The following is a 144,179-nucleotide window of genomic DNA, read 5'->3' as shown; positions in this document are numbered from 1 at the left end:
TCGATTGCATTTTTCATGTTCCTTTAGCACAATTTCTAAATGATCAGGTGACAATCATTTAAGGTAGTTTTTTAACATACATGCGAGAACTTACATTTCATTAGTTTTTAGTAAAGCTTTACATATAGTATTGCATCCAGAAATCTTTATCTAATTAATTATGTAGTAATCAGAAGTAATCTAATTATTTCTTAAGTACTATTCTAATAATGCGTTAATTAATTGTATGTTTATTATGTATTCTAGATTACTGTTGTGGTCCTTTATTCAAAATCTTCATCTTTTTCTTTCATTTTTAAGATCATCTTTATGAATTCATGTTAGAGTTAGATAGAAGGAAGCCAAATAAGTTAGCTCACCGAGTAGAATTTCAATAACGAATTTACTAAGACTCATTCGCTCTTTCATAACGAATTTCAATCCCATCTTTAACAGAATGTTTATGGGATTGAACATTCACTCTTTCTTGAACTTTTTTTCGCTTTATGTTAAAGAAGAAAAATATTTTAACCTTTATTTAATCATATGATTTTTTTTTTGGGTTTTATAATCATTTTTATAATTCACCTTAGACAAAAGTTTGAAATATAGATTAATTTTGAGAGAATTCCAGCAAATAATATACCAAGTATTCATAATATTTTATGGTTGACAGTTCTCTTCCTCAGAATTGAACTAATTAATGTTTTTTTTTTAGATCAAATTAGTTAAATAGGTGCACCATTGATGAAATTGAGCTTATATTCTTCCTTTTTAAAATTCGATATTATTAATTTGAGCTTATTCTATTTTTTTAAGATCAAATCGTTCGAATAGGTTAACCATCAATCAATTTGAGCTTTTATTATTCCTTTTAAAATTTCGTGTCACATACGTATTTTAATATTATTTATATTATTTCAAAAAATTATACTAATTGATATGCATATACGTGCAACCAAAGGCGGATCCAGGATTTAAATCATATGGGTTCAACTCTTAAGATTTTTAGCATTGAACTCATTTTACTTTTAAAGTTATGGGTTCATATCCACTATTTTTGCAATTTAGTGAATTTTTACACCGTGTTGAATGTTATGGGTTCAGTTGAACCCGTTCGTTGCTAACTACATCCGCCTCTGCGTGCAACGCACGTGTCCAGAAACTAGTATATATATATATATTCGACCTTGGCGGCTGCTATAAGGTTATATGAAGCAAACTTCAATGAATGTCAAGAGGATGGTGAAAAAATAAAACAGGCTTGAGGCATGATATAATTATTATTTCAAAAGAATAATTGTCTGCATTTTCGGATAACAAACAATACTTTCTTGGAATTTATAAACTTTCATAAAATAAAATATAAACTGACAAGAGTTAGTTTAATAAACACACATTCAATATTAATATAACGCTTGGTTTCACTTTTTCTTTACATATAAAACGTAGATATTATTTTGTTCAACTGGAAATATTTTCCACAACTAATACTCTACATAAGTTATGTCAAAACCTATATTTTATTTTGTGGGAGATAGAATGTGAAACAAGAGAGCACATATTGGCTACATGGATTAAAACTAATACCTTCCGTGTAGTAACAAAACTTTGTTGAAATTATACACCATATAATTAATTTTTAATACAACATAACCAAACATCCAACAATAACTAACACCTATAATACAATCTACGTATTATTGTGATTAGACATTACAATCTATTATGCAATACTAATCTCTACATACTAGCTTTTAAACAAATCATCCTTAAATAATTCTCATTATTTTGGCTTCTATATTACAAGCTACTAACAGATTAACCAATGAAACAATGATCTAATAATTATCCCAGATGCTTTCAGGAAGAGGATGGTAATTTAAATAGTCATACATAAACGGATCTGGCACTTCAATGGTAAGAGATGGTGAGCTATTAATTTGGTTTTTGGAGTCATAATTATTTATAATACTTGTGCTGGGAACATCATAAGCATTAGGCACTGGTTGCTGCTGTGTGTCAGTGGGACAATAAGCCTCAAAAGAGAATCCATTAGCGCCATCAACAACAGCAATTGGTGAAGTGGAAGAGCAAAGCATTTTAAAAGTATCATCATCCAAAAGCTTGATGTTTTGGCCATTTTGAAACGCTGTTTTTACCAGCTCCATAGCATAAGCCTATCAACAGATCATAAAGTAGGGAGAGAAATTTAAAAAAAAAAAAAAAGGTTAGATATTACTCCTCTTGACAAGCAACACATGCTCATGGAAGCAATTAACAGCGAAAAGGAAAATGAAAAAAAAGAAGTTAAAAATAGAACCTTTTGAGTTCCAGAGAGATTCTCGACTGACACCAAGTGGCCATCTTGGTAAACTCCAATCACTTCTCCCACATCAGTAAATACCACTGATTTCACATTTTGCTGGGAATTATGGACAGAAGGATACACGTATCTTTTCAAGTCAAGTTTACTCTTTGCCTTATTAACTGCTGCATCCAATTTCTTGGCGTGCATTCGCCTGCCAAGGATCTTTATGCATGCAAATGTTTTGAGTATCAATTAACATGTTGACACATTAACAAATAAGGGGAATATATAATTTAAACAGACAACCATCGCAATGGCCTTAAAACACTGGCAATAGAAAGACAAAAATAAAAAATTAACCTACGAGCAGGTAAAAAGAAGCAAATGTAACTTCATATCCGATCTGAATTATTTCATTGGGCTCAATCCATAGAAGCTACAGCTTGAACCGCCTCGCCAAGAGACGGGAATTGCGGAAAAATTAGGGAGCTGAGACATAATTTGGCTCCCTTCCCTCACAATATATGTTTAATAATATTCAGCAACTACGTACTCATCCACTTACCTGGACGGGGTTAATGGGCAATCAGTAAGGCCTAGGCCTCCATTGCATTTTGGAGGGGCGTGCCTGCCTAAGGTCGGCTCAAATAGTTGAAAATAAGTCATAATTTGTGGCATGGGCGGATCCACATACAAACTTGTGGTGCTCAAGCACCCATTTGCCCATGAAATCGGACATATAATTTTATAGACAATTTGTCATGAAATAGATATTTATTTAGGTGAGCACTCATTACTCAAACAGACTGGTGGGTGCTACTGGTTAATGGAATCTAAGTATGTTGTCTGCGTGATCCGGAGTTTGATTCTTACGTAGTGCACTCTTTGACTTTTTTTTCGTCTCCCTTTTACATGGCTTTCCCTTTTGTTCTTAACTTTGCCGTTTTTTCTTTCTTCAATTCATTTAGTTCATCGTGGTACAAAAAAAATATAATCAATTTACCACCACCAAATTTGACAACCTATATTATAGTTTGGAATCCTCACAATAATGATAATATTCAAGAAAATATGAATATTCATATTTTTTGTCATTCAATCTATGTTTTATTCGTATTAAATATGAGTGATTCGGAAATTTTATTCGTGTTGTCTAAAAAGTATTCAATTCGTGCATATCAATCCGACTCCTCCTATCATTTGCTAGCACTAATTAATAGTAAGCACCCATTAGCTTCAAATACTGGATTCGCCACTGATTTGTGGCAATGGGGACTTAAGTTCATGCGGGCCCTTATTTTTTTTATAAAAAAAAAAAAAAAAATTACATACCGATCCAATTATTTTCACCGTTGGCAACAGTACTATCAGGAAATTCTGCTTTTGATGAACGTTCATCAAAAAGAGACGGGAAAGATGCAGGTTTATGTGAATTTTAATTTATACTAAGCCGTCAAATTAAGTTTGTGGAAAGAGTACTTTAATTTCGTGGTGCATAAGAAAGTGGCACACAGTCAACTATATTGTTGAAGTGATTATCACTGATCGCAAGGGAATAAATTCTTACACTGAGTAGCTTTTCACGGCTCAAAAAGTATTGAGTTAAGAAGTCCTTAACAGTCTTAATGCTTTCCTTCATCAAACGGATATGGAAGGGACCGCCTTTGCCAATTGTTTGCATTTTTCATACTTCATCTTCAAGAGTTAAAGGCCTCTGGCTTTTGCTCACTGTAAAATTGAAGCCATATTATGCATGTAACAATACTTTCCCCAATTATTATTCAGAAAGCAGAAAAGTCACTGAACCACATGCAGCAATCCAAACCCATGACATGTATTGTCTATTTTAGTTAATCCATCAGATATCACGAATTTGTTATTTGGACTACACCATCGTCAAACCCAAAAGCTGAGTAGGTGTACTTGTGACCTGTCTAATTAATATAGAATCTCAGTTTTCTCTCTTTACTATATGAGATTTGTTGGAATTTAAGCCGGCTTTAAAGTAGAAAAAATGTGAATTGGAAATGGAGAAAAATAAAATGGAGGGAAAATGAAAATTTGAAGAAGTGAACTTTTGTCTTGCACTTTGTCCCTCATTGGTGAGGGACAATCACATTTGTGTGCTTATATATAGATTCACTTCTTAAAACTCTTAAAAGGAGTTGAAGAGAATGAACCCTCGTTTCAGCTTCGGCTTCGGCTTTGAATTCGGCTTCGAATTCGGATTTGTCAAATGATTGATCGATAAGATTATTTTTTGGACAAAATTTATTTAATTATTTAATAATTAATTAAATGCCAAATCACTGCTTAAAATACGCCAGAACCCTGCTGAACGTTCAGAGGGCCTAGCTGGCCGCCGCGGCAGTCGGGTTCAGAGAGCCTCTCTGGCTGCGGTTCTGCCGCGATCGCGGTAGAACCGCTTCGGCTTTGGATTTGGATTTGTCAAATGATCGATCGATAAGATTATTTTTTAGACAAAATTTATTTAATTATTTAATAATTAATTAAATGCTACCGCGACCGCGGTAGAATCGCGGCAGTCGGGTTTAGAGAGCCTCTCTGGCCGCGGTTCTGCCGCGATCCGCGTATTTTCTGAAAAGGCACCTTTCCACACACCTCTTCTGATATTTGCCTATAAATTCTGAGGCAAGGCTGCATCTTTAAGATAGGAAAAACACTCTAGAACTTCTCTCTTTCTGAACATACTGCATCCTAATTCACAGTCTCTCTCTCTCAAATTCGTAAATGTGATTTTGCTCCGTTCTTTGAGTTCGTTGGTATCCTGCATCTCTAAGGGAATGGGACTATGGCCGAGGACAAGTCAACATGGCGGTAACTCTACCTAGAATTTTGGTTGTTCCAAGATCTAGGTTCAAGGAGCTCAAAGAAAGTTATGATTGACCAGTTCAACATTGTCAAAATAAAAACTTTGGTCCATTCTTGTGATGAAGACAATGTTCAGTAACAAGGATAAAACTTTACACATTCTTTAATGATTACCTAAGTTTGATGAGGTATTTATCAAATAGTGTCAATCTAAAGGATTACACGTTTAGGAATCACCTATGTAAGTGTGAAGTGGAAGTCGCTTCAATGAGAATTCTGTAAGGCCAATTCTCTACGCACTTATGAAACCAGGCGGTGTTCATGGCTAAAACGAACACAACAATGAGAACCAAAAGACGGTTAAGGGTTGGTTGTGTGACATATGGCTGTCTAGGTATACACTAAAGTTCGACGGTTCAAAGATATCAAATCTACCGATTGACCGAGTATATCCGACATATGTTCACTACGGAAAGTTCAAAGGGAAACCTACTTATCCAGATGCAATTAATCCTTACTTGCAAAATCACATAGCTTTCATCTATGATCTTTCTTGATACAGCCATTCCCATTCATGTGGGGGATTGTTAGACTTTAAGACATTGGGCTTTAAAGTATAAGAAGTGTGAATTGGAAATGGAGGGAAAATGAAAATTTGAATAAGTGAACTTTTGTCTTGCACTTTGTCCCTCATTGGTGAGGGATAATCACACTTATGTGCTTATATATATATTCACTTCTTAAAGCTCTTAAAAGGAGTTGAAGAGAATGAACCCTCGCGCCGTCGTCACTCGCTCGCTCGGCTAGGCTTCGGCTTTGACTTTGGCTTTGGATTAGGATTTGTCAAATGATCGATAAGATTATTTTTTGGACAAAATTTATTTAATTATTTAATAATTAATTAAGTGCCAAATCACTGCTGAAAATACGCCGGAACCCTACTGAAAGTTCAGAGGGCCTAGCTGGCCGCAGTTCTGCCGCGACTGCGGTAGAATCGCGGCAATCGGGTTCAGAGAGCCTCTCTTGCCGCGGTTCTGCCGCGATCGCGGTAGAGCCGCGGCAGGCCGCGTATTTTCTGAAAAGGCACCTTTCCAGACACCTCTTCTGATATTTGCCTATAAATTCTGAGGCAAGGCTGCATCTTTAAGATAGGAAAAACACTCTAGAACTTCTCTCTTTCTGAACATACTGCATCCTAATTCGCAGTCTCTCTCTCTCAAATTCGTAAGTGTGATTTTGCTCCGTTCTTTGAGTTTATTGGTATCCTGCAGTTTGTATTGCCACTATTGCAGGAAGGTTTATTCCATTTTATCCTGGGAGGATTTAATCCATTACCTTGGCAACATGTGAGGGGGTTAAAATTCCTTAAGGACGCACAAGAAAATTGTGGACTCGGAATATTTCTGATTCTTTACTATTTTATACATTTCTTTATTCTTCTAACAGTTTTCTGATTTTTGTTTTAACACAGTATCAATCACAAGCTTAAGGAATTTTATTTACTAACGTTTCTGTATTGATTATTAAACTGTTTTCTTTATACTTTGTTGGAGACTAAAGCCTTGTTGCTTTCTACTCCTATAATTGTTTCTGCCCGGTTTAAAGTACATAAAAACTTTGCCAGAATAATAAACGTACAGGTTTGAAGTATATAAAAACTTTACCATTGTTACGTGTTGTATGGTTGGTTTGGTATTCAGTTTGAAGATATCAAAAACTTCACTGATTAACAAGTTCTGTATTGTTTTTCAACTTTACAGAAATATGACGAATGAAAACCAAACTAATGGAAGTGTTACGGGAACGGTTGCTACTGTTACAAGCCGTTCTACTCCTGCTCATGCTATGGCAATGGCAGGAAAACCCGGAAAGTTTTCCGGTATTGACTTCAAACGTTGGCAAATGAAGATGCTCTTCTATCTTACTACGTTGAGTTTGCAACGTTTCATCAAGGAGGATCCTCCGGTCATGGCTGAAAATACTCCGGATGATAAACGACTTGTTGTAACTAAAGTATGGAAACATTCTGATTTCTTGTGCAAAAACTACATATTGAGTTGTTTGGAAGATGGCTTGTACAATGTCTATAGTGTCATGGAAACTTCAAAAGCATTATGGAATGCACTTGAGAAGAAGTACAAGACTGAGGATGCCGGAGTTAAGAAGTTCGTGGCAGCAAGGTTTTTGGATTTCAAGATGATTGACACTAGGTCCGTCATAACTCAAGTCCAAGAATTACAAATCATTCTGCATGACCTCCTTGCTGAAGCTATGACCCGAATCAATAATTTGATTAATAAGATTTATCTTATTATTAATTATGAATTTGTTATTGAAGGTATGGTCATAAATGAGGCCTTTCAAGTCGTTGCTTTAATTGAAAAGTTACCTCCGTTGTGGAAGGATTTTAAGAACTATCTTAAACTCAAGCAGAAGGAGATGACACTAGAAGACTTGATTGTTCGTCTGAGGATAGAAGAAGACAACAAAAATGCTGAAAAGAAGTCGCGTGGAAACTCGACAATAATGGGGGCAAACGTTGTTGAGGAGGCGCCACAAAATAAGAAGAGGAAGAAGGCTTCCGGACCAAAGAATTACCCAAGCAGGAAAAAGTTCAAGGGTAATTGCCACAACTGTGGAAGATCTGAGCATAAGGCCGTGGATTGTCGTGCGCCCAAGAATGATAAGAAGAAAAAGAATCAAGCTAACATGGTTGAAGATGAAATGGAGGACTTATGTGTCATGTTGGCGGAATGCAATTTGGTAGGAAATCCAAAAGAATGGTGGATAGATTCTGGAGCCACCCGCCATGTTTGTGCTAACAAGGAGTTATTTTCTTCTTGTGCCCCCGCAGGACCCAACGAGACAATCTTCATGGGAAATTCATCTACGGCCAAAATTGAAGGAGTTGGCAAGATTGCGTTGAAGATGACGTCGGGAAAAATAGTGACTCTAAATCAAGTCCTCCATGTTCCAGAAATTCGCAAGAATCTTGTGTCTACCTCACTTCTTGTCAAGAATGGATTCAAATGTATTTTTGTTTCTAATAGTGTTGTACTTAGTAAGAACGATGTATATGTAGGAAAAGGTTACCTAAATGAGGGCCTTTTTAAGCTAAATGTAATAGCAGTTCCTATCAATAAAGTGAATGTTTCTTCTTACTTACTTGAGTCAAACACTTTATGGCATTCGCGTTTAGGTCACGTAAACTTCAAAACATTGCGGAAGATGATAAATCTAGAAGTATTGCCAAAATTTGATTGCATTAATTCCAAATGTCAAATATGTGTGGAATCAAAGTATGCTAAGCATCCTTATAAGTCCGTTGAAAGGAATTCAAGTCCTTTAGACTTAATTCACACAGATATTTGCGACATGAAGTCAACACCATCTCGCGGTGGGAAAAAGTATTTTATTACTTTTATTGACGATAGCACGAGATACTGCTATGTTTATTTACTTAATAGTAAAGATGAGGCAATTGATGCTTTCAAGCAATACAAGAGTGAAGTTGAAACGCAACTAAACAAAAAGATTAAAATGATAAGAAGTGATAGGGGTGGCGAATATGAATCTCCTTTTGAAGAAATTTGTTTGGAAAATGGAATTATTCACCAAACAACTGCCCCTTACTCTCCACAATCTAATGGAATTGCGGGGAGGAAGAATCGAACATTGAAGGAGATGATGAATGCATTGCTAATAAGTTCTGGCTTACCACCAAACTTCTGGGGGGAAGCTATACTTACAGCTAACCGGATAATCAACTGTGTACCTCATAGTGAAACACAGTCCATTCCTTATGAAAAGTGGAAATGAAGGAAGCCTAGCTTGAAATACTTCAAAGTGTGGGGGTGTTTAACTAAGGTACAAGTTCCTAAACCTAAAAGGGTTAAGATAGGTCCAAAAACGGTTGATTGTGTGTTTATTGGATATGTAACCAATAGCAAGGCATATCGTTTTCTGGTTCATAAATCAGAAAATCCTGAGATTCACATTAATACGATAATAGAATCAGATAATGCTGAATTCTTTGAAACTATTTATCCGTATAAAAAGGAAAGTGAAGTGACCTGCCAAAAGTCAAAACGACCTCGGGAGGAAATAACAGATGGTATGCCTAATGAAGAAAATCCAAGAAGAAGTAAACGTCAAAGGATATCTACTTCATTCGGTCCAGATTTTCTGACTTTTCTGTTAGAAAATGAGCCTCGTACCTTCAAGGAAGCAATGTCTTCCTCAGAAGCACAATATTGGAAAGAAGCTGTCAATAGTGAAATAGAATCCATATTGAGCAACCATACCTGGGAATTGGTTGATCTTCCTCCAGGTAACAAAACGTTGGGTTCTAAATGGATTTTCAAGAAGAAAATGAAGGACGATGGTACTATTGACAAATACAAGGCAAGACTTGTTGTCAAAGGATTCAGACAACGAGAAGGTCTTGACTATTTTGACACATACTCGCCGGTAACAAGAATTACATCCATTCGGATGCTAATAGCGTTAGCCGCCTTGTATGGTCTTCAAATCCATCAAATGGATGTAAAAACAGCATTCTTAAATGGTGATCTTGAGGAAGAAATTTACATGAACCAACCTGAAGGGTTTGTGGTTCCGGGAAAAGAAAAGAAGGTGTGTAGACTTGTCAAGTCCCTTTATGGACTAAAACAAGCACCCAAGCAATGGCATGCGAAATTTGACCAAACAATGTTGTCAAATGGTTTTAAGATTAATGAATGTGATAAATGTGTTTACATTAAGAACGTTCCAAATCATATAGTCATTGTTTGCTTATATGTTGATGATATGCTAATAATGAGCAAAGACATTGCCGACATTCAAGCTACTAAGCGTATGCTTGCTAGTAAGTTTGATATGAAAGACTTAGGAGTTGCCGATGTAATTCTAGGAATTAAAATCCAGAGGACTCCTCAAGGTCTAGCTTTGTCTCAATCACATTACGTGAAAATGGTACTTGAAAAATTCAAACACTTGGAATTTAGAAGTGCAAGGACTCCAATTGACTTAAACCATCATCTTATGAAGAATAAAGGCGAAAGTACGTCTCAATTGGAGTATGCTCGTGTGTTGGGAAGTCTAATGTACATCATGAACTGTACACGACCCGATATAGCTTGTGCAATAAGTAAACTTAGTCGATTCACAAGTAATCCCAACAAGCATCACTGGGTGGCTATGAAACGAGTTCTGGGATATTTGGAGTATACCCAAGACTACGCTTTACACTACAATAAATATCCTGCCGTTATTGAATGATATAGTGATGCTAATTGGATAACCGGCTCATCAGAAACAAAGTCCACAAGTGGATATGTGTTTATTATTGGTGGAGGAGCAGTCTCTTGGAAGTCTTCCAAACAGACATGTATTGCTCGTTCTACAATGGAATCAGAGTTTATAGCATTGGATAAAGTCGGTGAAGAAGCTAAATGGCTTCGGAATTTTTTAGAAGACATTCCGTTCTGGCCGAAACCTGTGGCTCCTATTTGCATACATTGTGATAGTGAGGCTGCAATAGGACGGGCATGGAGCGTTATGTATAACGGAAAGTCTCGTCATATAAGACGAAGACATAATACCGTTAGACAACTACTTTCTAGTGGAATTATCACTATTGACTATGTAAGATCAAAGGATAATGTTGCGGATCCACTTACAAAAGGCTTAACTAGAGAGGGAGTTGAGAAATCATCTAAGGGAATGGGACTATGGCCGAGGACAAGTCAACATGGCGGTAACTCTACCTAGAATTTTGGTTGTTCCAAGATCTAGGTTCAAGGAGCTCAAACAAAGTTATGATTCACTGGTTCAACATTGTCAAAATAAAAACTTTGGTCCATTCTTGTGATGAAGACAATGTTCAGTAACAAGGATAGAACTTTACACATTCTTTAATGATTACCTAAGTTTGATGAGGTATTTATCAAATAGTGTCAATCTAAAGGATTACACGTTTAGGAATCACCTATGTAAGTGTGAAGTGGAAGCCGCTTCAATGAGAATTCTGTAAGGCCAATTCTCTACGCACTTATGAAATCAGGCGGTGTTCATGGCTAAAACGAACACAACAATGAGAACCAAAAGACGGTTAAGGGTTGGTTGTGTGACATATGGTTGTCTAGGTATACACTAAAGTTCGACGGTTCAAAGATATCAAATCTACCGATTGACCGAGTATATCCGACATATGTTCACTACGGAAAGTTCAAAGGGAAACCTACTTATCCAGATGCAATTAATCCTTACTTGCAAAATCACATAGCTTTCATCTATGATCTTTCTTGATACAGCCATTCCCATTCATGTGGGGGATTGTTGGACTTTAAGCCATTGGGCTTTAAAGTAGAAGAAGTGTGAATTGGAAATGGAGGGAAATAAAATGGAGGGAAAATGAAAATTTGAAGAAGTGAACTTTTGTCTTGCACTTTGTCTCTCATTGGTGAGGGACAATCACATTTGTGCGCTTATATATAGATTCACTTCTTAAAGCTCTTAAAAAGAGTTGAAGAGAATGAACCCTCGCGCCGTCGTCGTCGCTCGGCTCGGCTTCGGCTTCGGATTTTGATTTTGATTTGGATTTGTCAAATGATCGATAAGATTATTTTTTGGACAAAATTTATTTAATTATTTAATAATTAATTAAATGTCAAATCACTACTGAAAATACGCCAGAACCCTGCTGAAAGTTCAGAGGGCCTAGCTGGCCGCGGTTCTGCCACGACCGCGGTAGAATCGCGGCAGTCGACTTTAGAGAGCCTCTCTGGCCGCGGTTCTGCCGCGATCCGCGTATTTTCTGAAAAGGCACCTCTCCAGACACCTCTTCTGATATTTGCCTATAAATTCTGAGGCAAGGCTGCATCTTTAAGATAGGAAAAACACTCTAGAACTTCTCTCTTTCTGAACATACTGCATCCTAATTCGCAGTCTCTCTCTCTCAAATTCGTAAGTGTGATTTTGCTCCGTTCTTTGAGTTCGTTGGTATCCTGCAGTTTGTATTGCCACTGTTGCAGGAAGGTTTATTCCGTTTTATCCTGGGAGGATTTAATCCATTACCTTGGCAACGTGTGAGGGGGTTAAAATTCCTTAAAGACGCACAAGAAAATTGTGGACTCAAAATATTTTTGATTCTTTACTATTTTATACATTTCTTTATTCTTTTAACAGTTTTCTGATTTTTGTTTTAACACAGTAACGATCACAAAATTTTCTCAAGGTATTAAGCTTACCAATCTAGAAGCCTATCAGTACTTTTCCTTGACTTGCTCTCTTCGGCTCGCTATCCATGAGGACGTCATAAAAAAATCTGAATCCCACCAGACTCATACTTTGACCCACTTAGACAAACAATTTGAAACACAAATTCATTTCAGGACTTATTAAACATATGTATTACCTTGCAGGCTAACATATTGGCATTCAAATTAAATTCAATGAAATAGAATTAGGGGAATCTTAAAGGAGAAACAAACCAATAATATGATTAATTAAAAAGGAATTAAATACGTACTAGAACGACGATCCTTCACAAAGAATGGTTGTGTGACTGCTTGCATAATTCTTGTTCCATTGTAAGGATACACAGCTCTTGCACATAGTCTCAACTCACGTTTTGTCATAGGCACTCTGGTATGTTTGAATGAAATATGACTTGCAGAAACACTTCCATCTTTCAAGGTGACATGAGGATCTCCCCGTATCAGCGACTTGTCACCACCGCAACTTGTAAAATCTTTCTCAAGGACAAATATTTCCACCTTTGCTGATGATTCAGGCCCAGAATTGATGATATTCTGAGTAAGGGGGTCAATTAAATGTAGATTTAAGGTGCTGCCCTTTTCACCTATGGGGATTCCAGTAAAAATTGGACCATTTATGTTGTTTGAAAACTTCAATTTTAAATGTCGTGAATCATACGACGGATCAGAAGGATTTAAATTTTCTTGCGCTTTCCTGAATAAGAGGTACAAATCTCAATATCATACGGACAACAATAAAAATAACAGCAGCAAAGGTACAATAAATAACTGTGAAATATAAAAAGTGACGCTTATCATTGCCTTGGGCCGATTGAAATCTCTACAGGACCCGGTTCAACTCCTGCCGCCTGTATTTGCACAAAGAACTTAATTAGATGACCATCGTAAAAGTCTTTATGTCAAGAGTTTAATTTCAATATATAGACAGTGTAAAAGACGATTTGCACCTACTAGATTTACTTAAAGCTAATTACAAGTAAGTTGATAAAGAAAATGAAATTGGAAACATAATAATTGCGCATTATACAGCAGGTTAAAATACAATATTACTGTAAAACATTTTATAATAATAATTCCTAATATCAAATAATCCAAGGCACAAACCAGCGTAATAATTAACTTTCTCAAAATGTCGAAATGAAGAGAAGCCATAAACACCAAAGTTTAGAAATTAGAAAGAGATTAACATTACACTGCAGTGTGCGTGTGTTCCGTTGAACAAAGCAGCTGAGAACGTTAGAAAGCAGTAAAAGGACTGAATTTGTTCACATTAGGCAAATTATGTCATGGAAGCTCCCGTAATTAATTATTTGACTGCCCCTATCTGAGCCATTAGGGTACTGGTAGCTGAAATAAATGTGATCATTTGGGATGAAGCATTAATAGTATCCCTTGTAACTTTGGTTGAAGTGGAAATAAAAGACCTAAGTATAAGTCGCACTAAAAGAAGGTCATTACCAATTAAACGACCTTTGACCGGAAAATAGAAAAAGAAAGATTCTTGGTCAAAGATTTTTCAGCATAACAAACGGATAAAACATTACTTTGACTTTGTGTGAAATTTGCTCTAAATTCAACTTTCTAAATCTCGACTTAATTGTGTGCTTTTATCTTCCATTGTTTATTTGTTAGAGCGAGGCGAGAGAGAGAGATCATATATTAATTCTCTCTTAAAAATGAAATTTAAAGATTCCGAAACTGAATGAATCTTATGAATCTAAATTGAATTCCCAACATGTCAATACTATCATCTATAAGAGAAAATCTGAATCAAAGTTCAATATTTGTTCACAAGAAACAAAACAATGAGAAATTTATTTTTGACTGCAGGAAAAGAAAAAGAAAAAGAGAAAAGTCCTCCAGACAAAAAACTCTGTCCTTTTTCAGATCGGCATCGGACAAAGAAGAAAATCCATTTTGATAGAACGTGATGTTGGTCACGTTTCTGACCACCACCGTAAAAAGTGATGTGAAGACTTTTGCATAACACCAAAAAATGTTACTCCATTAGTATATACTCTAAGCTATTTTAAAGTTTAATTTTGTTTTCACATTAATCACAAGGGGTTGTTAGGTTCCTGAGATCCTTTGATCCAATCGTGAGATCTGATCAATGAATAACCACCCGACTACAATCTAATAATCCTAACCCTAAATTAATAATTAGTAGTATACTAAAACAAAGAAAAAAAAATACCGTGTGAAAAAGGTACCTTAAACTGTTGAGGAAAACCTATTTTAACATCAACCTAAGCACCAAGGTACAAATAAAATACACAAAGTTCATGCGTATATATAAGACAAGGATTTAAGTTATATATAAATTGCAATATAATTCTTTTTACACAATGGCGAAACTAGGAATTTTCTCAAGGGTGTTCAAACTTGAAAGAAGTGATAAATGGTGTTCATAAGTATGCCTCTAAAACCTAATATTTTATATATATACGCAATATAAGTTTTCGGCAAAGGGCGGTCAATTGACGCCTTTAAGACATAACTTCGCCCCTACTTTTACACTGTCATTTCAAAAATTACTTGTAATTATCTAACAAGTAACATATGATAATGCATGTAAATATTTTTATACCATCTAAAATTAAAACTCAATAAAGAACCATATAATATACTACTCATATAGTTAGTGAAGATGGTACTCACAGCTGGATCAACGCAAAGCCGCCTCATTGACTTCAGTAAACGCACGACTCGCATAGCCATAACAGACCTGTTCAATGTCCAAAAATGAAGTATAATTAGCAGAGCAATTAAACAGAAATGGATGAATGAAATAATCAGTTTCTAATCTATACAGTTAATCCCTAGAAGACGTTCTCTTCAGATTAAATATATAGCAATTGACAACGCTATCAGATTTCTGAAAAAAAGATAAAACCAAGAAAAATGAAAAGCAAAGTTAATAAGCAAAAGACCCAGAAAGAAAGAGAGTATGAAAATCACAGACTTTCTTAGTTTGCGGAGTTTTCTCTTCCTATGAAATGAAGCCGAGACAGGAACAGAAAAACTACGAGAATTTTCTCCAAGATCCATAGCGCATGTGTTTTTCTACAACTTTATGTGTTTTCTGTTAGAACCCTAAAATAGAGTAGTTTTTGGAGTGTATTTAACTAAAAGTAGTACTAATTAAAGAAAGGGTTAGCTATTTATTGTTTAACCAAAAAATCTGAGTCTTTGGTCAAAGCTAAAAAGAAATTCGGGTTACTGATAATCAGGAGACGAAAATAAAATGTTTTTGAGAATGATGATAATGCAGTAAATAGTTTTGTATTTCAGTAAGATCTCAATAGTATTTCGTGTCTCTACAGATGTTGAGTCCTTCTCCTTTTATAGTTGATTCTAGGAGAAGATGTAATGCATTTGTCTTAATGAAGCAATTATGAGCAATAAATGACATTAAAAGAAACGTTACACAATCATTTCTATTTAATTCAAATATTCTAACGTATTTGATATTTAATGTTGTATTTAGACTCTTTTACGTCATCATATTCGTATCTTCAACTTCTTCCGATCTTCGGTCTTTAAATGACTCAAATAGGTACGAGACTCGTACATATTTTAGTAACGGTCCACACCTATGTTGCTTTCTTTTTCCCTTATCTGTTGTCGCCTGTGCCTCTTGGCTATTTATTGTGTTTTGACCATTTGACCAGTCCACGTGTCATGTCACGTCACCTCCAATGTAAATTCAGTTTTTTTCCAATACAGATAGTCCCCCCACTTTCCATTTATTTATCAATTAAATAATTGGAAAGTGGATCTTCATAAAAAGGGAATTTCTGCCGTAATTAATATTATGACAATACTGACGCTTCAATTGTCCCTTCTATTTAATGTTTTACGTACGTGTCACTTTCTGATTGGTTCTGCAATTCTACACCCTTTTTTCGAGACTTCTTCATTCACACTATTCACGAAATGATAGTTGCCTTTATTATAGGCTTTCCATCATTGCACTTCTAAGTTTGACGGTTGTCATTATAAGCATTTTTAACCCTCTTTCGTTTACCTTCTTCTTCATAGATCTTTAACAAGCAATTTCTTACTTACTTGTATTTTCTCTCCCCTTTAGTACATCCTTTTTCAACAATGTCATCTCCAAACCCTAACCCTAGAAAAGTTCCAATTCTCGATCACTTCCCCAATGCCCCCGTAAGACATAGGAGAGGCAGAGGAGGTAGGCTTCGAAGCTTGGGCCTAAGGTCCGCTCGTGGTGGTTTATCTAGTCCTGCTTCTTCTTCTTCTAGTATCGGGAGTTCTATTCTGAAGACCCCTTCTTCTAAAGGTAAAGAAATCTTTGATTCTTCTCAAGAACCTTTAGTCGATGAAATTGTTCCCAGTGATTTGTCTTTTGGGAGTGATAGAACGTCTCTTCAAAAGCAAATTGTAAATTTAGAAAAAGCTAACATTTATCCTTCATTAGTGACCGAGCTTACAATTCCTACCATCAGAAGGGATTGTAACTGGAGCAATAGTCTTCGAATGTCAATTCCTTCCCCAAATCAAAGAATTTCTTCCTTTAGAAGTGGTTACTCTTTTGTTTATACTTACCCCTTTACTTTAGGTTTTAATCCTCCGGTTGACCCAGTCATTATTGACTTTTGCCGTTTCTTTAAAATCTGTTTGGCCCAAGTCGGTCCCCTAGTGTGGAGAGCAGTGGCTTGTCTGAGATACTTGTCTGCCAAAGCCAATGTCAACTTCACCTTTTCTCACCTTATTCATTTATACCATCCCAATTTAATGCGCCATGGGTTTTTTACCTTAACTGCAAGAAGCAAAAAGGTTTTGGTAAGCCCTGAAGATGACAAAGATCGTGGATGGTATACCCGTTACGTTGTTGTACGTACGGTGGACTTGCTTGGTGAAACAAATATTCCCTTCCCTGAGAAGTGGAATTTTGCACGTAAGTTTCCTTTTATTTACCGCACCTATTTTTGAGAATTCTGATTCTTTTTCTAACTTCGTCTCTTTTTGGTTTTTTTGTAGCAACCATGGGAGATGTGGAACTTATTCCTGACTTCCGTGGTTGGGTAGATTCAATTTTGAAGATTGCTCCTAAGGATCAAAGAACTTGGAAATCAATTTGTTTTTTACATGGCTGGAAGGTGAAAACACATGGTATGTCCCTTTTTACACGTTTTTTTCTTTTTACATGTTAAGCACCTTTTTCTCAATGTTGATTATGTATCATTCTTTTAATCAGGATTTGGTGTTAGAGGAATGACAGCTGATGTAACTATGGCCATTCGCATGTCTGCTAATGTTGCACTTGATTTGAACAAGGCTCGAGCTTCGCTTCCCAAAAGGAAAGCTATAGGAGAAAGTTCTGAGAATGAGGAAGAGGAAGATACCTCTTTAATTGCCAGGCCAAGAGTTAGGAGACGAGTCATTAATAGTGATGAAATTGAAGATACCCCTGCTCAAACCTCATCCACCGAGCCTGTTTTGATTCATTCTGATGAGGACACCGTGCCAAGAGATACTAATGAATCAACTCAGCGTCTTTTTGATAGTGGTTTTGAGAGTGGCGAGCTCGGCCCTGTTTTTGATGAAGCTCCTCTCTCCTCATTCGTTCCTATTTCCTCCATTCTTTTGCCAACCGACAGTATTTCTTTACCAGCTTTGAGGGCTTCCATTCCTTTGCCAGTTTCAACTGCACCTGCTTCCGTTCCTGTGTTGGTTTCTATATCTTCTCATTCCATCCCTACTTTGACTCCTATGACTCGTTGTGTTTACCTTTTCTACTACTCCTCCTTCCATTGCTCCTCCTCCCTTTGTTCAGCATACAGAGGCGGGTTCTAGCAGTGGAACCATGGCTATGAGAAGTGTTACTCTTGAAGTTCCTGCCAACCATAGCCTTTTGAGAAAGACTGGTAGAGCTGATGTTTGGCTCGAGCCTCTAATCGGAGATATTGAGAAGAAGAAGATGGAGAGCCACAGCTGCCTGACTCTGATGAATGACATAGTTCATTCTACTTTGAAGGTATTTTTCCTTTACCAACAAGTTTTTTGTTTTTAACCTACAAATCCTCATTTTTATGAGTTGTCTCTGTAGGCTAACCTCATTGGTACATAATTGATGGGAAGAATTTCCCTTCTGGAAAGAAAAACACGTGAGTCTGAAAAATCTATCCATGAGGCCGAGGAAATAGCCAGGGGAGCCCAGCTTGAAGCAGCTAATTGGAAATAACAGTTTGAGAATGCTCAGGGGACCATAGAGGAGTTGCAAGAAAGTAGAAATCTCCTGGAGCAGCAAAAACGTGGTTTGACTTCTGAACTAGCAACTGCCAAGGCTTCTTCAAGCCAATTTAAAAGAGATAAAGAGCTTTTGGAGTGCTCATTGTCAGAACAATTATCAAAGGCTAGTGAAGAAGTCAGGGAGCTAAAGGCACTTTTAGCCAAGAAAGAAAAGTATGCAGGAGAATTAGTGCAAAGCTTGACTCAAGCTCAAGCTGACTTACAGACCTCTTCTGACGAGATTCGAGCTTTGAAGAGTTCTCATGCCTCCCTTGAAGCTTCCCTTGATTCCTATTTAGCTGAACACCAAATATTGAAGAACGATCTTGCTATGTGGGAAAGGGAGTATGGACTTCTGGAGGAGAACTTCAACATAGAGGTAAGTTGGGCTTTCCTGAAATCTCGTCGTGATGCTTTGATGGAAGCTGCTCAGGAAAGCTTTCATTTGCAATCTGAATTAGCCAAAGTCTTAGACACTATCGAGAAAAGTCAACAACCTGTTGATACTCCTTCTCCTGCACTTGACGCTCCTGGAACGGAAGAGCTTTTAGCTGAAGAAATGGCTACTACGGCAATTGGAGTTGCAATTCCGGCTCCCGAGGGTGAAACTTCTATGACACAGTCCATGGAAGCTGAAGCTCCCGTGACTCTTGCTTCCCTCGGTGATTTTAACATTCCAAGCCCAATTGAAATTGCTCCTATTACTGCTCCCTCAGAAGTTGTTACCGTGCCTGTGATTGCCCCTGAAAATGAAATTGCAACTTCTGATGTTCCAACCCCTTCAGTGACTAGTTAAATGTATTTCAAATTTTACTGTTGTTTTTGTTTTTGTTTTTATTAATTGGTGGTGTTATACCTTGGCAACTTTAAAGGATCTTTTGACGAAGTCCCCAGTTATCATAATGGGGCATTTGTAAAAAATAAATATTTTGCTGACTAAGTTTGTACTTAGTCTTTTATATTAAGAAGTTTTATCGGTACTTCTGTATATTTTATTCTTGCCTATTTATCTAGGACTTATAGAATAGCTTAGCATTTTTATCATTTTAAAATGCTTTATGATTCTTCTCATGGATTATCAACATGAGGCTTATAAAAGAGGGCCCTTTCATTTTATCGACACTTAATGAAGAAGACGTCTCAACTTCATAATGGTGTTATAATACGATGAAAGAAATAGGAATACACATGTTTTGTATGAAACAACTTTGGCAAGTTTTTATTCATGAACTTTAACAAGTGTTTGACTATTACATGTATTACAATACATCTACAACTTTCTCGTAACTGTTTTTCTTGTAACAGATTTGTACATAACATAGAATAAACAAGGTTTTTCTTCATAACCTGTTTCAGTACATAGTCATGACCCTATCTTTATATATTAAGAAGGGTTTGAGAGGTGACTTTGTTTATGAGTTTGAGAGATGACTCTATTATTCTCATGAATGCTGAAGACTTCGTAACTTTTTCTCAACATTTGTCTCTTTGTGGCCGACTTTTGTTCGATATTTGTATCTATTTTTCTACACATATCTGTGTATAATATGTAGTCCCCCAAGTGTTTGAGCGGTGAAGTATGAAGCCTCGAGCACTTGTTTATTTCTTTTACTTTGGCCCTTTTCCTGAAACAGAAAAATATACGGAACTCGGAGATGCGATTATAGATGAAGACAGCCTAACTCGTGTGTATTCTATCAGATTAATTGTTACCCTGGGCTGAAAAATTAAGAATACTCCATTTTGCCTTGCAGGTTGTGACTCATCATTTGACACGAGTTAGGGTTTTTGCCTAGCATCTAAAATCGTTAGTAAAACATTAATAATTTAAGAGAGAAATTTTAACATGGTGATACCTGACTGTGGGTACTTTCTCAGAAGTAATATCTCTTTAAATGGACGGCATTCCAATGTGAGGGTAAAACTTTGTCGTCCATTGTCTCCAACTCGTATGCTCCTTTTCCCGCAATGTCACGAACTTTGTATGGTCCTTCCCACGTTGGACTTAGCTTTCCTGAATTAGCAGCCTTTGCAGATTGGAACACCTTTTTAAGCACGAAGTCCCCAATTTTGAAAAATCTGAGGCGTGCTTTCCTATTGTAATATCGTTCAATTACTTGCTTTTGTGCTGCCATTCTTATCAATGCAGCTTCTCTTCTTCCTTCAAGCAAATCAAGGTTGACCCGCATCTCTTCATCATTAGATTCCTCCGTTGCCCGATCGTACCGTGTGCTTGGTTCACCTATTTCAACTGGAATTAAGGCTTCCGCACCATAAACCATTGAAAATGGTGTTTCTCCAGTGCTTGTTTTTGTCGTTGTACGATAAGCCCATAATACTCCAGGTAACACCTCAGGCCAATTACCTTTTGAATCCTGTAACCTCTTCTTCAAGTTGTTGATAATGACTTTGTTAGTGGATTCCTCTTGTCCATTACCCACTGGATGGTATGGCGTAGACGTTATCCTTTTAATCTGCCAACTTCGTAGAAATTCTATGATTTGAGCTCCTATGAATTGTGGTCCATTGTCACACACGATCTCCTTTGGTGCTCCAAAACGACATATTATATTTCGCCATATGAAGTCTTTAACTTTCTTCTCTCGTACCTTTTGCTTGTGGAAGTGGACCTACGATATCCATTCCCCATTTCATAAAGGGCCACAGGGCTATAACAGGGTGTAGTAACTCAGCTGGTCTGTGCATATTATTGCCATATCTTTGACATTTATCATATTTGGACACGAAACTGTTTGCCTCTTCTTCCATCTTAGGCCAATAATATCATGCGCGAATTAATGTTCTTACCAGTGACCTCCCCCTGCGTGATTTCCACAATGTCCTTCGTGCACTTCTCTCATCACATATTCTGTTTGAGAGGGTCCGAGACACCTTGCTAGTGGTCCACCGAACATCTTTCGATAAAGATTTCCTTGATATAAACAATATCGAGCAGCTTTTTTGCGAAGCGCGTGAGCCTTTCCTTTGTCATTAGGCACGGTACCGTGCTGTAAAAAGGCAACAATTTCGTTTCTCCAATCCCATGTTAAATGATTAAAATTTACCTCGTTTTTATCAGGTTTGAGAACGGAATGAAATAAATGTATGACTGAAGCATTTGTATCGTTTGCTACGTCTGCTGCAGATGCGAGATTAGCTAAAGCATCTGCCTCTACATTCTCATCTCTTGGGATCTGCACTACTTTCCATGTTTGGAATTGCTTTATCAACTCCCGTACCTTTGTGAGGTATTCTTGCATTCGCGTCTCCCTAGCTGTATAATTCCCCAGCATTTGATTGACCACGAGTTGAGAATCACTCTTGATTATAATCTGTGTTATGCCGAGTTCTCGTGCCAATTCTAGACGTGCAATTACAGCCTCATACTCTGCTTCATTGTTAGTTATAGAGTGACATTTTATAGCCTGTCTAATAGTCTCACCCGTAGGTGGTATGAGGACTATCCCTAGGCCTGCCCCTTTTATATTAGATGAACCATCAGTGAATAAAACCCAAGTTCCCGGGTTTGCACCATTAAAAACTTGTAATTCTTTTTCTGCTTCTAAATGCATCCCCTGACTAAAATCAGCCATGAAATTAGCTAGTACTTGAGATTTTATAGCGGTCCTGGGTTGATAAATGATTTCGTATTCACTTAGTTCTATAGCCCATTTTGCTAATCTTCCTGAAAGTTCGTGTTTATGCAAAATATTTCGAAGCGGAAAAGCAGTAACTACAATAATGGGATGACATTGAAAATATGGTCTTAATTTTCTAGTTGTCATGATCAAAGCTAATGCTAACTTTTCTAGCTGTGGGTATCGTGTCTCAGCATCTAATAAGAACTTACTTACATAATAAATAGGAGATTGTTTACCTTGGTCCTCTCGGACTAAAACAGCACTTACCGCAACTTCAGATACAGCCAGATAGATGAGAAGCTTTTCCCCCACCTTTGGTTTTGCCAATAACGGTGGTTTTGACAAATAAGCTTTCAAATTTCTAAGGGCTTGTTGACAATCTTCATTCCATTCAAAATGATCTTGCTTTTTGAGTGCAGAGAAAAACTTAAAACACTTTTCTGAGGATTTGGAAATAAATCTCCCCAAAGCTGCAATTCTTCCCGTTAATCTTTGGACTTCCTTTTTATTAGTAAGGATATCAGGGATTTCTTCTATTGCTTTGATCTGAGAAGGATTTACCTCAATACCACGGTTAGAAACAAGAAAACCCAAAAACTTACCTGATGCAACTCCAAATGCACATTTTTCTGGGTTGAGTTTCATATTAAATTTTCGCAAAATATCAAATGTAACAGATAGATGAGAAATATGATCATGAGACTGCTGGGTTTTGACGAGCATATCGTCTATATATACCTCCATTGTCTTCCCTAAATGTTCTTGGAACATTTTGGTGACCAACCTTTGATAGGTTGCCCCAGCATTTTTGAGACCAAAGGGCATTACTTTATAACAGTAAGTCCCCCTGTCTGTGATGAAAGAAGTTTTTTCTTCATCACTAGGATCCATTTTAATTTGATTATATCCCGAATATGCATCTAAAAAGCTTAAAAGTTCATGACCTGCGGTTGCATCAATTAGTTGGTCAATATGCGGTAAAGGAAAAGAATCTTTTGGATAGGCTTTGTTTAGATCGGTATAATCCACACAAACGCGCCACTTACCATTTTTCTTGGGTACGACCACCGTGTTAGCTAACCAATTAGGATACTTTACCTCGCGGATCGACCCGATTTTTAATAATTTTTGGACCTCATCCTGAATCACCTGGTTCTTGAAAGCACCTTGCTTTCTTTTCTTTTGCTTTATTGGTGTGAAAGAGGGGTCCTCATTGCGTTTGTGAGTCATCACATCCGGTGGTATCCCTGTCATATCAGCATGGGACCAAGCAAAGCAGTCTACGTTAGCTTTTAAAAATTCAATTATCATACCTCGCATGTCTGAGCTTAAATTGGCTCCGACATAAACCTTCCGTTCAGGCCATTGCTCAAATAATATCACTGCCTCGAGCTCTTCAATTGTTGTTTTGATGCTTTCATTTTCTTCAGGTTCCTGAATTGTATCAGGCCTCGAGTCCAAATCTGTCTTTTCTTGTTTAGCTGAAGTTTGATCTTTTACACCTTCAATTGCTTCCTGTAATTGCTATTTTTCTTTATTTACGGTGTTGTCTGCTGTTACAGCATTGATACTTCTAGCTGTCTGCTGATCCCCACGAATTTGGCAAATTCCCCATAGTGATGGGAATTTAATAACTTGATGTAGAGTTGATGGGACAGCATCCATATCATGTATTCATGGTCTCCCCATGATCATATTGTAGGCCATTTCCATATCAACTACCTGAAATTTAGTTTCTTTAACAACATCTGTAGCAAAAGTTGTTAGAATTACCTCTCCTTTTGTTACACACTTGAATTGTCGAAGCCTGACAAGGTGTGCGCCTTGGGTATCATTTTGTCTTTCAGCTTGCATTTCACGCAATACCCTTAGTAGTATAATATTTACGGAACTCCCTGGATCAATCAAAACTCGTTTTACATTAGTATCATGTACAAGTAAAGATATTACCAGAGCGTCATTATGTGGAGTTATCACTCCTTCGGTATCTGCATCATCGAACGAAATACTTTCATTTTCTAAAACCTGCCGCACCCGTTTCCCGTGTGTAATTGTTACCTTAGAAACCTTGTTGGAGGCATTGTAGGTTATGCCGTGAATATCTTCTCCCCTACTTATCACATTTACTGTTCTCTTGGGTGAACGAGGCTTTGGTGGCTCTTGCCTATTTTTCATATAGGCTTGTTTTCCTTTTTGACTAAATAACTCAGTGAGGTACCCTTGCTTCAATAGATGATCCACTTCACTCTGCAAGAATCTACATTCTAAAGTTTTGTGCCCGTGATTATTGTGGAATTCGCACCAATTATCTGGATTGCGTCTATTTGGATTTGACCGCATCTCTTTTGGCCACCGTACCTTATCTCCCATGCTTCTCAAAACAGCCACGAGCTCGGAGGTAGAGACATTAAAATTATATCCGCCGAATTGTGCCTTTAAACTTCTGTCATCATCTCGTGACTTTTGTCTGTTCCGATCATTCCTGAATTTCGAAGAAGAACTAGAGTCTCTGTTCCTCGATTTTTGATCATATTGCTGGCTATCTTGTTTTGACCGTGGGTCTTTTCCTGCAGGTCCCATATATGGATCGTACCTGTTTTTACCTGATCTTTTTCGGTTTCTGATCTTCTGGAACCACCCCTTTCTTCATGATGAAACTTAGGTACGGTATCTTCTTCAATTCGCAGCTTCGTACTATACCGGTTGTAAACATCATTCCACGTGGTTGCAGGAAATTCTCGAAGGCTTTCTTTGAGTCGTCTCGTGGCTTCAGAACTTTTGTCATTTAAATTATTCGCAAAGGCTATTGCAACCCAGTTGTCAGGCACACGGGGTAGAGTCATTCTTTCACGCTGGAATCTATCAACAAAATCTCTAAGCAACTCCGAATCCCCTTGTTTGATTTTGAAAATATCTTCCATTCTTTTCTCAACCTTTTGTGCTCCCGAATGTGCTTTAATAAAAGAATCTGCAAGCTCAGCAAAAGAATTTATAGAATTTTCAGATAAAAGAGAATACCAGGTTAATGCACCCTTGGTGAGTGTTTCTCCAAATTTCTTGACCAGTACTGATTCAATTTCTTGTTTGGTCAAGTCGTTGCCTTTCACGCCTGTTGTAAATGCAGTCACGTGGTCACGTGGGTCTGTAGTACCATCATATTTCGGGATGTCAGGCATTTTGAACTTTTTCGGAATTGGAAGGGGAGCAGCACTTGGCTTCCAAGGTTGTTGTGAGTATTTGTCCATGTCTACTCCTTTTATTACAGGCGGAACTCCAGGGATTTGCTCAATACGCTCATTTTGTTCCTTAATCTGTTTCTGCAAGGTTAGTACTAAATTTTGCAAATAGGAATTATTTGAATTACCTGGTCCCCCTTCCTGTGGTTCACTGGTGGTTCCTCCATTTCCAGAATTAACAAGACCAGAACGGGGATTCTCCAATGTATTATTATTAAAAGTTGGTGTGGGTGGTGCAGCAGGCAATCGACTAACTAGAGCCTGAAGAGCTTTGCCGACCTGTGCATCAATTAGCTTTTGTAAAGCTTCATTTGTACCTCCTTCAAAGTGTTCAGATTGTTCTTGTTGATCAGCACGGGATTCAGTAACAGGAGTGCCTTCACGAGATTGACGTGGTGAATCTGGAGGGGAGGGAACCACGTCACCTTGATTTTGATAGATTTGATTTTCATGGTTTCCCAATGTGTTATTACTGTTACTGTCGGTGTTGTTGTTTGACATGGTGATAACAATGGACAAGATATAGCTTAAAAGAAAAGATTATCAGATTCCCGGTAACGGAACCAATTTGTTTAACCAAAAATCTGAGTCTTTGGTCAAAGCTAAAAAGAAATTCGGGTTACTGATAATCAGGAGACGAAAATAAAATGTTTTTGAGAATGATGGTAATGCAGTAAATAGTTTTGTATTTCAGTAAGATCTCAATAGTATTTCGTGTCTCTACAGATGTTGAGTCCTTCTCCTTTTATAGTTGATTCTAGGAGAAGATGTAATGCCTTTGTCTTAATGAAGCAATTATGAGCAATAAATGACATTAAAAGAAACGTTACACAATCATTTCTATTTAATTCAAATATTCTAACGTATTTGATATTTAATGCTGTATTTAGACTCTTTTACGTCATCAGATTCGTATCTTCAACTTCTTCCGATCTTCGGTCTTTAAATGACTCAAATAGGTACGAGACTCGTACCTATTTTAGTAACGGTCCACACCTATGTTGCTTTCTTTTTCCCTTATCTGTTGTCGCTCGTGCCTCTTGGCTATTTATTGTGTTTTAACTATTTGACCAGTCCATGTGTCATGCCACGTCACCTACAATGTAAATTCAGTTTTTTTCCAATACATTTATAGCGAGTTACACTGAGTGTGAGTTACAACTACTCATACTTTATTGTGTTCAGGAATTTTCCTCCTTTCTCCTCGGAATTTTCCTTCTTTCTCTCGTTCTCCTCTCATATTACTTCCTGGATATCTCTATAGAAGCCAATTACTACTTGACTTTTTTCTTCGAGAATTTTATGTTGATAGCTCTTCATTTTTACCACTAATATTTTTCATTATGCATTATACAAAAATATCCCGATATATTCATGAAACCGGCTCGTAGATTCGTAAGATACCTAAACTTTACGAAGAAATATCAGTGAACCCGAAATGCAATTTACATCTCTCCTGTTGAAGTATTTGAACACCCTCCCTTGTATCATCTTTTTTATCGGATGGTCGGCGGACGGACCGTCACTTATAGCCTATCAAAAATGTTGAACGACTAAAATATTCATGAAACGTTGATCGATTTTTATGCCCTTAAATATTTGTATAATTTAAGAATTTAATAGTGAAGTACTTAATAATGAAATTCTTTTTCGCTTTAAACTACACATATTGTCGACCCTACAACATCGATCCTACTTGAATAAGAAAAGCACGTCCATAATTTTCTATCAAAAAGAATTGTTGTTCCTAATTACAATTCTCTATAACAAACAAGACACGTACTACAAGAAGATTTTAGTACTATGCTCTATAAATTTATAAAATTTTAAACGAATTGAATTTTTTTTACTATCCTTTAAAGTTAATTTTTATTAGTTCATATAAAGATAAAATTAAATTGTATGATATAGTATGTGTTCAAATATGAGGAGTTATTACATAATAAATTGAGTTAATTTTTAAAATATTAAATAATTAAATGATAATATTTTAGAATATAACATCTACTTTTAAATGATAAAAAAATATAGGGGCAAGTTGATATGAATATTTGTCTTTTACCTGATAACATGGTGGTTCTAATAATATAAATGATATTGTTCTCTTTAATATATTTATTTATACTTCAGTATGAGTAATTGATTCCTTTACAAATTTCTGAAAGAAATTAAAATCTATAGATATATGTTAGAGTATGTTTCCTATAACAAGTTGGTTCAAGTCTTCTATATATCGAAGCTTAACAAAATTTTCCTTTGATTGGTTTATTTTCATTAGATGCTCATGTGCCATGAATTGTTTCCAATTCAATGTTACATCAAATATTTATATTGAAATAAAAAGAAAAATATTTAGAATATTATTATTAATGTATTATGCGTGATGATTGGTTAAAAATAGTTAAAAGTAAGTGAAACACAATATCGGCTCTGTTACTAAAGCAAAAATATATTACGATGTTCATATAGAATGTGAAAATCAACTAGAACTTTCCAAACAAACAAGAAGCTTGTATAATATAAGGTATTGATTTTATCTTTGTGTATTGTTTTGAAGATATTGAGTTTGTGAATTTAAGTTTTGTTTTACAAATTATCTATCTTTTTCATATTTGCCTTATTCTAGATAACAAATATTTACTTTTTTTATAAAATAAATGTTTGTACTATTTAAGGTACTGATTTATTGACGGATACATATGTTATTTTAGAGTGTTAGAGTAATATAATTCTTTTAAATGTATATATTCTTCATCTTCATGTAATTCTTTGATTATTCTTGGTAATACATATTTAAATAGTGGAGATTTATCCAAAAGTTTTAAAATTATTTTAACTCAAACTATTGAAATGAATTTCAAAATTATCCCATACTTCTTCATAATTTTCGATAATATTTTCAAGTAAAAAGGTACGAACTCGACACAATTATGTGATTCATGTGATTAATCATGTATTTTATTACTCTTAAATATGTGAAAAAAATAGTGAAAAAACTTCTCAACAATATTACACTATATGTTAAAAAAATCACCTTAATAGGTGTCCCATGTAATCATTTTTCATGCATGATTGTGACTATTATTTTTATTATATTTTAAGGAGCGGGGTTTTGAGGAAAAAATATACAAAAATCGAAATCCCTTACAATTTATTAAATAACCATGGAGTATACCATGCTTAAATCCAAGGCAAAATACAAATTGATCGCTTTGTCAAAAATAATTGTATTAGCTAGCCAAAATGTATATAAAATATGTATATTATATATATAATTCACATATAGCAAAAAATATTTATCTGCTATTATTTTTAGAAGCAAATTAAAAATATATATTTCTTTAAAATCTTTAATCACGGACTTGATTTATCAAAACATTTGTATAATTAATATTTTATTGCTTTGAACATGATAAAGCAACAATGATTATTTCATCTTATAAGTAATTTGTTACTAAATTTGGTTAGTTGTTCTTTAATATCAAAGTTCTGACTAAAGATTTACGTGCAACGCACGTTGATCACGCCCAATTATGCCTTATAAAAAGGACAATACGGTCGTTGCAAATATAACCTGAGTATTCTGCCCAGAGTCAGATCCACAGAGAGTTAACCTATCAATCACTATCTTTAGCCCCACTAAACTCTTGAGAGCCAATTTCCCCAAACGTTTGAATCGCAGTTGATGGTGTCTTTAATAACTAAAATTGCAAGTAAATAAACAACTGTAAACTAAGGATGCTAAGGTTGTAAACAATAATGAGAAAACGCTAAGGTAATGACTTCCCCTATTGATGGAATCTCTTCTGTTTATGTTTCATACAAATTGACCAACACCTCTCTATCAATCATGAACTCTCATCTTACCGTAAATCTCTCTCGAGTAATCACAGTAATATACTCAATGCACTCTCCTGAGATACACTAGCTAGCTCTAATTAACACGGTTCACTTTAGATTGCACTCAAGGCTTCGTTATCTCTAATCCCCTTTAAACCCGCAGTTATAGATCCCTTTTATACTTTGGGAGTGGTGTTGTTCAACAATAACCTAAATATGCACTCTCTCCCGAGTTATGCACACTAAATAGGCACAGCTAATTGAGGATCCTGTCAATTAACTACAACATACACAAAGTTGAACAAATAAAGATTGAGACTAGCAATTTGTATTCACATAAACAAGAAGTTCATCCCCCAATAGGTTCCATCAAAACCTTAGACAAAGGATTTAGCTACTCATAACTATGGGTAAACAAACTAAAATAATATTCATCATAAAACTTGCAAGAAAAATAAAGAAAAGAAGAAAGATGTTTTGGGTGATCTCTCACAATTGTTCTTCTTGCCAAAATACTCTCTAAAACAATACATGCCTCTCTTGGGCGGAGTCTAGTGTTTAAAATAGGGTTTTTGGGCTAAAAATCTCGTGTTTTGCACTTTAGTCCCTGAAGTTCTCCGCCTCCGCCGCGGTTCACCAAACATGCTCTCTGATTCTCACTTTGTCTGCAGCCCTCTTCTACCGCGGTTCTGCCGCGGTCGCGGTGGAACCGCGACAATCCTCTTTCGGTTCTGACTTGAGCTGTTACGCGTGGTTTACTTGACGGAATTTTACGATCGGCCTCTTTTTCTCCATATTTGATCCCAAAAGTACTCCATAGCCTTCTCTGGTCATATATAACCTGTAAAGCATGAAAAACACTAATAAGAGCATTTTGTTATCACTTTTATCATCCAAACTATACAAGACAGTGGTTATTTAGGGCCTAATTATAGTTAGATTCACCTATTATCAACACCCCACACTTAAACCTTTGTTCGTCCTCGACCAAGTTAAACCACACTTTTAGGCCTAATCGTTCGATGCATTACCCAATTTTTTTATGCCACACCCGCCATTATGAAGGAACAACCTAAGCAGTGCAACAGTCACGCCTCAGATGAAGACTCTAACACCATGACACACTCATGCTCACTCTAGTTACTCTAACAGAGGTGAAAACTCGTTTTTTCTTCCTGAGTCACATGCCCTCACATCATAATTCTGAGAGAAGTTCCACACACATAAGATTCAAGCAACAAGGAACCAAAGATAGGCAGAATTCACTCACTCTCAGCAAAGAACATTCACATGCCACACAGACACACCATAAGCTTTCCCCTAGTGTAGTACTCTACTAATCGAACTATTCAGTCAAAGATCAAGAGGTCTTTATTTGGTTGTAATGTAGGCTAAGGGACGGGTAGGATATATTTGGATATAGTGACTAGCCTCCCTAAGCACTTTTAATACACACTTCCTTTTATTTCAATTTTCATGCTCAGTCCACTCGTTCTTCCACATTTTAGTTCATAGGTGACCCCCACTTTTCTTTAGGTGCAACTGTTTTTTTTTTCTCTTTACAAATCAATTGCACCATTCAAGTATTTCTTTCCTGATTCCCCTTTTTCCTACTTCCTTACCACCCAACACTTTGACTTTTGTATGTTCTTTAGTAATTTAAGTGCTTCTAGGAGGTACAGGTTCAAACAGTCAAACTATTCAAACACAAGGATATAGGTCATTATAGGGTTATCAAAGAACAGGCTTCAGGCTCAAAGGGGTTAACTATGGCAATATATATAGGTGGATTCACAAATATACAGGCTACACAAAGAAATGCCTCAATCATCTCTAAAACCAAACAGCTTCTATTTCGCTTTGCAAACACACAGGGCAAGTTCTAGGTATCGCATGCAAGCACAGAATACAAGTAATAGCTCACACACACTTGGCATGTAACTCATTCCGAATCAATTTATCAACACACTCATACGAGCGTTCGAGCAAGACATGATGTGCAAAATTAAGGCATAGATTTACGAGTCTATAAACGAGCTTAGACGTCGCACCCTCATATTCGTTTTTGTTATTCTCAGGTGTGTACATCAAGGATTGCATTCTAGCCTTCACCCATTTTAGTCCTAAAACTACAAACAAAAAAATCTACCTAACCCGGTTCAAGAAAAGCCCTTGGAAAAGAACCGTGGTCAAAAGAAAAACCAAAGGAAAATTACTACACTACCTAAAAAAGGAAAAAGAAAATAAAATAAAGAAACTATATAGACTACTTCCCTCAAGAGTACTGTCCAAGTGGTCCGTCCTCAGGAAGAGTCCTCTACATTTTATTTTATTTTTTTAAATCCGACTTTGACCCTCAAGAGACCTGTCGACAAGTGTCCGTTGTTGGGCCAAGTCAGTTACTTCTAATGTGAGTGCAGTCAATTATACACAATAACACCAATCAAATGCTACAACATACACCATGTCTATATACACTATAATACATTACCCGAGCAAGTCTCCCACTCCACACTTAAAAATTATGGCATGTCCACATGTCATATCAAAAATAACGAGCAGAAGGGTAAGAAGACTTCCCTGAGCCTCAATCAGAGTCGGAGACGGTACTGGGGTCCACATGGCAAGCTCTCCCCAAAGCACGGAACTAGGACATAAACCGACTCTCAGACATGGCCTGCCATTGAGACATGGCATCCATACGCGTGTTTAGGCCCTCCACCGAGGTGCGAAGATCTCCGAACTCTTCCTCCATAGTACGCAACATAGGCTAGGTGGACTATGATCTGGATAAGCCTGCCCCAGCATGGGGGCGCCGAGAGGTCCGGCACTGTCATAGGATCTCCTGGATGGTACCATGGGAACCGAGTCATCATCCTCATCATCGATCTGAATGGTGGTGCATGCACTCCTGCCCACTCTAATGCCCAAAGCTCTGAAATCTACTTTAGGGGGCAACTCTCCATCAGTAGGATGGGTGGGGACATTCTTCAGCAGGCACAATATAGTCACCAGGGAGGGGAAGTAGAATCCCTTTGACCTCAGCGGGGATCGTATGATCATTTCATCACCAATAAGTCTTGCCGCATCAAAAAATTTCTTTGTGACGAAGCACCACGTCAAGAGGGCTCTTTGGAGGTTCACGTCAGTCGTGTTGCTAGAGGGCAAGAACCGACTGCAAATGGCAGTGAGCCAACACTTAGCCAAATGGGTGAATGAATTGGAGTTCAGGGTGATATGGTCACGTATCCAGATTGGTTGCCCCCTTGTGCAGAGTGCATCAGTCATAATATCCCAAGTGACTCCTGGTGCGTCCTGGTAATAGTCTACGTCACCAGTAAACCGGGGCAGCCGCAACACCTGTTGAATAGTTTCAACTGAGGCATCTACCCATTTGCCCCGCACAGTCACCTCCCGCAACGTATGTGATGGGCAGTTCGTGTAGAACTCTCTTACAAGCATCTTGTTCACCATTTCAGGTTCATCAAATAAGAACTCCATTTCCTTCCGCCGGATTTCCTCATACATCTCCTCCTTTTCTGCACGGAGGGTTGCCCTATCAATCGGAATCTCAGGGATGAAGCTATTTGAGGCCTTGGCATAAAAGTCGTCCTCTGCCAATTCTGATTCGAACCTTGAGGCATCATATGTAGGCTGTTGGGACGTGCCTGCCGATCTCTTTTGCTTTTTACAAGCCATATGACCTGCAAAGAATACAAGAGAACCATTAAAGATATCATATATGGGCCAGCCGGATGGTTACTCAGACTTCACCACCCGATGGCACCAAATAATAACCCCCATTTATTCCATTCATACACTATGCCAAACCCCCAACTAGTGAGGTGTTCCAGGTTACAACCTTCACAATGGCCCCACAACTTTCTTACAAATCCTGGCATGCAACACCCCACACTTACTCCCTCAAGTGATTCACGTTAAATATAACACCACCATTCACCAAATACAACACCACCACAACCTAGGATAGGCACAAAATGCCTCAAAATAGCACCACAAGCCCCAAATTTTCGGCCAAAAAGGGCCCTCCACCAAACTACACCGCAAAAATTATTTCTAGGCCTCCAAATCATCTAAACAACCCCCACAATCAAAGTATAAGAAAGACCCAACCATTTTAGCACCAAACAAATCCACAAGAAGCAAATACAACAATAAAAACAGAGAAGAAGCAAAAATTGAAAGAAAATCTACACTATTCCTACCTAGGATTTAACTAAACTAGTTGAGACTAGATTACACTAATTAGAAGAGGAAATAGAATCAAAAAGAAGAGAACACTTACTTGATGAAGGTTGGAAGGGGTGGGTGGTGATGAGAGGAGGTGTGGAGAAGATAACAATGGTTGTTTTTTGGAAGTGAGGGAGGGATTTGAGAGAGAAAGAGAAGAGAGGATTTGGGTTTTATTTTTTTTTTAGGAGGGGGGGTTCGTTTTGTTTCTGAATAGGGAAGGGGAATAATTATTTTGGGGTGGGTGAAGGATTTGGTGAAACAGAAAAAAAGGGGGGGTGAATTAAAAAATAAATCTGCATACCTGAGCCCGACGGGGTCTGCCGCGATTCTGCCGCGGTCGCGGTTGAACCGCGGTAGACAAAGTTCAGAGAGGGTTTCCCACCGCGGTTTGACCGCGTTCGCGGTGGAAACACGGTGAACAAAGTTCAGAGGGGGTCTCTGACTGCGGTTTGACCGCGGTAGCAGTGGAACCGCGGTCTGGGCAGTTGTCTAATTTTTTTATTTATTTATTTTTTTATATATAATGTGTTACACTTACAACAATTTCGTGGGTTGCCTCCCACGCAACGCCTGATTTAACGTTGCAGCACGATGCAAGATGAGCGCATTTAAGGCTCGCTCGACCTCTGTGGGTCAGTCAGGTGCAGCTCAAACACTTCCTTTTTCTCGCTCATGCCCACATATGGCTTCAATCTCTGACCATTGACTCTGAATGTACGAGAGTCATTCTCTGTGGCAATCTCAACAGCTCCTGAAGGGAAAACTTCAACTACTCGAAATGGTCCAGACCATCGTGACTTAAGTTTACCTGGGAATAGACGTAGTCTTGAGTTGTATAGCAATACCATGTCCCCGGGTTTGAAATTTCTCTCAACAATGTTCTGGTCGTGCAGCCTCTTCATTCTCTCCTTGTACAATTTTGTGCTCTCAAAAGCAAGATATCTGAACTCCTCGAGCTCATGCAATTCAGTGACTCTTGACGTGCCCGCAGCTTCCATGTCTAAGTTCAGCTGTTTCAATGCCCACCACGCTTTATGTTCAAGTTCCACTGGCAGGCGGCAGGCCTTCCCAAACACCAACTTGTATGGTGATATACCAATTGGAGTTTTGAAGGAAGTTCTGTAAGCCCAGAGTGCATCATCTAGCTTCCTCACCCAATCAGTTCTTGTGGCGTTCACAGTTTTGGTTAACACACTCTTGATTTCTTTGTTGGACACTTCAACCTGTCCACTTGTTTGCGGGTGGTAAGGAGTAGCCACCTTGTGGCGCACATCGTACTTAGCAAGCAACTTTTCAAAGGCCCTATTGCAGAAATGAGTGCCTCCATCACTGATAATTGCCCGTGGTGTCCCAAAGCGGGTGAATATGTTCTTCTTTAGAAATCCCACCACCACTTTTGCATCATTGGTAGGTAACGCCGCAACTTCCACCCATTTAGAAACATAGTCTATAGCAACAATAATGTACTTATTGCATGGAAGCTAACTAAGGGACCCATGAAGTCAATCCCCCAGACGTCAAACACTTCCACCTCTTGAATTAGGTTCATGGGCATCTCGTGGCGTCGGGAAATGTTCTCGGTCAGCTGACATTCATTGAGCCCTTTACCCATAGGTGCGCATCTTTAAACATTGTCGGCCAGAAGAATCCAGCCTCTAGCACCTTTGTCGTTGTCCTAACCCCTCCAAAGTGTCCATCATACGCCGATGCATGACAAACCTGCAAAACAGAAAATTGCTCTATCTCGGGGACGCATCTCCGGATCATATTATCAAGGGATATTCTAAACAGATAAGGTTCATCCCAGTAATACTGGCGGCTTTCACGAAAAAATCTTTTCCTTTGGACGGATGAAAGGTCGTGAGGAACTATACCACTGGCCAGGTAATTAGCAAAGTCTGCATACCATGGCGCTTCTTGATGAGTGGTGGCGAGCAGCTGCTCGTCTGGAAAGATTTACAGTATTTCCTCAACCTCAACTACATTTTCAGCTCCCTCAAATCGTGATAGATGATCAGCGACTTGATTCTCAGTGCCCTTACGGTCACGAATCTCAAGATCGAACTCTTGCAATAGCAACACCCAATGAATCAGGCGTGGCTTAGATTCTTTCTTTTCTATTAAGTACTTGAGAGTTGAATGGTCAGTGTGAGCACGTGATTTTTGCCCTACGAGAACTACTCCCAAAAACTCAAAATAAAATAATTTTTGTTTGTTTGCAATTGTTGTGAATTTTTGTGGCATTTTTGGATAATTATTTGTATTTGTCCGTGCATGTTTATTTGTTAAATTAATATAAAAAAACAAAATACAAAAATGTTCGCATTTGCATTTAGGATTTAATTCTACAATTAGGAGTAACTAAGTTTGTTTTACAAAATGAAAAAATTATAAAAACTAATGTACGTTGCATTTTTAGCATTTAATGTTCAAATTGTGTAATTTTCGTAATTGTTATTTAATTATGTGTTAATTGTTATTAAGAGTTAATTAACACTTTTATAAATCAATTTAGTTCTATAGGTTGATTTAGGATTTTTAGAATTTTAGTTTTATTTTAAGAAAAATAAAAGAAGAAGAAGAAGCAATGGAAATAAAAAGAAAGTCGGATTGGGTCTTTTCTTCAATTTTAAACCATAAGCCCAAAACCAGATAACCCCTTAACCAAACCCCTACAGGGTCAACCCGACTCGGTCAACCCCATAACCAAACGAGTTACCCCCCTTCCTATTTTTCATTCTCCGCCACGACAACGTAGCTCCATCTCCAACAACCACGGCTGTTGTGTCTTCTTCTTCGTCAGTTTGGAGACCAACACCTGAAGCCATCGATTCTCCAATCGCCGGAAAAACCATCGCCAAACTAGCAGCCCTCACATCCCGTCGACCAGCTCAACCAGTCCGTCGACCTCCAGCCATGAACGACCACGTCGCCTCAAACAATCCCACTGCCATCTCCAAGCTTCGTCGTCATCGAATCCAACAGCCCAGCGACGTGAGGCAGTCCGACGACCCCCCTCGTCGACCACTCTTCAGCGAGCAACTGCCATCGTCGTTGACCAGCAGCTCGTCGACCAGCGTGCCATCTTCAACACCAAGCGAACACCCCCCCCTCTCCAGTCGACCACTCATACCCACGACGAACAGCAGCCGTGAAACAACTCCAAACGCCAGCTCCACTGTCACGTCTTCAACACCCGAACTCGCCGGAAACAACCAGCTGTGTTAATCAAGCGTCGAAACGGTGTCGTGAACGAAGCTGTGTTTCATCGGAAGTTCATCATTGTTTGACGACGGATCGTTAGCATAAAGGTCAGCCGTAGCTCGTTCACGAATTTTTGTTGTTTTTTCTTTGGATTCATTTTAATATGTGGTTTCATTTTTGATAGAGTTTTCGCATGATAGTCCTACTGCATATTCGTTGAAATTATGTGTGTGTGCATTTTGACGATTTTCCTACTAGTTTGAGTTCAACTAATGTTGAGTTTAGTGATTTAAATCTACTTGTTTGTCTTGTTAAGTTTGTTGATATGAATCTGACTCTGTTGTTAATTCATAAATGTTGTCGATTAGGAGTTTGTTTGGCGAGTTTGTTTATTTAGAGTTTGTTTGTTAATTGGATCGTTGATTAGGTGAATTGGTTATAGCTAATATGGTTTTGGTACACATTGAAAGGGATGGGGGTAGATGGTAATTTCAGTAGTTTTAGGGGTATTTTGTTTAGTAATTGATTACTTTGAGTGTTTTGTCCACTAAGCCTAATATATTAAAACAATACATTATTTAATATATAGTGGGGGACAAGACATAGGGTAGTGGGAACTAATACATTTGTTTAATAAAAGTGGGGAACAAGACATAATGGGGAGGTTTAAAAGGATTGATTAAATAAAGAAAAGACAAGGGTTAGTGGGGAACAAGACATAGTGATGTAAATAAAGGAAAAGGGGCTTGGAAAGTAAAAAGGAGTAGGGGGTAATAATAAAAGGTTCTCTTTTACAACTATAAAAGAAAAGGGTGGGAGATTTTTTCTAAAACAGAGAGGAAGACATTCTGGAAATCTGGAGAGGGGTTGAACATTTTTATGAAAATCTTAAGAGAGTGCTGGAGAGTTTAAAAAGAGAAAACAAAAACAAAGTAGTCTACGAGTTTAGTTTTGGGTTTAATACACGCGTGGTTGAGTCTGTTTGTGGTGATGTTGGTTGTTGTTGTTTAGTCTTTTACAAACTTTTGGGGTTGTTCTATTGAGCTTGTTTGGTTTTCTTCAAATTTTTCCGGGCCTCGAATCTGGTTTGAATTGCTGCTGTTGGGTTGTTGTTGTTGTCTTGCCGTGTTATTACTGTTGCTGACCGCTCCTTCATCTTCTTGTATTTCCGTTATCCAGGTACATGTTCTACAAATCTCAAATTTAAAGGAAAGGAAGTAAAGAGTTGTGGAATGGATTTCTGAAAATAACCGTTTCTTTGTGTTTAATTTGATGTATAAGCAGTAGTTCATTTGATATTTCATAGTATGTATTGGAATGATTTTGAAATGCATAAACCAGACTGATTGAATCTATTTCTACAAACATGGAATATCAATTGTAATTAATCTTAGTTGGTGATTACTAGTTGTGGAATATACTGTATTTAATTCTTTTGTTCAGTAGTCGTGAAACAGCTTCAAATAGTTTATGTCACAAAACAGGTTCAAATAGTTTATGAAAATCAGCACGTTGGTTTAATAGGTCTAATTCTGAAATCGCGAGTTCACTTGAGTAAATAACATCATTTTAAATAGCAATGTAAATAATGTTAGTAACTAATGTTAGTTCTCGAATGTTAGTGATTAATGTTAGCTTGATGTCAGTTTTAAGCGTTGATGCATTTTTCAACAAACCGTAAAAAGAACTAAAAAATGGCTTTGTATTCCATATAGATTAACTCCAATAATTCAATTCATATAATAAAGCTAAAGTTGAACTGAATCGAAATGGTAGCGGGTTTGTTAATATTTACAACGGCAGGCGGCGGACCTTAAGTTAGGTAGTGGGTTCAAACTAGAAGGTGTTTCCTTTTGTTTAGACCCGGACTTGAATTTGAATCCCGAACTTTTAATGCTGATTGATTAGGATTTTTCTTTATTTTTAAAGACCAATAAATAGAAAATCATAGTCACTTTAGGATATCCTTGAATAAAAAATGAGATGAGCTTCGCCGAATAAAAAATACAAAATTGCGGGGCCCTCAATAAATATTTGTTTTAAATTACTTAGACTTAGGGATGGGCCGTTTAGCAAAATTTCACGGCCCTCCCCAAAAGATAACAACGCGCAAGTCACTTCCGGCGGGCTTTAAATAATTTACTGTCTTAAACTGGGGTGCACATTTATGTGACCCAAATCCAAATCTCAACGAAGTCGAAATGTGTCGTTAACCACGGGTACATTGATTGTGACGTGGTTCGAGATGCATTTCCATGACGTTGCAAATTCCTTTAAAAAATAATGAATGAGACGAGCCTCGACAAACAAGAATACACAAACTGCGGGGCCCTCAACGGATAGTTATTTCAAATGCTTAGATTTCGAGACAGGCCGCATAGCAAACTTTACGGCTTTTCTCAAATAACAACGCGTTAGTATCTTTAGGCGCGTATTTAATAATGTTATCTTCCTAAACTCGGGTGCACATTTATGTGACCCAAATCCAAATCTCAATGAAGTTGGAACGTATCGAAAATTGTGGGTACATTTATGTGGCGCAATTCGAGATGCATTCTCACGACGTTGCAATTCTTTGAATAAATAATAACAAAAGCAGTAAATAGTTAAAATTTGCACATAGGTTCATAATTGCATAAAATCAGATAATCAAGCCGAATATGACAGTTGAGCGACCGTGCTAGAACCACGGAACTCGGGAATGCCTAACACCTTCTCCCTGGTTAACAGAATTCCTTATCCAGATTTCTGGTGCGCAGATTGTTAAACAGAGTCATTCTTTTCCTTGATTCGGGATTCAACCGGTGACTTGGGATACCACAAATCTCCCAAGTGGCAATTCTGAATCATTAAATAAAATCCCGTTTCGATTGTCCTTTAATTGGAAAAACTCCCCTCTGCGCCCCTTTGCGGTGGCGCGGATAAAAAAGGAGGTGTGACAGCTCTGGCGACTCTGCTGGGGAATGAACCCAGAATCTCTGGTTCAGGGTTCAAAAAATTCGAGCTTAGAATAATTGTTATTATTTGGCTTTATTTATTATCTGATTTTATTACATGTTTTAGCCTAAATGTGCAAAATGTTGCTCTTACCGCTTTGATATTATCTGAACTGTACATATAAATTGCTACAAAATCCCTCTCTTCTCTCTCTTGAGGAGTGCAAATTGGTTGTGACTTCTTTCTGTTAGTGTCCTATCCCAAAATAGAACAAGGATTCGGAGGAGTTGCAAAACCGGATGATCTTTTGGTTATCGGTACGCAGTTCCCATCCTCGGCTCGGGTTGTCCGCTCGGGTAAGCCAGGTCTAGAACAAACACCCAGGATAAACCTAGTATAACAAAACCTCATGCCGGATCCCTAGTAGGAACGCTTATTTAAATCATGTACACTTGACTTAGGGGACTCAACACAGGGGTTGGGTCCGTCTAGGACAAGCAACCCGAAATGAAAAGATCATCCTGCTGCATCTTGTTTGTTTTACGCATTTATTTGCTGCAGACTTGCATGCTGACCGGCTTCTGAAAATACTGGAATATTGAAATAAAGAAAAATATAGCAGTGTAGAGAGATAATTTCGAGTTACCGGCGAACTTTGCCAAAATTTTGTGAAAAAAAAAATGTTTTTTCAGTGTAATTTATTTAAACAAGTCTTGTTGTCGGAATTAGTTTATTGTCATTGCCTGAACTACGCCGGTTTGATTCTCACAGGATGTGAGATACGTAGGCAACCCTCATCGGGTCCAACTTCCTCTTTTGCAAAAATAGCCAAAAAAATGTCAAAAATTTTAATCTTTCGTCATAAATAAGTCGGGTGATTCCATTCTTGTAAAAAATAGCCGAATGTCCCTAAAAAGACGCCGAAGGCTGTTTTTGCGAAAATAGCCACTTTTGGTCATTTTCAATGTTTTGTCCGGTTGGTAAAACACAACCTTTAAACCTTCTTCGAAGTGCTGAAAGGCCGTATTGACAAGACCGGAATTTTATTTTAATGTGTGTCAATTTTAGTTTATTCTTTCTTTGAGTCCAATGAGTGTTAATCACCCCAAACAAACATACAGAATGAGCCCGGGTCCAAGTTTGCCGATAACAGTTAGGAGCAAGATCCCTTTGGAGTTGCGCTTGTGGTGGGAGGATTTGGAAAAGTCAGAGCGAGATAAGATCAAACTACATCTGGGAGGTCTCACCAGTTTGTTGAACGTCAGACCTAGATGTGACATCATAAAGGCTTTGGTTACATTTTGGGACCCAGCCCACAGTGTATTCCACTTCTTATATTTTGAACTCACTCCAACCTTAGAAGAGGTAGCAGGTTATATGGACATTACTGAGGGGCTAAGGCACAAATATCTGATTGCTCCAAGAGCCGTCAATTCGCACAAGTTCATGGATCTGCTAAAGATAAGCAAGGGAGTCCCATACTCTGAATTGGATAGGGGTTTTTCTACTCTACAATTCATATACCAAAGGTATGGGCATGTAGGAGGGTTCGACGATCTGGAAATCGGGGTTTGCATCAGAGGGAATCGGACAAAATGGGATGAACATAGGCGGTTCGCCTTTATGGTACCATTCTTGGGCATTGTGGTTTTCCTCGGAAAGACAGAAATATTGATTTGAAGGTGGCTGGAGTCGTCAAGGTCCTAATTACCAACAACAAAAGCACGCTTTCCCCTATGATAGTGTCCGAGATATACCGTGCTCTCACAGCCTGCAAAGCCGGGGCAGATTTTTTCGAAGGATGCAATTTGTTATTGCAGATGTGGATGATCGAACACTTGTGCCATCATCCTCAGTATATGAGCTATAGATCTACAAACGAAGGTTACATTGAAGGATATAACACAAAGGTTTCAGGGTTCAAATTTCCATAAGGGTTTGGAGACTGGGTATCTTGCCTTCGCGCCATCACTGTAGCACAAATAGGGTGGACATTGGGTTGGCTTCCTGTTGAAGAAATTGTGTACATGCCCGCCACGGGTCCTTACTTCCTCTTAATGGGACTCTGAGGCATTCAGCCTTATGCGCCTTACCGGGTGATGAGGCAGTTAGGGAGGTGGTAGGTGGTACACCCAGATGAAGATCTCAGTGTTTATGCAATCGAGATTGGTACCAACAACCAATTTCATGAAGAAGCCGTTCGTTCTATATGGAATGAATGCCAGTATTTAACAGTAAACACTCGAGTGTGTGACCTATCCAGAGGTGAAGTCTCACCGGCTTATATCGCCTGGTACAGGAAAAGAGATGTTGTAAGAGATGAGCCAGAACGACCAGCCAAAAAACCTCACATTCAAGAGTTCGTTGAAGCGTCGCGAGAACCGTGGGACTGGTTGGACAAAGAGCGCGAATACCGGACCGAAATAGGCAAGCTTAAACAACAGATTAAGGATCTGAAATTTGAGAACAAGGTGCAAGTTGCTGCCGATGAAGGAGAGAAGAACAAATTAGCTTGGGAAAGCGAGATCCTCAAAGCTCAAATCCGGAAATGAAAATAATTGCCAGAAACCCGAAGAGAAGCCGGGCTGATGAAAAGCTCATAAACGGTCTGAAGAAGAAAGTCCTCGAGTATCAAGAAGACCTGGAAAAATCTAAAGTTGGTCTAGCGAGAATCCAGGTGAAATGGATAAAGAAGGCAGAACAACGAGCACGGTCTATGCAACAAATAAAAAGGGACTACGAAAGGAGCATCGCTCTATTGAGAGAAACAATATCCACTCTCGAAGAGCGGATCTTCATACAAGCCCGAGATGCTAGAGCAGATAGGAAACGCTACTATGATCTAATGGCCCGAATGGAGAAATAGATGAATGAGTTTCAGGATAAACTCCTTTACAACTCTCAAATGCTGGGGATGCGGAATCAACAAATAGAGCGATTGCTTATGGAAAGGGACAGAATCAAGGGAAGAATCGACGATATCGGGCACTACATCACCATAAAGTGCCTAGCTTGTGAGGATATGTCCCGCACCACCTTCCTTGCTTCAATAATGATTTATGTCCACCAGATCATGGAAGATTTGAAAGATCTGCAAAGGGGCCTTGCACCAAAATCCGCGGCGAAGCCGAACGACGCCCCGCGAGCGCCAAAATTCAAAACTCTGAAACATTCATAGTTTGAGTCTGTATTTTCCTTGTCTTCAGAGTTTGTTGTCCGTCGGAGTTTGTATTTCCCTTTTCGGCATAAAATTCTGTAGTCTATATCAAGTCTCTTAATTTCTTTTCAAAAATTTTTTGTCTTATAATAAAACATTTTGATAGTAAAGGTTGAAAAATCCAAAAAGTGGTGTCTTTAGTTTCCGCACTTGTGGCAGAACTACGCCCGGTCTGATTTATGCGGGGACATGATACGTAGAAAATCCACATAAGATTCGACCATCACTAAAAAGAAAAAAAAAAGAAAAGGCATTGTGAATAAAAGAAAGGAAAAAGGACATAAAAAGAAAGAGTAAGCCGGGATGACGCATGCAATCGAAGCAAAAACATGTTAGAAATGGTTAAACTGCCTAGGAACATTGCATTCCCCAATGAGAAATTGCAATATGTGTTAAACTCTAACGCTAACAAGTTTGTTGTTTATATCAGAGAAAGATTTCAAAACAGTTAGCTCATTAGAACGTTCTGGCAGATTACCATTACCACACAAGATCTAAAGGGCCCATTCCGGAAAGTATGTCTGGTTCGGACAAAAGCGTTGAGGAGGAAAAGACGGAGATGCAAATGATGAAGGAGGAAGTAGACAGGTTGAGACAAGAGATAGCTGGGATAGCTAGGGGACAAACATCACCAACCCTTCCCCCTACTCCTACCCTCTCACCATCTCGAACTCCGGAACACCCTTCCATTGGTGCATCAACGAGCTTCCCCATCGCCCAATACTATCAGGGAGAAACTTCCTATAATCCCCAAGCTCCACCACCCAAACAAAACCCTCATCCACCAACTGTTCCTGTTTTCGTGGAGCCTCCACCCGCCACATTGCAAAAATCATCCGATGAACCAGTGTTTCAGGTTCACGACAACCAATACTATCCTCCCGAACTCACCTTCAAAGCACCCGAGCCATACACTTACACCCCTCACCTTTAGCTCCCAATAGAAATTGAGAGGCCAGCTAAGAATCCGGAGCAGGACGAAGTGCTCCGTAAAGTGAAAAGCCTGGAGCAATCCTACAAGAATATGCATGGATTGGGCATCCAAGTTAGTGTGGCTTACAAAGATCTGTGTCCCTTCCCCGATGTTCAATTGCCGGCAGGTTTTAAGATGCCAAAGTTTGATCTATATGAGGGACATGATGATCCCATGGCACATTTACGAGGCTTTTGTAGTAAGATGAGAGGGTTAGGTGGAAAGGATGAGCTGCTGATAGCTTATTTTGGTCAAAGTTTAAGCGGATCCGCACTAGAATGGTACACGAGGCAGGATCCTAGCAGGTGGTATACCTGGGGCGATCTAGCAAAAGCATTTGCAGGTCACTTCCAGTATAACCTTGAGATCGTCCCTGACCGTCTCACACTGTTGAAACTTGAGAAAAATCCCGGAGAGAGCTTTAGGGAATTCAGATTCCGTTGGAGAGAACAAGCAGCAAAAGTCGATCCACTAATGAGGGAAGGTGAAATGGTGGACTACTTCTTACAAACTTTGGAGCCAACTTACTTTGGTCACCTGGTGACGTCAGTTGGTAAATCTTTCAATGAAGTAATAAAAATGGGCGGTATGGTTGAAGAGGGACTCAGGTCCAACAAGATAATGAGTTATTCGGCAATCAAGTCCACAACTCAGGCTATCCAAAGCGGCACGGGAGGTGCGCTCGGGAAAAAGAAGAGAGAGGAGGTCGCTACAGTCAAAACAGGTACTTGGTCCAGATCCAGAGGTCCTTCCCCTCGCTACTAACCCAGACCCCATTACCCAAATTATCATCACACTCCATACAACCCTCCACAACCCTATTATCCACCACAAGAGCCACATTTCTCCGTCCATCACGTCCAAACTTACACCCAGCCTCCGGCTCGCCCGCAATGGCGTGCTCCGGCTCCCCAACATACATATCCACCTCCACAAAACACATATCCACCTCCACAAAACACATATCCACCACCAAGGGCCTACAGGAATCCTTCAGGGCCAAGCTTTCGTGGGAATCAGACTTTCAGGAACGAAAGGGTGCAGAGGTCGAGAACATTCACTCTGTTGGGAGAAACCTATACTACTCTGTTCCACAAGTTGAGGCAGTTAGGCCTATTAAGTCCTGTTGAGCCCAAATTGCCAAATCCCCTTCCCAAAAATCTGGACCACTCAGTAAGATGTGAATATTGTTCGGGGGCTCCCAGACATGATACTGAGAAGTGTTGGAAGTTTAAGACTGTCGTACAAGATCTTATTGACACAAATAGGATCGAGGTTCAAGCACCAGAGGCACCCAACATCAATGAGAACCCATTGTCGTTGCACCACGAGGCTTACATGATCGAACTAATGCATGAAGGAGGAGAGCCCAAGAAACCCTCACAAACGGTAATGATGATTCGTGCCAGTCCAAACGAAAAGTCGACCAGTGGAAAGGCAGCGGTACAGTTGGGAAAGGTAGATGACAAGCCATTTGTGGTAGTGGGGAAAGGTTCGTCTGTTGCTGTGAAGAAGCCAGAGTCAGTCAGGGTAGTGCTGCAGGGAGTATCAAGCACACCAGTGTTGGTAGTGAAGGGGGCCCGCGTAGAACCAGTTGTTATCAGGCCAGTAATGCAGTTGCCGATAACAAGTAAGAAAGTTGTGCCCTGGAGCTATGGTCAAGTGACGGTGATGTATAAGGGGAAGGAAGTTGTGGAAAAAATATGCGAGGCCCAGGGATTAACCCGTTCAGGAAGGTGTTTTGCTCCCGCAGAATTGAGAAGGGACAATCCTATAACAGTAAAGAAGCCAGTGACGGAGGAAGAAGTAGAGGAGTTTTTGAAGAAGATGAAGGCACAGGACTACTCCATTGTAGAGCAGTTAAGGAAGACCCCAGCCCAGATTTCATTGCTATCCTTGTTGATCCATTCAAGCAATCATTGTCGGGCATTAATGAAGATTCTGAACGAAGCCCATGTCCCGGACAAGCTCTCAGTGAACCATTTGGAGAAAATAGCGCACAAAATCTTCGAGGTAAACCGGGTGACATTCTCTGACGATGAGTTGCCGGTAAAGGGTACAGAACACAACAGAGCACTCTACCTGACGGTGAAATGCGAAGACTCGGTGGTCACACGAGTACTGATTGATAATGGGTCCAGTGCCAATATCTATCCTTTGGTCACGCTGAACAAACTGAAGGTGGATGATGATAGGATACACAAGAACAACGTCTGCGTCCGAGGTTTTGATGGGGGCGGTACTGACACAGTGGGTGATATCATACTAGAATTAACCATTGGTACAGTCGAGTTCACCATGGAATTTCAAGTGATAGATGTGGCAGTGTCGTATAATCTTTTGTTGGGATGACCCTGGATCCACGCATCCAAAACAGTGCCCTCTACACTGCATCATATGGTCAAATTTGAATGGGATAGAAAAGAGATTGTGGTACACGGGGATGACGATACACATGCCGTCAGTGATGCCATTGTGCCCTTCATAGAAACCGACGATGACAAGGGCCCATGGGTTTATCAGGTTTTGGACACTGTCTCAGTAGACAAAATTCCTGAGGGTGGGGGCCTTCCACTTCCCAGAATCGCCGCTGCGACCTTCATGATAGGTTCAGAGATGTTAAACAGCGGGTTTGTACCAGGAAAAGGTTTGGGGGTTGATCTGCAGGGTATTGTCCAGCCAGTTTCTTTGCCCAAGAACCTGGATACTTTTGGGCTGGGATTCAAGCCCATGACAGCAGATGTAAAGTGGGCCCGCAAGTTGAAAAAAAGAGTCTGGGTCCTCCCTAAGCCAATCTCACACCTATCCAGATCATTTGTCGGAGCAGGTATTAGAGAGTTGTCGATCTTGAAGGTTCTCGGACCACTGATCGGGCCAGATGGAGATTTGAATGAAGGCTTTGAAAAGTTGTTCGCCAATGTCAACATGATAGAAGCTGGAGAAGGTTCCAGTAAGGCAGACATATAGTTTGTGGGACCTAGGGCCAATGTCAACAATTGAACACCTACTCTTCTTCCTACTCGGAGGGAGTCCTGGTAGTTGGCTCTAATTTTCCTTCTTGTTTTCTGGATTATTCCAGGGTTGTAATCTAGATTCCTTTTTATTTTTATTTCATCAAAGTGTGAAACCTTGTTATCCCATAATTCAATAAAATAAAAAGTTTCTTCTTCATTCCTTATTTTATTTTTTATTTTTAATTTTGTTTTCTTCTTTTCTTTTTCTGAACAGTTCTCTTTATACTGGTCTTAATGACATGGCATGCACAACGGATCTTCAACCTAGTCTAAAAGATCAATGTGATTCCGAACTAATTGTACAAGAGGTCGATTATGATAATGAATCGGAATACGATGAGGATGAAGCCTTCGAAGAGATAAACAGAGAGTTAAGCCAGTTTGAGGAGAAATCCAAGCCCAACCTAAATGACACAGAAGCCATCAATTTAGGGGATGCAGATGATATCCGAGAAACCAAAGTAAGCATCCACATTGCACCAAATATCAGGGAATAACTAGTCAAAGCACTTATTGAATTCAAAGACATTTTTGCATGGTCGTACGATGACATGCCGGGATTAAGCACTAATTTAGTGGTTCATAAATTGCCCACTGACCCGGCATACCCTCCCGTCAAGCATAAATTGAGGAAGTTCAAAACAGACATGAGTGTAAAGATTAAAGAGGAAGTAACCAAGCAGCTACAAGAAAAGGTTATTCGGGTCACTCGATATCCTGATTGGTTAGCTAATGTGGTGCCTGTGCCGAAGAAAGATGGGAAGATCAGGGTGTGCATCGATTACCACAATCTGAACAGGGCAAGCCCAAAAGATAACTTTCCATTACCTAACATCCATATCTTGATCGATAATTGTGTCGGACGGGAGATCGGATCTTTTGTGGATTGCTATGCTAGGTATCATCAGATTCTGATGGATGAAGAAGATACGGAAAAGACGGCATTCATTACGCCATGGGGGACTTATTGCTGCCGGGTAATGCCATTTGGTTTGAAGAATGCTAGGGCAACGTACATGAGAGCAATGACTATTGTGTTTCATGACATGATACACAAAGAGATTGAGGTATACGTGGGCGATGTGATCATAAAGTCTAAGCATCAGGAAGACCACGTAGCAGACCTAAGGAAGTTTTTCCAAAGACTTCGAATGTACGATATTAAGCTCAACCCGGCCAAATATGCATTTGGTGTTCCATCTGGAAAGCTTTTGGGATTCATCGTCAGTCGGTGAGGTATTGAGTTGGACCCGTCAAAGATCAAATCCATCCAAGAGTTGCCACCGCTGAAGAATAAGACAGAAGTAATGAGTCTGTTTGGAAGGTTGAATTATATCAGCAGGTTTATTGCACAACTCACAGCAACCTGTGAACCCATTTTTCGGCTACTGAAGAAAGATGTTGCGTTAGAATGGACGGCAGAATGTCAGGAGGCATTTGACCAGATCAAGGGATATTTGTCAAATCCACCTGTGTTGGTTCCCCCTGAGCCGAGGAGACAGTTAATTCTTTATCTAACGGTCTTGGAGAATTCGTTTGGCTGTGTGCTGGGGCAACACGACATTACAGGAAGGAAGGAGCAAGCCATCTATTATCTCAACAAAAAGTTTACAGGCTATGAGGTTAAGTACACTCAACTCGAGAAGACATGTTGTGCCCTAACTTGGGTGGCCCACAAATTGAAGCATTATCTGTCATCATATACTACTTATCTCATTTCACGCTTGGATCCACTGAAGTATATTTTCCAGAAGCCTATGCCCACAAGGAGGTTAGCAAAATGACAAATATTACTCACGGAGTTCGACATCGTCTATGTGACGAGGACGGCCATGAAAGCCCAAGCACTGGCCGATCACTTAGCTGAGAATCCTGTTGATGAAGAATACGATCCATTGAGGACGTATTTTCCTGATGAAGAAGTAATGCATATAGATGAGTTGGAAATGACCAATGAACCAGGTTGGAAGCTCTTCTTTGATAGATCCGCAAATGCGAAGGGAGTTGGAATAGGAGCAGTACTTATTTCTGAAATACGACGTCATTATCCTGTTATTGGCTCAGCTGCGTTTCTATTGTACCAACAACATGGCTGAATATGAGGCATGCATTTTGGGTTTAAGGTTAGCTGCGGACATGGATGTCCAGGACGTCTTGGTCTTGGGAGACTCAGACCTCCTGGTGCATCAGATTCAGGGTGAATGGGAAACCAGAGATTTGAAGCTCATACCATACCGACAATGCTTGCTTGATCTGAGCAAGCGATTTCGATCAGTGGAGTTCAGAAACATCCCAAGAGTTCACAATGAGGTTGCCGATGCTTTGGCCACTTTGGTATAGATGTTGCATCACCCAGACAAAATTCATGTTGACCCGTTGCATATCCAGGTTCGTGATCAGCATGCTTGTTGCAATATGATAGAGGAAGAAATGGACGGTGAGCCATGGTTTTATGATGTCAAGGAGTACCTCAGGATGGGGATATACTCGGAGTAGGCCACCGGAGATCAAAAGAGAACCATTCGGCAATTGGCCAATGGATTTTTCCTCAGTGGGGGAGTGTTATACAAAAGAACACCAGACTTGGGATTGCTGAGATGTATAGATGCCAGTCAAGCCACGATAGTTATGACAGAGGTACATGCTGGAGTTTGTGGGCCACATATGAGCGGATATGTGTTGGCAAAGAAGATTCTTCGAGCAGGGTACTATTGGCTCACTATAGAGCATGATTGTATTAATTTCGTGCGAAAATGCCATCAGTGTCAGATACACGGAGATTTGATTCATTCTCCGCCGACAAAATTGCATACAATGTCAGTACCATGGCCATTTGTTGCCTGGGGCATGGATGTCATTAGGCCTATTGAGCCGGCAGCTACCAACGGTCATAGGTTCATTCTATTGACCATCGATTATTTCACTAAGTGGGTTGAAGCTAAAACTTTCAAGTCGGTAACTAAGAAGGCAGTGGTAGATTTTGTTCACTCCCATATCATCTGTAGATTCGGAATCCCAAAGGTGATCATCACAGATAATGGTGCTAATCTTAACAGCGGTTTGATGAAAGAAGTATATAAGTAGTTCAAGATTACGCACCGCAATTCCACCCTATATCATCCCAAGGCGAATGGAGCAGTAGAAGCGGCCAACAAAAACATAAAGAAGATACTGAGGAAGATGATAGAAGGATCCAGACAATGACATGAGAAATTACCATTTGCATTATTGGGTTATCGCACTATTGTCCGTACTTCGGTAGGGGCAACTCCTTATTTGTTGGTATACGGAACTGAAGCAGTAATACCTGCGGAAGTTGAAATTCCATCCCTTCGGATTGTCGCTGAACCTGAGATTGATGATGACGAGTGGGTCAAAACCCGTTTGGAGCAGTTGAATTTGATTGATGAAAAGAGATTGGCCGCTATGTGTCATGGCCAGTTATATCATAAGAGAATGGCGAGAGCCTACAACAAGAAGGTGCGCCCTAGAAAATTTGAAGTGGGGCAGCAGGTGTTGAAACGAATCCTGCCACATTAGGCCGAAGCAAAAGGCAAGTTCGCCCCGAATTGGCAAGGACCATTCATCATAACCAGAGTGTTGTCCAATGGCGCTTTATGTTTAACAGATGTCGAAGGGAAATGCGTCGACTTGACTATCAATTCCGACGCGGTCAAGAGATATTATGTATGATTTCTTTGTTATAATTGTTGTTTGTTTGTACTTGGCATTTATCGGAGAATGAAATGACGGAGGCAATTCTTTCTTATATCTAAACACTTTAACCTTTGATTCCCCTTTTGAGCCTTATTTATTCTTTCATATCCCTCTTTTGGAATCAGTAATTAAAATGAAAGAAAAAGAAAAGAGAAAATAATGATAATAAAGACAAAAGAAAGTCACAAGAAAATAAAGGAATTGGGAACTACGTTTGACCTGATTCCTCAAAGAAGGATACGTAGGCGCCTCACGGCTCGGTCATAGTGTAACAAAAAATAAAAATCCCCAAGCAAGATGAACTGGGGCAGAAGTTTGTGTTTGTAATTTCGGAAAGAAAGTTTGATTTCAAGAGTTGTACTGTTTTACTCATCACGAAAACCCATATTGATGTCCAAAAAAGACCTCCCGATCAGTATTCGAGAAATGCCAAGTCATGCAAACGGAAGTCGGGGATAGCACCCCGATTCCCGATAGAAAAGAGGCTTATGGACTAGAAATGAAGTGATAGCCAGAAAGAATCCCCAGCAGAGAGAGTCGTATCGGCAACACTCCAATCCCCAGCTGAAAAAATAAAATAAAATGAGAGAGTCTTATCGGTGAAAACCTTTACAGGCACCATAAGTCAATGGGAGTTGAGAGAAATGAGAGAGTCTTATTAGTGAAAACCCCTCGAAGGGCACTATGAGGCGACAAGGCAAGGTTGGCGGAAAGGGTCCACATTTGGCAAAGAGTTGAGTGCTTGTTTATCCCCAGCAAGATGAGGTCGTCCGAAAGATTGATTGATACGAATAGACTGGGTTGATTAGTCCGGAATGCACGACATGATCGTTGGGATTGGTTATATCATTCAGATAAGTCATTTTCTTTCTTTCTCCCCAGCATTTGTTCAGAAAGACTTCTTCTTTTTCTATTTTTGAAATCGTCACTTTTTTATTTCTTGGTTTAAAGACTTTACCTCCCTAGCAGTTTGTTTTTGAAAAGGATTTTCAGAGCTTACCACCAGTGGCCAAAAGGGTGCAAAGCAAAATGCGAATAGGACAGGCCAAATATAAGGCGACAAAGCGAAAAGAAGATTGTCGCAAGACCAAATGACAAATGGGTCTAGATCCCAAGAGGACCAAATTTCCAGGGGAAGTTGCAAAAAAAATAGAAAGAACAACAATTGAAAGTTATTGATCAAATTCCCAGAGGATCCCCAGCAGATTTGCGAAATACAGGAACAACTCCGACAGATTCTCGACCAAGTTCCGCAATGGTCGGACAACACAGAGCGGGGAAGGAAGAGAAAAGAAAAACCATCCCCAACAGGAATATCATCCCCGGCAAATAATATCATCCCCAGCAAGTTTTGTAGCAAAGCAGGGAAAAGAAAAAGGGAAAAACCATCCTCAGCAGAAGTGGCACGACCACTCCCACGTTTTAAACTAACAAATCTTTCTTTGATTTGAAACAGGGAAAGGAAATATTATTGACAGCAGGAAAACATGGCCACAAAGAAGATTATCATACTGGGGCAAAAAAATTTCTCTCATTACGAAATTTGTTTTTGAAATCAGATAGCAATTTAGGAAAGAGAGAAGATAACACAAGTTTTGAAGGAAGTAAAATCCCCAGCAGTATACGAGAAGGGAGATACAAGTTTTAAAGAAAAGCAATCTTGGAAGAAGCAAGATAACCCAAAGTTTTGAAAAATAGTGGCCTTTGAATCAGTATCATCCCCACCATTGTTAAAAGGAGGAAAGCAACTGGTCTTAAAGGAGGAAGATAATTCCCCAGCAGTGTTATTCCCGGCAGGTTTCAGGAAAGTGAAAGCACCAGCTTTAAAGGAGGTAGTCTTTGAAGGAGGAAAATAACATATTTTTGAATAAAACACCGGTGTTTATCCCCAACAGTTTTTTTCAGATGAATGAAACACCAGTTTTGAGGGAAGCAGTTCTGAAAGAAGATGATTCAAGATAGAAAGAAAATGGTTCAGGAGGCAGGAAGGAACAACATCAATAAAAACACATTTTTAAAAAAAAGTTGTTGAAGTCGGGAGCCCGCCTGGAGAATGGAGGTGTTACATTTTTAAGTTGTTGATGAAGTCAGGAGCCCGCCTGGAGAATGGAGGCTGAGTTATTTTTTAAGTTGCTGATGAAGTCAGGAGCCCGCCTGGAGAATGGAGGCTGATTTATTTTTTAAGTTGTTGATGAAGTCAGGAGCCCGCCTGGAGAATGGAGGTTGTTAAATTTTAAGTTGGAGTCAGGAGCCCGCCTGTAGAATGGAGGTTGTTAAATTTTAAGTTGGAGTCAGGAGCCCACCTGTAGAACGGAGGTTGTTTATTTTAAAAGTTGAAGGAGTCAGGAGCCCGCCTGGAGAATGGAGGTGTTAAAATTTTAAAAGTTGTCGAAGTCAGGAGCCCGCCTGGAGAATGGAGGTGTTACATTAAAGAAGTTGTTGAAGTCAGGAGCCCGCCTGGAGAATGGAGGCTGAATTATTTTTAAGGAGTTGTTGAAGTCAGGAGCCCGCCTGAAGAATGGAGGTTGTGTCATCTTTCAAAAGTCAAGTAGGAGTCAGGAGCCCGCCTGCAGAACAGAGGAATACATTTCAAGATCAAATCAGAAGTCAGTAATGCGGAGGGTTACAACAAAAATCCCCAGCATAACAAGCTTTAGTGTAGGAAGTAGTGTCCCCAGCAGACAGAACGAAATGATAAAACTTGTGTTCAGAAAAGCAAAAGGCCAGTGTCATCCCCAGCAGTTTTAGGAAGAAAAGTACCAGAGGAAACACAAGCAGACAAAAAAGCAAGGCAACCAGAGCGAGTGGAAGATAGATAAGATTTTGTAATTTCTAGTTTAGTCTAGCCTCTTTTTTTCTTTTGAGCACAGTGTAACAAGGAGATCGGTAAGCAGTAGTAACAACATGTAGCAGCAGTAACAACGAAAAATTGCAGTCCCATGGTAGTCCCAGCTACCAAAACTTCCGAACCACATTGACCTGATTCCCTTTTAGCCAGGGATATGTAGGAAACCTTTGAAGTAGAGGTTCGGTCAAAACTTTCAAAATGCTTCACATGGAGTACTCGGGCGGGCAAAAATCGCTCGTATCCGCTCACTTTATCTTTGCACGAAAACACTTCGTGTTTCCGGACAAAGAGGGGCAGTTGTGAGCACGTGATTTTTGCCCTATGAACTCCCAAAAACTCAAAATAAAATAATTTTTGTTTGTTTGCAATTGTTGTGAATTTTTGTGGCATTTTTGGATAATTATTTGTATTTGTCCGTGCATGTTTATTTGTTAAATTAATATAAAAAAACAAAATACAAAAATGTTCGCATTTGCATTTAGGATTTTAGTTCTACAATTAGGAGTAATTAAGTTTGTTTTACAAAATGAAAAAATTATAAAAAATAATGTACGTTGCATTTTTAGCATTTAATGTCCAAATTGTGTGATTTTTTCGTAATTGTTATTTAATTATGTGTTAATTGTTATTAAGAGTTAATTAGCACTTTTATAAATCAATTTAGTTCTATAGGTTGATTTAGGATTTTTAGAATTTTAGTTTTATTTTAAGAAAAATAAAAGAAGAAAAAGAAGCAATGGAAATAAAAAGAAAGTCGGATTGGGCCTTTTCTTCAATTTTAAACCACAAGCCCAAAACCAGATAACCCCTTAACCAAACACCTACCAGGTCAACCCGACCCGGTCAACCCCATAACCAAACGAGTTACCCCCCCCCCTTCCCATTTTTCATTCTTCATTTCCCCAAACCCTAAAACACCCACCCACCCCCCGCTGCGTCGTCTTCTCCACCACGACAACGTAGCTCCATCTCCAGCAACCACGGTTGTTGTGTCTTCTTCTTCGTCAGTCCGGCGACCAAAAACTGAAGCCATCGATCCTCTAATCGCTGGAAAAACCATCGCCAAACCAGCAGCCCTCACGTCCCGTCGACCAGCTCAACCAGCCCGTCGACCTCTAGCCATGAATGACCACAGTCCGTCGACCTCCAGCCATGAACGACCACGTCGCCTCAAACAACCCCACTGCCATCTCCAAGCTTCGTCGTCATCGAAACCAACAGCCCAGCGACGTGAGGCAGTCCGACGACCCCCCTCGTTGACCACTCTTCAGCGAGCAACTGCCATCGTCGTCGACCAGCGGCCCGTCTTCAACACCCAATGACCCCCCCTCTCCAGTCGACCACCCATACCCACGACGAACAGCAACCGTGAAACAACTCCAAACACCAGCTCCACTGTCACATCTTCAACACCCCAACTCGCCGGAAACAACCAGCTGTGTTAATCAAGCGTCGAAATGGTGTCGTGAACGAAGTTGTGTTTCATCGGAAGTTCATCGTTGTTCGACGACGGATCGTTAGCAAAAAGGTCAGCCGTAGCTCGTTCACGAATTTTTGTTGTTTTTTCTTTGGATTTATTTTAATATGTGGTTTCATTTTTGATAGAGTTTTCGCATGATATTCCTACTGCATATTCGTTGAAATTATGTGTGTGTGCGTTTTGACGATTTTCCTACTAGTTTGAGTTCAACTGATGTTGAGTTTAGTGATTTAAATCTACTTGTTTGTCCTGTTAAGTTTGTTGATATGAATCTGACTCTGTTGTTAATTCATGAATGTTGTCGATTAGGAGTTTGTTTGGCGAGTTTGTTTATTCAGAGTTTGTTTGTTAATTAGACCGTTGATTAGGTGAATTGGTTATAGCTGATATGGTTTTGGTACAGATTGAAAGGGATGGGGGTAGAATGGTAATTTCAGTAGTTTCAGAGGTATTTTGTTTAGTAATTAATTAATTTGAGTGTTCTGTCCACTAAGCCTAATATATTAAAATAATACATTATTTAATACATAATGGGGGACAAGACATAGGGTAGTGGGAACTAATACATTTGTTTAATAAAAGTGGGGAACAAGACATAATGGGGAGGTTTAAAAGGATTGATTAAATAAAGAAAAGACAAGGGTTAGTGGGGAACAAGACATAGTGATGTAAATAAAGGAAAAGGGGCTTGGAAAGTAAAAAGGAGTAGGGGTAATAATAAAAGGTTCTCTTTTACAACTATAAAAGAAAAGGGTGAGGGATTTTTTCTAAGACAGAGAGGAAGACATTCTGGAAATCTGGAGAGGGGTTGAACATTTTTCTGAAAATCTTAAGAGAGTGCTGGAGAGTTTATAAAGAGAAAACAAAAACAAAGTAGTCTACGAGTTTAGTTTTGGGTTTAATACACGCGTGGTTGAGTCTGTTTGTGGTGATGTTGGTTGTTGCTGTTTAGTCTTTTACAAACTTTTGAGGTTGTTTTATTGAGCTTGTTGGTTTTCTTCAAATTTTTCCGGGCCTCAAATCTGGTTTGAATTGCTGTTGTTGGGTTGTTGTTGTCTTGCCGTGTTATTACTGTTTCTGACCGCTCCTTCATCATCTTGTATTTCCGTTATCCAGGTACATGTTCTATAGCTCTCAAGTTTAAAGGAAAGGAAGTAAAGAGTTGTTGGAATGGATTTCTGAAAATAATTGTTTCTTTGTGTTTAATTTGATGTATAAGCAGTAGTTCATTTGATATTTCATAGTATGTATTGGAATGATTTTGAAATGCATAAAACCGGACTGATTGAATCTATTTCTACAAACATGGAATATCAATTGTAATTAATCTTAGTTGGTGATTACTAGTTATGGAATATACTGTATTTAATTCTTTTGTTCAGTAGTCGTGAAACAACTTCAAATAGTTTATGTCACAAAACAGGTTCAAATAGTTTATGAAAATCAGCACGTTGGTTTAATATGTCTAATTCTGAAATCGCGAGTTCACTTGAGTAAATAACATCATTTTAAATAGCAATGTAAATAATGTTAGTAACTAATGTTAGTTCTCGAATGTTAGTGATTAATGTTAGCTTGATGTCAGTTTTAAGCATTGATGCATTTTTCAACAAACCGTAAAAAGAGCTAAAAAATGGCTTTGTATTCCATATAGATTAACTCAAATAATCCAATTCATATAATAAAGCTAAAGTTGAACTGAATCGAAATGGTAGCGGGTTTGTTAATATTTACAACGGCAGGCGGCAGACCTTAAGTTAGGTAGTGGGTTCAAACTAGAAGGTGTTTCCTTTTGTTTGGACCCGGACTTGAATTTGAAGCCCGAACTTTTAATGCTAATTGATTAGGATTTTTCTTTATTTTTAGAGACCAATAAATAGAAAATCATAGTCGCTTTAGGATATCCTTGAATAAAAAATGAGATGAGCTTCGCCGAATAAAAAATACAAAATTGCGGGGCCCTCAATAAATATTTGTTTTAAAATACTTAGACTTAGGGACGGGCCGTTTAGAAAAATTTCACGGCCCTCCCCAAAAGATAACAACGCGCAAGTCACTTCCGGCGCGCTTTAAATAATTTACTGTCTTAAACTCTTGTGCACATTTATGTGACCCAAATCCAAATCTCAACGAAGTCGAAATGTGTCGTTAACCACGGGTACATTGATTGTGACGTGGTTCGAGATGCATTTCCATGACGTTGCAAATTCCTTTAAAAAATAATGAATGAGACGAGCCTCGACAAACAAGAATACACAAACTGCGGGGCCCTCAACGGACAGTTATTTCAATTGCTTAGATTTCGAGACAGGCCGCATAGCGAACTTTACGGCTTTTCTCAAAATAACAACGCGTTAGTATCTTTAGGCGTGTATTTAATAATGTTATCTTCCTAAACTCGGGTGCACATTTATGTGACCCAAATCCAAATCTCAACGAAATTGGAACGTATCGAAAATTTTGGGTACATTTATGTGGTGCAATTTGAGATGCATTCTCACAATGTTGCAATTCTTTGAATAAATAATAACAAAAGCGGTAAATAGTTAAAATTTTCACATAGGTTCATAATTGTATAAAATCAGATAATCAAGCCGAATATGACAGTTGAGCGACCGTGCTAGAACCATGGAACTCGGGAATGCCTAACACCTTCTCCCGGGTTAAAAGAATTCATTATCCGGATTTCTGGTGCGCAAACTGTTAAACAGAGTCATTCTTTTCCTCGATTCGAGATTCAACCGGTGACTTGGGACACCACAAATCTCCCAAGTGGCGACTCTGAATCTTTAAATAAAATCCCGTTTCGATTGTCCTTTAATTGAAAAAACTCCCCTCTGTGCCCCTTTACGGTGGCGCGGGTGAAAAAAGAGGTGTGACAGTCAGTATATACAATTACCTTGGACCCTATCAGGTAGGATTGGAACTTATCAAACGCGAACATTACAGCCAACATCTCCTTTTCAGTCACAGTGTAGTTCAACTAGGCTCCACTCAGCGTTCTACTAGCATAGTAGATTGGGTGCATCAGTTTGTCTTTCTGCTGGCCCAGCACTGCTCCTACTGCATAGTCACTGGCATCACATATTAGTTCGAACGGTTTCTCCTAGTTGGGGGAAACAATGATGGGTGTTGTGACCAGTCTCTTTTTCAATTCCTCAAATGCTACCCTACAATTATTAAAAAACAAAAACGGGTGATCTTTTTCTAACAACTTACAGAGGGGGTTGGCGATTTTGGAGAAGTCTTTTATGAACCTCCGGTAAAAACCGGCATGTCCAAGGAAGCTTCTGATGGTTTTGACTGAAGTTGGTGGAGGCATCTTTGCTATTACATCAACTTTCGCGTGATCCACCTCTATTCCCTTGCTTGACACCCGGTTCCCCAAGACTATGCCTTCTTGTACCATGAAATGGCACTTCTCCCAGTTCAGAACCAAGTTAGTCTCGATGCACCGTTTCAGCACACGCGTCAGATTTATCAGGCACTCATCAAATGAATTCCCCACCACTGAGAAGTCATCCATGAACACCTCCATTATGTCCTCTACCATGTCAGTGAATATGGCCATCATGCACCGTTGGAATGTGGCAGGTGCATTGCATAGGCCAAAGGCCATCCGTCTAAAGGCATAAATGCCAGACGGGCATGTGAAGGAGGTGTTCTCTCTGTCCTCCGGTGCAATGGAGATCTGATTGTACCCTAAGTACCCATCCAGAAAACAAAAGTGTGACCTCCCTACCAATCTGTCCAACATCTGATCAATGAAGGGAAGTGGGAAGTGGTCTTTCTGGGTGGCTAGATTCAACTTTCGATAGTCCATACAAATTCTCCAGCCTGTGACGGTTCTTGTTGAGATCAATTCATTGTTTTCATTTGTCACAACCGTCATGCCACCCTTTTTAGGAACACATTGCACTGGGATCACCCAGCTGCTACCAGAGATTGGGAAAATAATTCCCGCATCCAACCACTTTATCACCTCCTTCTTCACCACTTCCTTCATGTTGGGGTTCAGCCTCCTCTGATGTTCCCTAGAAGGTTTGTGCCCCTCTTCCAGCAGAATCCTGTGCATGCAGTAGGCGGGGCTGATCCCCCTGATATTTGCCATGGTCCACCCTATCGCAGTTTTGCACTCCTTTAGTACCTGTAGAAGTTTTTGAACCTGCACATCTAACAAACTAGATGAGATAATAATAGGTAATGTGGAGTCAGGTCCCAGAAATTCATACCTGAGGTGGGCTGGCAATGGCTTTAACTCCAGCTTTGGTGGTTCTTCAATGGATGGCTTAGCTGGAGGCGTTTCTCTCTTTTCTAAGTGCAAGGGCTCAAACTCTAGATTTCTCTCCCAGAACCCTCTACCTTCCAATGACAACACCCATTCCGCCAAATCCTCACCATTCACTTCATCTAAGTTCATCAAACATGTAGCAAGGGGGTCCTCAATTGTCAACACCTCATCATCAGACTCTACAATTACATCCACGGCATCAATAAAAGAGCAATTGGCGAACTCGCTTGGTCACCTCATAGACTTCTGCATATTGAACGTTATTTCCTCATCATTGAGTCTCATTTTGAGCTCCCCAGTCTCACAGTCAATCAGAGCTCTCCCCGTGGCCAAGAATGGTCTTCCTAAGATTATAGGAATCTCTTCATCCACTTTGCAATCCAAGATCACAAAATCTGCAGGGAACACAAATTTCCCCGCCTGAATAAGCACATCATCAAGGATACCGAATGGACGCTTCACAATCCTGTCGGCCAGCTGCAACAACATGGAGGTGGGTCTAGCTCTCCCAATGTCCAACCTCTTATAGATAGCTAGGGGCATAAGATTAATGCTGGCCCTTAAATCACAGAGCGCCTTAGCAAAGGCGAAATTCCCAATAATGCATGGAATTGTAAAGATACCTGGATCAGACAGCTTTTCAGCAATAGGTCTCATCACCACTGCACTACAGGTCTGAGTAAGTGTAACCGTAGCCAAGTCTTGAAAATCAAATTTCCGGGACATCAAATCTTTCATCATTTTTGCGTACACAGGCATCTCCTTTAAAGCTTTAATCAGTGGAATATTTACCTGGATTTGTTTGAACATTTCAAAGAACTTTTTATACTGCTCCTCCTTTTGATGCTTGGCCAGCCTCTGTGGAAAGGGTGCAGGAGGTCTCTTCTTCCCAACCACTTGGTACTTCTCTTTATAAGATTCTATTTCAACTACTGGCTCTTCAACTGGCTCAGCTACTTTCTCGGTCTCCTGTTGAATGTTCTTTTCTTCCTGAGCAGGCTGGACTGTCACTTCTGTCAGTATCGTAGATTCATCCAGCTCAATGGGCACTGGAATGAATGTCTCAGCCTGTATATTTTCTTGATATCTCTCTTGTTCTACATCTAGATCCCTACCATTACGGAGACTCACCGCCATCAGCTGCTTTGGGCCCTGATCTTTTGGATTAATCTGAGTGTCTGCAGGTAATGTCCCCTGAGGACGATTGTTCAGAGACATTGAAATTTGGCCCAATTGCACTTCAATATTTTTGATTGCTGTGTCATGTGCATCTACTCTTTCATTTATTTTTGCATTGGACCCAATAACCTGCTGCATCATTGCTTCAAGCCTCGTGAACCCATCTTCTTGCCTTCCACCATGTTGTTGCTGAGGTGGGGGATACCCTTGCTACTGATTGTTGTACCCCTGTGGCCTTGGATAAGGTGCCATATTGTTGGGAGGTCTCATACCTCCTATGTTTCCAACGTTGTACTGTGGCTGAGGTGGTCTGTATGGCTGTTGAGTTTGCTGACCCCAGTTCTGATTGCTATGTCTCTGGCCTCCATAGTTTGACACATAGTTCATGTCTTCAGGGTGCTGATGATGATGATCATGTTCTGCATTCCAAGGATTACCAACTGGCTAACTAATGCAAGATGTGCACAAGCCCCCATTGGTAGTATCTACAATGTGCACTTGTTGTTTCTGCCCTGATTCCTCCACCTTTTTGGTGAGTATGCTCATCTGTGTCAAAAGGGTCGCCACATTTTCAGCCATGGAATTTGATGGGTCAAAAGGCATTGAGTGTACCACTGGAGTGATAGGTGTATTCCTCGTCGTCCACCCCAAATTCTGAGCCATTTTGTCAAGCAGACTCTGACCTTCTCTCCAAGTTTTGCTCAAAAATGCCCCACCAGCTGAGGCATCTACAATGTTCTTCATGCTATCTGACAGTCCATGTAAAACCGTTGTCTCAACATCTGATCTGAAATACCATGGTGTGGATATATAACCAACATTCCTTTAAAGCGGCTCCATGTCTCATGCAGTGTCTCCATTGGTTTCTGTTTAAAGCTCACGATCTCATCAATTTGTTGAGCTGCTTTGGTGGGCGGGTGGAACTTGATGTGAAATTGCTTGACTAACTCATCCCAAGTTTCTATAGAGTTTATGGGGAGTGAGTTTATCCAGACCTGAGCAGCTCCTATCACCGAGAATGGAAATAATAACAGCCTGATTGCTTCCGGAGTTACGTTGGGTTGTCTTTGAGTTTTGCAAATCGATAGGAAGTTCTTCAAGTGTTGCTGAGGATCTTCAGCTGGTGTCCCAGAAAATAGTCCCTTATTTTGCAGCAAGTGCAGCATGTTGTTCGTGATCTGGAACGATTTAGCTTGTATCGCGGGCACAACAATGGCAGTGGCCAGATTGTCAGTTGTGGGTTGTGCCCAGTCATATAGTGCAGCCTCAGGCACAGGAGGTGCCATATCTCTGATGTTTCCGTTGACGTTGTCTATGTCACCCATGTCAATTTCGAGTTTGTATGTTTGATGAGGTTGTTGAAGTCTTTTGTTGGCACGGTTCAATATCCGAAATGTTTTCTCGGGGTCTGAGAGTCCTTCAAGTAATTCTCCAGTCCTCGTAGAGTTTCTAGGCATACACCTGTGCAACCACGTCAACAATCGTCAAAATTGTGTAGAGAAAACTGACTACACTAAGAATTTTTGTATTTCTATCAATGGTAATTGATAATTCCGTTAACTTCCCCGGCAACGGCGCCAAAATTTGATCATGCCCAACTATGCCTTATAAAAAGGACAATGCGGTCGTTGCAAATATAACTTGAGTATTCTGCCCAGAGTCGAATCCATAGAGAGTTAACCTATCAATCACTATCTTTAGCCCCACTAAACTCTTGAGAGCCAATTTCCCCAAATGTTTGAATCGCAGTTGATAGTGTCTTTAATAACTAAAATTGCAAGTAAATAAATAGCTGTAAACTAAGGATGCTAAGGTTGTAAACAATAATGAGAAAACGCTAAGGTAATGACTTCCCTATTGATGGAATCCCTTCTGTTTATGCTTCATACAAATTGACCAACACCTCTCTATCAATCATGAACGCTCATCTTACCGTATATATCTCTCGAGTAATCATAGTAATATACTCAATGCACTCTCCCGAGATACACTAGCTAGCTCTAATTAACACGGTTCACTTTAGATTGTACTCAAGGCTTCGTTATCCCTAATTCCGCCTTTAAACCCGCAGTTATAGATCCCTCTTATACTTTGGGAGTGGTGTTGTTCAACAATAACCTAAATATGCACTCTCTCCCGAGTTATGCACACTAAATAGGCACAGCTAATTGAGGATCCTGTCAATTAACTACAACATACACAAAGTTGAACAAATAAAGATTGAGACTAGCAATTTGTATTCACATAAACAAGAAGTTCATCCCCCAATAGGTTCCATCAAAACCTTAGACAAAGGATTTAGCTACTCATAACTATGGGTAAATAAACTAAAATAATATTCATCATAAAACTTGCAAGAAAAATAAAGAAAAGAAGAAAGATATTTTGGGTGATCTCTCACAATTGTTCTTCTTGCCAAAATACTCTCTAAAACAATACATTCCTCTCTTGGGCGGAGTCTAATGTTTAAAATAGGGTTTTTGGGCTAAAAATCACATGTTTTGCACTTTAGTCCCTGAAGTTCTCCGCCTCCGCCGCGGTTCTGCCGCGGTCGCGGTCAAACCACGGCCAAACATGCTCTCTGATTCTCACTTTGTCTGCAGCCCTCTTCTACCGCGGTTCTGCCGCGGTCGCGGTGGAACCGCGACAATCCTCTTTCGGTTCTGACTTGAGCTGTTTCGCGTGGTTTACTTGACGGAATTTTACGATCGGCCTCTTTTTCTCCATATTTGATCCCAAAAGTACTCCATAGCTTTCTCTGATCATATATAACCTGCAAAGCATGAAAAACACTAATAAGAGCATTTTGTTATTACTTTTATCATCCAAACTATACAAGACAGTGGTTATTTAGGGCCTAATTATAGTTAAATTCACCTATTATCACACGTACATAGTAACTAGTACTATATTTAAAGCATGAAAGCCCTTAGCGAAATGTCGTTCGCTTTTTTATCTTCCGTAAATGCACTTTATAATGGATAAAATTGTAAACACAAAAAAAAAAAAAAAAATTAAGAAGAAGAGAAGAAGTAGGAAAGTCAAACTTTTAGGTAAAGTTTTTGTAGGTTAAAAAGGGAAAAAGAATAAGACAATAAGTAGGAGCTCCATTATTTAATATCACTATTTAATATGTTATTATAGAAGTTAAATTTTCTGTAGTTAAAAAGAGGGAAAAGGATACTTGAAGTAAATTTTCTAACATTTAGGTTGTTCTCAGAGTTTTGTGATAATAAATATCTTTTAAGATTTTTGTAGTGCTAAAAGTTCTTGTGATTTTTTACGTAGTGATCAAGCAACCAATTTAAGTATGTAATTATATTGAATGATATTCTTGTAGTTTTTATAAGTACTATGTTTATATTATAAATTTATTTTGTATATTACATGAGAAATAGTATTTGACATGTCTATTTTCTATAAACGTTTAATTTTTTAACGAAGAAAGAGTTGCATAAAATTAAAAACATGAGACTTAAATATAAACGACTAATCAAATTTCATATAAAAAGATATAACACGTCACAATTAATAGTGTGCATGGCTAAACTACCGAGAAAATAAAAGTGGCCTAATTCTCGGATATGCTAAGAAAAGGACGTCATTAAAATTTATAATTTTAGAATATTAATTCGATTAATTGCTACGGATCTAAAATATGTTCGTAATTTCGTAAGCACCTATAATGATTTTTCCAACTGTATATAAGACCTAATCTTATTGCTAATGTTCGACATTTGTCTCTCCAAGATAGAGCCTATTTGGCCAAATTCTCAAGTTTATTTGTTTTTTTAGTTGTTTTATAATTTCTATACTATATTTTTATTGATTAAAGAAATAAAATAATTTACATTTGCTTGTGATAAGAAAAAAAATGTCTATTATCAGTTAGATGATCCTATATGTGTTTTTAGGATGAATTTAAGAATCTATACTTCTCAAGAAAATTTTAGAAAAAAAGATTTAAATTTTCAAAAGTTTATGTGTTCTCGATGAAAGTAAAAAATAATCATGACAACTTCTGATATGCATTAAGTTAAAAATATTGACTAAGATGATTGAGAACTTCTATATTGTTATTGTTTCTCATTTATTGAATTGTTGAATAAAATCAACCATCATCATTTTTCAGGAACTCATATTTTTTTCTTACACTTTTTTAAATAACTCAAATGTAATTAGTTAATATAGTATTTATATAATTTTTAAAAAATATGTATTCACTGAAACGGGTACACGCGCAACGCGCGTACCGTAGGACTAATACGCTTAAAAATAAGAACTGGTAAAAATTAAATAAACGGAGAGAAAAGGGAACAAGGAAAGACATAAAATTAAGTAATAAACAAAATAATATCTAATCCCTTTGTCTCATTTTATATATGGCAGCCTTTTCTTTTTGATCCGTGAAGAAAAGAATGATCCATTTTATATTTAAAAATAATTTAACTTCTATTTTTTAATTTTTCTTAATGAAATAGGTAATGGTCAAACATATTTATGAGCTTATTTTAGACAGTAAATTTAAAAGGAAAATCACTTTTTTAAATTTCGTATTAAGTCAAAAATCATCACATGGGACGAAAGGAATAATAGGTTAGTATGCAATAATTGTTGAAAAGAGTAACACATTGAGGTGGAGCGTCTTAGAATCTAGGAATTTTTACCTCTTATAGCAAAGGTTAACACTTTATTTATTTTAAATAAATATCATTTAAAAAATTATATTCTATAGATACTTTTTAATGTTTATAGCAAAATATCTAATTCTGGTTACCTCCTACTCCTAAGCCACTAAATATGCTATTCAATTACACTATTTTCTTTCTCTCTCTATTTTGATACATGCCATTCTCTTCCCCCATTTCCTGAAAACACGATGCTCAATCTCAAAATTTCTTTCACCCACATCACCTACCATTAGTCACAAACGGTGATTTTGCGTGGATTCTATTACAACCATTGGGCAAAAACATCATTAAATCTGTAAATACGGCGTTCTTCAACGGAGGAGGGTTTAGAGATCCAAACACCATAGTTGTTGGAGGCACCCATGGGAAACCGAGGAACAGAGAGTGGGTCCGGAACACCATAATTTAGTGGGGAACCCAAGTTAAAATTAAGATCTTTAATATCGCCTTATTCGTTGTCAGAAAAAGGAGAGAAAGAGCAAGACGTGTTAGTAAAAGAGAGTAAACGGTCAAGTGAGTCGGGAAAGCTCTAGTCCTCCTCGTTTTCTTCTTCGCCTCTAGTTTTACTCATTGATGTATTTCATTGTATTCACCGTCTTTTTTCATTGTATTTCAATGTGTCTCGTTGTATTCTACGTATTTCATTGTATTCACTGTCTCGCTATATGTCATGAATGTATTCATATGTTTTTTTTAATTAATATAATTTATGTATTCATATGTATTATATAATTTCTCTGAATATTGCTATGTTTTTGGAGTATTTTTCGGTTGAAAATCTTTTTTATAACTGAAAATACAAAATTTGTTTGTTATAATTGAGTTTGTTGAGTTATATTAGGAGTCTATTATGTTAATTGATTCACTTTCCGTTTAAAAACAATGTAATCCCCTATTTCACGTCGTGAATACAGTCGAATACAATAATTTGTCCAGCTGTAATCCCATGTTTCACGCCATGAATATAGTCGAATACACTCGAATACAAAAACTGATTAGCTGGACTTCCCTGATTCAAGCCTATTTTTGCTACTGTATTCATGAATACAGTAGTTTAAATACATCTTATAACAACAGAAAACGTATCTACAATCCGTAATACAGCAAATGATATCTATAATAGCTAATTACCACTAAAAGATAGTGCTTTATGAAAAATTCTCTGCAATCTAAGGTCAGTGATTTCGTTTTAGTTGCCCCAATTTTGGCCTCTCTTTTTTCTTGCGGGTGATTTTTAGGTAAATACACATACTACATGGACATAGTGGAGACTTATGGTTTGGAAAGTCATTAGTCAATTTAATCAAACACTGAATTAGAGGGAAGGTTTAACAGTTTGTCAAACTTGAGTGAAGTTTTAACAGTTTGAGGAAGTATATATGAATAACTAAACCAAAATTATCCTACATAAAGATTAGTTTCATGACTTCATTTGATATAATTCTCTTCCTTTTGGACGCCCAAGGCTCCAACACGCGCGGGCACCAAAGAATATATCCGCACCTTCTTAGAGGGCATTTGCACAAATGACATTTTTTAGGTCACTATTAAATTCAATTTCTGTTATCTTGGTGGACTGAATTTGTTTGCAAAAGATAAATTCATTACTAATTTTTGGAGGTGAAATTAATTCACTAGGCTATTGAGAATATAATTTAAAAATGTAGGTTTTAAAGGCCATAAAAGGTGCAGAATATCCCTTTCGATAGATGAACTACGAGTTTACGAACAAATGCCAAAGGACCGGTTAGCACTGCTATCGTTAATTATAATGTTAGAAAATTACATTTTGTGTATCAATGGAGTAATGAAAGTTGGGCCAATCCGTTGCAACCTAATGCAAGTAGCCGGTCTTGAACTTTTGATTTTTTAGGCGGGTCACCTAATCAACGGACAACACTTTAAATTTAACAAGTTTTGCCTAGTAAACAGAACTTTTGATTTTTGACCTTGAACGTTTATCTAATGGTCAAGTGTCTTGCCCCTAAAGATTTAAAGTTAAAAGACCATTCCTTATGATGTCTTATTTTTGTCATTTTCTGCTCCAACTCAAGCAAAAACAACACTTACATCAACATATTTGGGCCTCAACAAGGTAGGGGAATACCTATGGACCTCTTTCCAGGCGCGTATGTCCCTTTATAGGAGGTGTTTAGAGGGCCTATTTAGAGAAAATCTCACTTTATACCCATTAAATTCAAATTATTTACCCTTAAATACCTATACCTAAACTATTTACTACTCCTACCCATGGGGCCCAAACTATTTACCCGCCTCCTCCCCCTGAATATGGAACTTTTCAAGCACCTACCAGTTACTCACCACATCAACCTGTGATCGGTTTTCCTTAGCCAGTTCCTCCACCTGGCGACACCGCATCATCACCTGAATATTATGCTCATGGTTATCAGGCTGTTCCAAGTTCTTCTACCACCCTCTGCTCCTATACTGTGTTCATGATTTAATTAGTTATCGCAATTAATTATTCAGATGCCGAAAAAAATCACCTGATATTCATGATTTTCGTGAATTGTTGTTGCGTTTTTCGGTGATTATGGGTGGGTTGACTTTATTGTACAAAAATTTAAATCCACTATTGAAGGACCTTGAAGCTTGAAACTCATAACTTGGTTTGTTTGAGTTTTTAATTATTTTGATCTGATCCTATATGGGTTTGTTTGGAAAGTTGATTGGAGGTTGTATCTACACGTTTAGTCATTTTGGTGGAGATTTTGTAGTAGATTTTAGAAGTTTGGGTTGAAATATAGTTGAACAAGAGAAGAAGACGAATTTGTATTGTATACTCAAATAGTATACAAATATACCATTTTGGTATATAATTCATTCCAACTATATACCCTATTAGTATAACTATATACTATATTGGTATCATATGCTAGTTGAATCATTTTTTGGTTGTATTAGCTGCATTTATTAGTACAGTATTTGATTTTCTTTTAATAATAGTAATATAGTTCAATATCTTGAAATACTTTATTACATTAATATGTGGTACACTATTTTTTTTTTTTCTTTATGCATGTGTGTTATGTAATAGTAGTATAGTCATATAGCTGCCGAAAATTAACCAGTAAAATTGTATACCATGTTAGTATAGTTATATGCCATATTGGTATCTTATGGTAGTTTGAACATTTTTTTGGTTGTTTTGGCTATATTTTTAAGTGAATTCTATTCTAAAATTATTTATATGAACGTGATTTGCAGTGCTGGAAAATTTTTGTGTTGATGGATATAGATTATGTGTATTATGTAATAGTTTTTATAATTATAGGCAATTGTTGGAACGACCCATACAACTATATACCCTGTTAGTATATGGAATGAGCAAGTTGCTTTGCGAATATTTAGCTTGCAATGCGAGCATGTAATTTTCTCATACTTTTATTGTATCCTTTAATGTTTTGGTACAGTAGTATAGTCATAGATAGTTGTAACAATATTCTAGAGCAATCATATACTCTGTTGGTATACATGTATACTATATTGGTATCATGTGGTACTAGAAGTCTTTTTTGCTACTTATATTTTTATTGCATTTTCCAATATTTTATTATCATTTCTATTCTAACTAGTATATATGGAGATTTAGTGGCCGTAGATTATATTGTCTTGCTCCATCACTGGTTGGTGTTACTGCTAATGGTAGAGTATGTACTAATATTTGTAGGGAAGGAGTTCAAGGTTTGCATGACAATCACGTGGAATTAAAAAAGGAATAAGAAATAAAGAAAAAAAATAAAAATAAAAAATAAAGAAGGAGTCAAATTAGAGTGTGAAATAAGTTATGGTAAAAATAACAATAATACGATTTGGGTAAAAATAAATGAATAAAAGAGAAAAAAAATAGGAAGAAAATGAGAAAAAGAAAAGGATAAAAGAAAAGGATAAAAGAAAAGAAAAAAGGAAAAAAGAAAAGAAGCATAGAAATAAAAAAGAATTGGAGAACAAAGAAAAAATTCCCCACAAAAACTGCTTTGGGTAGGAAATGTAATTAGTTCATGGGTAGAAAAACAAATGGATAGACAAGGGTAAATAGTTTTATTTTTGTGGGTAAATGTGTCAAAACCCCGTTTTAATTCCGTCAATAGTCTTGAGGAGTGGCCCATGTGATATTGACTCGGGCCATATGACAATATTGGCATACAGTTGACTACAATCATAACAAACTCAATGTAATTCCACCAGGCAGGGGCTGGGAAGAGTGGTGTGTACGAAGACATTATACCTACCTTGTGAAGGTAGAAAAATTTTATCTGATAGACCTCGACTCAAAAAAAAAAAGCAAATAGAGTTGACTAGGTGTTTTTTTTCTTCTTCTTGCTCGAGCACTAGCTGATATTGATTCAAGTATAGTTAAAATTACAATCTCTATTATTCCTTTGATCATTCTTTTCATAAATAAATTTAAGGTTTTGAGCTTGATTTTGAATTTGGTAGACTTGATTTTATCTTGTATTTGAATTCAAGAGCTTGAATTATCTTGAATTTTAATCATATTTTTGAATGTGGATTTGATTTATTTGTCACTACAGCTTTGATGGCCGCCATGAACAACAATTATCCTACAAACAAGTAACTTTAACCTTGAACACCTTGATATTTGATTAGGATTTATTGTTAATCTTCGACTGGTTGAAATTTCTAAGAAAATGCTTGAATGCTTGCAACTTACGGAAAAATATATAGCCTTTGATCCACAAGCTTTCGCTTACTTCTTGCTAAGAATTATTGTTTATTACTTCGTAATGACTTGTATTTATAGTCGTGGCAAAGAGAAATTGTGATAATGACAAGCTCTTTTCATCCGATCAAATACAGTGACAAAGCAACATTTGATTGGCTGAAATACAGTGAAATATGTCGCTTGCACACGTGATATATTTTTTATTTGTCTTTTGATTTGACGTGATATACCACACCATTTGTCATGTAGCTTGATTCTATTGGCCCTTTATTTTATTTGACTACCACAACATTTGACACGTACCACTAATTTAGGCCTCTAGAATAAGTCTTGAACTAACAAATTGGGCTCATCATATGTAGCCCTATTAAATATACTAGTCCAATAAAAGATTTCTATTAAACCGATATGTATTAGACTTAGGGATTTTTTCATTCCTAATACATTATTGGAAGCTTTATTACGTTAAATATTCATGTTTAGTGAATTACCCCACCTACATAAATTTTGTTTACAAAATATATACATTCCACCTTGAAAGGCTCCCAATCCATTATTACTAGTCTTCAATTAAGTGAAATATCATTAAAACATCTGGGGGGATGCAAAGTTACGAAAAAAAAGAAACACAAAACTTATAAAGCAAAGGAGTGACAAATTCCAGGAAGTGTGTTACAACATGACCAAGAAATGACAACTCCTTCAGAGAGTAGAATAAGAAATAGAAATTGCTGATAAAACATAATCTTGAATTTTTCTACATAGCTGATGGATGAAAACTATCAAGGTAAACTTCTACATTCTGATGATTCGGATCTTTGCTACCAGTCTCGACAGGAGAAAGACCATAAAATTCAGTCAAGTAAGCCAAAGCTTCTGAGTTATTGTTAAAAACTTTCCACAATGATGCAACCTCATTCTTGGAGACAGTACCCCACTTCTCGCAATCATTGAGGAACTCCAGCAAATTGGAATAAAATGAGTCATAGTTTATTAGAAGAAAAGGAACTGGAAGTTGGGATCCAATTCTTTCGATTTGAATCAAAGCCATAATCTCAAAAATCTCGTCAAGGGTACATGGATTGTGATATGAGTTATTTACATGGGAAATGTTAGCCCAATTAAAAAGGTTAACCAAATAATGTATAGTTTTCTTATTTTTCTGATACACTATACTGATCGGTTCACTGGGTCAAAGAAATCACACAAGAATGGAGAAAAGGAGATACAAAAATTATGAAAACAAAGGCCCTTCAGGTGCAGAACAGATACATTATAACCGAGGAAATTATCACCATATGAAGAGGAACTCATGTCACTAGTCTAGCGATCTGTATAACTTGGCTTGTCTTGATGATAACCAAATGAATTTGAAGGTGAGATATTTTTCGGAAAAAGCATGAGAAGTACCATCATCAATTACAGAATTAGACAAAGTAGAAATCCAAAATAGATAAACTTGGGACCATTCATATTGGATGAATTTTGAATAACAAATCGTCTAAATTAAAAGAGACCTAAAAAATCTCAAAGCTTATGTCATAGGCTTGTAAAACTTATCTACAACTTTCATACATTATTTATACCTAGTTATATACAACTACAATATCATACAACTTAAACACAATTTTTATACAATATGTCTTTTGTATATTTTGTATCTGATTTATACATAGTAAAATTAAATTTCATACAACTAATTATATATTATACAATTTATCTACAACTTATCTACAACTTTCACACATTATTTCTACCCAGTTAAATACAACTACAATAACATATAATTTAAATACAAATTTATACAAAATTTATAGAATATGTCTTTTGAATATTTTGTATCTGATTTATACATAGTAAAAATAAATTTCATACAACTAATTATATATTATAAAACTTATCGACAACTTATCTATAATTTTTATGCATTATTTCTATTCAGTTATATACAACTTAAATATAATTTTTATACAATGTTGTTCAACTTTCATACAATAGTTAAATAAATAAAAGAAAAATATATAAACAACATAATATAATTTTTCTACAATTTTACTACAATTTCGTAAATATAATTCTTATTCTTCTTCTTCTTCGAGTTTCAATCTGAAATTCAGCCAAAACCAAGTCTAATCTTCACCAAAACCCCTCAAAATTGAGATATAAACTCCAAACCATATTCCCAATTATTTGCAACAACACCCAATCCAAACAAATAATGATTTGTGAAAACCCAAATTCGAATTCAAAGCTTTAAAGCTTTTTAATGGCTGTCAATGGTGGAATTGCTGCTCTCTTTTCCTTTGCTTTACATTACTGAAATTAGGGATTGAGAGATAGAGAGAGACGTAGAGAGAATTCCCAATTCTTTGCAACAACATCCAATTCAAACAAATAATATTTTTTGAAAACCCAAATTCGAATTCAAAGCTTCAAAGTTTTTTAATGGTTGTCAATGGTGGAATCGTGAGTGGGTGCAAGATACGTGGGGGATGAGGGTGGGATGTGGAGAGAGAAACGTGGGGGAGTGGAAGATATGTTAGAGTAATTTTAGGACACTAATTATTATCATTAATTCCCTTAAAATGTACATAAACTGTAATTAGGTATATAAAATGTAATCATAGTAAAACTTGAGTAGGGAGGGTAATATAGTTTCATATAGTTTATAGGAATGTAAAAATTCCTTAGACTTAAATGATTAATTCAATTATATTAGCTCATCTTATTTATTTGGAATAATATATTTAAATTTTAATATATAGTTTAAATTATTTTATGAATTTAAATTAAATAAAAATTAAATGCCTACATTTTCCGTGGGAGAAAAAAAATGTTAGTTAAAGAAATAAGTCCAAACGAGAGAAACGGGAATGCAAATTAACTTTCCTTTATGTTAAAAAATCTTAAATTTGAAAAGTAACTTGCAACTTTTTTCTGTAAGAAATTGTTAATTTAGTTTTATTTGACAGGAGAAAAACAAAGTTAAAGTAAATAAGTAGCAATTTGAGAAAAGGAAAGTAAATAACTTGAGTCCCAAGTGTAACCAAAAAGAAAAGAAAAAAAGATTTCCCGCTAAAAGCAACACCTCTATTCCTTTCCAATACCCAGCTTTGTAACCAACAAATAATAATTTCCTATTATTCCAAAAACTCCGTTCTTTTTTCTAAAAAATTAGTCCTCCGCGTGCAATTTTTTTAGAAACCTAATAAGTTCTTTATAAAGAACCTAAACATTGGCTATCGGCTATCGCCATTGTATTTGTTCCTAATTTCATAAGAGTAATTTTTTCTTCTTTCTCTGTTTCAAGGGCGGCTTCATAAAATTAATGGCCTGAAGCCAAATTTTAATAAGAGGCCTTATGTTTTTTATTAGTACGTATACACACTTATATGCAAAAGAATTAGTCTTGCCATTTTTTTCATACTTGTTGTTTATAGTATATATATTTTTAAGCGACATAAAGTCTTTAACTTCACATAGTAGTATTATTATTTATATTAAAAAAGTGCAATTTAAATAAATGAGATGTTAGACATGTATTTGCAATATGATATTGTTGTAAAAATATATTTACTAATATGAAAATTTAAGTAGTTTAATTTAAACTTTTAAAAATATTTTACTATTAAAGAGTAGATATCTATCTTTCTTTTTTACAAATCTGCTGTATTTTTTAATTTTTTCTACAAACATTAATATTGTCTAATTTAAAATAAAATTATGAAATTCATTATTAAAAATTTTGCGGACCTAAATAAGGGCTTTACGAGTCTCCAATAGAGCCACTAGTCCACTCCTGACGTTCTCAATCAAATTTGTAGAGTATCAATTAAGATAAAACAACAGTGACAAGAACATTAAAGGTAGTGAGTGTGTCATTCAGTTAGCAAATGTGAATGAAGTTGGTTGAACAATACATTCATGGTGGGGTAGAAGTCTGAAAATAATTGTTGATCATCAATGAGGGGAGGGGGGGGGGCTCAATAGAACTGGTATGGAGTATATATTATATAATAATATAATAGTGTTTCATATTTTTTTGGGCCTTAAATATTTGGGGGCCTAAGGCAAGGCAAGCCTTACCCTAGAGCCGCCCTTGCTCCGTTTTCAGTGTGAATTTAAATTTTCTTTCACAATACTCCAATTCTTTGTTCTCTCTGTATTTTCACAGCATAGTCAATCTCTGCCTCATTGAGAGAGCACTTGCAAATCATCGATCATAGAAGGGTTGTTTTTTCTTGCGATTCTTGCCTCCTTCTGGTTTTAATTTCTTTATTCATAATAGCAATTATCAAAGACCGTCATGTCGATGGTATCACGGCTTCCCAGTGTTCCATTTTACCCTACTGATGCAGAGTTGATCTACTTTCTGAGAAAGTTTTTGAAGGGTGAGTCTTTGCAGAGTGAATGCCCTATTCAACTTGGGGAAATCTATGGAGACCGGCCACCATGGGAGATTTCTGATTATCCTGAAGAGAAAATTGGCTACTTTATTTATCCTTTGAAGAAGTGAAAGGAATCACATAAAAGGTTTTGACGAACTTGCGCCAACGGGACATGGAAAGCCCAAACCGGCAGTGATTCTATCAAGAATAGTAAGGGAACTGTTGTGGGATTCAGAAAAGTTATGTTTATCGAACTAGGAGTCGTAAAGAATCAAAGCAAGATAAGATTAATCGGCTGATGAGAGAATATTACGTGGGGGATGATTACTTCAGGAAAAACAATATTCCTAAACAAGATATTGTTCTCTGCCGAATCAAGAAGAATATAACAGAGATAGATAGGAAGAATGGGCTAACAATGGACGAACAAGAAGTTGCTCAAGTGATAGAAGGTATGTTGGGTGATGATACAGATAATGAAAATGCAGAGAAGAAGAAAAGATGCTAACAAAAGCAGAAATTGTATTAACTCTCCAATCGATGCTCCTAGAGCTGTGATACAGAGTATATAACAGGGAAATCATTCTCACAGCTCAGTCTACATGAAGGTGGCTGAGCTAGCATAACAAACTTCTCGTTCCGACTAGAAATAAAAAGAAATAAAGAACTTAATATGTAAATATAATAACTATATTTCTGGGCTAACTATAACTACACTTAAAAGAAAGCCCACTAACTAATACCCTTCCAAGGCCCAAAACTCGTATCAATACTCCCCCGTTGACAACTTCCTTGTCCTCAAGGAAGGAAGTCAGGGAACCTGATCTTGATCGTGCTAGCATCTTCCCAAGTTGTCTGGTCTTCTAACATTTGATCCTACTGAATTAACCATTGAGCCATAGCCTTATTTCCCTTCTGTATCAATCTTCTTTCCAACACTTTATGAGGGTGAGGGCAATAGGGACTAGCAAGGTTAAGCACTGGAGGATGAGAAATGTGGCCTGGAATTTCATGACAAGGTTTGACCAACGACACATGGAATGTTGGATGCAGCATAAGCTCAGCTGGAAGAGTTAACTTGTAGGCAACTAGCCCCACCTTCTGCTCTACCATATATGGACCATAATACTTGGCAGACAGTTTTTTGAAATGATGTTGAGATATGGTAACCTGCCGGTATGGTTGAATCTTCAAATAGACCCAGTCCCCTACCTTGAAGTGTCTATCTGTTCTATGTTTATTGGCTTGATCTGTCATCCTCTGTTGAGCTCTAGATAGATGATACTTGAGCAGCTGAAACTTGAATTCTCGAGTGACCAAGTTCTTATCCACTTCTTCCACTTGAGAGTTTCCAGCTATGTAAGGGAGATGCAAGGGAGGAGGTTGCCCATACAATGCCTCGTAAGGAGTGGTCTGAATGGAAGAATGAAAGTTAGTATTATACCACCATTCAGAAAAAACCAAGTATTGTACCCAATCTGTTGGCTAGTCAGAACAATAACACCTTAAATAAGTCTCCAAACACCTGTTAACCACCTCTGCTTGGCCATCAGATTGTGGATGATAAGTTGTAGAGGTGTTCAGGGTTACTCCTTGTATTGCAAACACCTCTCTCCAAACGTTGCTAGTAAAAATTGGATCCCTATCACTTATAATTTCCTCTGGCATCCCATGTAATTTGAAGATATTTTCCATAAACAACTTAGCTATATCAATAGTTGTATATGGATGAGAGATAGCAATGAAGTGTGCATATTTTGTAAGTCTGTCTACCACCACCCATATCACTGATTTTCCCCTAGACTTAGGTAATTCGTCGATGAAATACATGCTAATACTTGCCCACGCAATTGAAGGAACTTGCAATGGTTGAAGCAGACCTGGGTAAGCAATGGTCTCATACTTGTTCCTTTGACATGCATCGCATGCCTTCACATGAGCTGCTACATCTTCTCTCATACCCTTCCAATAGAAGAGTGCAGACATCCTTCTATAAGTACTATCTATCCCCGAGTGTCCTCCATGAGGTGAATCATGCCACAATTGAAGTATTTCTTTTCTCAGAGCCACATTTTGTCCAACTATCAGTTTACCATGTCTTCATAGATGTTTGTGTATGTAAGTGTACCCTTTAACCTCTAATTCAGGCTGCTGCAATTGTGTGGTTAGTGCCTGAGTGTTAGGATCATCTTCCCAACTCTTCATAATATCATGCAATAATTCTGTCCTAAGATAAGGCATCATCAGCCTTGTTTTCCTTCCCCTTTTTATATTCAATTTCAAAGTCAAACTGCATCAATCTTGTCAGCCATTTCAACTGAGACCCCGTGTGTAGTTTTTGTTCCAACAAAAATTTCAAAGCCTTTTGGTCTGTTCTAACACGGAAGTGTCTGCATAACAAATATTGACCCCACTTGGTTACTGCTAGTACCAAAACTAGTAGCTATTTATCGTATACTAATAATGATTAATGCCTAACTGATAACTCGTTGCTTAAGTAAGAAATTGACCTCTCATTTTGCATCAAGACAACACCAATTCCCATATCACAAGCATCAGTTTCCACCACAAAGGTGATAGAAAAATCAGGCACAGCCAGCACAAGTGTTGTGGTAAGAGCTTTCTTCATCCTTTCGAATGCTTGAGTAGGCTTTTCAGTCCATTTGAAACTATCCTTCTTTAAGAGGTCAGTCAATGCTTTGCTTATCACCCCATAACCCTTGATAAACCTCCTATAGTACCCCGCCAACCCTAGGAACCCCCTCAATTGTTTGATATTGCAGGGTAGTGGCCACTCTGTCACAACCTTCACCTTCTTGGGGTCTGTAGAAACACCTTTAGATGAGATATAGTGACCTAAGTACTCCACACTTGTCGCAGCAAATACACACTTAGACTTCCTAGTATATAGTTGATGTTGCCTGAGTATCGTAAATGTTACCCTGAGGTGCTATACATGTTCCTCCACACTTCTACTGTAAACCAATATATCGTCAAAGAAAACCAAGATGAACTTTCTCAGTTGCTCCCTAAAAATGTGGTTCATCAAAATCTGAAAGCTAGAAGGGGCATTAGTCAGCCCAAAGGGCATGACTAGGTACTCAAAATGACCAGAATGTGTTTGAAAAGCTGTTTTGTGAATATCATCGGGAGACATCCTAATTTGATGGTATCCTTACCTTAAATCAATCTTAGAATAAATTTGAGAACCACCCAATTCACCTAGCAGCTCCTCAATAATAGGTATTGGAAACTTATCCTTAATTGTGACTTGATTTAATGCCCTATAATCCACACATATCCTCCAACTCCCATCCTTTTTTCCTACCAAAACCACCACGGAAGCAAAAGGTCTATAACTATGTTGAATTAACCCTTGATCCAGTAGTTCAACTACCATTTTTTCTATAATATCTTTCTACATAAGAGAATACCTGTAGGGTTTACTATTCACAACCTTGGCCCCCCCTCCTATAATGGTATCCTATGGTCAAACAATGCCCGAGAAGGAGGAAGTTCCTGGGGCTCTCCAAAGAGTTCTGTGTGCTCCAGCAAAACTGCTTGGATCTCTGCAAGTTCTAGGGTCTGAGAGGTTTCCCTCTTCACCTTTGAACCATCATTCTCCATGGGAACTGCTTTAATCATGAACAATTGAACATCTCCCCCTTTAATGTTTTGTAAGGACTCTAAGTCAACCATCTTTAATTGTGGTGATATTCCCTGTAATGACACCAATCTCCCTTGATACTCAAACTTTATAGTTATTTTTTTGAAGTTAAACATAATATCTCCCAAATCACTAAGCCACTGGATGCCCAATACCATGTCACAACTTCCTAATGGTAATAAGAGAAAGTCTGCTTCAAACACATTGCCCTATAATAGCCATTCAAGTCCCTTGCAGACCTTGTGAACTTGTATCGAATTTCCATCAGCTAAGCTAACTTCCGTGGGTGGGCATTGATCAATCTGCCACCCCATACTCTCCACCAAGTCATAATCAAGGAAATTTTGTGTATACCCACTATCAATTAGGATGTTAAGTTGTCTTTAATGGCAATAACCAGTAACCCTCAAGGTTTTGTACTTTTTAGAGCCATTAAGGGCTTGAAGGGATATTTCACATGCCTCAGCTGATTCATCTGATTCAAAGACATCCTCTGAAATAATTTCTTCTGTACTCTCCTCTTCTAGATCCAACAAGAACAAGTGTGCTTTAGCTTTACACACATGTCCTGGTTCAAATTTCTCATCACAGACATAACATAAACCCTTAGCTCTTTTCCCACTCAACTCTGCAGGGGATAATCTTCTCCTCCTTACCTTGATATCTACTGGCTTAGGTAGGTGTATTTCTGGGTTAGTGATGGTTTTAGTTTGGAAATAAGTGGGATTGGTTCTAGCAGTGGAACTGGTGTACACAGCTGAATGTTTCATAGCTCTTGATTGCTTAAGAAATATGGATTCCTGCAACCTCGCCAAGTAGTAATCCTGGGGTAAAGAGAAGGGGTTATGAATTCTGACTTCATCCCCTAATTCTGGATTCAACCCATTCAAAAATATACTTATAGCATGATTAGGATCCAAGTTCAACCTAGTCATAGCTCTATTCTCCTGAAATTACTTGACACCACCTATTTGCTTCAGCTTCACCAGTTTTGTAATTGAATCATCATATTCTGCCCCAAATCGATCAGCCAAAGCAAAGAGATACTCCTCCCAAGTAGGAAATGAAAAATGTGCTCTACCCCTCATATAGGCTTGATGCCACTGAAGCGCAAGATCATCAAAGTGTATAGATGCCACAGTGACTTTTAGATGAGGTGGGACCTCATCTAACGAAAAAAACTGTTCCACCTTATACCACCATCCTTGGATCCCTTCCCATCAAACCTTGAAAACTCTATTCGTGATAGTCTCGTAAGGGTCTGGTTATTTGGTAGAGTTGGAAGAGTGTTATATGGAGTTGGGTAGTAATAATGATGAGATGGGTTAGGTTGATACAATGAATATGGTTTATATTGAACTGGGTTATACTGATGGGCCGGATTTTGTGGGTATGAAGAATAGGGGTTCAGAAAGGGTGAGGTATATGGTGGTAGCTTGTGGGTAAAGTAAGGACTATGCATGGGAGCTGAAATTGGATTGTAGATTGGCTGAGAATTATGGATTGGTCTCTGAATTGAACGATTGGGCAATTGGGGAGAATGAGTTAATGTAGCATTAGATGAAATCTGGGAAGTGGGAAATTGGGAGGTTAAAGGTGGCAGAGTAATGGAATCTAGATTTGGCATTGAGGTTTGTTGAACTAGGAGTTTTGGAAGTTGAATTGAATCACCAATATTGGAGGATTATCGTAGGGAAGAACTGTCGTGAGTACCTGACAATCCCCCAGGTTCGATGGTCGGAGAATAAAGCTCCTTTAACTCTCCCGTCGGTAATGCTTGCTGCTTGTCTTTGCCCATGCTCTGATTGTTACCAATAGTTTCCTTCAACTCACGAAATGAACTTTCATGCACTGATTCGAGCTGGTCTTGTCGCAAAGCTATGCGATCAAGCCGATTCAGAACCTGCGACATCTCGCCTCCCATGGCAGAATACCCATTGAGCAGGAAAGCGCTCTGATACCACTGATACACAGAATAAAAATGAAGAGAAGAAGAAAAGATGCTAACGAAAGTAGAAATTGTATTAACTCTCCAATCGATGCTCCTAGAACTGTGGTACAGAGTATATAATAGGGAAATCATTCTCACAGCTCAGTCCAGGTAAAGGTGGCTGAGCTGGTATAACAAACTTCTCGTTCCAACTAGAAATAAAAAGAAATAAAGGACTTAACATGTAAATATAATAACTATATTTCTGGGCTAACTGTAACTACACTTAAAAGAGAGCCCACTAACTAATACCCTTCCAAGGCCCAAAACTCGTATCAATACTCCCCCGTTGAAAACTTCCTTGTCCTCAAGGAAGGAAGTGTGGGAACCTGATCTTGATCGTGCTAGCATCTTCCCAAGTTGCCTGGTCTTCTGACATTTGATCCCACTGAATTAACCATTGAGCCACAACCTTATTTCCCTTCTGTATCAATCTTCTTTCCAACACTTTATAAGGGTAAGGGCAATAGGGACTAGCAAGGTTAAGCACTGGAGGATGAGAAATGTGGCCTGGAAATTCATGACAAGGTTTGAGCAACGACACATGGAATGTTGGATGCAGCATAAGCTCAACTGGAAGAGTTAACTTGTAGGCAACTGACCCCACCTTCTGCTCTACCATATATGGACCATAATACTTGGCAGACAGTTTTTTGAAATGATGTTGAGACATGGTAACCTTCCGGTATGGTTGAATCTTCAAATAGACCCAGTCCCCTAACTTGAATTGTCTATCTGTTCTATGTTTATTGGCTTGATCTGTCATCCTCTGTTGAGCTCTAGATAGATGATACTTGAGCAGCTGAAATTTGAATTCTCGAGTGACCAAGCTCCTATCCACTTCTTCCACTTCAGAGTCTCCAGCTATGTAAGGGAGATGCAAGAGAGGAGGTTGCCCATACAATGCCTCGTAAGGAGTGGTCTGAATGGAAGAATGAAAGTTAGTGTTATACCACCATTCAGCAAAAACCAAATATTGTACCCAATCTGTTGGCGAGTCAGAACGATAACACCATAAATAAGTCTCCAAACACTTGTTGACCACCTCTGTTTGTCCATCGGATTGTGGATGATAAGTTGTAGAGGTGTTCAGGGTTACTCCTTGTATTGCAAACACCTCTCTCCAAACTTTGCTAGTAAATATTGGATCCCTGTCACTTATAATTTCCTCTGGCATCCCATGTAATTTGAAGATATTTTCCATAAACAACTTAGCTATATCAATAGATGTATATAGATGAGAGATAGCAATGAAGTGTGCATATTTTGTAAGTCTGTCTACCACCACCCATATCACTGATTTGCCCCTAGACTTAGGCAATCCGTCGATGAAATACATGTTAATACTTGCCCACGCAATTGAAGAAACTTGCAATGGTTGAAGCAGACCTGTGTAAGTAATGGTCTTATACTTGTTCCTTTGACATACATCGCATGCCTTCACATGAGCTGCTACATCTTCTCTCATACCCTTCCAATAAAAGAGTGGAGACATCCTTCTATAAGTACTATCTGTCACACCCCTTTTTTACCCCTCCAAAAGATATGTACAAAATGTAACGTGTTATGCTACGAATTTGTGGGTTAAAGAGTTTTTCCAATTAAAGTGACAATTTTGAAATAGGGATTATTTTTGTTATTCAGAGTCGCCACTTGGAATTGATTTGTTGGTGTTCCAAGTCACCTTTTGTTTGAATCCCTAGTCAAAGGAAGGTTTGACTCTTTTATTATTGGTCTGCGAAAACAAAGTCCGGATAAGGAATTCTGTTGACCGAGGAGAAGGTGTAAGCCATTCCCCGAGTCTCGTGGTTCTAGCACAGTCACTTTATTGACTACATTTGACTTAAATTATTTTGGATAAACTGTGATTTATATTATTTTTCATATTTTTACCTATCCGTTTTTATCTCTTGAGGCCGACAGAAAAATTCACTCCATTGGCTGAATCATACTCTAGTCTATTCCAAAAGCTGAAGCAAATGGGCGTGATTGGACCCATATCTCCCCACCATATGTATCCGAATTCACATGGATTTAAAGCAAATGCTAGATGTGAATATCATCCAGGTGCCCCAGGGCATAGCACCGATGATTGTTGGACTCTGAAAGGAGCCATAGAAAGACTCATTTCTGAAAAATTAATTGTAGTAACGAATGGCGAGGACCCTCCTAATGTGACAAATAACCCGTTGTCGGAATACAACGATGTTCATTTCGTGGGAATTATTGACCGAGATCAGGAATACAAGCCGGTCGGCCAAACAGAAATGACAGTGGGAGCAATTCAAGAAGGAATAAGTCTGGAAGTAAGACCAAGCCGAGATGTGCCGTTGATTGTGAAAGGCGTCCCGAACTCAGAAAAGGTAACTTTATTTGTGCCCAAGGTTTCGAGGTTAGAGGTTCGCTCCAATGTTCCAAGCCCAAGGTTGTATGTCCTTGGAGGACACCCCGTCACAAGGCAGAATCAGGGCAGTGCGAATGGCATAACATATCCGATCATAATCAAACCTGCCATGCAACCCCCTGTGACAAACACAAAAACTGTCCGTTGGAACTACAACAAAACTGTGATGACCTACAAAGGCAAGGAAATCATAGAGGAAGTGGGGGAAACTGGAGGTTTGACTCGATCGGGGAAGTGTTATTCTCTAGAAGAGTTGATGAAGGCCAAGCAAATCAGAGGAGGCCAATTTCCAATAAAGAAGCCAGTCACTGAAGCAGAGGCAGAAGAGTTTTTGAAGAAAATGAAAGCTCAGGATTACTCAATCATTGACCAGCTAAGAAAGACTCCTGCCCAAATCTCTCTACTATCTCTGCTCATACATTCCAAAGAGCATGCCCGTGTACTAATCAAGGTCCTGAACGAGGCACATATCTCAGAAGAGACCACAATGAATCAGTTAGAGAAGATGGCCAATAGATTTTTTGAGGTAAACAGAATCTCATTTACCGATGATGAACTTCCCAAGGAAGGAGCCGGGCACAATAGGGCGTTGAACTTCAAAGTAAAATGTGAGGGGCATTATGTAAATAGAATCATGGTTGATGGAGGCTCAAGTGTAGATGTATGACCTCTCTCTACTTTGCAAAGCATGAAGATCAATACGGACAGAATCCGACCCAGCAATGTTCGCATCCGGGCTTTCGATGGCTCAGCGAGAGACACCATGGGGGAAATCAACCTCACCATGACGATTGGGCCGGTGGACTTTGAGATTGTTTTCCAAGTTGTAGACATGGTCACTTCTTATAACTTTCTTCTTGGAAGGCCATGGATCCATACAGCCCGAGCTGTGCCATCCACCTTACACCAGATGCTCAAATTCGAACATGACGGGCAAGAAATTATTGTTCACGGAGAAGACGTGTCTTCCGTTTATAAAGACCCGTTAATCCCCTGTATTGAGGCCAAGGAAGGGTCTGAGTCCATTGTCTATCAGGCTTTTGAAGTGGTTGTTGTGGACCATGTCGAGGAAGGAAAGCTCATTCTGCATCCTTGTCTTTCTGCCACATCTGTAATGGTGGCTACGGTTATGATGAGACAAGGTTATGAGCCAGGAAAAGGTTTGGGGGCATCATTGCAAGGGATTTCAAAGCCTATTTCTTCGTTAGGAAACCGGGGTACTTTTGGATTAGGCTTCAGGCCAACACAAGCAGACAAAAACAAATCCAAACACCGCAAAAAGAGTGGATGGGTCTTGCAACAGCCTATCCCTCATCTTTTCTACACTTTTGTCAAGCCACGACTCCGAGAGGGTCAAAATTTCTCGGCGCATGCAAACATTGATGAAATTTGCCATGACCTCAGCGAGATGTTTTCTGAAGTGAATATGATCCAGGCTGGTGAAGGCACTAGTCGCGCCGTTGTGCAACTAATTGACCCAGACACCATGCTCGCCAACTGGGAAGCAACTCCTCTCCCCACAAGGAAGGAGTCTTGGTAGTCTGCTTTGGCAGCTTCCTTTTTTGTATTCTGGGTTACTTTCAGGGTTGTAATCCAAATATCTCAGGATGATTGTTTGTTTGATGTTAACCCTTCTATCCTTTCGAATTCAATAAAATGCAGTTTAGTTTCCTATTAAGTTTTCTATCTTTTCCTTTTCCTAATTCCTGTCATTTTATTCTCATTTCAGTTTTGTTAATGCCAGCTTTAATAACATGACATGCATGCGGAATTCATGCCCAGATCTTGAAAAGCTGTCTAATATCGAAATAATGCATCAAGAGGTTGAATATGAGGAAGATAAGATTGTTGAGGAAATAAAAAGAGAGTTGGAACAATTTGAAAACAAGCCTAAGTCAAACCTCAATGAAACTGAGACGATTAATATCGGAAGTCCTGAAGAAGTTAGAGAAACTAAGATAAGCATTCACACTGAACAAAAAACCAGAGATATCTTGATTCAACTTTTATTTGAATACAAAGATGTATTTGCTTGGTCTTACGATGATATGCCGGGTTTAAGTGCTGATCTGGTGGTTCATAAGCTTCCTACGTATCCTGGTTTTCCACCAGTCCAACAAAAGCAACGAAAATTTAAAACAGACATGAGCGACAAAATCAAAGAAGAAATAATGAAGCAACTAAGCGCTAATGTGGTCAGAGTTGTCTGATACACCACCTGGGTGGCAAATGTTGTGCCCGTGCTAAAGAAGGATAGAAAAACTAGAGTTTGTGTCGACTATAGGGACCTGAACAAAGCAAGTCCAAAGGATAATTTTCCTTTGCCAAACATCCACATTCTTGTAGATAATTGCGCAAAGCATGAGATCCAATCATTTGTGGATTGCTATGCTGGGTACCACCAAATTCTAATGGATGAGGATGATGCAGAAAAGACTGCTTTCACCACGCCATAGGGTACCTATTGTTATAGGGTCATGCCTTTCGGTTTAAAGAATGCAGGGGCAACTTACATGAGGGCCATGACCACCATTTTTCACGACATGATGCACAAAGAGATTGAGGTATATGTCGACTATGTCATAATAAAATCAAAGACAAAAGCCGATCACGTGTGTGATTTGAAAAAGTTCTTCTAACGGCTTCATAGGTATGACCTTAAGCTTAATCCAGCCAAGTGTGCATTTGGGGTCCCAGCTGGGAAACTCCTCGGTTTTATAGTCAGCCGGAGAGGCATCAAATTGGATCCATCTAAGATAAAGTCCATTCGAGATCTGCCACCCCCGAAGAACAAAAAAGAGGTCATGCGTTTGCTCGGGAGGTTGAACTACATCAGTAGGTTCATTGCTCAGCTCACAACCACGTGCGAGCCCATCTTTAAGTTGCTGAAAAAGGATGCCGCTGTCAGATGGACGGACGATTGCCAAAAGGCCTTTGACATAATCAAAGATTATCTGTCAAAACCCCCTGTACTAGTTCCACCTGAACCTGGTAGGCCTTTATTTTTATATCTATCAGTGATGGATAATTCCTTTAGATGCGTTCTGGGGCAACATGATGCAACAAGTAGAAAGGAACATGCAATATATTATTTGAGCAAGAAGTTCACCGATTATGAGGTTAAGTACACCCTTTTAGAAAGGACATGTTGTGCCTTGACTTGGGTCGCTCAGAAGTTAAGACATTATCTTTTGGCCTACACTACTTACCTCATATCCAGAATGGATCCTTTGAAGTACATCTTCCAAAAGCCAATGCCCACTGGCAGGCTCGCAAAATGGCAAATCCTGCTCACAGAGTTTGACATCGTCTATGTCACTCGCACCGCGATGAAAGCACAAGCTTTGGCAGATCATTTGGCAGAGAATCCAGTTGATAATGAGTACATGCCACTTAACACATACTTCCCGGATGAAGAGGTCAACTAGATAGAGGAAGTGGTTCCAGACGATCACCCTATATGGAAAAATGTATTTTGATGGGGCTGTCAATATCAAAGGAGTTGGGATCGGGGCAATCCTCATCTCACCTATTGGACACTATTACCCTGCAACGGCCCGACTTCGGTTCTTCTGTACTAATAATTGTCACACCTCCTTTTTCCGCGCCCACGGGGGTGCAGGGGGAGTTTTTTCCAATTAAAGGACAATCGAAACGGGATTGGTTTAATTATTTCAGAGTCGCCACTTGGGAGATTTAGGGTGTCCCAAGTCACCAATTTTAATCCCGAATCGAGGAAATGAATGACTCTATTACAGTCTGCGTACCAGAAATCTAGATAAGGAATTCTGTTAACCCGGGAGAAGGTGTTAGGCATTCCCGAGTTCCGTGGTTCTAGCACGGTCGCTCAACTGTTATATTTGGCTTGATTATCTGATTTTAAATACAATATGAACTTATGTGCAAATTTTAACTTTTAACCGCTTTATTATTATTGTTTTTACAAGAATGTGAACATCGCTTAAAACACGTCTTTGGACTGCGTCACATGAAATGCACCCACAATCCGGAACGCATTTTATTTGATGTTTTGAGATTTGGATTTGGGTCGCATGAAATGCACAACCGAGTTTAAGGAAATTAAATAATTAAAGACGCGCCTAAAGCAACTAGCGCATTATTATTTTGCGGAGGCCGTGAAATTCGCTAAACGGCCCGTCCCGGAATCTAAGTATTTAATACATATATTTTGTGAGGGCCCCGCAATCTGTACATTTTTTCCGGCGAGGCTCGTCTTATTTTATTTATTTTTATTATTATTTTTTATTCATTCATTTTTTTATAATTATTTATTTATTTTTAAAGGATGCCATTTCTACGCCTTTAACAATACTAAAACTTACGGCTTCTTTACAACTAAAATCTCGTAACTTGTTAGAAGTTTAATAAAAGAGTTTTAGCGAATGAGTATTTCGGGCGTAGCAAGAGCATGTACTAATAATAATTTTGTCCGAACGACCTAAGAAAAGGAAAGGACGAACAGAATAACGTCGAACTTGTGTCATAGAACAACTAGTCAAACTTAATTAAATGGCATCAAATAAACAAGAATCACATAACGCAAAATGAGCAAAAATGCATACTATGAAAACATAAGCAGAAAATTATCATACCAATTTCTATATTGCATCTTCGAACATTTAACGTAACATTTCCTTATCTAATACTTGAGGTTTACTAACCTTTGAACCTCGACAAACTCAGAACGACAAACACGATTCCGACGGAACTCAAGCGGACCTCTCTGACCGGAGAACAACGACGGAACCTCGGACAGCACCTCGACATGCCGGACCTCGACGAACCAAAGTCGACCTCTACGGAAAACAGAAAACTTGGCCAAACAGGATCGAAGGAACCCACCGTTGCTCGAAAACGCAGCTATGACTGCTTGGAGGTTGATGACGTTGGACTAAAATGGCGGACTGGTTCTGGAGGTTGACGACGATGGTTTCGACTGGTTTTACGTCGAAGGTTGGTGGTTATGGCGTCGGGGCAGATGGTCGATGAGGACGTGCGACGGACTGGGTTGGTTACGACAGTGGGTCGACGGAGCAATAGCTGGGGGTCGCCAGATTTAATGGAGGATTAATGACGGGGGGGAGGCTGTTTGTTTGGACGTGGTGTTTTTGGTGCTGGGGGGTAGTCGGTTGACGTGAGGGTTTGGGGAAGGTGACCGGATCCTCTTCTTTTCACAGTAGGGTTTTGTTACTTTTCTCTTTAGGAAGAAGACGAGGGTACAGTGGTCGAAGGCCTTGTTTGGTGCTGCTGGAGGGTCGTTCGGGTGGTTTAACGGAGGGGTCGTGACGGGGAGTGTGAGCGTGGGGAGGGAGGTCCGGTGGTCGAAGCTCAGTAGGGTTTGCTTTCTTTCTTCTTCTGAAGAAGAAAGCGGAACAGTACTATTTTCCCAAAAATTCCAAAGTCCTCTTTTTCAATTCAAAATCCTCCCCTTGTCAAAATGTGTAGTCCGTGTATTTGACATGGTTTGCCCTCAAAAAATGAGCCCCACGCGTGGTGGGGTTCAAGGCATATGTCCCCCACGCGTGGTGGGGTTCCCCATGTGTCCTGGACACGGTTTATTATGGGCTAGGTCCGAAAATTAGGCCTAAAACCGGGTAGTTTGAACCCGAATATTATTCTTTTGCCCGGACCCGAGAAATAGGAACACGTTGCTTAACTAGTCCTATGCAAGTAAAATAACTACCAAAAATAAGACTAGTATTTAAACAAAATTATATATTTTTAAATATTTTCAAGATTTTAAATAGCTACAAAAATATTAATAAAACTATTTTTTTGTAATTTTCGTAAATATTAAGATAAAATATGAAGTACTATTTTTGTATTTTTTCAAAGTTAAAACGACTATAAAATATTAATAAAACCATTTTTTGTAATTTTCGTAAATATTAAGATAAAATATGAAGTAATATTTTTTGTATTTTTCAAAGTTAAAAATGCCTATAAAACTTTAATAGAATTATTATTTTTGTATTTTTTCGAAATTATATAAGGTACAAAAATAAAGTGCAATTTTTGTATTTTTCAAGTTTATGAGAAATACATAAACTAAAATTTATATATATATTTTTTTTGAAATTTTCTTTTTGCAACGAAATAAAGTAAAAATAGTTAAAATAGCTATACTAGACCCAATTTCACATATTCATGCTAAAAATGTGAAAATTCTCGGGGAGGGTCAAAAATCACGTGCTTACAGCTGCCCCTCTTTGACTGGAAACACGAAGAGTTTTCCGACAAAGAACGACTAGCCGTGTTTTTGACCCGACCATTACTTGGACGGACTACACTTAAGGAAAGGGAGGGAATGTGACCGAGCCCTGGTATCCGAGCTGCCTACATATCCTTGGTTATACAGGAATCAGGCCACGTGTAGTTCGGGAATGAGAGAGATAGTGAAGTGTACCGAGGTGGAGAGCCGATCGAGGTGCCGTTCCGTTGAGGTTCCGGTCCGCGGTCCTGTCGTTACAACAAAAATGAAAACTGAAAAAGACTAACTAAGCCTATCAGCTACTAGTTACAAGGATTCCTATCTCTTAAGTCTTCTGAAACTTGGTCTTGAGTCTTGAATGGTGCTTCATACAGACTTTGGATTTGAACCTTGATACTTGCTAGTTGTAGGCGCTAGTTCTTGAGCAGATCACATCTGTTCTCCACTTCCGTGCTTTGGATTCATACATTTTTCTTCTTTTTTCAATTTTTTTTTTGTGACTAGCTTTTGTTGATCCTCTCAGACTGTTGACTCGCATTCTTGGGGCGAGCTTCTTGTTGCTTCTATCTTGGATTGAGTGCTAGGGATTTTTGTTGTAGCCTTCTGCCTTCCACAAACTCCGTTCTACAGGCGGGTCCCTGACAATCAAAACAAACAAAACAAACAAAATTTCCTAACCCAGTTTGCATTGGGGAGGTTTGTGAGTCGTTAGCAAAATCGTAGCCCACTGATACTACTGATGCAGTGCTGAGAGTGAACTAAACACTAGATTAGGATGTATTCCCTTGTTATACAGGTGGGCGCCTAACTTCAATGCTTGAAATGTAAGGACTGAAATGTATTCCTCTGTTCTATGGGCGGGCTCCCAACTTCAACACTTGTAATGAAAAAGACTGAAATGTGTTCCTCTCGTTATACAGGTGGGCGCCTGGCTTTAGGAAAATGACTCTTTTTTTCAAACGTTTTTTTTTTCAAGACAACTTAGGAGGAAATGCATCTCCTATGGGTAAAACTCAACTTTGAGGAAGTGCGTTTCCTGTGGGTACAATAAACTTAGGAAGTGCGTCTCCTATGGGTACAATAAACTTAGGAAGTGCGTCTCCTATTGGTAGAACTGAACTTAGGAAGTGTGTCTCCTATGGGTGAAATGAACTTAGGAAGTGCGTCTCCTATGGTGGAACTCGCTTAGGAAGTGTGTCTCCTATTGGTGAAACTTGCTCTAGGAAGTGCGTCTCCTATGGTGAAACTGAACTTTAGGAAGTGCGTCTCCTACGGTGAAACTGAAACTTAGGAAGTGCGTCTCCTATTGGTAGAACTGAACTTAGGAAGTGCGTCTCCTATGGTAAAACTGAACTTAGGAGGAAATGCATCTCCTATGGGTGAAACTGAAACAAACCTAGGAGGAAATGCATCTCCTATGGGTAAAACTAAAACTTAGGAGGAAATGCATCTCCTATGGGTAAAGACGTGGAATGTATGCCTCTATTATCTGGGCGGGCTCCCAATTTCAACACTTGAAATAAAAAGACTGAATGTATGCCTCTGTTATCTGGGCGGGCTCCCAATTTCAACACTTAAAATAAAAGACTGACTGTATGTCTCTGTTATCTGGGCGGGCTCCCAATTTCAACACTTAAAATAAAAGACTGAAACCAACATATCCTATTTGAGGGCGGATGAACCCAACATATCCTATTTGAGGGCGGATGAACCCAACAGATCCTATTTGAGGGCGGATTAACCCAACAGATCCTATTTGAGGGCGGATTAACCCGACAGATCCTATTTGAGGGCGGATTAACCCAACAGATCCTATTTGAGGGCGGATTAACCCAACAGATCCTATTTGAGGGCGGATTAACCCAACAGATCCTATTTGAGGGCGGATTAACCCAATTTCAACACTTAAAATAAAAGACTGAATGTATGCCTCTATTATCTGGGCGGGCTCCCAACTTCGACACTTGAAAAATAAAAAGACTGAATTTATGCCTCTGTTATCTGGGCAGGCTCCCAACTTCAACACTTAAAATAAAAGACTGAAACCAACATATCCTATTTGAGGGCGGATGAACCCAACATATCCTATTTTAGGGCGGATTAACCCAACAGATCCTATTTGAGGGCGGATTAACCCAACAGATCCTATTTGAGGGCGGATTAACCCAACAGATCCTATTTGAGGGCGGATGAACCCAACAGATCCTATTTGAGGGCGGATGAACCCAACATATCCTATTTTGAGGGCGGATGAACCCAACAGATCCTATTTGAGGGCGGATTAACCCAACAGATCCTATTTGAGGGCGGATTAACCCAACAGATCCTATTTGAGGGCGGATGAACCCAACAGATCCTATTTGAGGGCGGATTAACCCAACAGATCCTATTTGAGGGCGGATTAACCCGACAGATCCTATTTGAGGGCGGATTAACCCGACAGATCCTATTTGAGGGCGGATTAACCCAATAGATCCTATTTGAGGGAGGATTAACCCGACAGATCCTATTTGAGGGCGGATTAACCCAACAGATCCTATTTGAGGGCGGATTAACCCGACAGATCCTATTTGAGGGCGGATTAACCCAACAGATCCTATTTGAGGGCGGATTAACCCAACAGATCCTATTTGAGGGCGGATTAACCCGACAGATCCTATTTGAGGGTGGATTAACCCAACAGATCCTATTTGAGGGCGGATTAACCCGACAGATCCTATTTGAGGGCGGATTAACCCAACAGATCCTATTTGAGGGCGGATTAACCCAACAGATCCTATTTGAGGGCGGATTAACCCAACAGATCCTATTTGAGGGCGGATGAACCCAACAGATCCTATTTGAGGGCGGATGAACCCAACAGATCCTATTTGAGGGCGGATTAACCCAATTTCAACACTTAAAATAAAAGACTGAATGTATGCCTCTGTTATCTGGGCGGGCTCCCAACTTCAACACTTAAAATAAAAGACTGAATGTATTCCTCTGTTATCTGGGCGGGCTCCCAACTTCGACACTTGAAAATAAAGACTGAAACCAACATATCCTATTTGAGGGCGGATGAACCCAACATATCCTATTTGAGGGCGGATGAACCCGACAGATCCTATTTGAGGGCGGATGAACCCGACAGATCCTATTTGAGGGCGGATGAACCCGACATATCCTATTCGAGGGCGGATGAACCCAAAATATCCTATTCGAGGGCGGATGAACCCAAAATATCCTATTCGAGGGCGGATGAACCCAAAATATCCTATTCGAGGGCGGATGAACCCAAAATATCCTATTCGAGGGCGGATGAACCCAAAATATCCTATTCGAGGGCGGATGAACCCAAAATATCCTATTCGAGGGCGGATGAACCCAAAATATCCTATTCGAGGGCGGATGAACCAAAAATATCCTATTCGAGGGCGGATGAACCCAAAATATCCTATTCGAGGGCGGATGAACCCAAAATATCCTTAAGACTTGAAAATGTCTTACCTCGAATACTTGCTGGGGATTGGGATGAATTGTCCCTCTTTTTTTCATTATTATTTTTTTATTCTTTTTTTTTTTTATTCTTTTTCTCTTTTTGTTTTGTTTTTACATAGCTTCTTCCTTCGAAGTCTAACCGCTGAGGATACCGACTTTCCAACCTTGTGTTGGACCCCTCGCAACTGCTAGGGATAACACTGTTGAGGAATTATTTACTTACCTGTTGGGGGTAAAATGTTATCAGCTGAGGGTACCTGACTTCCAGAAAATTTTCTAAATGGAAGGAAAATTTTCTGCCCCAGTTTGATAATATCCCTTGTGGCATGCGTTTCTGCCTCAATGCCATTTCCTTTACCTGTTTCAAATCAAACAAAATTTGTTAGTTTAAAACATGGTGGTTGGTTGTGATACTCCCAACGGGATGGCTGTTCCCTTTCTCCCTCCTTGCTCTGTGTTCCACAACTTGTTGGGGATGATATTATGTGCTGGGGATAATCCCTTCCTGCTGGGGATATCCATCTTCTTTTGTGGCATAGCTCGGAAACTGGCATTTTCCCGACCTTTTAGTCTAGTATGGATTTCGCCAAATCATGCTCACTGCTCTCCTTGCTCTGTTCACGGGCCTTGTCTTTGAGGTTTATAACCTTGGTTTTGGCAAGGATATCCCTCTTGATGCTCGTCAATCCTTTTGTCAATTCCCTTTGCTGGGGATATCTTTTTTGACACTGACCTCGCGCTTGTTCCTTGCTGACTATACCATTCGGATATACTAGTCAGATCTCATCTTGGAAAGCTGATGGCATATTTTGAAGTCATTTCATACTTGTTCTGACCGGACAGACTCTATTGGGGAAAATTTTTATGAAAGGAGAAAGATAACAGAAACAAAATAAAAGACAAAGGAAACGATGACTCTTTTACAAAAGAAACTATAAATAAAAACCTATCAAACGCAGATACCGACTCTAATGGCCATGACATGCGTATGTGGCCTATCCTCTGCCGTCAATCATCTTTTAAGATCTTCCATTGGCGATTCCCCCTCTGATTCTCAATCTTATTCGACTTGTAGTGCCCGAAGGGTTTTCACTATCAAGTCTCTCTCATTTTGGTTTTCTCTCAGCTTTCATCGCCTTATGGTGCCTGTGAAGGTTTTCACCGATAAGACTCTCTCATTTGTATCACTTTCCAGCTGGGGATTTGGAGTGTCGCCGGTACGACTCTTTCTGCTGGAGATTAGAGTCCTTTCTGCTGTGGAACAGAATGTTATGTTCGCCGGTAAGACTCTTCATTTGTCTGACTTGGCATCTTTTGAAGACTGGTCAGAAGGTCTTTCTTTGGACCGTAATGTGGGTTTTGGATAGGGCTAGAAAGAAAGGGTATAAAAGGCTCAAAAATGCATTAATTTTGGGGTTATTAGTTACAACCTTCAGAATTAGATTTATTTACAACGACCGCAACCTCTGCCCCAGTTTCTTGCTTGGGGATATTTTAATTGATTTTTTTTTCATTTTTCAAAACTATGACCGAGCCGTGAAGCGCCTACGTATCCTCTTTGAGGAATCAGGTCAAACGTAGTTCCCAATTCCTCTTTTTCGTTTGACTTTCCTTTTTTGCTTTTTGTTATCATTTATCTTTTCTCTTTTTCTTTTCTCATTTTCTTTTGTCATTTTTTTTTTCTTTCTCTCTTTTTCTTTTATTCTTCTTTTTCCATTTTGTTGTTTTCTTTTCTTTCTTTTCTCTTACCCGCCATGCTCGCGTATTTTATTCGTTGCTACTAATTCCGAACGAGGGGTATGCAAGAAAATAAATAAGGCTCAAAGGGGTAACGAAGGATAAAGTGTTTAGGTAGCAGAACAAAATGCCTTCGTCATTCCAGTCTTCAAAACATGCCAAGTGCAAACAACACAATTTAAACTTGTAGTCCCTTCTGATGGTGCTGGACTTGACAATTATGTTAAACGTCTGTTTGTTCATTTGTCACTTCTAAAGCACCGTTGGGCGACACTCTCATTCTCATTATTATGAACGACCCTCATGCCAATTTAGGTGAATCTTTCTTTAACGGTTTTCTTTGTGTTTAACTTGCCCCAGTTCCACATGACTCGAGCTCTGAATAATCTCAAACCGTCCTTATCTTTGATCACCTTTTCGGGGTTTTATGATTAACTTTAAAGACTAGGCCCAAAGTGTGTGCGCATGACATGTCCCTAGAATCGACATTGAATGAAATGATAAAAGGACTAAACAAAGACGACAGGAACTAACAAAAGACCGGCCTTGTATTAGGCTACCGGCGAAATGGTTTGAATAATAAAACAAACAAAACAACCAGAATAAAATCCTAACACAAACTGGACAAAACTTAAACAAACCGCTATGACAAAACGGAAAGATAAGAAGGTTTGACATAGAACAAAATCCAAATTACAACCTTAATAATCCGGACAACAGAAATGACAACAAAATAAGCCACCACAAGCTTCTCTCTTGCTAACCAAGGAATGGAGCGTGCTCCCACTTTATCAAAACTGACATCTTAGCCACGGAGCTTCGCAGCAATACTGTCAAGACCATTACCAGCTTCAATATCATCAATCTCCGTCAACAAGTTTCCAACAGGATTCGAATGCTTCTGTCATCAGGCCTGATCCTCGCAGAGTGTGCATAATGAGGTGCAAGTAAAGGATTCTGGGTGTCATTGTTCGGCTTACCACAAACCAACCACCTTAACTTTATTTGCGAAGCAAACAGGTTAGAATGGACTCAGTCGGTCCTCATTATTAACAACATCCTTTTTTTTTCTTTTTCTTTTTCGATGTTTTTCTTTTTTTTCTCTTTTTTTTCGCTTTTTCTTTTCCATTCTTTTTTTTCCATTTCTTTTTTTCATTTCTTTTTTCCTTGTGGTCGAATCTTATGGAGATTGCCTACGTATCATGACCCCGCATGAATCAGACCTTGCGTAGTTCGTGACAATAAAAGATAAACAATAATGAACATTTTTCTTTTCACTTTTCATATTAGAACAAACTAGGTTTCAAGGATTTAAAGATGACCCGCAAACTTGAAAATCAAACAAACCGCATGTTCTAATCAAAAGATTGGTAGACTCAAAAACAAAATTCTAGCTCCCTTTCTCTGTTCGACAAATGCAACCAGATGGTTATTTTTGCAAATGTGGCCCCTTCCAAATTTCACATGAATTTTGAGGCCGGGGAGGATTATTTTATGACACTTTTACAAACTTGTCCGTTCTTTTACGAAAATAACCTTTCGACAACTGAAAGATACTCTAAGGCTATTTCGGCAAGAACGGTTTAAGACGCGGCCGAAACTGGATCGGCTTATTTTATTTTTTCATTTTTTTTGACTAAACATCCAAACGGCATTCACCCGACCGTTGACTTTTTGTTTTTTTTTTCAAATTATGATGAAAAACTTGGTGTTGCAAACACGGCCCTTCAGCGTCTCGGGGACGAAGCTTTTTTAAGGCTGTGTGGGTCCATATCTCAAAATGACCCAAAGATGGCTGTTTATGCCAAGTCAGCCTTCCGGCGTCCCTTTCGGGAACATTCGGCTATTTATGACAAAACAGCATCACCTGACTTATTTATAACTTTTTTTCATCGTTTTTCAAATTAGAAAAGTCAATATTGCAAACACGGCCTTTCAACGTCTCGGGGACGAAGATTTTTAAGGCTGTGTAGGTCAACTGGACCAAGTCTTAAAAATGACCCAAATGTGGCTGTTTATGCAAAGTCAGCCTTCCTGCGTCCCTTTCGGGAACATTCGGCTATGTCTTGATAAAACAGCGTCACCTTCAAGCTATTTTTGAGAAGACCCTTTTCCATTTCCACTTTTTTTTTTTTATTATTATTCTTTTTTCACAACAATCAAATAGACTATTATTTTTTATTCATAACAAACAAACAAATTAACGAAAAACATAAAACCTTCCTTCTTTTTTGAGAAGGTGGGGTTGGACCCGATGAGGGTTGCCTACGTATCTCACATCCGGTGAGAATCAAACCCGCGTAGTTCGGTCGAATAAACTATTTTTGAGAAGACCCTTTTCCATTTCTATTTTTTTTTTTATTATTATTCTTTTTTCACAACAATCAAATAGACTATTATTCTATTATTTTTCATTTATAACAAACAAACGAATTAACGAAAAACATAAAACATTCCTTCTTTTTGAGAAGGTGGGGGTTGGACCCGATGAGGGTTGCCTACGTATCTCACATCCGGTGAGAATCAAACCCGCGTAGTTCGGTCAATCAAGGATAAGTAGATGAACTAACTTTTTTTGAATTTGAAAGAACTACTTTAAAAGAAGAAAGGAAGTATATTTTTTTGATTTTTGATTGATTTTCTTTTTAAAAGAAACACTTCTAAGATATATTTTTGAATTTCATTTGCTTTTTTTTTATTCTAAAGAAGAAGAAGAAAATATTTTTCGGAATTTTACCTTTAATAAAAGAAATGCTTCTAAAATATATTTTTTTCTGAATTTTCTAAAGGAGAATCAAAATATTTTCGGATTTGTATTTATCTATTTTATCTTTTTTGAATTTTGAACTTTCTTTTGAATTTTTTTTTGGATTATATATATACTTATTTTTGGAACAAATAAAAACTCTTTTTATTTCTGGCATTTTCACAGACAAACAAAATAAAATAAAATAAAACATTTTTTTTAAAAAAAAACAAACTCTTTTTCATTTTCATTTAATGGCAAAACAAACTATTTTATTTAATATTTTTTAAAAACAGACAGAACAATGGTGATTTTTTTTTCCTTTGCTTTTAATATAACAAACTAACAAGACATTTTTTCATTTTTAAAATTTCGGCAGAGTTTCTACTCTACTCGGACTTCTATGCTGTTATTTTCTCCTCTTTTTCACGATTTATCTTTAATCTGTGTAAAATAACGAAAACATACAAAATCTTTTTGAATTTTCATGCTTTGTTTTATTTGTAATTATTTTTTTTTATTTATTATTTCTTTCAAAAATGTGGCATGGGAGACATAACGATTTCCAAGACTTCTTGGATTCCGCAAATGCTCCCCATGCGCTTTTCCCAACATATGAAGCGTGGGGGACATATGGGAATTCCAAGACTTCTTGGATTCCACAAATGTTCCCCATGTGTTTTCCCAAAAAGCAAGCGTGGGGGACATAGGGAATTCCAAGGCTTCTTGGATTCCACAAATGTTCCCCATGCTTTGATTAAAATAACATCATGCTGGAAATGACCAAATGACCCATTCGCCCTTGACTGAATATAACATGTAGCACATAGGATGCCATAAGATGGTCTATTATTTTCAGGTTGCTTGTCCTAGACGGACCCAACCCCTGTGTTGAGTCCCCTAAGTCAAATGCACATGATGCAAATAAACGTTCCTACTAGGGATCCGGCATGTGGCTTTGTTATACTAGGTTCAGAACCTGGGTGTTTGTTCTAGACCTGGCTTACCCGAGCGGACAGCTCGAGCCGAGGGGGGGCAGCGTACCGGGAATACAGAAGCTTCACCGGCTTAGCAACTTATCCGAACCTCGTTCTAAATTGGGATTTGACACTATACAGAAAAGAAGTCATACGAAGTATGCCCTTCTTCATGATTTAGAAGACTCAGAAAGTATAGGGGTTTCGGCACAGTTTATATACAGTTCACGTAATATCGAAGCAGTAAAAGCAGCATTTAGCACATTACGCTCAAACATGTAAAAATCAGATAATAGATAAAGCCAAATAATAACAATTATTTTAAGCTCGAATTCTTAACCCTGAACCAGTGGTTCTGGGTATAATCCCCAGCAGAGTCGCCAGAGCTGTCACACCTCCTTTTTCCGCGCCCGCGGGGGTGCAGGGGGAGTTTTTTCCAATTAAAGGACAATCGAAACGGGATTGGTTTAATTATTTCAGAGTCGCCACTTGGGAGATTTAGGGTGTCCCAAGTCACCAATTTTAATCCCGAATCGAGGAAATGAATGACTCTATTACAGTCTGCGTACCAGAAATCTAGATAAGGAATTCTGTTAACCCGGGAGAAGGTGTTAGGCATTCCCGAGTTCCGTGGTTCTAGCACGGTCGCTCAACTGTTATATTTGGCTTGATTATCTGATTTTAAATACAATATGAACTTATGTGCGAATTTTTAACTTTTAACCGCTTTATTATTATTGTTTTTACAAGAATGTGAACATCGCTTAAAACACGTCTTTGGACTGCGTCACATGAAATGCACCCACAATCCGGAACGCGTTTTATTTGATGTTTTGAGATTTGGATTTGGGTCGCATGAAATGCACACCCGAGTTTAAGGAAATTAAATTATTAAAGACGCGCCTAAAGCAACTAGCGCATTATTATTTTGCGGAGGCCGTGAAATTCGCTAAACGGCCCGTCCCGGAATCTAAGTATTTAATACATATATTTTGTGAGGGCCCCGCAATCTGTACATTTTTTCCGGCGAGGCTCGTCTTATTTTATTTATTTTTATTATTATTTTTTATTCATTCATTTTTTTTATAATTATTTATTTATTTTTAAAGGATGTCATTTCTACGCCTTTAACAATACTAAAACTTACGGCTTCTTTACAACTAAAATCTCATAACTTGTTAGAAGTTTAATAAAAGAGTTTTAGCGAATGAGTATTTCGGGCGTAGCAAGAGCATGTACTAATAATAATTTTGTCCGAACGACCTAAGCAAAGGAAAGGACGAACAGAATAACGTCGAACTTGTGTCATAGAACAACTATTCAAACTTAATTAAATGGCATCAAATAAACAAGAATCACATAACGCAAAATGAGCAAAAATGCATACTATGAAAACATAAGCAGAAAATTATCATACCAATTTCTATATTGCATCTTCGAACATTTAACGTAACATTTCCTTATCTAATACTTGAGGTTTACTAACCTTTGAACCTCGGCAAACTCAGAACGACAAACACGATTCCGACGGAACTCAAGCGGACCTCTCTGACCGGAGAACAACGACGGAACCTCGGACAGCACCTCGACGTGCCGGACCTCGACGAACCAAAGTCGACCTCTACGGAAAACAGAAAACTTGGCCAAACAGGATTGAAGGAACCCACCGTTGCTCGGAAACGCAGCTATGACTGCTTGGAGGTTGACGACGTTGGACTAAAATGGCGGACTGGTTTTGGAGGTTGACGACGATGGTTTCGACTGGTTTTACGTCGAAGGTTGGTGGTTATGGCGTCGGGGCAGATGGTCGACGAGGACGTGCGACGGACTGGGTTGGTTACGACAGTGGGTCGACGGATCAATAGCTGGGGGTCGCCGGATTTAATGGAGGATTAACGACGGGGGGGGAGGCTGTTTGTTTGGACGTGGTGTTTTTGGTGCTGGGGGGCAGTCGGTTGACGTGAGGGTGTGGGGAAGGTGACCGGATCCTCTTCTTTTCACAGTAGGGTTTTGTTACTTTTCTCTTTAGGAAGAAGACGAGGGTACAGTGGTCGAAGGCCTTGTTTGGTGCTGCTGGAGGGTCGTTCGGGTGGTTTAACGGAGGGGTCGTGACGGGGAGTGTGAGCGTGGGGAGGGAGGTCCGGTGGTCGAAGCTCAGTAGGGTTTGCTTTCTTTCTTCTTCTGAAGAAGAAAGCGGAACAGTACTATTTTCCCAAAAATTCCAAAGTCCTCTTTTTCAATTCAAAATCCTCCCCTTGTCAAAATGTGTAGTCCGTGTATTTGACATGGTTTGCCCTCAAAAAATGAGCCCCACGCGTGGTGGGGTTCAAGGCATATGTCCCCCACGCGTGGTGGGGTTCCCCATGTGTCCTGGACACGGTTTATTATGGGCTAGGTCCGAAAATTAGGCCTAAAACCGGGTAGTTTGAACCCGAATATTATTCTTTTGCCCGGACCCGAGAAATAGGAACACGTTGCTTAACTAGTCCTATGTAAGCAAAATAACTACCAAAAATAAGACTAGTATTTAAACAAAACTATATATTTTTAAATATTTTTCAAGATTTTAAAATAGCTACAAAAATATTAATAAAACTATTTTTTTGTAATTTTCGTAAATATTAAGATAAAATATGAAGTACTATTTTTGTATTTTTTCAGAGTTAAAACGACTATAAAATATTAATAAAACCATTTTTTGTAATTTTCGTATATATTAAGATAAAATATGAAGTAATATTTTTTGTATTTTTCAAAGTTAAAAATGCCTATAAAACTTTAATAGAATTATTATTTTTGTATTTTTTCGAAATTATATAAGGTACAAAAATAAAGTGCAATTTTTGTATTTTTCAAGTTTATGAGAAATACATAAACTAAAATTTATATATATATATTTTTTTGAAATTTTCTTTTTGCAACGAAATAAAGTAAAAATAGTTAAAATAGCTATACTAGACCCAATTTCACATATTCATGCTAAAAATGTGAAAATTCTCGGGAAGGGTCAAAAATCACGTGCTTACAATAATACGGCAGAATATGAAGCTTGTATCATGGGTTTGAAAATGGCCATCGATCTGGATGTGCATGAACTATTAGTTATGGGAGATTCTGACTTGCTTATCCGGCAAGCCCAAGGCGAATGGAAGACTCGAGATATCAAACGTATTCTATACAGACAATGTGTACGAGACTTGAGCAAAAGATTCAAATCTATCGAGTTCAGATACATTCCCCGGTTTCACAACGAGCTAGCCGATGCCTTGGCTACTCTAGCCTCGATGCTCCCTTATCCAGGCAACACCCATATTGATCCACTAGAAATCCAAGTTTGGACTCAGCACGGTTACTGTAATACAATCGAGACAGAACCAGATGGTGAACCATGGTATCATGACATAAAATAATTCCTGAAAACAAGAGAATATCCAGAGCATGCCAAAGGAGATCAAAAAAGAACTATAAGGCGACTCGCCAATGGTTTCTTCCTGAATGGGGAAATTCTGTACAAGAGGGCCCCAGATTTAAACTTGTTGAGATGCATAGATGCTACAGAAGCAGAGCGGATCATGAGTGAAGTGCATTCAGGGGTATGCAGACCTCACATGAATGGATATGTTTTGGAGAAGAAGATTCTACGGGTAGGGTATTACTGGCTTACCATGGAGCGAGATTGCTTTAGATTTGTTCGCAAGTGTCACCAGTGCCAGATTCATGGTGACTTGATTCACTCGCCTCCTTCGGAGTTGCATCCCATGTCCTCTCCTTGGCCTTTCGTTTCTTGGGGAATGGATGTTATTGGGCCGATCGATCCAAAGGCTTCAAATGGGCATAGATTTATTTTGGTTGCGATTGATTACTTCACCAAGTGGGTGGAAGCCGTCACTTTCAAAGCAGTCACCAAGAAAGCAGTGGTAGACTTTGTTCACTCCAATATCATTTGTCGCTTTGGTATCCCAAAGACCATTATCACTGACAATGCAGCCAATCTAAATAGTCATTTGATGAAGGAGGTATGCGAACAATTTAAAATCATGCATCGCCACTCTACCCCTTACCGGCCAAAAGCCAATGGAGCAGTTGAAACAGCAAACAAGAACATCAAGAAGATTCTTAGGAATATGATCCAAGGTTCCAGACAATGGCATGAAAAGTTGCCTTTTGCTCTTTTGGGATACCGTACGACTGTTCGCACATCTGTTGGCGCAACTCCGTATTTGCTTGTATACGGAACTGAAGCTGTAATACCCGCTGAAGTTGAAATTCCCTCTCTCCAAATTATTGTGGAATCAGAGATTGAAGACACTGAGTGGGTCAATACCCGATTAGAACAACTGATGTTGATCGATGAAAAACGGCTAGCAGCAGTGTGTTTCGGCCAGTTATACCAACAAAGAATGGCACGCGCTTACAATAAGAAAGTGCGCCCAAGGCAGTTTGAGGTAGGCCAACTGATTTTGAAATGCATCCTTCCGCACCAGGTAAAAGCTAAAAGAAAGTTCTCCCCGAACTGGCAAGGACCCTACATCATCAAGAAAGTGCTACCAAAAGGAGCCTTGCACTTGGTAGATGAAGAAGGACGGGTACCAGACATGACTATTAGTGCAGATGCAGTCAAAAGATATTATGTCTGATATATACCCATTGTAGAATTTTCACGCATTGATTTTCTCAAATTGAAGTGGCGAAGGCTATCATTCGCTCGCTATTCCAAATAGGTGTCACCCTTTTTGTTAATCCTTTTGAGCCGTATTTGTCTTCCTTGTTTCTCACTTCTTGGAACTTGTAAAAAAAAATCTAAAAAATTGAACTACGTCCGAACTGATTCCGAAAAGATACGTAGGCAGCCTTACCCTGGGTTCGGTCATAACAGAGCAAAAAATCCATATTCCCAATACTCCAAAACTGGGGCAGAAGTTTGTTTTATTTCACGATTTTTTTTCTCTCTGTAAAAATGATTCCAAAAGTTGTAATTCAGTTCAAGGTTCATTTTGCCTTTTTACCTTTTAAGAACTTTTGATCGATGTTTTTTAAGAATGATTGAAGTCCCCATGCCAAAGACGTTGGTAAACCTCCCTCATACAGTATCATAGTCAAAAAAAAGAAAAAAAAGAAAAAAAAGAGAAAAAAAATAAAAAAAAAAAAGAGAAAAAAGAAATGAGAGAGTCTTATCAGTGAAAAACCGTACGGGCACTATAAGGCGATAGTGAACAGAGAAATGAGAGAGTCTTATTGGTGAAAGCCCATATGGGCACCATAAGGTGATGGTTAGTAAAGAAATGAGAGAGGTTAGTTAGCGAAAACCTGCAATGGGCGCTACTAGCCGAATACGGGTCTTTGATTCTCCGGCATGAGCACAACCAAGACAAATTCAAGATGAACATTTGCGGCAGATTTTGAGAATTAGACAGCTTAGACAAATCAGACATCCAGTCCAAAATGCATGTCATGATTCATTAAAGTCGGCACATACCTCCGGATAAGTCTCCCTATTCATTTCCCCGAAAGGGACACCTTTTGTTTAAGCACAGTTCTTTTTCGCTTCCAATTATTATTCTGTTTTTACCCATAATTTTTCTTTGAGTCCCCTTCGGTCTAATCCTGCATCAAAATCGAAGAAAAGAAAGGGCTGCAAAACTTGCTACAACTTCCCCGTAATGTCGAGCACAATTTGGGGCATATATGGCATTGACGAAGGCACGAATCCATCTCTGATCTTATTCGATAAGACAAACAAAGTGTCTAAAAAAAAGAGCTAAAAAGGTCTCCTAAGCAGGACCTGCTTTATGAAAAAAGTTGATGAGCACTACGGACACAAACTTATACTAGGTGCAAAACAACTGAGCTTGATTTTAAAGAAAAATCGCCTTGCCTTAGAGACAAGGGTAGCGGTACCATGAACATCTAGGTATGAAACAGTTGGGGGCAGCATTGTAAAGACAAGGTCTCTAGAAAATGATGCAGAGGCAGAGCATCTCGGTACCACGCTGACTGAATCGATTTTTTGATAGCAGTGGCCGTGAATCAAGCTACTCAGGGCATCAAGGCCACAAACCAACCACCACTTTGAAAACTCATAAATTTTTCTTTGCTTGAAGCAAGAACAAAGCAGTGTAGAATGTCAATCCAAAATGAACGAATGTCACCAAACGTAAGCTCCTTAAAATCTCCATTTTTCTTTTATTTTCAGCATGCATCACTATTGTTCACACCTCCCATTTACGTAGCTCAACCCAGGTAGAACCTTTTCGCCTAGGGGGATCCAGCTCATAGTTCCGGGTAGAAGTACTCTTCGCTCAGGTTGTTTTACATTAGCTTAACCCAGGTAGAACCTTTTCGCCTAGGGGGATCCAGCTCATAGTTCCGGGTAGAAGTACTCTTCGCTCAGGTTGTTTTACATTAGCTTAACCCAGGTAGAACCTTTTTCGCCTAGGGGGATCCAGCTCATAGTTCCGGGTAGAAGTACTCTTCGCTCAAGTTGTTTTACATTAGCTTAACCCAGGTAGAACCTTTTCGCCTAGGGGGATCCAGCTCATAGTTCCGGGTAGAAGTACTCTTCGCTCAGGTTGTTTTACATTAGCTTAACCCAGGTAGAACCTTTTTACCTAGAGGGATCCAGCTCATAGTTCCGGGTAGAAGTACTCTTCGCTCAGGTTGTTTTACATTAGCTTAACCCAGGTAGAACCTTTTTCGCCTAGGGGGATCCAGCTCATAGTTCCGGGTAGAAGTACTCTTCGCTCAGGTTGATTTTACGTAGCTCAATCCAGGTAGAACCTTTTCGCCTATGGGGATCCAGCTCATAGTTCCTGGTAGAAGTACTCTTCGCTCAGGTTCTTTTACATTAGCTTAACCCAGGTAGAACCTTTTCGCCTAGAGGGATCCAGCTCATAGTTCCGGGTAGAAGTACTTTTCGCTCAGGTTGTTTTACATTAGCTTAACCCAGGTAGAACTTTTTCGCCTAGGGGGATCCAGCTCATAGTTCCGGGTAGAAGTACTCTTCGCTCAGGTTGTTTTACGTAGCTCAACCCAGGTAGAATCTTTTCGCCTAGGGGGATCCAGCTCATAGTTTTGGGTAGAAGTACTCTTCGCTTAGGTTGTTTTACATTAGCTTAACCCAGGTAGAACATTTTCGCCTACGGGGATCTAGCTCATAGTTTCCGGGTAGAAGTACTCTTCGCTCAGGGTATTTTACATAGTTTAACTCAGGTAGAACCGTTTCGCCTAGAGGGATTCAACACTTTATCAATAATACATGGTGCTAACACCCGATTCTATTTCCTTCCAGTAAGAGAGGGTACCAGCCCCTGATTACATTTCCTTTCAATAGTACAGGGTACAGATCCCTGTTTAAACTATCATTCGTTACCAAATTTTATCTCTTTTAGCTAGTTTATACTACTATTTCTATTTGCCTTTTCAATAAATTAGATAATTTACAGATTTGTCTAATAACTCACAAAATTTTCCTAGTGCCAGACTGGGGCAGAAAAATTTTGTTCGTTTTTGTTTGTCTTTGATGGCTTTGCAGGCTCTGCCATATAGCGCAAGTGACGATTAAAGCTTGCAGTTTCAGTTTTCTCATCAGAAGAAAGAAATCCTTCGATCACAAGATAGTCGCAGTTTAGCTTTGATTATGTATCAGCAGCCCAGCTTCTCGAGATTCATCTTCTCAAATTCTGATCCAGAAAGCAAGCCATCGAGATTGAGTCATAATCTTTTCTTCAAAGAGCATCAAGATCCAATCTACAGTCAACACATGCGAGCAAGTCAAGAATCAAGATTTGACTCCAGAAGACACATGGATAGGAATAGAGCTGTCACACCCCTTTTTTACCCCTCCAAAAGATATGTACAAAATGTAACGTGTTATGCTACGAATTTGTGGGTTAAAGAGTTTTTCCAATTAAAGTGACAATTTTGAAATATGGATTATTTTTGTTATTCAGAGTCGCCACTTGGAATTAATTTGTTGGTGTTCCAAGTCACCTTTTATTTGAATCCCTAGTCAAAGGAAGGTTTGACTCTTTTATTATTGGTCTGCGAAAACAAAGTCCGGATAAGGAATTCTGTTGACCGAGGAGAAGGTGTAAGGCATTCCCCGAGTCCTGTGGTTCTAGCACGGTCACTTTATTGACTACATTTGGCTTAAATTAATTTTGGATAAACTGTGATTTATATTATTTTCATATTTTTACCTATCTGCTTTTATCTCTTGATTATTAGAAAAATTAAAGAATATTTTTTAATAAGAAGATGTCATAACCAGACTACGCAAGCGAGTGCATGATCGACGAAATTTATTATTTAGTCATAACGGCGCTACGCAAGCGAATCCGCAGTTATGACAAACGATTGTTAGCATGTTATTTACATCTGGAAAAATTACTACATTCGAAGAGATTTGTCTTGAAAATAAAATAAAAAATCAACTATTGCGCTACGCAAGCGAATTTGCGATCTTAACAAAAAAAAATACTAAATTAAGAATTAACTAAAATTAATGGGCATGGTATGAGATTATTAAATTAATTTATCGAATATTCAAACATCACTCTACACAAGTGATTCCGTGAGTTAAAGCACGCCTACTAATTGCCTAGCGTTTAAAAAGGAAATGAGTTAATTAAAAATAGTAGAAAAATCTAATATTATTACTATTTTTCTAGCTTTATAGTTGGGAAAAATTAAGCAAATAAAAGTTGGACCAACTTAATCTATTTTAAAAGAAATGAGCCAACTTCTTGTTAAAAAAAATGGGCCAGCTTGTAAAGAGCTCTTGGGTTGCTGGAATTTATTATTAAAATGGGCCAAGAAATGGATTTTAATTGGCCCAATGCTATGTAGAAGAAAGGGGGGTAATTTTGTTGTTTAAAGGTAAATGGACCAGCTTTTATTTTTTGGTTCAAAAAGGCCCAAAGTTGATACAATCTTGGTTCTTTACTTAGTTTGCATTTATGACCATTAACTACATAGTCACAATTGTATAAACGCACACTTTACAAAAATAGCCACTTTTGCAAATCTGGAAAAATGGCCAGATTAAAAAAAAATTATCATAACATTCCTAGAAGCATATGTTGGCAGTGAAATTTCAGCAACTAAAACGAACTCATGCTATGTGTTATACATCTAAAGTCATTCATGACATACTTAGATATCACATTAAAAAAACTTACAACTCAATATTCAAGTATTATGAAGGGCTATATTCACATTATCACATGCTTGATACATAACAATAACATACAAGCTCTTTTGTTGTCAAATTATTCATCATATCAAACACATTTAAATGGTGCAGTATGTTCAAGTTGTTCCCATTGCTGAAAATACGTACGTTACGAGTCTTAAAGGATTACCTGGATAGCAAAAGAATAAACAGTAGTTCAGCAACTAAAGCAGCATAAAAACAGCAGCAAAACAGCAGCAAAACCAGCAGCAAATCCGTGTTAAAACAACCCGAAAACTTAGAGAGGAAACCCAGAAACGAACTTTAAAGAGGACTTATACTTTTCTAAAAGTTTGCACTCTAAGATTCACTCCCAAAGCTCACCATTTCAGCTCACTTTTCATGTGTTCAACTGCTGATTTTTTTTTTTTATGTTTTTGTGTGTTCAAAGCCATTATTCCCTCTCCCTGGAAGTGTGATTGAGTCTCCCTTATATATCAAAACAACCAGCTATTTCAAAAAATTAAAAATCAATCTTTTTGACAGATTTTCTACAAAATCTGCTCTTAAATTCAAAAGGCCAGACTTTCTGATTCAAATCTTGTCAAGTATTTCAAACAAAATCTGTTCTCCACTATTCAAAGACAGACTTTTATTCCAACACTGTCCAAAAGTCTACATTTTCTTACCAAACAATTTGACTTTTGAGTATTGTACTCAAAGAGTCTTGAAGCAGTAAATAAACAACCAAACAAGTACCATATACTCTTAAGTATTCTGCACTACCTCACTTTTATTAATACAAAACTATTTTACTACTTCAACAAGTGCAAAAACAGAAAATTAAACATTTCAAACTTCAAAAACTAATGCTAAAATAATTAATAATAGATCAAAATAAAATCTGAAAATTAAAACTAAAAATAAAAAATCAGCCATGAAAAAGAATAAGATTTTTACCATTTTACAATTCAAGTGGCCGAAAAATGGTGGTATGCCAAAAGAGGGTGTTCGGGGAGGTCGCCGGAATTTGGCCGGATTTTGGTCGCCGGATTTTCAGGGTGAAATTGGCATCAATAGCTAGGTCTTGAGGAGCTCTATCCATTGATGTAGGTATTGTGGGGTGGTAGTGGTTGGAGCTTCAAGGATTTGGGCAAAAAAGTGACGGGAAAGTTTCCAAGATATAAGATTCAAGGAGTTTGAGGGATTTTTGAAGGATTTGGTTTGGAGATATGGAAAGAGGAAGTTGTGGATATTACATGGTGTGAATTTAGAGGTGTTTGGAGGTGGTCCGCCGGCGGTGGCGATTTTCGGCCGGCGGAAATGGGGCGGCGTAGAGAGAGTGAAGAGAGAGAGAAGAGAGAGGAAATAAGGGGGAAATGGGGCAAATTTTTGGGGATTTTGGGCTTTAAATACCTAGGATGAAGATCAAACTAGGACCGTTGGATTAAATCAAGATGGATGGATGAGATTGAATCTTGTTACTTAACCAAAACGACGTAGTTTCAAAACCAAACTACGTCGTTTTAAGCTCTTCTTGGCAGCCCCATTTTGGACCGGATTTGGGCTCTTTGGGCTCAAATTTTGGGCCAATTTTGGCACAATTTTAATTAAATTACACTAGCCCAATCCCTACCCCATTTATCAAACAATTACTCAACTCTTAAAACCTATACATACACAAATAAGAACAAATACACACACACACACACACACACACACACACACATATATATATATATATATATATATATATATATATATATATATATATATATATATATATATATATATATATATAGGCATTTACACTATCTATCCCTGAGTGTCCTCCATGAGGTGAATCATGCCACAATTGAAGTATTTCTTTTCTCAGAGCCACATTTGGACCAACTATCAGTTTACCATGTCTTCTGAGCTGTTTGTGTATGTAAGTATACCTTTTAACCTCTGGTTCATGCTGCTGCAATTGTTTGATTAGTGCCTGAGTGTTAGGATCATCTTCCCAACTCTTCATAATATCATGCAATAATTCAGTCCTAAGATAAGGCATCAACAACCTTGTTTTCCTTCCCCTTTTTATGTTCAATTTCGAAGTCAAACTGCATCAACCTTGTCACCCATTTCAACTGAGACCCCGTGTGTAGTTTTTGTTCCAACAAAAATTTCAAAGCCTTTTGGTCTGTTCTAACACGGAAGTGTCTGCATATCAAATATTGACCCCACTTGGTTACTGCTAGTACCAAAGCTAGTAGCTCTTTATCGTATACTGATAATGATTGATGCCTAACTGATAACCCGTTGCTTAAGTAAGCAATTGGCCTCCCATTTTGCATCAAGACAACACCAATTCCCACATCACAAGCATCAGTTTCCACCACAAAGGTGATGGAAAAATCAAGCACAGCCAGCACAGGTGTTGTGGTAAGAGCTTTCTTCAACCTTTCGAATGCTTGAGCAGACTTTTCAGTCCATTTGAAACTATACTTCTTTAAGAGGTCAGTCAATGCTTTGCTTATCACCCCATAACCCCTGATAAACCTCCTATAGTACCCCGCCAACCCTAGGAACCCCCTCAATTGTTTGATATTGCAGGGTAATGGCTACTATGTCACAGCCTTCACCTTCTTGAGGTCTGTAGAAACACCTTCAGCCGAGATATAGTGACCCAAGTACTCCACACTTGTCGCAACAAATACACACTTAGACTTCCTAGCATATAGTTGATGTTGCCTGAGTATCGTAAATGTTACCCTAAGGTGTTGTACATGTTCCTCCACACTTCTACTGTAAACCAATATATCGTCAAAGAAAACCAAGATGAACTTTCTCAGTTGCTCCCTGAAAATGTGGTTCATCAAGCTCTGAAAGCTAGAAGAGGCATTAGTCAGCCCAAAGGGCATGACTAGGTACTCAAAATGACCAGAATGTGTTCGAAAAGCTGTTTTGTGAATATCATCGGGGGACATCCTAATTTGATGGTATCCTGACCTTAAATCAATCTTAGAATAAATTTGAGAACCACCCAATTTACCTAGCAGCTCCTCAATAATAGGTATTGGAAACTTATCCTTAATTGTGACTTGATTTAATGCCCTATAATCCACACACATCCTCCATCTCCCATCCTTTTTTCCTACCCAAAACACCAGGGAAGCAAAAGGTCTACAACTATGTTGAATTAACCCCTGATCCAGTAATTCAGCTACCATTTTTTCTATAACATCTTTCTGCATAAGACAATACCAGTAGGGTTTACTATTCACAGCCTTGTCCCCCTCCTGTAATGGTATCCTATGGTCAAACAATGCTCGAGAAGGAGGAAGTTCCTGGGGCTCTCCAAAGAGTTTTGTATGCTCCAACAAAACTGCTTGGATCTCTACAGGTTCTAGGGTCTGAGAGGTTTCCCCCTTCACCTTTGAACCATCATTCTCCATAGGAACTGCTTTAATCATGAACAATTGAACATCTCCCCCTTTAATGTTTTGTAAGGACTCTGAGTCAACCATCTTTAATTGTGGTGATATTTCCTATAATGACACCAATCTCCCTTGATACTCAAACATCATAGTTAATTTTTTGAAGTTAAACATAATATCTCCCAAATCACTAAGCCATTGGATGCCCAATACCATGTCACAACTTCCTAATGGTAATAAGAGAAAATCTGCTTTAAACACATTGCCCTGTAATAGCCATTCAAGTCCCTTGCAGACCTTGTGAACTTGTATCGAATTTCCATCAGCTAAGCTAACTTCCGTGGGTGGGCATTGATCAATCTGCCACCCCATACTCTCCACCAAGTCATAATCAAGGAAATTATGTGTAGACCCACTATCAATTAGGATGTTAAGTTGTCTTTTATGGCAATAACCAGTAACCCTCAAGGTTTTGTACTTCTTAGAGCCATTAATGGCTTGAAGGGATATTTCACATGCCTAAGCTGATTCATCTGATTCAAAGACATCCTCTGAAATAATTCCTTCTGTACTCTCCTCTTCTAGCTCCAACAAGAACATGTGTGCTTTAGCTTTACACACATGTCTTGGTTCAAATTTCTCATCACAGGCATAACATAAACCCTTAGCTCTTTTCTCACTCAACTCTACAGGGGATAATCTTCTCCTCCTTACCTTGGTATCTACTGGCTTAGGTAGGTGTATTTATGGGTTAGTGATGGTTTTAGTTTGAACATAAGTGGGGTTGGTTCTAGCAGTGGAACTGGTGTACATAGCTGAATGTTTCATAGCTCTTGATTGCTTAAGAAATATGGATTCCTGCAACCTCGCCAAGTGGTAATCCTGGGGTAAAGAGAAGGGGTTATGAATTCTGACTGCATCCCCTACTTATAGCATGATTAGGATCCAAGTTCAACCTAGTCAAAGCTCTATCAAACACATCTTGAAATTCCTTGACACCCCCTATTTGCTTCAGCTTTACCAGTTCTGTCATTGGATCATCATATTCTGCCCCAAATCGATCAGCCAAAGCAAAGAGATACTCCTCCCAAGTAGGAAATGGAAGATGTGCTCTACCCCTCATATAGGCTTGATGCCACTGAAGCGCAAGATCATCAAAGTGTATAGATGCCACAGTGACTTTTAGATGAGGTGGGACCTCATCTAACGAAAAATATTGTTCCACCTTATACCACCATCCTTGGAATCCCTTCCCATCAAACCTCAGAAACTCTATTCGTGATAGTCTAGTAAGGGTCTGGTTATTTGGTAGAGTTAGAAAAGTGTTATATGGAGTTGGGTAGTAATAATGATGAGAGGGGTTAGGTTGATACAATGAATATGGGTTATATTGAACTGGGTTATGCTGATGGGCCAGATTTTGTGGGTATGAAGAATAGGGATTCAGGAAGGGTGAGGTATATGGTGGTAGCTTGTGGGTAAAGTAAGGACTATATATGAGAGCTGAAATTGGATTGTAGATAGGCTGAGAATTAGGGATCTGGGTAGGGATTGGTCTCTGAATTGAACGATTGGGCAATTGGGGGGAATGAGTTAATGTAGCATTAGATGAAATCTGGGAAGTGGGAAATTGGGAGGTTAAAGGTGGCAGAGTAATGGAATCTAGATTTGGCTTTGAGGTTTGTTGAACTAGGAGTTTTGGAGGTTGAATTGAATCACTAATATTGGAGGATTGTCGTAGGGAAGAAGTGTCGTGAGTACCTGACAATCCCCCAGGTCCGATGGTCGGAGAATAGAGCTCCTTCAACCCTCCCGTCGGTGATGCTTGCTGCTTGTCTTTGCCCATGCTCTGATTGTTACTAATAGTTTCCTTCAACTCACAGAATGAACTCTCATGCACTGATTCGAGCTGGTCTTGTCGCAAAGCAATGCAATTAAGTTGATTCAGAACATTCGACATCTTGCCTCCCATGGCAGAATACCCACTGAGCAGGAAACTGCTCTGATACCACTAATACACAGAATGAAAATGCAGAGAAGAAGAAAAGAAGCTAACGAAAGCAAAAATTGTACTAACTCTCCAATCGATGCTCCTAGAGCTGTGCTACAGAGTATATAACAGGGAAATCATTCTCACAGCTCAGTCCACGTGAAGGTGGCTGAGCTGGCATAACAAACTTCTCATTCCGACTAGAAATAAAAAGAAATAAAGGACTTAATATGTAAATATAATAACTATATTTCTGGGCTAACTGTAACTACACTTAAAAGAGATCCCACTAACTAATACCCTTCCAAGGCCCAAAACTCGTATCACGTGAACCTGAATACAGCACTACACAGTCAGCAACAATTTGCCAACATCATATTATGAACGCTGAACAACAGGATAATTATTTGAGAGGACTTAACAAAAATAGCCAAATTTTGACCACTTATGATACAGAAGAAGCAAAAACAGCAGAGAGCGGACAAGAAGAAGCATATGGTCAATTATCCTTTCCTGGAACACATGAGCAATGTGATGAAACTGATCTTAACACTGATAACAGTGACTTCTTAGAAGCACTATTGAAAGGAGGACACTACATTGTTCCAGATGATTGGTGGCACCAATTCAACTAGTTGCAACTTATACTTCATGTAGTTAGGTTGAAGTACTGGAACACAATTTTTACTCCTTAATATTTCAGCTTTTATGTTAGTATACGAACTTGTGAAAGTAGGAATGTTAAATTCAATTTTTTCTTGGGAAAATTTTTTGTTCCCTGCCAATCATGTGTCAGTCTGTAGGACTTAATGAAAATCTTATATAGCATTTCCTGATTATAAACTTAATGAAAGATGGATGTTAATATGTTACAGTGGCATAAAAAATGTGGGTGCATTGCACTAACTGTTTTGAGAACAAATAAAAATGAAAAATTTAATGGTATTGTGACACTAAAAACTGTGCGACTTTCTTTGGTAATTCCTTTTTTTCTCAAGTTTCTTGGGTATGAATTAAGGGGCCATTTCGAAGGAAAATGTGGAGAAAAGTCCATGACCTACTAGTTTAGCTTAAATGGTGGTTCTGGGGCTAATTAGGTAGCGGCAAGGTTCGGAACTCACTATTTTAGAGGGAATGAATATTTAGTTGAATTTGTAAGTGACACTGCTTCTACTGTTGTATTTTGTGAAGAGCTATCTACAATCCATGACAGCAAGACTTGAACAATGAAAAGTTAAAAGAAGGGACACAGAGGAGTGGTTGAGGCACCGTCAACTGCCTGAAGATCTGCAAGATCGTGTTCGTCGGTTTATTCTGTTGCGGAAGCCAAATGTATAGAGTGTGAATAAGTCACAACTACTATACCAAAAATTATGACAACCACCAAATAATAAATAAGACAATAAAGCAATAATAAAGGGAACACCAGAATTTACGAGGTTCGGCTAATTTTGCCTACTCCTCGGACACAACCAAATATTTTATTCCACTCCAAAAATACAAGTGAAATAATACTAAAGAGAGAAGATACAAATGCCTTAAACAGATGAGAAGGCAAATGAGAGGTGTGTTTCAATCCTAAACATTAGGCCTTCTTTTATAGGGGAAAAATCCCCCCAAACTTAACTCCCAACCAATGTGGGACTTTGGCATTTTGCCAAACTTCAACAAATCTCCACCTTGGCAAAATTCCACATTTTCAATTCTCTCTCAATAACAAATTTTGGTTGTGTCTTCATCTTCAATCTTCAGTGTTCAACAATGTTGATCAAATCCAAACAATGTTGAAACTTGACCGCAGTCACCACCTTTGTCAGCATATCAGCAGGATTCTCTGTAGTATGAATTTTCTTCACCGTGACTCCACCTTCTTCTATGATTTCTCGTACGAAATGATACCGAACATCAATGTGCTTCGTCCTTGCATGATAAACTTGGTTCTTCGCTAATTGAATAGCACTTTGACTATCACAAAAAATTGTGATACCTTTTTGTTCAACACCAAGCTCCTTTAGCAATCCTTGAAGCCAAATTGCCTCTTTCACAGCATCTGTAATAGCCATGTACTCTGCCTCTGTTGTAGACAAAGCAACTGTTGACTGCAAAGTAGACTTCCAACTAACTGGTGCCTTTGCAAAAGTAAACACATAACCAGTAGTTGATCTTCGTTTGTCCATATCACCCGCAAAATCTGAGTCACAATATCCAACTACAAACTGATTGTCTTCCTGCTCAAAAACTAACCCGACATCTACAGTATTATGAATATACCGTAGAATCCACTTCACAGCTTGCCAATGCTCCTTCCCTGGATTGTGCATATATCTGCTAATAACTCCAACAGCTTGTGAAATGTCAGGCCTTGTGCAAACCATTGCATACATCAAGCTACCAACAACATTTGCGTATGGTACCTTTGACATATACTCTCGTTCAGCTTCATCCATTGGCGACATAGTAGTACTTAGCTTAAAATGGGAAGCAAGTGGAGTACTAACTGGCTTAGTCTTGTCATCTATGCCAAAACGTTGAAGTACTCTCTTCAAATATTCCTTTTGAGATAAACAGAGTTTCTTTGAACGTCTATCTCTAATTATCTCCATGCCAAGAATTTTCTTTGCCTCACCCAAATCCTTCATCTCGAACTCCTTCTTCAGTTGAATCTTCAACTTATCAATTTCTTCCGAATTCTTGGAAGCTATCAACATATCATCAACATATAGGAGAAGATATACAAAGGAACCATCTTTAAGCTTGTGCAAATACACACAATGATCGTATTTGCTTCTCTTGTACCCTTGCCGCAACATAAACTCGTCAAATCGCTTGTACCATTGTCTAGAAGATTGTTTCAATCCGTACAACGATTTTTCAAGTTTGCACACCATATTTTCTTTTCCAGCAACTTTGAATCCTTCTGGCTGAGTCATGTAGATTTCCTCCTCCAAGTTTCCATGTAAAAACGCAGTTTTTACATCCATCTGAACTAGTTCCAAATCCAATTGTGCTACCAAAGCCAACATAATTCTAATGGAGGAATGTTTTACAACTGGAGAAAACACTTCATTGTAATCAATTCCCTCCTTTTGAGCATATCCTTTGGCCACCAATCTTGCTTTGTAGCGAACATCTACTTGGTTAGGAAATCCTTCCTTCTTTGCAAATACCCATTTGCACCCAATTGCTTTCTTTCCCTTCGGGAGATTGGCCAATCTCCATGTATGATTCTGATGAAGGGACTGTATTTCATCATTCATGGCAATCCTCCACTTATCTTCTTCTGAACTTTGGACAGCGTCTTTATAAGTAGTAGGAACATCATCAGCTACAATTGAGGTTGCACAAGCAACCGTCTCTATGAGACGAACAGGTTTCGTTATTGTTCTTTTTGGCCTGCTGGTTGCTATTGATTCAAGTTGTTGTTGAGATTCCTGAGTTGGAATCTCCTCTACTGGCTCTCCTTCCAGAGGGTAATCTTCATTTGTTTCCTCCTCTGCTTCTTGTGTAGGAAAAATAAATTTTCCCTCAAACTCCACCTGCTTAGAAGCACCTTCATTTTGTTTGGTATCTTCTGTTACCTTATTTACCATAGCAAATTCATCAAAGGTAACATCTCTGCTGAATATTACTTTCTTTGTCATAGGGCACCATAAGCGATATCCTTTGACTCCAGAAGTAATTCCCATAAAAATAGCCTTCTTTGCCCTTGGATCCAATTTTGACTCCGTCACATGATAATATGCAGTTGAGCCAAACACGTGCAAAGAGTTATAATCTACAGCAGGTTTTCCGTACCATTTTTCAAATGGTGTTTTGCCATCAATAGCAGCAGATGGTAGACGATTAATGAGGTGACATGCATATGTAATTGCCTCAGCCCAAAATTCTTTGCCCAAGCCAGCATTGGACAACATACACCGTACCTTCTCCAGCAAGGTCCGGTTCATACGTTCTGCCACTCCATTCTGTTGTGGTGTATGTCTAACAGTGAAGTGTCGGACGATGCCATCATTTTCACAGACCTTATTGAAATGATCATTTTTGTATTCACCTCCATTGTCTGTGCGAATACACTTGATCCTCCTGCCTGTTTGATTCTCCACCATCGTCTTCCATTTGAGAAAAATTCCCAGCACTTCATCTTTGTTTTTCATTGTATACACCCACACTCTTCGAGAAAAATCATCAACAAAGGTTACAAAATAGTGCTTCCCACCCAATGAAGGTGTTTTGGAAGGACCCCAAACATCAGAGTGTACATAATCCAAAATGCCTTTAGTATTATGGATCGCTGTACCAAATTTAACCCTTGTCTGTTTCCCTTTGACACAATGCTCACAAAACTCCAAGTTGCAAGCCTTTACTCCTTTTAACAATCCTTGATCTGATAGAGTTTTCAAGGATTTTCCTCCAGCATGTCCCAAGCGCATGTGCCATAGCTTGGTTGCTTCTGCCTCTTTGTCGTCACTGGATGTTACTGTCGCTGTCCCAATAACTGTACTGCCACGATAGCGGTACATATTATTATTCTTCCGATTAGCCTTCATTACCACTAGTGCACCGGAGCATACTCTCATCACTCCATTTTCTGCAATGATTTTGAACCCTTTTGATTCTAGGGCTCCCACAGAGATGAGATTCTTCTTCAAATCCGGTACATATCGAACATCTATCAATGTTCTGATCATTCCATCATGGTTCCTTAATCGTATTGAACCAATGCCATATGAGGTAAGAGGGCTGTTATCCGCTGTGTGGATGACTCCATATTCTCCTTCTTGAAATTCCATGAACCAGTCCCTGTTGGGACACATATGATAGCTACAAGCCGAGTCCATCAACCATATGTCTGATGATGTTGATGACTCTGTTGTAACTAATGAGAAGTCTGAATCATCACAATCAGCTACATTTGAATCCATAATGGCCTTTCCATTGTTATGTTTGGCCTTATTCTTCAACTTCGGACAGTCTTTCTTCCAGTGCCCTTTTTCTCGACAAAAGGCACATTCATCTTTGCTGGGTCTGGATCTTGACTTGGATCTTCCCTTCTTTGTCCTCGTTTGATTTTGAGGACGACCCCTCACAAATAGTGCTTCTCCTTCTCCGCCCTTCTGTTTTTCTCGCTTTCTTTGTTCATAGCTGTACAAAGCCGAACAAACTTCTCTGAGAGAAACTTCGTCATTTCCATGGAGTAGAGTAGTTTCAAGGTGCTCGTACTCATCAGGAAGTGACGCCAACAACATCAAGGCCAAGTCACCATCATCATAAGTTGTATCCATATTTTGCAAATCTGTAACCAACTTATTGAAACTGGTGATATGTTCATTCATCGTGGTACCAGGAACATAGGTGAAGTGAAACAGTCTCTTCTTCATGTACAATTTATTTTGACTGTTTTTCTTCAAAAATTTATCCTCCAGTGCTTTCCATAATTTACTTGCAGAAGTTTCCTTTGTGTATGGATATTTCTGCTCTCTAGCAAGGTAGGATCGAATGGTACCGCAAGCAACACGGTTGATAATTCTCCAATCTTCTTCTCCAATAACATCTGGTTTCTTTTCTTCAATGGCCAGATCTAGCCCTTGTTGAAAAAGGACATCTAGAACCTCGCCTTGCCACATCCCAAAATGTCCGGACCCGTCAAATATTTCGACCGCAAATTTCGCATTTGACACAATTCTTGTCATAAGCGAAGATGCCAATGATGACGTATTGTTGACACTTGATGTAGATTCTTCTTGTTTATTGTCTCCCATCTTTGACACAAATATTATTTAATAGCTGACGACACAAATCAAGATTATTTCCTTTCTGGTGTGGAAGATCAGACTAAGCTGCAACCACAGAGCATACTCAGACAGAACCTTGACTCAGTTACCAAGATAAATCTTTTCTGATGTGGAAGATCAGACTATGCTGCAACCACAGAGCATACTTAGACAGTACCTTGGCTCTGATACCAATTGTTGCGGAAGCCAAATGTATAGAGTGTGAATAAGTCACAACTACTATACCAAAAATTATGACAACCACCAAATAATAAATAAGACAATAAAGCAATAATAAAGGGAACACCAGAATTTACGAGGTTCGGCTAATTTTGCCTACTCCTCGGACACAACCAAATATTTTATTCCACTCCAAAAATACAAGTGAAATAATACTAAAGAGAGAAGATACAAATGCCTTAAACAGATGAGAAGGCAAATGAGAGGTGTGTTTCAATCCTAAACATTAGGCCTTCTTTTATAGGGGAAAAATCCCCCCAAACTTAACTCCCAACCAATGTGGGACTTTGGCATTTTGCCAAACTTCAACATATTCAGTATAAATGGGTAGCTATAAGAGGTGTAGAGGAAGAAGAATAGTGCGTTCCTTACCCTTGGATCTAAGTACGCCAGATTCAGAGGCACCTCTGCCTGGCTCTTGTTCGTCGTGTAAGTTTTTCCGTCTCATTATTGTTTTGTACTTTCTCAAAGGGGAACATTGCGATCATTTGGAGCCGTGCAGTTTTTTCTATCCTTTTTTGTTGGCTAAAATTACTTTGTAGTTTAACTTTCTGTGTAGAGCTTCTACTCTTGGCAATTGCTCTACGAAGCAGTTTATGGATATGCAGTTTTGCTCTCTTTATTGCGCACATTTTTGCACCAAAAAATAGAGTAGCACATGGTTAACGAAATCTGTACAGCTAGTTTTAAGACTCCACTTTTGTGAAATGAATAGCAAAAATCTTCTTTTCTACTGATTTCAGTTGTATCAACCATCTGTCTTGACCTCATCTAAGAAAGGAAAAAAAATGACCAACCATCTGTTTTGAACTTTCAAGATTTTCTTATGGTTCTCCTATTTAGTAACCTCATGCTTCCTGGATTTTACATGTCCCTTTCTTCTCCCAGATGGATGATCGGCTGTTAGATGCAATATGTGAATGCCTTGTTTCATCATTGAACACGAAAGACACGTATATTGTTCGGGAAGGAGATCCGGTGATTGAGATGCTTTTCATAATAACAGGTGAACTTGAGAGTTCAACAACTAATGGAGGAAGGTCAGGCTTCTTCAACTCCATTACGCTAAAGCAGGGTGATTTTTGTGGAGAAGAATTGCTAACATGGGCCTCAGTGCCTAATCCCAATGTTAATCTTCCAATTTCAACTCGAATAGTGAAATGCTTTAGAGAAGTTGAAGCATTTGCACTTAAAGCTGAAAACTCAAGTTTGTTGCAAACCAGTTCAGACGCCTCCATAGTAAGAAATTACAGCATTCATTCCGGTTCTACTCACACCAATGGAGGACATGGGGAGCTTGCTACATACAAGCTGCATGGAGACGCTATCGGAGGAAAAAACTAGCAGAGGAATTGTCAAGAGAAGAGAGCTTGTACTACACACGAGGGATGGACGTCCAAGAGGATGATTATGGTCACGAATATCCAGCAGCTGGTTATGACGGTGGCAATGCTTCGGATCATGCAACAGAAAGCAGTATCAGCATCTTGGATCTAAATATTGGCATCAAGATTTGCTGCTAACACTAGAAGAGGCAAGGTTGCACGGGTGGACCCTGGCGAATCCAGCTTACCTATGCCTAAACTCTTTAAGCCTGACGAGCCTGATTTTTCTGATGATCAAAGATGAACGTCATAGTCACTGATGAATCAGTTCTTGCTTTTGGATCGAAGTTAGAGTTAGTCTGTAGGCTGCTCGTTGCACTGTTACTTGTTCACAGGTCACCTTTTGGTGTTTCTTGTTATCCAAAAGAAACCGTTACAACCAATCTATTCGCTACTACATAGTGGTTAACTACTTCACAAATGTAAATTAATTGCTTGCTTTTAATCATAAGGGCTCCTTTTGTGACACCCCATGGTTTCATGTAAATCTATGTTATCATGTGAATAACCATAGTCAGACAGTCTGAATATTATTTGATGTGAAATAACAATGTTGATTGGCGAATGGAACATAACATCCAAATATTAAACTTAAACATATGCATATATCTATGAACACTATAAAAACATCAACATTTTTTGTTCCTTCTCTATGCGGGCTTGCAATGACTTCTATTACAATATTAGTTTCTCTCAGAAAAGGGGAGAGATGAAGAATGAAGGAGGTAAACAAACAAGAGAGAATGAGGCTATAATTCTACCCAGGAGAACTCTCTCTTTTACTGGTGGGTGAAGTTACTTCCTAGAAAAGGGTGTTTCTTCAACTATAAAACTTCATATTGTTAAATTCTGATTTGCACCTTTGGCATTTATTGTTGTCGCAGCTTGTATTTCCTTTCCTCCTCGGTTAATAAACTGTTAATTACAATGTTTTCGTAAATAGCTTCAAATAAAAGTAGGAAAGAAAATTAATTTTCCTTTTCTTCTGTTAAACAAGAAAATTAACCTGCAAATGAAAGAAAAACTAAAAAAGATGTTCATTGTTTTGTGTAAAAATCAATTATAAATTTCCAATAGAACAAGTTAAAGTAAAGAATTCCCCCCCCCCCCCCCAAAAAAAGGTAACCTTCCCGCCAAAAGCAACACGTCTATTTTTTCCTAATATGCAGCTTTGTAACCAACAACAACAATTATTTTACTAAAACTCCATCGTTTCCTAAAAAATTAGTCCTTCCGATTTATTTTAGAAACCTAAGTCCTTTATAAAGAACCGCCGTTCAGGTTCTTCTTCCGTAATAATAGTAATTCATTCTGTCTTCTCTCTCTGTTTTCACTGCGAGTTAAAAATTTCTTTCATATATAGCACTCTCTCCAATTCTTGGTTCTCTCTATATTTTCACAACAGAGTCAATCTCTGACTCGTTAAAAGAACTTGCAGATCATCGGATCATTGAAGGGTTGTTTTTTCTTGCGATTCTTATCTCTTTCTTGTTTTAATTTCTTTATTCATAAATCATAATAGCAAATCAAAGACTGTCATGTCGATGGTATCATGGCTTCCCAGTGTTCGATTTTACCCTACTGATGCAGAGTTGATCTACTTTCTGAAAAAGTTCTTGAAGGGTGAGTCTTTGCCGAATGAATGCCCTATTCGACTTGCGGAAATCTATGGAGACCGGCCACCATGGGAAATTTCTGATCATCCTGAAGAGAAAATTGGCTACTTTATTTCTCCTTTGAAGAAGCGGAAGGAATCACATAAAAGGTTTCGCCGAACTTGCGCCAACGGGACATGGAAAGCCCAAACCGGTGGTGATCCTATCAAGAATAGCAAGGGAACTGTTGTGGGATTCAGAAAAAGTTATGTTTATCGAACTAGGAGTAGTAAAGGATCAAAGCAAGATAAAATCAATTGGTTGATGAGAGAATATTACGTGGGGGATGATTACTTCTGGGAAAACAATATTCCTAAACAAGATATTGTTCTCTGCCGAATAAAGAAGAACATAACAGAGAGAAATAGGAATGGGGTTAATATGGAGGAACAAGAAGTTGCTCAAGTAATAGAAGCTATGTTGCGCGAACCTGACTACAACAGTTCACAATCAGCAACAATTTCCCAACGACATCAGATTATGAAGGCAGAGTATGCTGAACAACAGGATAATTATTTGAGAGGACTTAACAAAAATAGCCAAATTTTGACCACTTATGACAGAGGTGAAGCTACATTGGAGAATTATGGGGCCAACACCAACAGAGTGTACGTGATGACAGAAGAAGCAAATACAGCAGAGAGCGGACAAGAAGAAGCATATGGTCAATTATCCTTCCCTGGAATTCATGAGCAATATTGTGCTGAAGCTGATCTTAACACAGATAACAGTGACTTCTCAGATCTTAACGCAGATAACAGTGACTTCTTGGAACTAACACTAACGAATGGAATAGAAGACATTGTTCCAGATGATTGGTGGCACCAATTCTACTAGATAGGCATGGAAAAAGTTAACGTCTGATATTTGTTAGAAATTTTTTGCCCAACTGAATGCTATGTAGTAAACAAGATGCATCATACTGCAATAGTGCAATTATTATTTTTTCTTTGTGGGTATTGAAATTATTCTTTAATGTCACTTGTGTACCTTTTTTGACTGAACAGAGAGTCCAGGAACTCTTTTATATCATTGGTGTATGTTTTAAGGGAAAAGCAAAAACTCGCTGAAATGAATAACACACCTTTGAGTCGGCTTCTTTTTCTCATAAATTCTCTATAAAAGACTGCACTCCTCGATCAATATTAGCTAACTAAGAAACAAGTTATACCGGAAGGAAAAGGATGTTAAGAGGATACCACATGCAATATAACACTTTCGAATTGATAATCACTAAAAAGGAAAAATAGAGAGAGCCAGAGATCTGTGTGCAAGAAAAAGTTATTTGCCTTCAGGATGGCAAGATCAAGATACTGGATTAGATCAGTCAGTCATACAATATTCTGGTTTAGATGTAGGCTCGTCAGCAAAGAAACATCCAGTCTTTGGCGATACTTTCTTCATTTATCCGTCGTTAGTACTTCACTGTTATAATGCCGACCATTCAAAATTTAACGCAAAAAAATACTGGAAATATGCCCTTGCACAAAATAAATAATGCAGCAAAGGTAGCTGCTGTCACTACACACCGATCTAATATATACATAACTTTTCATCAGATTGGCGCCAAGGACTGGGTACCCATTCACAAGACTCAAAAGTTGTGATTTCCCAACAACAAAAAAAAAAGGGGGATCAAAAAAGGGGGCATGAATTTTGTATATGAGAAGTGGACAGCATGATTGGCGCTAACTGCCCAATTTCACATACGTCCACGAGAAATTTAAGTGACTCTACTACTGCACACAATTTTGCACCGGGCAGCAATTTCCTACAGATTCTTTTGCCTCAGCATAGTGAGAACTTCTGTTCAAGATGTGATGGTTCTTCTGTTTACAATCCTCCTTACTGAAAACCACCTTAGAACACTAAATAGCATCTTCCATCTTCGTTGAGCTTTATCTGGGGTAAGAATTGAACTACGAGCAAGAAAGCTGTTGACAGCACACTGTAGATCAGGTGAAGGTGCAAAGTTTGGACTGGGAAGGGAATAGTCAGTGTCGAAGAAAGGCAGATGATCACCCTCACAAAATGGTGGAGTTAAAGAATCAGTATCAACCATCAAGGAGTCGGCATCTTGACCAGGAAAATTTAACGGTTGGTCAAACCTAACATCCATGTTGTCTATACCATGCAAGACATAATCATCCAAGCTGCTGAAACCAGCAATTGAACAGAAGGATGGCATGATATCAGGTGTTGATGCACTTAAATGCTGATAGTCGGTTCTGCTAACCTTCTGGGAAGTTAAAACATTGTCATTGGCATCTGAACTGCCTACCATGGATGAGTTTGAGGAGAATTGAACAGCGGAAATTTGCATAACCCAATCCATAAGAGAAAACTCATCCTCAAAAGAGACTACTTCTTCCCAGTGTCTGAACGCACAAATCACCAAATTACGAGCATCATCCTGAAAAGAAAAACGAATGGGAGTCATTGCATAATCTATTAGGAGCGATGCCAACTATAAATATATCAAGAATCAAGCCTTGGTACGTGAAGAAACAAAAAGAGCAATAAACCAAATATTCTTATTTATTAAAGGTACATGCCTTTTGAGTTTCGGACAACTTATCAGCAGAAACAAACTGACACTCTGGAAGAAGCCCCATCACTTGTCCAACGATGTTAAAAACCACACCAGTTTTTTGTACAGATCCAGATGAGTAGTACAAGTACACTTTCTTGTCAAGTAAGCATGTTCGAGCATGTTCTACCGTGACTTCCCACATTTTGGTGGACATACCTGTCCCAAGAACCTGCAAGATTTCCCAGGAAAAGGATTTAAAAGATTAGTCAATCTTGTTGAAACCGCAAGAGCACATCGGTATTTTACCAATTTATCAAGTTTCTGAATAGCAATGTCAACAGTGTAACCAGGCTAAATTCTGTTGTCGAACTCCTAAAGGATTACAGAGGATGCTCAAAGAAGATGCTAATCCACTAAGTAAAGCAATTAACTAGAAAACACACTAAGGGAAACAAAGGTAGGAAAAATAATACTCCCTCCGTTCCAGTTTATGTGAACCTATGTCCTTTTTGGTCCGTCCCAAAAAGAATGTCCCCTTTCTAAATTTGGAAACAATTTAGCTTAAATTCCCAATTCTACCCTTAGTGAAAAGCTTTTATAACCACACAAATACTGTGCACCCCCTTTTGAGTTTTTTAGGACCACAAATTCCAAAAGTCTTCATTTTTTTCTTAAACTCTGTGCCCAGTCAAACAGAGTAACAAGCATAACCAAGAAAAACAGAGGTTGCCAAAGAATCACAAACATTAGGAAATATGTCCATCATTATCACCATGCTTGTTACTATTCAACAAGGGAAAGAATAGATGTATCATTTTAAGCAACATGTATACTAAATCCATTTATCTATGTAAGACAGTTGCAGTAGAACTCACATTCCGAAGCCTTGTAGGATCTAGATAGAGGAGAGTCAGAAAATCTTTCACTGTGTTGACTCTTTCCTTGGTCAAACGTCGATGGAAAGCTCCTTCCTTGCCAATCTTTTCCAGTCTCCATACTTCATCTGAAAGAGAAGGAGGATGGTGCTTCTTGTACACTGCAAATAAAGCAGGAAGTTAGATAGCGCCATGTTGCATATTTGACTTGAGAATTATTCGAAGCCTTTCCACCATGATCTCATTCATTGTGTTTTCCGAGTATCGACTCTAATTCGCTCCGAGACGCAAGTTATGCACAGCTCATTACCATGCTAATCCTCAAGAAACCGACAAAAGCATTAAGTTCAGTATAAATGAGTTTTAGTTTGGTTTCATTTCTAAATATGTTGCAGATTCATTATACAGTTTGATTAACAGTTTCAAAAATCCACCTACCTAAAATAATTCCAATATGGTGTTTAAATCATACAAAAGATGAGTTAGAGATTTTGTTCTCCGTTTGAGATGGAAGAGGGGTCAACCCTGTCAGTGTCTACTTCTGTCATATTTCCCTTTTTCGCTCTGCCTAAGGCTTTAGTAGAGAACTTTTATCTGCCTACTCCTTGGTTCTTTCAATAGCAACTTTATATCCTTATACCACAGTAGCCGCTTTCTCTGTCATTAACCGGTGTAGAAATGTCAAATTTCTTACTCTCCAATGGGTGTTGTTTAAGTTTAAGACAAATTTAAAAGGTCACATGAGATCACCTCCTGCCTCAAGGCTTCTGTATTCGCCTTAGTTTTTTCTTTCCAACCACAAACTCTAGGTGAGTTACATGAGGGAAAAGAAACAAAATCTAATACTTGAGCACTCACTAGCCAGCTCGGTATCATTTGTCTCACTGAATGATAAAGAACAGTGGGAAGTGTAGTTAACTGAACAAGCATTTAGACTAAAATGCATAAGATAATTTAAATAGGCCAAAAAAAGATGGTTGATGTCAAACTATTGCAAGAATGAGACATTGATGGTAACATAGCATTTTTCATTTAAGGTATAAAATCCCAAGATGAAGCATAAAAATAAACATATCCCGGACAGACAGCAAAACAACATTTTCATTACCTTACCTTGTAAATTAAATAGTTTCCTAAAAGAACTTACTACTTTTTCACTCATATAAACGTAGTGCTTTATTCCTGTGTGTCAATATCTCTGCATTATCTGCGCTGGAAGTATGGTTCTTTGTATTAAGTCAGAAACGTAACACGATATCATCTACTCCCCATCCCAATTTATATTGCCCCATTTTCTCTTTGAAGCATCCCAAGATGTTAAACACTCTTTCTACAAATATTCTCTAACACACTCTTCCCTTCAAGAACTCAAAACAATTTAATTTTAAAACGATGATGGGAAGTTTCACCTATTACACTGCACATTTTTGCTTCTAATCAGACTATTGCAAAACAATTTTTTTTTGCTTCAAATAAGACTTTCAAGCATGTTTTTTGCCAATATCATATCCCCAATTCCTATTGCCTGTCACTTAAAATCAAAAGTCCAGCATATTGCTCAGTACACAACACAAGATTTCAAATTATCAATGAGCAATTTGTTCCACACCAGTAGACTTGATTATTTGCTTTGAGTTAATAATGATAATTATAATCTTTATTGATAAAACCTAAAGACAGTACTACAGAGATTATCCACAATAGAGATTAAAGTCAAACTTGATACACCCTAGGAAGCCTTCAATAGAAAGCAGATTGCTGATGTGAAAAGGACACTATCTAACACCTTTCAAGTCAAGCACTAGTCTATAATGGAATTTAGTGTTAGAGTTCACAACTTTTGAAAAGAAAAATCTGTCATTTAATACATCTAACAGCATCGCAGAAAGAAAATAGATATCAGGAACTCACACTCGCCACGGTGATCTCTGACGATGAAGGATTCCGTCTTTGCCTCTTGCACACTGATTCCTTCAAAGCTATCAGCAAGCCTCGCCCCTAGCCTGAATTTACGGCTTCTTGTCCAGCTTGAGTTATCAGTAAATGAAATATCACTCACCCAACCAATGCCCTCTTTGAGATACAAAAATGCGTCCCCAGTAAGGAGAGGTTTCTTTCCTTCCCTTTCTCTCACAATGTTATTCTTGAATTCTTCTGCAGTCCAATTGTCCCCATCGTCCCCATCAAAATCTCCCTCGAGTACTACTATTTCGACTTTTGCACAGGATTCAGGACCACTAGAGACAACTTGCCCAGTATGAGCATCGACCAGGGCTACTTTCAAACTAGATTCCTCTCCTTCTATGCGAGTTCCAGTAAATACCGGGGGAGAGATGACATCTAAAAACTTCAGCTTCAGGCTTCTAAGTTCACAAGCATATACATCTTTCCCACAATTCCTAAAGTGCAAATACGGAAACAAAAATTGAAAGCTTAAGTCATTATGAAAGCATGAAACGCATGTAGTGCTTGATTGATGGAGCCCAATTGCGTACCGTTTAATGGTAGTCATGTATTTCCTGAGAGCCAACTCAACTTCCTCTTTTACCTGTAAGCTCAAGATAAAATGTATTCATCTCCCGATGAGCCTAGTTAAGACAGTTAAAGAAAACCACAAAATGACAATATTGATCATAAAATAAAACATTAATTAATAGTTCTTGCTTCATCCCAATTAGATGTCCCTGCTTGATTGTGCAAGGGTATGAAAATAGGCTATAATCTCTGATTTTTCAACTTTAATTCTTAAAAAAGAATTAAACATGTGCACCACATAACTGCCTAAAGTCGATGAGCTTTGACAATTAATAGTGACAAGAAATTAGAACGAGGATAAAAGCTAGCTACGACAACCAGGGATTACTATCTGCTGAATTCCTGCTAATGAACTAAGCATTTTTCATCACAAAATATTTATGATATGCAAGACTAAGAAAAGTGGAAAGTACATGCTACCAATTTTATTTAAAAAGGTAAGAAATTGTGCCATTCTACTAAAGTAAATGACCAGGTCATCAGATCCCAAACTTTAAAAAAGTGTACTTTCATTGTTCGTTTCAAAACTCAAACACAAAAAAAAAAAAAAAAAACTTTATCGTCGGACACAGGCACACTTGCAAACTTGAAATAGGTGACAATTCTTAAATCTCACAATAGAAGCTCATACAAAAAGCAAAACCAACTTAAGGGAAATGAACAATATATAGTCTTACCACTCGACGAATCAGTGGCTCCAAAACAGGCTCCATAAAATGTTGCACTCTACGCATATTTACTACTTCCGTAATCACACTACACATGAAATAATAAAAGTACAATCAGTAAGAAAGAAATTGCAGCAGGAGTAGAATAGCTTTCTCATTATGACACTTATTCCTATTCGGTGGCCTTTACTTATCAATGCATATATAGAAGAATATCATAAAGTAGAAAAAAAACGCATTTATTGACCATTAGAATTTTAAGCAAAATCTATCTAGTTTACTAAACAACACCATTGACGTACTCAACACAAAAAGAGAAAAGCAAACCTACACCCACTTTTTCTTCTTGATGACTCACATCTCTAGGAACGATATTCTTCACCACCAAGGACTAAAATCTCACTGAGGGGAGAAAATGAAAAGTAATAAAATGAAACCCAGAAAATTGATCGATAATAATATTATTAACCTTCTCAGAGAAGGAACTCTGCGACGGCGCTTATCCTCGGAAGAACTACCGCCATCGTGTCGAGGTTTTGGATCCTCTTGCGGTTGCCGCTTCATCGACATTATCGAAGTCTATAAAAGGGAAAGAAAGCAGCAATTCCACGCTTAATAAAACTCTAAAATCTGAAGCTACGTGGCGGCGGCACCGAAGGGGAAGATGATAACCATGGAGTACTGGTATTTGTATTGGTGGTTGAGGAGACAAAAAGACCAACATGCGTTAGCCGATGAAGAATAAGAATACTACTAATACTCTAAATTCTTTTTAGACCTACTTCAGGAGAACCCCTCTCTCTCTATATATATATATATGTGTGTAGAGAGAGTTTATGATAAGTATGGTATGGCATATATAACGATAATACTAGTGACAAAGAGGAATGAGTATAGTCCAAAAAAAACTGTGATCCTACTTGGGGTTTATCTATATGCCAAAATATTGGCAGGGCGTGGCAGATGTGTGGATACACAGTGATTCTGCTACAGTTTTATATGTTGTTTCTTTCTGGGATTGAGGTGAAAAGGATTAATAACTGCGTGAGTAGAAGAAAGGAGGCGGTGAAACTGAAGCAAAGGATCAAAATATTGGCCTCCGGCACCGAGGAGAGGTGCTTTTGGTTTTGGGGGCGGGTTTGTTTTGGAGAGAGACAGAGTGGGGCCACTTGAAAACGCGTGGGCCCACAGTTCGTACTTGGAAGCCTGTGTTATTTACGTTATACTCCTATATATAAGAGGACTTTTGGCGCTATTACTCCGTGCCGCCGGAAACTATTTTAGAAAAAATATAATATAAAATTTATATAATTTTTATATATAACATATAAAATATATTTATATATATCAAAAAAAAATATTTTTTAACGATTAATTACATAATATTATTTTTTTATTATTATTTTATATAATGTGTCAATATCCATAAAATAGGTGCTACGCTTGCACTACTAGGATAGTAGTATTCCACCTCAATATTTTAGGTATGACTCGATAATATTAATACCGCTTTGGATTCGCTTTAGGAAATTCTTATTGAAAGATAAATTGCTATTTACCAAAGATAATTTAATCATATATCTCAAACTCAAGACTTCTTAATGGGAAATTCTACTTTGAAACTTAAATTGCTATTTACTAAAGATAATTTCATCTATATAGTTCAAACTCAAAATCTCTAATTAAAAATAAATAAATATATGCTACCTTTCTGAAATCTTTAATGATATAATTTTTAATATACGTTATACCCGTGTTCATGCGAAGTCCGTACTAAATATTCGTTCGTTGTAAATTTGGAGTTGCTTTTATTTTTTTTCTTGTTAAGTAGTACAACTAGCGACAAATTAGAGTAGTTAGACACCACTTCAATTCATAATATTGGATTAAGTTCAAGTAAGTTTGGTATACATTGTTTTCAAGTGTAGAGAAAGACTTATTTCTCGTATACTTTTACATTGTTAATTGGGGGATGTATTTTTGTATACTCTATGTCGTTAATCAAGTGGGTGGAGTATTTTTTTTTTATTTCCTAATTGTAAAGTTCGAATAGTACATAAAAAGTCTGCAAGATACATTCCGTCTTGGAACATCTTTCTGACGTGCAAATTAAGGAAGAAAATATAGACAACAGAACCTACTTCAGTAATCTCCCTAATTTTATATTCCAAGTCGCAAAGGACCGTTTTTTTAAAAACATGTTTTTAAGAAATTTAATTTACTTATTTTTAATTCGAAAATATGCTTGTTAACTGTTATACTTATTTCTTTATGGTGGACTATGCAAGTACATACTGCACATGCAGTAATATGTATGATATCGTCAAATGTGGAAGAAGTGAAATTTATGAAAATATTGATCATAGTACCTTGTCACCTAAAGCAATTACTATAAAAGTTTCTCATACTCATATTTAGATTGGCTTTTGTATCTAAATATCATAAGGACAAAAGATCAAATTTTGCATGTAATAAACAGTTATCATTGCAAGGAGCTAAAATCTTTGCAACAAATTAAAGCTTTGTGTAGTACATCATTTCGTGTTTTTCTAAATTTAAAGACTGTTTTTAAGGTGACTATTAAATTCATTAGGTGTATAAGTTACCAAATGCCAATATTTTTTTTCGGATGAAATGAAAAAAATATGTCGAGGAAACCTAGGAAATTTAGTTGTTATTTATTCTTCAGTGTAGTAATTATTCTGTAGCGTAGATATAAGTTTGAAGCATTCGGTCTGTATTGTTGAGTCAGACGAGAATCTTCAGATATTTGAAGAAGATTTTTTCAAAAAACTATTCTTTAGCAAAAACAAATAGTTTTTTACCAAAAAATAAAAAAAAAGAAATCTTTCCCGATATTTTTTAAAAATATTTTAAAACAAACACCACAAGAAGAAATGAAAGCTTGTGCAATAATTTAGGGCCCGTTCGGCCATAAAAAAGAGTTTTTTTTTTTTTGAATTTTTTTTCGAAATAAGTATTGGGCCATGAGATTTTCAAATTTTCACTTGAAGTTGAATTTTAGAATTTTTCAAAATTTGAAAAACTCCAAAAAACTGTTTTTCGAAATTTTCACTTTAAAGCACTCACAAAAATTAAAAACCAGCTCCAAATTGTATTCATATCCAAACACAACTCTAATTTTTAAATATCATTTTCCACTTGAAATTCTTTTTCACTTTTTTTCGTAATTTTACAATTCTTATGTCCAAACTAGGGCTGTGCATAATTTGGTAAATAGCGAATTATCGTACCAAAATAGAAAATTATGGTATTTTGGTATTCGGTATGGTATTTGGTTTAAGTTTTTTAAGAGAATGATATTAGGTATGGTATTTGGTATTTTAAAATGAAATATCGAAATAATGATACCGTACCGAAATATATATCATATTACACAAAACACATACTATCAATTATAACATAAGTATAAAAAATCTAAAATTTTACTTTCCTTTATTTTCTAAGTTCATCAATTAACTCTAAACAAGTAACAAGACATTTCAAATGATCAAATTTATTCCTTTATGTACAATTTTCTCAATGGGTTGATATTTGCCGGTTTTGGACAAAACTTTTGTTTTAGTTTGTACTTTTGAGTAATTTAATTAAGAATATTACAGTCAATGGCTCTATCCACTAGTTAATATTCAAACAGAATAAACCAAAATTATCGAATCGAATAAACCGAAAACGAAAGGAGAAAAACCAAATCATACCGAATTTAATTAGATACGGTATTGGTATAGGATTTTAAGAAACCGAATATCGAAAATACCGAACTGAAATATCTAAATATCATACCCTACCGACCGACATACACCCTTTTCCAAACGCCCACTTAAAAATTTCCATTATCAAATGTCCCTAGGAATAGTTCAAGGGTCGCTAAACTTGCAATCCTGATGGCGTTACATTTCGACCAATTCGATTCATTGTCTTTTCAGGTGTTTTCCGTTCAAAATTTGTGTCGCTTTTTAACCTCGTATTCCCCAACCCCGTTTATCCAATGGAAACAGTTCGAAATTGTTAAATTGCAAAGTATTTTGCTATACGAGTAAGTATTATTTTGCTTTCGTTTTGGGTTAATAGTTGCTTATTGCTTATTGGAAGTAATTCTTATGGCGGCCCTACTGACATGATGTTCTTCTTTCGTTTGCCTAACGACATTGGATTCTTCTCCTAACGAATTGTGTATACGATGGAAATCGGGGCTACTCGATTTCATTCTTTGGTCAAGATAGAAAGGTCACGTTGAAGAGCTGCGATGCCGAGGTCAACTTCGATTGCGGACCGGGGAGAGGCTGACTTCGAGTGACATCGGCGAAGCTCGATAACGGAAAAGGCGATATATCTGCAGTTGATTGAGAATCGTGGCGTGAATCTCGGAACGGATTGATCTTCGATGGTTAACCAGTTGTCAGATGTGATTTCATACTATAATTAGAAGTGTATATTATTTAGGACTCCTCTATTATATAAAGAGGGATCTCATTCATTTGTAACCATCATTGTTCACTGATAAGAAAATATACGTTCATTCCTTTCTTGCTATTTCGCTTACTGTTCATCAGAGTTGCTTTATCGTTTGCTATTCCTATTATCACACCTTGAGATACCATAGGTCGAGGTCGAGATTTGACTTGCATACTGGTTTGATTTATTTTATTCTCTAATTTATCTATTTAATTCTTTGTTTATCAATTGGTATTGGATTGAATCACATATCCTTAAGACCACAGTATAAGTTTAATTGTTACTCGAATTTTAGGGTAAACATTTTGGCGCCTACCGTGGGGCTAAGGATAATAGTGATTGTTCAGTGCTGATTCTGATAACACATATTATTTCACACTTGTTCTTGTCAAGTATTTTTGCTCTCGGGTTGTCAAAATCACAAAATGCACCCACACATGGTAATGATGGTCTCGGGTTTCACGTGGAAAACAACAATGTAATTGCTCAAGGAGTCGTACCGAGCCAACACCAGAAGATCGAATGGTAACGAATCGGGGACTAATCCTACAATAATGAAAATTTCTCGAGGAGCTCACCGAAAGAATTGAGTCATGAGAGAAGAAAATCAAAGATAATGATAAAAAAGTGAAAACATACAATTCTCGAGTTGATCAAATACCGGGGACACCCACAATCCTAAAGGGTTTGGAATTGAAAAAGTTCGTGCAGAAGCCTTTTCCTCAAAGTGCAGCTCCGAAGCCGATTCCTAAGAAGTTCCATATGCCGGACATACCTAAGTAAAACGCGACCACCGATCCTAACGAACACATCACTTCGTACACGTGCGGAATAAAGGGAAATGACTTAGAAGATGATGAAATCAAATTTGTGCTGTTGAAAAAGTTCGAAGAAACCCTTTCGAAGGGAGCAATGATTTGGTATCACAACCTGCCACCAAATTCCATCGACTCATTTGCCATGTTATATGATTGTTTTGTAAAGGCACACGTCGAGGCCATAAAGGTCGCAACAAGAAAATCAGACCTTTTCAAGATAAGACAAAGGGATGACGAAATGTTGAGGGAGTTCGTATCCCGATTTCAAATAGAACGCATGGAGTTGCCACTGGTTACAGATGATTGGGCCGTTCAAGCTTTCACTTAAGGGTTGAACGAACGGAGTTCGATAGCGTCACATCAGTTGAAAAAAAATTTGATTGAGTATCCAGCTGTGACTTGGGCAGATGTGCACAATCGATATCAATCGAAGATTGGGGTCGAGGACGACCAATTAGGAGCCCCTTCCGGTTCAGTACATCCAAATAGGTTGGCAGTTAAAACCCAAAGGGAAGTCGACAGGGAGCCAAGGTCGAACAGAGAACGATATCAACCATATACCGCAGATCGAAGGAACAATGGTTCAGGACGCAATTTCGCCCGGAATAATCGAAGAAGTGATCGAGGACAGAATTCTCAGGGACTTATGAGCAAAAATGGTTTTGATAAGCATGTCAATCCCACATAGGCACCTGGTTATTAGAATATAACTTTAGTATCGACGCGTCAGGCATTGTATCGGTAATCAAAAAGATCAAAGATACTAGGTGGCCCAGCCCATACATACCGATCCTTCCCAAAGAAACCCAAATTTGATGTGCAAGTATCATGGCACGCATGGTCACAACACCGGGGATTGCATGCAATTGAGGGAGGAGGTAGCCCGTCTATTCAATGAGGGCCACCTTCGAGAGTTCCTCAGCGATCGAGCCAAAAATTATTTCAGAGAAAGGGACGCCAACAAGAAAAATAACAAGATGAACCCCAACATGTCATTCATATGATCGTCGGTGGGGTCGACATTCCACAGGGACCCACCCATATTCAAACGCACTAAGGTATCAATCACTAGGAAAAACAAACCCGAGATTATGTGCCCGAAGGCTCCTTATCATCAAGGACGAAGAAGCAGAAGGCATTTATCATCCCTACAACGACACTCTGGTAATTTCTATCTTATTAAATAAAGTTCAAGTTAAGCGTGTTTTAGTGGATCCAGGTAGCTCAGCGAATATCATCCGATCGAGGGTCGCGGAGCAGCTCGACTTACAAGATTAAATCGTGCCCGTAGCTCGGGTCTTAAATGTGAGCACGTGATTTTTGCCCTATATGAATTACTCCTACAAATTCAAAATAAAATAATTTTTTCCATTGTTTGCAATTTTGTGGATTTTTGTGGCATTTTCTGTTAATTATTTGCATTTGTCTGCGCATGTTTATTCGATTTAATTAATGAAAATATAAAAATATGTTGCATTTGCATTTAGGATTTAGCTTTGCACTCTTGAATTAAGTAGTAAGTTAGTTATTTTATAAGAACTGGAAAATCACCAAATAGTTATTTTTGCACTTTTAATTTTTGAACTTTGGTAGTTTTTCCTTTAATTTGGTTTTAATTAATTGTGGTAATTATTAGAGTTAATTAATTCAATGTGGTAGGATTAATTTGATTTAGGATTTAGTTTGGGTTTTACTTTATTTATTTGAAATTTTTTAATTAAAAGAGTTTGAAAATAAAAGAATTAATTTGGAAAGAATGAAAAGGAAAAGAAAGAAATCAGTTTTGGGGCAAATCCATAAGCCCAAACCTCCTGCCCTGAGACCCGTCCAAAATACCCTTTACCCAGCCCAAACCAGCGTCCAACCCGGTCCAGTTTCCCCACCCATATCCAAACGGCGTCGTTTCGTTAAGTTTTGATCTGAGCCATTGATCGTGCCTAGATCCAACGGACCAGAACTGGCCCTTCCCCCCAAATAAAAATGTCTGAACCACTCATACCCCCCTCTCGTCGTCTCCAACACTCTCAAAGACCCCAACGTAACCCCACCGTGCACCGCCGCCGGAAATCGCCCTACGGCGGTGGTAGGTCTCCGATGGCCACCAAATTTACACCCTAGCTCCCTCTCCTTCTCCTCATTCCAAATCCACACCCCTTTTCCCTTGAATCACACCTGAATTTCTCGAATCTGGCTCAGAAGCTCCAAACCCTAATCCGCCGCCCTATTTTTCCACCGCCTCAACCGGCGGCGCCACCTCCAACCACTCCCAAAATAACACCCCATGACCTCCATGGCTCCCTCATACCAAATCCGGTACTCGTTTCCCTCGAATCTTTCCAGAACCCGTCGAATCTTGATTTGAAGTGTGAAACCCGAAAAACCCAAAATCAGATTCTGTGCATGCAAGGGCTATTTCCCCAAATTTCCTGAGTGTTCAAGGCCGATTTATCACTAAACAATGATGGTCGTTGGTTCTTGACAAAGAACAAGCTATTAACATTATTTTGGGATAAATTGGAAATCCAGTGTTGGTGTCGAGTTTAGTCGGTAAGCTTCTTTATTTTGTTCTGTCCATTTCTGTCACTTTACCGTCTTCCTCTTCTTTTTTTCTCCTTTTTCTTTAATTAATTTTTTTTTGACTAAAAGTTGATGAAAGTTTTAAACCTAGGTTTTCATTTTGGTGTTCGTATTCATTCTGTGTGTTCTCCAATTTTCTTTTCAAATTTGTCGTCAGTTTTGTTTTATTTGTGTATGTTGCCTGTTTAGCTTTATTTAGGTCACAATTTCTGATTCTTCTAATTGTACAATTAGCTGTGGCTGATTAGGTAATATAGCTTAATAATAGTTCATTAGTTAGCCTTAAAAGAGAAATCAGTCATTTAGCTAGAATTTTAGTTTTAAAATCACCCTAGTGATTATTGATTCATTAAAATGAGCTTCTGATTTTGTTTGGGCCTTGAGGCCATTCTCGACCCCACTACAAAAGCCTTTTAAGCTTTGGGTCAAGATTGACCCATATCTGCTTTGGGTTCAGGGGTAAAAACAGGGCAATTAAGGGTTAGTTTGGGTAAAAGACATAGGGAATCTTGAGTAACAGAATTCAGAAACTTCTAGGAAAGTGGGGTGGGGGCTTATATGAATTCTGATATTTTAAACTAAGGGCTTTGAGCAAAAACGAAAATATGAAAAGGGTCTACGAGAAAATCTGATCCTCCTTTAGTTGCCCTAGTGCCTTGCCTATAAAGGCTGTTTTTCTTGCCTTTGAAGGCAGAGATTTTTCTGAGGGCTGAAATCCAAAAAAATATAGGAAGACTGCAAAAAAGAAAAAAATCTACTGTTTCATAGGAGATTTTTCAGCCTCATTTTTCTCTGCACTAAATTTCTGAAAGAGCCTGTATACTCTGAAAAAGTACATAAATTTTTGCATCATTTTGGGGTCGAAAATTTCTGGGGATTGGTCTTTAAATTCATTGTTAGCAGTAGTTGAAGAATTTCAAAGGATTTCTGAACTATTTGGGGATTTAAAAATGGTTTAAAGGGAGGAATGTTGTTGTGTTGGTGTTGCTGATCTACTGCTGCCGTTTCTTCCTAACCTTGGGCTTGTTTTTTTGTTACTTTTGCTGAACTCAGGTACTTCTTAGATCTCACTAACATGTGAAGTGCATATTAAAGCTATGTGATCAATTTGGACTTGTGGATGAATGTGAACTAGGCTGAATATTAGTCTATATTCTTCAAAGACTATTCATGTGTTCCTTATTGAACTAGTTTTACTATTTGAACTTTATTATATTCTGTCATGCTATGGACAATGCATTTTCGGATTGTATTTGGACCCTAATTTGTCACTTTGGTTCTAGCTTGGTTAAATTCTTTCTCAAGTATTTGTGTGTTTGGACTGTTATGGGGGGATTTAATTTCGATGAACAACGTTCTTAGTTGGATCAGTAGTCGAGTTCTGTACTTCTCTTTCATATTTAAGGTTAGTAATTTAGATATCATGTTAGTAGTGGTAGCTTGAAACTCTATAGCTTGGTCGTTCAATTTGAGCAACGTTAGTTGACTGTTGAAGCTACATAGCTTTATCATTGTTAGAGTAAGTTGTTAATGCAAGAATTAACATGCAGTAAAGATTAGCTCTGGATCCATATTCATCTCACAATTGCTTGTAAATAAGTGCAAAATTTGAACTCGTAATCTGGTGATGCATGTTAGTTCTTGTCTATGCATTTTCTGGAATTTCTTAAGGGAGTTGGGCCTGGCTTGGATCAATATGGATCAGTTTGCTAGGAAAAAGGCCTTCATCCCTATTCCCGCCCTTGTGACTCCTTAGGCCCAACTTTGGGCCCTATCACATCCAGAAGGTTTTAATTCGTCATTTTTTTTGTAATTGATATAATAAAAGGGGTTTGTCCTTGAGTATTTTATGGCCATTCTTGTTTAATATTGGGTCTGGGTATAGCACCCAGCCTATTCTGTTTTCCTCCTTCCAAAACTCTTCAGGTGACATTGGGCCTGTAGCCGGCCAAACAATTTCATGTGATTACAATGCTTGTTTTATCCTATTTGGGTTTACGACTAGTAGGAGTAATTTGAACTTTGATCTAGAGTAGGCCCAAATATCATGGACCGTTTAATTAAGTGTTGTCATCTACCAATAAATTGAGGTGTGACATTTTAACCAAATCACCTACGACCCTCACAAATACTAATTAGACACTAATGATGAATATTCGTAGAAAATCCTTTAGTGCCGTTTAAAATACAATTGTGATTGTGTACACGCTCGCGTGACATGATTACAATTCTAAAAACCAATTCGGGGTATGCGTTCGCGCAACTTCGAACAAACCTTCTTAATAATAAAATAGGTTTTCATAGGCTATTAAGTAATTTAGCTCATGTAGTCCGAGGTGTGCCATCTACCATTTAATCATGCATGGCCCTCGTGTTAATTTCATAATATAGATATAAAATGACAAATGTTCCTAGTTTGCTTTAGGCACATTTAATACACTATCGTGATTGTGTATACGTTCGCGTAACATTATTACGATTTTTTAAAAAGAGTATGCGTTCGCGGAACTTCGACTAAATTTTTCTTAATAATAATAAAGTGTCATTAATTGTGGACACGTTCGCGTGACACGATTTTGACACGCCAAACAAACGGGTACACGTATGCGTGACTTGTTTCAAGATGTTTTCTTAATTAAAGGGGGTAAAAGCACATAGGTTCTAAAACGAGTAATTAAACAATTTTAATAAGCCAAGTATGATCAAAGCGACCGTGCTAGAACCACAGAACTCGGGAATGCCTAACACCTTACCCCGGGTTAACATAATTCCTTACTCGGATTTCTGGTTCACGGACTATAGTACAGAGTCAATCTTTCCTCGATTCGGGATTTAAATCAGTGACTTGGGACACCATAAATTATCCCAAGTGACGACTCTGAATTTTAAACAATTTATCCCATTTCGATTGTCCTTTAATTGGAAAAACTCCCTTATATATACCCTATGCGGGGTATAGGTAAAAAGGTGGTGTGACAGCTCTGGCGACTCTGTTGGGGACCGAACCCAGAATCTCAGGTTCAGGGTTCAAGAATTCGAGCTTGTTAATGATTTTTACTTGGCTTCATTTATTGTCAATATTATTGAATTCTGTGAATCTTTTGTGCTAAATATTATTTGTTTACTGCTTTATTATTGTTTGAATTGTATATAAATGTTTTCTTACGCCACCTCTCTGAGTCTTCTGAAAATGGTGCACACGTTCGCGTGGACCGCTTTTTCTGTATAAATTATACCAAATAGAACGAGGCTGGGCAAGCGACAAGGCTGGGTAGACTTCAGTGCTCCCGGTACGTCGCCCCCTCTTCGGCCCCAGTTGTCCACTCGGGTACCCAAGTCTAGACCAAAACCCCAGGATTTAAACCTAGAAAAATATAGTTTCATGTCGGATCCCTAATAGGGCCGTTTTTTGCATCACGTGCATTCGACTTAGGGGACTCAACACAGGGGTTGGGTCCGTCTAGGACAGGTGTGCCCGAAACAACAGACCATCCTGATGCATTCTAAGTGCTATGTGTACATTTATTTGTTTTGGCTTGCATGTTGACCGGCTAGGGAAAATAAAGCAAAAAGAAAAACCAAGAGTGATGTAGGGAAGGAAATAAAGCCCGGTTCTAAAGAAAAATCCGGTATTTGAAAAACGTCCCGAAGCTTTGCCAAATTTTTCAGAAAAAAGTTATTTCAAATGAGTCCAACACTGTGTTCTTCCAAATGTGTCAAAACTGACCGAACTACGCAAGTTTGATTCTCACCGGATGTGGGATACCTAGACAACCTATATAAGGTTCGGTCTTATTTTTGAAAAAAAAGAAAGAAAAAAAGAAAAGAAGGTCGGTGGTCGAGTGAATGCAGTCTGGATTTCTTGATCAAAATAAGTCGATCCAGCTTCGGCAATGTCTTAAACCGTTCTTGCCGAGATAGCCTCAGAGTATTTTTCAGTTGTCGAAAGGCTATTTTCGTAAAAGAATGGACAAGTTTGTGAAGGGTTATATAATAATCCCCCCGGGCCTCAAAATTCATGTGAAATTGGGAAGGGGCCGCATTTGCAAAAACAGTCACTTGGCTAAAATTGGCACATAGGGGAAGAAATCATGGGCCTTTGATTTGTTTTCTTCTTTTCTTTTCTATCTCTTTTTTCTTTTCTTCTTCAAAAACATGCTTACAAAAAGTCCACTCGAGTCAACCTTAACCTAAACCTTCCACAGGAACATAATGAATATCATCCAGGATCCGCCAGAAGTGGTCAGGGAACATGCTCAGTTGCACTTGCGTATGTGGTGGAATGATCTAGATGAAGATGGTCAGAAATGGGTGAAAAAGCAATTGGGTGCTCTTATAAACATTTTTGAGATCAAACCACGGGAAGATCTGATCAAGGCTTTGGTAACTTTCTGGGATCCTGTCCACAATGTCTTCCGTTTCTCGGATTTTGAGATCACCCCTACTTTGGAGGTGATAGCCGGGTACATTGAATTCAGACGGGATTTGAGGAAGCAACAACTTATATTTCCAAGGGCTCCATCGGTGCACAAGTTCTTTGACCTCCTGAATATCAGTAAACAGACGAATAAAGAACGTGTGAGCAATGGGTGTTGTGCTTTCCATTTCTTATACTTCAGGTTCGGGCACTCTGCTGGTTTTGAAACACATGAAAAGGGTCTGAGCAACAAACAAGACAAGGGCCTTTGGCAAATTCATCGTCGGTTCGCATTTATTATGGCATGGCAGTCTTGGGGATCATGGTTTTTCCAAATGAGAAAGGGACGGTGGATATTTGTATGGCTAGAATTGCACAAATCCTCACTACCAAGGAAAATCATACACTTTCCCCGTTGGTGCTGGCAGATATTTATCGAGCATTGACTTTATGCAAAGTAGGGGCTCAATTTTTTGAAGGTTGCAGCATCCTCCTACAAATGTGGTTGATCGAGCACCTTCGCCATCATCCCAAATTCATGAGTTATGGTCCGAGCCCGAATAACTTCATCACTAGTTACGAGGAGAGGGTAAAAGATTACAACGCACCAGAAGGGTTTGAAGCATGGATCTCTCACTTGAAAGTTTTTAACGCAGGTCAGGTCAAGTGGACTATAGGATGGCTCCCGAGGACAGAAGCCATCTATATGACTGCTACTAAAGGCTACCTGAGGTTAATGGGCGTAAGGAGTATTCAGCCATATGCACCACAGAGGGTCTTGAGGCAATTAGGAAGGTATCCGATTGTGCTTGAGGATGAAGATCTAAGCACCCAAGTCATAGAGTTACATCTAGAAGCTGCATTGCCCGAGGCTGTAGTTCAGCAGGATTGGAATAGCGGCCGGTATCTAAAAAATGGCACCCAGGTACCAGACATCGCCAAGGGGGAAGTAGATCCAAATTATGCTACTTGGTTTGAGAAAATGTCTTACGTAAATAACGAGCCAAAGCCCGAAAGTCCCGCCAAAAGGCCTCATGTTCAAGCCTTTGATGATAAAATTCAGGAGAGGTTAGCCTGGGAGGGAAAGGAAAAGGAATATAAGGCCATCATCCATGATCTACGAGAAGAGTTAAGAAATGTCACCTTCAACAATGATTTGCAGGCACAAGAAGCCGAAGGTGAGAGGAGAAGATTGGTGCGAGAAAATGAAGCCCTCAGAGCTCAGGTTTGACAGTTGAAAATTGAACCCGAGAACCCAGGCCGAAGCAGGAAAGATGAAAGGCTCATTTATAACCTTACTCAAAAGGTACGTGACTATGAAGATGACCTGCAGAAAGCTGAGTATGAACTAGCAAAAGCACAGGTAAGGTTGGCTAAAAGCGCTGAAAGGCATGCAACTTTTGTTCAACAGATGAAAGAAAGATATGAAAAAGGGGTTACAGGTTGGGAAAAGGCAATTGGCAACCTCGATGGTGAAATGGCTAAACAAGCCAAAAAATTTAAGGCTGAAAGAGAACATTGTTACACCTTAATGGAACGGCTAGAAAGAGACTTGCAACAACTCCAAGAGTAGAATCAGGTAGCCGAATGAACTTTGGAAGCCAGAACCGAACAGATCGGGCGTTTGTTGCAAGAGAAGGGCGTCAAAAGAGAGCGAGTCAAAAGGGTCTCCAACTACATCACGATGAAGTGCAGTAGCTGTGAGGATATGACTAGATCTATGTTCTTCGCTACTGTGATGATTTTTGTTCGTCGGGTAATGGAAGATCTCTACCACCTCCAAGGGGATTTAGCGAGTCGGCCCGCGGCTAGGCCGAATGATGCCCCGCGGGTCCCGGGGGCAATTGAGGCACTGATGTATTCGTGATTTCTTGAGTCTGTATTTTTTTTCCGTTAAAGTCTGCCAGTTTGTCTTGAAGTTTGTATTTCTTTTATCAGAGTATGTGGATTGTTCGTTTTTCGAGTCTATATTTCGTCTTTCATCAGAGTCTGGTAGTTTTTGTTTAAGTTTATTTCCAAGTCTTATTATGAAAAATTTGAAAATTCCAAAAATATTTTATTATTTTTATCTCCAAGAACTACGCTTGGTCTAATTCATGCGGGGTCATGATACGTAGGCAATCTCCATAGGATTCGACCGTAACCAAATGAGAAAGAGAGAAAGAAAATAAAAGGAAAAACAATAGAGTAAAGAAAAGAAAAAGAGCGGAAAAACAAGAAAGAAAAGAGAGAAAATAAGAAATCAAGAGAGAACAGAGGCAAGGGTGAAAGGAAGGAAACGAAAAAGAAAGAAAAGGTGGAAGTTTGCAATTAAAAGTAAGAAAAGGACGGGATGACGCATGCAACCGATCAAATACATAATAGAGACAGTTAACTGTTTAGGTACATTCATGCCCAATGTGCGGTTACCAATTTGTTAAAGCCTAATCGCTAACAAGGTTGTTGTTTGATATATTGAGTACAGGCAGGTGGTTAGTTGATTTGCATTCTGGCAACTCACTCGTACAACACCCAATCAAAAGACAGGCTAAATATGGTCAACCAACAACCAGAGACAAGTATTGTTGACCCGTCGAAAGAGGTGGAAGAACTAGATGTTAATGCAATGAAGGAGGAGATGTATAAGTTAAAGCAGCAGATGGCTGAAATGTACCAAGCCTGGGCCAAGGGGCATCCACCACCGGTTTATCCCGCCAACCCTGCTTATATCCCCCCATCAGCCCAACCTCAGGAGCCTCCTACCGTGAACTCATCTCCAGCCTTTCCCTATACCAACAATGCTATGGCGTTCTCAAGCTCCACCACCCAAAAAAGTCCCATACCCTCCTCCACCAATTACACCTATTTTTGTGGCACCTCCACCTGCTACATTACACCGATCTTCCAGTGAACCCCTGTTCCAAACTCACGACAACCAGTATTATCCCCCTGAACCCACCTTCAAAGTTCTAGAACCATATTCTTGCACCCATCATCTTGATCTCCTGGCAGAGACCGAGAAGCCACCCAAAAATCTCGAGTATGAAGAGATGATCAGAAAGGTCAAAAGCTTAGAACAATCGTTCCGAGATATGAGGGGGTTGGGAGGTCAAGTAAGTGTGGCCTATAAAGATTTATGTCTGTTCCCAGATGTTCAGTTGCCAGCAGGGTTCAAAATGCCCTTGTTTGATTTGTACGACGGGCATGGTGACCCAGTAGCACACTTAAGAGGATTTTGTAGCAAGATGAGATGAGCAGGTGGAAGAGATGAATTGCTGATGGCATATTTCAGCCAAAGTCTGAGTGGATCAACTTTAGAATGGTATACCAAACAAGATCACAATAGGTGGTACACAAGGGACGGTTTGGCCCAAGCCTTTGCCTGCCATTTTCAGTACAACCTCGAAATTATCCCAGACCGTCCGTCGTTGACAAAGAATGAGAAGAAGCCTGGTGAGAGCTTATAAGTTAGGATTTTAAAGTGTTTATATCCCTACTTGCCTATGCTTTGAGTATAAATTGATACAAAAACAGTCCCAAAATGCTCACAAGTTGTGCTTGATTGCAGGGTTGATTGACAAAGTGATGAGATGTCAAAAATCGGCTCAAAAAGGAGTGAAACCTGCTCAAGTATCAAAGACCAAGAGAAGTGAATAAAAAGGTGGACTAGTGCGGACCGCGTAACAATGACCGCGGCCGCACTAGGAGGTTCAGAGGCTGGATATTTTTCGAGCCTAAGGTCACGCGGCCGCGGTAGGATTCACGCGGCCCGCGGAGAAGCTTTGCAGCCACACTCCTTCTCTGTGCGGTTCGCGTTCATAGGGTTCAGCAAAGGGGCATTTGTCCTCATGCGGTCCGCGGTCACGTCTGCGCGGATCGCACCAGTTGCCTTTGCGGCCGCGGTACACTCCCACGCGGTCCGCATCCCCTAGTTCAAGTCATCAAACAACTGAAACCCAAGAGTTAGTGTGGCCGCGGTCCATTTTGTGCAGCCCGCACTGACCCCACAGGGGTATTTTTGTCCAGTTTTTCTATCCTAGTATGAATAGAATATTTTACTATTTTTTAAGAGGGAGGTTAGATCTGAGAACAGGAGAATAGCTATGCTTGGTGTTGTAGCCATTTTTGGCATATTTGCTTCCCATTAACAATAGATTA

General features: G+C 38.5%; 7 protein-coding genes, 1 long non-coding RNA gene and 1 pseudogene across 9 annotated transcripts; 4 read left to right on the top strand and 5 right to left on the bottom strand.

Moving 5' to 3' along the window:
• Positions 1 to 1,690: 1,690 nt before the first annotated feature.
• LOC104219205 (uncharacterized) lies at positions 1,691 to 2,843 on the bottom strand. The gene is made up of 2 exons (XM_009769846.2): positions 2,303 to 2,843; positions 1,691 to 2,159 (listed from the first exon to the last, which is right to left on the bottom strand). Exons 1-2 carry the CDS (start codon positions 2,495 to 2,497, stop codon positions 1,821 to 1,823), a joined length of 534 nt encoding a protein of 177 aa, XP_009768148.1. The 5' UTR covers positions 2,498 to 2,843; the 3' UTR covers positions 1,691 to 1,820.
• A 941-nt stretch (positions 2,844 to 3,784) lies between these two features.
• Positions 3,785 to 15,479, bottom strand: LOC104215702 (calmodulin-binding protein 60 A-like). Its single transcript, XM_070168637.1, has 5 exons — positions 15,368 to 15,479; positions 15,064 to 15,130; positions 13,204 to 13,250; positions 12,654 to 13,096; positions 3,785 to 4,018 (listed from the first exon to the last, which is right to left on the bottom strand). The coding sequence occupies exons 1-5, from the start codon at positions 15,451 to 15,453 to the stop codon at positions 3,975 to 3,977; spliced, it is 687 nt and encodes a 228-aa protein (XP_070024738.1). The 5' UTR covers positions 15,454 to 15,479; the 3' UTR covers positions 3,785 to 3,974.
• Positions 15,480 to 59,543: 44,064 nt separating this feature from the next.
• On the bottom strand, positions 59,544 to 60,632 carry LOC138888447 (uncharacterized). Its single transcript, XM_070170312.1, has one exon. It carries the CDS (start codon positions 60,630 to 60,632, stop codon positions 59,544 to 59,546), a length of 1,089 nt encoding a protein of 362 aa, XP_070026413.1.
• A 13,564-nt stretch (positions 60,633 to 74,196) lies between these two features.
• On the top strand, positions 74,197 to 74,786 carry LOC104244036 (NAC domain-containing protein 55-like; annotated as a pseudogene).
• Positions 74,787 to 83,102: 8,316 nt separating this feature from the next.
• LOC138888446 (uncharacterized) lies at positions 83,103 to 102,148 on the top strand. The gene is made up of 4 exons (XM_070170311.1): positions 83,103 to 83,875; positions 84,069 to 84,374; positions 84,990 to 85,330; positions 100,947 to 102,148. Exons 1-4 carry the CDS (start codon positions 83,103 to 83,105, stop codon positions 102,146 to 102,148), a joined length of 2,622 nt encoding a protein of 873 aa, XP_070026412.1.
• Positions 102,149 to 106,638: 4,490 nt separating this feature from the next.
• Positions 106,639 to 108,063, bottom strand: LOC138886952 (uncharacterized). Its single transcript, XR_011405913.1, has 2 exons — positions 107,644 to 108,063; positions 106,639 to 106,873 (listed from the first exon to the last, which is right to left on the bottom strand). It is a non-coding gene; the product is annotated as an uncharacterized lncRNA (long non-coding RNA).
• Positions 108,064 to 118,991: 10,928 nt separating this feature from the next.
• Positions 118,992 to 119,626, top strand: LOC104235327 (probable cyclic nucleotide-gated ion channel 16). The gene is made up of 2 exons (XM_070170310.1): positions 118,992 to 119,231; positions 119,327 to 119,626. Exons 1-2 carry the CDS (start codon positions 118,992 to 118,994, stop codon positions 119,624 to 119,626), a joined length of 540 nt encoding a protein of 179 aa, XP_070026411.1.
• Positions 119,627 to 120,839: 1,213 nt separating this feature from the next.
• LOC104235326 (NAC transcription factor 29-like) lies at positions 120,840 to 121,980 on the top strand. The gene has a single exon (XM_009789060.2). The coding sequence runs from the start codon at positions 121,027 to 121,029 to the stop codon at positions 121,978 to 121,980; it is 954 nt and encodes a 317-aa protein (XP_009787362.1). The 5' UTR covers positions 120,840 to 121,026.
• Positions 121,981 to 122,608: 628 nt separating this feature from the next.
• LOC104235325 (calmodulin-binding protein 60 A) lies at positions 122,609 to 128,834 on the bottom strand. Of its 2 annotated transcripts, XM_009789059.2 has the most exons (7): positions 128,224 to 128,834; positions 127,764 to 127,842; positions 127,047 to 127,099; positions 126,463 to 126,950; positions 124,552 to 124,712; positions 123,699 to 123,905; positions 122,609 to 123,556 (listed from the first exon to the last, which is right to left on the bottom strand). In XM_009789059.2, exons 1-7 carry the CDS (start codon positions 128,322 to 128,324, stop codon positions 122,954 to 122,956), a joined length of 1,692 nt encoding a protein of 563 aa, XP_009787361.1. In that variant the 5' UTR covers positions 128,325 to 128,834; the 3' UTR covers positions 122,609 to 122,953. The 2 variants fall into 2 exon arrangements, with proteins under 2 accessions (XP_009787361.1, XP_070027348.1); XM_070171247.1 differs by lacking the exon at positions 128,224 to 128,834 and having other exon boundaries at positions 127,047 to 127,139; positions 127,764 to 127,829.
• Between the last annotated feature and the right edge of the window lie 15,345 nt (positions 128,835 to 144,179).

Source organism: Nicotiana sylvestris, chromosome 3 (assembly GCF_000393655.2).
Source record: "Nicotiana sylvestris chromosome 3, ASM39365v2, whole genome shotgun sequence".
NCBI classification, from domain to species: domain Eukaryota; kingdom Viridiplantae; phylum Streptophyta; class Magnoliopsida; order Solanales; family Solanaceae; genus Nicotiana; species Nicotiana sylvestris.
Note: the sequence above shows the minus strand (reverse complement) of the source record. Positions and strands in the feature narration are given on the sequence as shown.

What these genes read in the sequence shown, in the direction of transcription:
- LOC104235326 (XM_009789060.2), top strand. Translation starts at nt 121,027, where the DNA reads ATGTCGATGGTATCATGGCTTCCCAGTGTTCGATTTTACCCTACTGAT.
- LOC138888447 (XM_070170312.1), bottom strand. Translation starts at nt 60,632, where the DNA reads ATGATGCAGCAGGTTATTGGGTCCAATGCAAAAATAAATGAAAGAGTA.
- LOC104215702 (XM_070168637.1), bottom strand. Translation starts at nt 15,453, where the DNA reads ATGGATCTTGGAGAAAATTCTCGTAGTTTTTCTGTTCCTGTCTCGGCT. An exon ending in GGCTTTGCGTTGATCCAGCT is followed by an intron (nt 13,251 to 15,063) that starts GTGAGTACCATC and finishes GTGCAAATACAG; the next exon opens with GCGGCAGGAGTTGAACCGGG. An exon ending in TGTGAAGGATCGTCGTTCTA is followed by an intron (nt 4,019 to 12,653) that starts GTACGTATTTAA and finishes TCAATTTTACAG; the next exon opens with TGAGCAAAAGCCAGAGGCCT.
- LOC138888446 (XM_070170311.1), top strand. Translation starts at nt 83,103, where the DNA reads ATGGGGGAAATCAACCTCACCATGACGATTGGGCCGGTGGACTTTGAG. An exon ending in CCCACAAGGAAGGAGTCTTG is followed by an intron (nt 83,876 to 84,068) that starts GTAGTCTGCTTT and finishes TTCTCATTTCAG; the next exon opens with TTTTGTTAATGCCAGCTTTA. An exon ending in TACAAAGATGTATTTGCTTG is followed by an intron (nt 84,375 to 84,989) that starts GTCTTACGATGA and finishes ACGGCTTCATAG; the next exon opens with GTATGACCTTAAGCTTAATC.
- LOC104235327 (XM_070170310.1), top strand. Translation starts at nt 118,992, where the DNA reads ATGGATGATCGGCTGTTAGATGCAATATGTGAATGCCTTGTTTCATCA. An exon ending in CCTCAGTGCCTAATCCCAAT is followed by an intron (nt 119,232 to 119,326) that starts GTTAATCTTCCA and finishes GTTGCAAACCAG; the next exon opens with TTCAGACGCCTCCATAGTAA.
- LOC104235325 (XM_009789059.2), bottom strand. Translation starts at nt 128,324, where the DNA reads ATGTCGATGAAGCGGCAACCGCAAGAGGATCCAAAACCTCGACACGAT. An exon ending in TACATGACTACCATTAAACG is followed by an intron (nt 126,951 to 127,046) that starts GTACGCAATTGG and finishes TTTGCACTTTAG; the next exon opens with GAATTGTGGGAAAGATGTAT. An exon ending in AGTTGTCCGAAACTCAAAAG is followed by an intron (nt 123,557 to 123,698) that starts GCATGTACCTTT and finishes TTTTCTTTTCAG; the next exon opens with GATGATGCTCGTAATTTGGT.
- LOC104219205 (XM_009769846.2), bottom strand. Translation starts at nt 2,497, where the DNA reads ATGCACGCCAAGAAATTGGATGCAGCAGTTAATAAGGCAAAGAGTAAA. An exon ending in ATCTCTCTGGAACTCAAAAG is followed by an intron (nt 2,160 to 2,302) that starts GTTCTATTTTTA and finishes ATCTGTTGATAG; the next exon opens with GCTTATGCTATGGAGCTGGT.